The following is a 144,179-nucleotide window of genomic DNA, read 5'->3' as shown; positions in this document are numbered from 1 at the left end:
CGGGATTATATTCAAAGTATCTATTCGAAAGGGTTTAAAATGTTAAATTCTTTGCCTTACTTCTTAGAATTATTTAAGACGGTTCATGAAGTCCCTAGAAACCAATTAAATACATCAGCAAAAATGACCAGTGTTGTATACTTCCCAAAGCACATGGCACCATTTACCCCATATAATATATATTTGATTATTATTCTAATAGAGTGAGGTTATAATAAAAACGTGTTTTTCTAATTAATAAATTTGGATGTGTTAATTAATCACCCTTAAACCGATAGAACAACCAAATGAAATAACAGTACTGTTTATCCACAATAAAATTTCCTGGCTTTTCTACGTTTTACAGTTGAAAATTCAAAAATTCCCCGATCAAATTATTACTTTTAAATTGCTTTGAAAAGAAGTAGAACGAAAACTTAACAAATAAAGAACATGGAAAATCATAATACTTACAGTAACCCTGATAAAAAAGTACGATTCAATTCCGATTCAAATTTCCAATTCATTCTGATTGAATTTCGATTCTATCCCATATGAAATTTCCAATTTGATCCCATTCATGGATTGGAGCCAATTTGATTAGAATACTAGAGTTATTAAATTAACATAAGTTACTAGAATAATAATCTGTCTTGTTTTATTACGAGTTGGTTAGGTTGAATTTGTCGACCTTAGAGGAGTTGGTTGTGGCATGAAAAATATAAACTACGATTGTTAAAATAATTTAATATATGTAAGAAGCTCAAAAATCAGATGATATTACATACACGCACGATATACGCTGTGTACGAATAGACAGCCCCAGCTAAGTGGTCGAGTGGTTCTAAGGCATTAGTATTTGATCATTTGGCTACTGATTAGGAGGTTGTGGGTTCGAGTCTAGGCAGCGGCAGTGTGAAAGATTATAAATAATGGGAGTGCAGAATTGATCACATTGTCGTCCATTAGAGAAGAACGAAGTAACCGAATCCACCCACATTAAAATGTAATTTTAAATATGTATGTAGTAAATAAATAAAGATTAACAAATAATGATGTGGGTGGCCTCTGTTATAAGGCGTATATGTCAGAGAAACGGAGGTTAAACTCCATTATTATTTACTTAATGTAGTTTTAGATATTACAATCATATGCGTCATTTTTTGAAATAATTCGAAAAGAAAAAAATTTATAAAAATTATTTCAGAATTTTGCTATGAAAATTATAAATTTCCCTGGCTTTTATCTTTTTCCACAGAATGCCCTGACTTTTCTAGTAGCATTTAAATTACCTGACTTTGTCAGATTTTCCAGTAATGTGGCCATCATGAATTAATATTCATTATAAAGCACAACTCGGTGAGAAAGTGTTAAAATATTTTGAAAGAAGAGATTCATTTCAACGGTTATTATAATCTGCTTAATATTTGGTTTTTCTAGAATTACCACCGTCTAGACTAATATTATGTAAAATATGAAAATGAAGAAATTGAAAAGTGATCTCAGAAAAGTGTGACGACGGTGTGTGATATTTTGAAAAGAATATGATTTTCAATAAGTTTTTCATTCATAACAACAGCACAGCATACCACATTTAATCTTATATATACATTTTTTATATCCAAGGTGGTTCATTCACGAAACTCGGTGCTACTAGTTACTTAATTTTAATAAATTGAAAATATTCAATTTTTTTTTAAACAAATATCCTAAATCACAGAAAGTTTCTTGAGCTGGAATCAATCTTGAATCTCTGGAATCTTTTGTTATTGAAAAATATTTGCCTTTTGTCACTCAGGCAGGCATTATATCAAGCACAACCGGGATTTTTTTTTCTTAGCCTGAATCATAAATACAGCAAAAAATGCTCTTTTGCTTTCGTTTTCGTCGGTGAAATCGCAAACAAATACAAATTTTTTACGTCAAAAATTAAAAATTGTATTTTATGGTAGAGGGTACAAAAAAATAATACATTTTTAGAACGTTTCCAAAAAATCACGTTTTCTTAGAATCATCTTTGAATCATGTTGTTATACACATTCTCATTAATACCCTTTATAAGCAGGTAAATTTTTTATTTTATTATGCAACAACGCTTATTTTAAAAACATTAATTTTGAAAACCAATATTCATTTGTTGAAAGCATCACAAATATTTTCTATAAAGAAAATTATGAGAAGCGGCACTCGTTTTTCTATTAAATACATTGAAAGTGAAGAAATGGTTTTTGTTTGTTATTTCTTCTAAATGATTTTGTCTAAATCTTTAGGCATAAATATTTCAAAAAAATATGGTATATATCGAAAAATTTTACTTTAAATCTTCGTCTAATTTTTCCAAGTTTTAACAGAATACACCCTCAAAATTTGAAACGTAAGTCTCAAATATTTAATATAAATTTTTTTTTATGACAATAGATGAAGAATTCCCACTTGCCGAACAGAAAAGTAAAGTTGGTTTTTAAAAATCTTTACTAGTATGCAAGATATGAACGTTTAAAATTCCTAATTAAACAAAGAGGAAGATACCCACTAGTAACGTCATACGAGGGTATCGCCATAGAGATCACATATAAAACTTTGTTTTGCTAAAAGGAGATGGAAAGCCTTTGGATGCCATCATTGATTTCGTTCGTATAACATCTTCGTTTTTTCATCAATTTTAATTTCACTTACAAATTTTGTCTTCGTATCAAGTCTAATTTTACATTTTTATGGATAATATGGCCAATTCGACATGAGAATTATTCCCTATTAGCTACTTGGCTCATGATGATGATGATTGTGTCATGTTTGCTTACAGACGTTGACGACCATATCTCTCCATTGTTGCCTGTTATAAGCTCTATGTATAATTTCCTCGGTACTAAGAGATTTGAGAGGTAGATTTCGAATGAATTGTACCCTTTCTGCCTCTTCCTCTTTTCCCATCTAATTTTCCCATTATTACAATTGATTCAAGGTCTCTCTTCCTTATAACATGACCGAAAAAAATCTTGCCGTTTGTATATTGATGATCGTATGCTCGTTTTAAAGCCTGTCCGCTTCCATACTTTCGAATTAAATTGGTAATCGTTCCATTTAATTTTCAAAAATTCTTCTCCAGAACCAGACTTCACATGCTTCCAAGGCTTTAAATAAACTTTCATTGATGTTTCAGCTTTCACATCCGTACAACAACATCGGTAACACACATGTTTGTAAAATTTTATTTTTTGCTTTTAAACTTACGTTGTTGTTACACAGCACTTTTTTTAGTTTGTTAAAATTAGCCTTCGATATTGATATTCTTCTTTTAATTTCGTTCACGTACTTCTCATTATCGGTTATTAAAGAGCCAAGATATTGATGTTTTCCACGGAATTGATAGGTTCATTATTAATATTTTAATATTAATTTTAGGTTTAAAAGCATGAGTAATAAAAGTATTTTACGAGCTAATTATCTTAATTTTATTCTTTCTGTATAATAGCATATTTTTTGAAAATATGGTTTTCTCTTTGTTACCTTGGTACGGTAAAGCTTTCACAACAACGTCTCTTTTTCAATAGGTGTAAGGGGTTTTTTTTTTTGCGTTTTATTTTTCCATATTATTTAAGGAAATTTTCAATTATATTTTTTGTTAGCAGATATTTTAAAAAATAGGATAATAGATTATATTTAAAAAATATTTTTTACCTTAGTATGTATGAGATTTGAATAATAAGCGAACAAGAAGCGAGCGCATTCTTTACAAATCTATTGAATTTGAAGAAAATATTTTGATGAAAAAGGGTGTAATAATAAAATCTTATAAAATTGATTTTTTTTTTTAGATTGACAGCAATTGGCAATAATGTATCCATATAAAATTGCTTAGATAACAAGTGAAAACAAACAATTGGCTGAGTTAATTGTTGAAATACCAATCGTTTGTTTTTTTACATCATGTAAGGAAAGAAAGATAGCCACTCTTACACACAAAGTTATAAGAGTATCTTTCTTCTCACTTCCTGAATGGATATAGTATATGTTATAAACAAACACATACATAAATTATATAGTATACAATATGTGTATACTATATAATTTTTTAACCTAATTTGCGCACTCACTGGTAACAGTGATGTTACCGAAAAAAATATTTCGAAAAAAAGTTATTTATTTAGGAAGTTATAAGGAAACTTGTGTTCTATCGTAAACGGTTTACAAGTTTTTGAGTTATCGTGATCAGAGACAGACAGACGGATAACCGGGAATGGACTAATTAGGTGATTTTATGAACACCTATACCAAAACTTTGTTCATAGTATCAATGTTTTAAACATTACAAACTTCCGACTAAACTTAGTACACCTTAAAATATCATACATACAGGGTATAAAAACTTTCAATATTAAAAATGTAGGTCGGGGGTTATCTGGTTTAAAAAAGTGAATCGTTTCTCATTTAAATATTTATAAATAATTTCGACGATCACCTATAATCCAATAAAATGAAGATTTAAACTACCTTCAAAACGGAAGTCTGCATTTTTGAATAAAAGTTTTGACATAAATTTGAAGTATACATGGTTAATATCTCGAAAACATAAGAAGATATGGAAAAACGGTTTTAAACAAATGCAGATATCAAAATTTTCTATAAAATCATTTCTAATCACTTTTGACGTATTTGCAATAGAAACAGAAATATTTGCAATAAACAAATCTAATTTATAGCTCAGCCGATTGCTGAAAATTCCTTCATTCTAGCATGTTTAGAACTGAAAAACATAATCTAGGAGTGTTTTCCTGATTTTCCGAGGGGAAATTTTTGCATATTTTATGCGGCTGAGCTATAAATGTGATTTTAGTATTGCATATGTCTCCGTTTCTATTGCAAATACGTCAAAAGTGATTAGAAATGATTTTATAGAAAATTTTGATATCTAAATTTTTAATTTAAAGCGTTTTTCTATATCTTATGTTTTCGGCATATTTAAAAAAAACTTGAATTTGGGGGTAGTTTTTAATATTTTTCTACCCCCTAAATATAATTCAATAATTATACGTCAAATTTATGTCAAAACGAACTTATATTCAAAAATTCAGGCTTCCGTTTTGATGGTAGGTTAAATTTTCATTTTATTGGACTACTAAGGAAAAATTAAAATCAATATTCAACTATTTTCAACGAAATTTTCCAATATCAACAAATTGTAAATTCAAACTAAACACATATTTCCGGCAGGAAATACAATAAAACTAATCTTTGGAAGTAAATGATAAGAAAATCAACTCTCTATGTAAAATGAATGTTATATAATCTACGAAAACAAACAGAAATATTAAGCTCAATAACAAATTATTTTGGGTTATATCAAACTTTTTTTGGTAATTTATTGATGATCACTGTTTTATTAACCAAATCAGTGTGCGTTATCGGTAAATACACATAAACGTTATTACATAGAAATGTACACTTTAAATCAAAAAAATTTTAATCATTTCTAATAAAAAAAGTACATACAAACTTTTTTCATTATTTTGATAAGATTACCCATTAAAAATTTGTACATCTATTTTCTTATTTTATATATACGAAATATACATGGTATATTAAGTTTAGTCCAAAGTTTGTAACGCCTAAAAATATTCATGCTACGAAAAAAATTTTGGTATAGGTGTTCATAGAATCACTTAATTAGTCCATTTCCGGTTGTCCGTCCGTCCGTCCGTCCGTCTGTGGACACGATAACTCAAAAACGAAAAAAGATATCGAGCTGAAATTTTTACAGCGTACTCAGGACGTAAAAATTGAGGTCAAGTTCGTAAATGAGCATCATAGGTCAATTGGGTCTTGGGTCCGTAGGACCCATTTTGTAAACCGTTAGAGATAGAACAAAAGTTTAAATGTAAAAAATGTTCCTTATAAAAAAAATAAAAAACTTTTGTTTGAAACATTTTTTCGTAAACATCACTGTTTACCCACGAGGGCGCTTATTAGGTGCAAATTTTATAGTATGCATTATTACTGGAATATCAGTGTGTGTGTAGCTATTTAAAAGTGGATATCTTTTTTTATTAACGTAACGTCAAAAAACAAACGAATGCTTCATCAACACTGTCTATACATGGTATTTCAACAATTAACTCAGTCAATTGTTTGTTTTCACTTGTTGTGTCTACTTTTAATTATTTGAGGGAAAATGGCCACCGAGCTTAGATTCTCTATTTAAATTTATTTCGGTTATATCTCTAATATAGTCCCATTTCTTCAATATTTCCCATTTCCAAACGACAAACGGCAATATAGAATTATATTTTGCTTTTGCAAGAGTGAATAAATTAATTAGAAAATGACAAAATTGTGAAACGAAAATTTTGCACGACGATCATAAATTAAAGCATAAAGCGGGAATTAAGACAGAATTAAGGTATTTCCAACATAAAAGCACTTGTAGGCAGATTTGGCCTATTTTTTTTACAGACTCAAAAAAATGTTACCTGTGAGATCCAGAAGTTGCATAATTTTTTGTCGTCCAGATGTAAAACTTCCAATTGAAAATAAAGTGGGAGAGTTGAAATATTTTTAGAATAAAGAAAAATAGCATCACGTCATTTTGTTTTCAAAGTATTAATTTTGACGTAAATTGTCAAAATTGGGCACTAAGGCATTATCTCGTGTTTTAAACGGTTATTTCTGAAACTTTGTGATTTAATAGTAAGCCCTTTTCTTAGGCTGTGAAAAAAACAGTTAAATTCTGTCGAAATTACCAGTTTTAGCATAAGAACTGCAAATATCATGCTAAAAATATCTTAAGAACCAATAATGAGACAAACACGATCGACCTTATCATAGTTGAAAAATTTGCATATGCATGAAACAAATATTACCAGCAAAGTGATAATTTGAGATACTATTATGTGTACACTGAAAAAAAATTCTTAATTCCAACCGATATGAGGTTGTCTCAACCTCATCGCTAGATCAAATATGGCGAATGGGGCCACGAATGTGATACAACTACCGTACTGGATTTAGTGGTGAAGTTAACATAAGGGCATGAGTTGTTTGTATGAAAATAATATACAGTCAAAAAATTTCAAATATTGTTGTTTTGAAATGCAACATAGTTTTAAACAATCCTTTTTTTGTTGGTTCTACCACTTATAAATATTATAACAAAATACTTATGTGATTGTCACAACTACAGGTAAAAAAAATAAAAGATTTATACCTGCTAATTCGTTTATTTAAAAAAAAATTGCATTTTTTCGAGTCGGATTTGAACCAACGACATATGGATTGCTATTGATTTAAGTGTCCTCAGTCTATAGCTTAACCAACTGCGCTATCGATGCTTGTTTCACATATGTATACCAAAAAAGAGGTTTATATTATAAAAATGATCAATAAGTTTATTTTAAACTTTCTGTAAGTTAATAACAACAATATTCATGTAGTTGGCTCAATCACACATGGATTAGACATGAAAGATATGCAATCATCATAGCCAAATCCTCTTTTTAAAGGAAACGCAAAGAAATTTTCTTTTAATTCATCGGCACGATTTATAATTCAATCCGATCCTATTATAAATACAAATATTTAGCTGTACTTGTTCCAATCGTTAGGCAATTGTTTGAAAGTATTTTTACTTTATTTCAATATAAAACGGCCAACTTCGGGAAGAGGTTGGCATTATTTTCATTTGTTTTTCAGTGTAGAAACTATTTAATACAATTCAAAAATGACTATTATTGACTTTTTTGTTTCAAAAACCGAAATTGTGATTAAGCGCCTATTAATATTCTTGCGAAGAAAATCGTACAAGGCGATAAGTTTTGATGATTGAATTAATAGATTATGCTTTTTCCTAATAATTGTCGATATTTGTTTTGGCAGAAGAATATTACTAATAATAATCTTCACCCCTGGATAAAAACGGTAACCAGCTAACTCTGTATTATTTTATGCTAATTTGAAAAGTTTGAGTTCCCAAATCCCAAACTAATTGTAAGACGATTTAAATTTTAACGAATCCAAGTGTATAATTTAAAATGAATGAATATTTAAATGATATAACTAAACAAAAGCATACTGTTCCTACACAGAGTTTTATCAATTGTATAACGTGACACAAAGTATGTACCCTCACATTGGATTGTAGTAACAAATATTCAAATCAGGCATACTATACCTATATTGTAAATAAAGTCAATACGTTCGCGTTCATTGCTGCTTTACTTTATTTAAACATAGTTTTTCCACATCCAGACCATCATATTTATTTCGGTCCCCTCCACTCTATATTTACTTATGCGTTCATCATCATGCACAATGCTGTAGCTGTACTAACGCACTACCCAACCCACTGCGCTACACGTTACGATATACAGTCATTGAATGAATATAAAACCATTTATAAAGAGTAAATGATGCTTTTCAAATCTAGTTCAGTTCAATTTACATAAAATAAAACTCTTGTGATAATTTATAGACCAACAAAATAAGACCAAAAAAAATAAGGTTCGAATATCAGTAGATATTAGTATATTTCATTCAAGAATATTAAACTAAAGAAGGGATATGAACTGATTTCAATTGGATTATATCATTTTGAAAAAACATTTAAAAAAAGTATTTGATTGGTTTGGTCAAATCCTACTTTTTTTTTTTTTATTATATTTTTCCAAGAAAACATTAGATTCTTAGTAAAAAAACAAATTACGTCATAAAAGGCGTTGTTTTAATTTATCGTAAACAAACAAAATTATTAAAACTTAAAATGCAATTGGTAAAAAAAGTTTTTTTTTTGTATACGTTAAATTAAAACAACGCCTTTTATGACGTAATTTGTTTTTTTACTAAGAATCTCATGTTTTCTTGCAAAAATATAATAAAAATAAAAAAAGTAGGATTTGACCAAACCAATCAAATACTTTTTTTAAATGTTTTTTTCAAAATGATATAATCCAATTGAAATCAGTTCATATCTCTTCTTTAGTTTCATATTCTTGAATGAAATATACTAATATCTACTGATTATCATTGGCTGCTGGTTATCGAATCATAGTCAGTGAATGAACAAATTTATCAATTTTTGCCATACCTGTAGCGCCCAAACTAGGGCTCAAATCCAAAATTGGTAAATGACTTTTTCCTTCGTCTTTATGAGCTTATTCTGTAGGCCGACGATCTGCAGTCAATAACAGAACACCCTGTATATATTTGATGAAAAGTGCTATCATAGCTTAATGTCCTCTAGAAGGCGCCGTATTCCATATAATGAGATGGTACATAGCCTATAACCAGCGGACGACCAAGACGCTTCTAACGATATATCATTTGTCAAATTATGATAAGTAGTTTAGAAGCTCGGAGGGAATAGACGAAAACACATACACTCTAAACTATTTTGCGGTTATAATTTCGAAATTAAGTATAACAATATATATTTTTGAAAAGTGCTAATTACACCCTTTAATTTGATATCAAACACGCTATAATTAAATCGAAATTTGTTTTTCGATCATAACTTTATGTCCTCTAGAGAGTTTCACTACAAATGAAGCACGAATTATTTGGCATTGTAACAGAAAAATAATTTCTTTATGAACACCACAGAAAAAAATGAATGTATGAATCAAACAACTTTCCTGAGTGTAAAAGCTTATTATTATTAATATTCACATTCTCATTTATTTTATAAAATACTCTATTTTTTAATATTATTATTACACGAACAAATTTATAGTAGCTAAAGGTGCCCCATATACTTAATAATTTACGAGATATTTGAAGAAAAAAAAAACCTATTTTCACGACCTTTAATCTGGAATAAATTTTTTTCCGAATATAATTTTCAATGGACTTTTCACAGGTGTAGTTTTTGCATCCGAATAAAGATAATCCCAGTGCAAAATCTTCACTTCAATTTTCTTAACAAAAAATCTTTATTTTCCTGGGCTATTAAGGTCACATGAATAAAATTACAATTAACCAGTGGATAAATTTATATTATTATGTTAAATATTATTTTCAAAAATGGTTTTTATAACGTGTTAGTTTTATACCCCAAATATACAGAGTGGGGTCATTTTAATCTATTATGGCTAATAGCTCGTTTTGTAGTTAACCAATAAAAAAAATTTAAGTATTTGATGGGGGACATCATGTTCTGACATCAAATTTGACCTAGTTGCTTCAATAGCCAATTTAGATCCTAACGGTAAGAGATAGAATAACACTTTAAATTAGAAAGTTGATCCTCATTTAAAAAAATCGTTAGCCTTCGGAGGAAATTCAACTCAAAAATGTGTCATTATTGCATTTAAGCGACAGAAAATACACTTAGTGTTTATCGATATTTGTCGGTAAAAGTCATTCCCGTAGTTAGCGTGTTTTCTTTCGATTAAATGAAATAATGACATATTTTTAAGTCGCATTTCCTCCAAAAGCTGAAGATTTTCGAAAAATGGTTTAGATAACAAATGTTAGATTTTTTATGAGTATCAACTTTCTAATTTAAAGTGTTCTCCTACCTCTTACCTTTTAGTATCTAAATTGCCTTTTAAAGGAACCCGAAGAACGAGGTCCAATCTGATATCAGAATATGATATCCCCCATCAAACTTTGCAACTTTTGTTGAAGTAATTTTTTGATTGGCTAGTTACAAAACAACCTATTAGGTATTATAGATTAAAATAATATACCCTGTATACAGGGTATGTAAAAAACAATTTTTTGTTATCGATAAATACGGATCGAAAACGGACTACTTAGTAAATATTGTCGTCAGAAATTACACGCATTGTTTTGAATTTGATCGAATTTGATAAAGTATATCAAAGTTTTCAAAAAAAAATGTAATAGTGTTAATGGTGTTTTTATTGTATCGAACCTACGGTGAGGGTAGAACGTTAGAAGTATTTTGATATCTAATTTTAAAATTACTCTGTGTCTAACAGTTTTGGGAAAAGTTTGCTCGAACATATTTACGCTGGAAAAAAAATTAAAATAAAAGCGATCTCATCCAGAAGTTAAATAAACCAAATCATTACTTCTATGAAAGAGATTGATTTCAGTTTAAAGTCATTCATTTTATTGATGGAAAATAAAATTGTGCGTAGTTGGAATATATAATCGTGTAAATAAAGCGAATCGATGAATTTAAAAAAAATTTCTTTACGTTTGTTTTAAACATAAGATTTGGTTATTACGAACACACAGCTGTCATTTCTAGTCCATATGTGATTGTGTCACCTACATGAAGGTTGTTGTTATTAACTGATAGTGCCTTTGCAATCAATTTATTGATCATTTTTATAATTGATCATCTTGGATATTTTTGTACATATATAACAACCATCGGTAGCGCAGTCCGTATGGAGGTGGACTTAATCAATAGTATTCAATATGTTGCTGGTTGTGACAATCACATCAGTATTTTGTTATAATATTTATAAGTGATAGAACCAATCTAAAAGACATTGTATAAAACTATGTTGCATTTCAAAACAACAATATTTGAAATTTGTTAGACAGTATATTACTTTCATACAAACAACTCATGCGTTTGTAACAACTTTACCACTCAACCCCGTATGGTAGTTGTATCACATTCGTGGCCTCATTCGCCATATTTGATCTCGTGATGAGGTTGAGACAACCTGATATCGGTGTACCTTTAACAAAATGTGAGAAAATTTAACTTTCGTTTCCATTTTTTAAACCCAACGAAAACGGTACAAATCAAATACAGTCGTTGATTTTGACGACTGTAGCTTTAGCAGGTCGGCGTACCCTACCACTACCATGTGCTATGATCATTTATTCAAAAAACATAGGAACACCCCAAGTATAGGAATGCTCCTATAGGCATAGAGAAAATTCAAGGATCGCTGAGCAATTAGCGTGGAAATAACCGTCAATAAATACATTACTTTTTTTGAAAGCGAGTCTTTTTCTATTAATATGAAACTATATTCATATTATTCCAAAAAATTGTAAAAACACTTTCGTAGAAAAATTGATTCTTAAACATTAATAAACATTTTTAGAATAATTGTACCCCTTTTAAAGTTTGATTTTGACTAATTTGCCAATATATTTGAACATATGGGTAACTCGTTTTTTCAATGTTGAATGTCTAAAAGAACCAAGAAAGCTATTAAAGTTATTATAAACATTATATGGATAAAATAAAATTATACGCATATGTTGTTAAAGAAAGTATAAATAATACTTTACTTGTACGATAAAATTATTTGCAGAAATTTCATTTATAATATTGTCAAAGCTAAAAATGAGAAAAATATACACATTTATCAAACTGAAAAGATGATATTGTTTACTAGTCTCATGGACATACATCGATGGACATCTTTTACGAACGAAAATGTTTTTAGACAGCGTATCTCAGACAAGTACAGACAGGAGAATACCTGAGCAAATTCTAAAATTGAACTTCACCAAAAAGTTTTTTCTAGTTTTGAATGGGACCATTAACAAGTGAAAAAAAAAAACGTTTTTTGACGACAAGTAAGTAAGTAAAGATATGCACTCTTAGATAGCTACATATTCATAACTGATATTCCCTATAAAATTTGCACCTAATTTGCGTCCTTTTGGGTAAGCAGTGATTTTTACAAAAAAATGTTTCAAACAAAAGTTTATTTTTTCATTGGAACATTTTTTTTACCTAAACTTTTGTTCTATCTCTAACGGTTTACAAGGTGGGTCCTACGGTCCCAATGCCCAATTGATAAGTTATCGTGTTCACAGCCGAACGGACAACCGGACATTGACTAATTAGGTAATTTTATGAACACCTATACCAAAATTTTGTTCATAGCATCAATATTTTTAAGCGTTACAAACTTGAAACTAAAATTAGTATACCTTGGTATATTTTATAAACATGGTATAACAAAATAGAAAATCTCGTTGATTTTCGTTTGTTATTTTGAAAATTTCTTCATACATATTAGGCAAATTGAAATTTTTATAATCAAGAAAGTTGTAAATGTACTACATTTTATCGTCTGCAATTTTGATACGCCGTATATCTGAATTATATCAAAGTATATTAAATTTAGTCCCAAATTTGTATAGCTTAGAAATATTGATGCTACAAACGAAATTTTGGTCTAAGTGTTTATAAAATCATCCAATTATTGCACTTCTGTTTGTCTGTTTGTCCGGCCATCCATCCGAGAACACAATAAATCAAAATCGAAAGTAGTAAGAAATTACTTTGAGTTCGTAAACGAGCGATATAGATCAATTGGGTCTTGACTAGGACTCATCTTTTAATCCGTACCAGATAGAACAAATGTTTAAATACAACAAATATTCCTAATGTAAAAATAAACATCTTTTGTTTGAATTATTTTTCACAAATCAAAATCATATTTTTCCCGTAAGGACGCAAATTAAGGCAAAACTTTCTCCCAAACTATAAAAAACACAAAGTTGAAAATTTGGCAGCTTCAATTTGTGAATCTATCTATTGCCACTAATTTCATACCGAACCCATTGGATGATTTTAAGAGAAAGCTTACTTAAGTTTTGTTTTTTAAACTTATCTAATTTATAACAGAAATGCAAGATCTGATATTCAACATTATTTATACAGAATATTTCAAAAATTAACTCAGTCAATTGTTTATTTTCACTTCTTTTCCCTAACTTTAATATTTTCGGAGATATTAAATACAAAAATAAGAATTTTTTGAAAAAAATCAATGTAAATATGTAATAGATATTAAATTATTTACATTCAATGTCCAAAATGAAAATTTTGATTTAATTTTATATTTAATAGCTTACACATTAAAGGGCTTATATAGTAGTTGTTCAAAATCTTGCTAAAACAGCTGCTTTAAAATTTGAAAATTTGGCACACAATACCGCAAGCACGCGATATAACTTTATTGTAGTTCCAATAAAGTCAGTGGTTTTTGAGATTTTTCTCTCGAAACGGGGTAATGTACACCCATATGTCTATCGCAGATTTTCGTTATCAGCATAAGCTTTTAATCATGAAGAATTCTTAGATAATACTGTCAAATTTTTCATGTTTCTAAGCCTTCTTCAAAAAAATTTTCATTACTTTAACGTTATCTATTATTTGATAAATCCTGCTGTTATAACTTGGACGACCCTGTATATCTATCTGCTTTTCTATTGTGATAATTTTTGGTACATTCTTTATATCTCGCTCATATATAATGAGCAATCCACATCCACATATGTCCATGGTTTATCTTTTAAATGTGTATGATGAAAAATTATATTTAAGGAACGAAAACGTACACGACCCAGTTATAAGAATATAGAATTTGTTTGTGTCGTATTTGTGGCGCCATCACTACTTACTCACTCACTGCTCATTCTTTTTGTTATATAAAACAAATTCAATAAATGGTTTTTTGTTTGTAAATAAAAACTAAAAGGAAATTATTGTGTTTTGTTATCAATTCTAAATGTTCGGATTAGTTTTCTAATTGAAGAGGATTAACCACTTTTATCTCGCCACCTTTTTATTTCGCCATTGATGATGATTTAGCAACCGAGCCGTAAGATAATTAGATCGTTTTTGGCTTGACATGACTTTCTTTTTTATTCTAGATTTTCAGACGATATCTCGAAAAGTGTATTTTAACTAGTCAAATTATTATTTGTTTGTTTTCATGATTTTAGTTCACTGAACCTTTTATGCCCTAAACAATTTTCCCATTCATTTCGTTACTAGACAAATATTTCCTGAAATTGATTCGGAAAATGGATTTTTATATGGGTATTTCGGTAGTATCTCAGAAACTATGAGCGCCCAATCATCAAATTTTTGCCGAATTCTGTCGAAACAATAAATTTTTTTCGGTTTTTTTTTCAATTTGCTTAAAAAATCGAAATGTTTTCTTTTTTATAAATCGAAAAATCACAGAAAATCAATTTTTGTATCTGAATTCGATGAAACTTAGTTAAAAAAGTAAAATTGATCCCAAAAATACAAAAATTGGGTTCATTCGATCCTTGATCGATCAGTTTTCGAGATTTTATCCGACTTGCATATCAAGCACTGTTTCACAGAACGATTTCGGCTGATATTTCAGAAACTATTGCTTTCGTCGTCGAATAAAAACACAATGTTTGTACTTTTCAGGTCAAAATTACAGCATGTACTAACTGAATTTTATCGAAATTAAATAAAATACATTTTTTGAAATTTTCTTAAGAGCCCTTCGAAAAAATCGAAAAAATAAGAAACATCTTTTTGTATCAAAATTTGATTAAACTCAATATATAGAATAATTTTGATTCAAAAAATACAAAAATCGTGTCGATTTTACGATTGGTCGAGTATTTTCTATGCTATCACACAAAATTCGATATGAAATTCTATATTTTGTACAGATTTTCGGCTATATTCCAAAAAATATTCAACTACTCATCAAAAGAACTAAATTATTGTGTTTTTTGAAACTTTTCATTCTAGAAAGAAAGGCTATGGAAACTTATTTTCTTGATATATTATTATACCCAATAAAATCTCAAAAATCTGGATTTAGATAATATTGATAAATTTAAAAAAAATTTGTGATTTCAACTTTTATTCTCATAATTTAGTTTCTGTGTCTGATATTAATCGAAAATAAAACATTAAAACAGATTGGGCGCATAAAGGACCCCGCAATATTAGATAGAAAAATGGCTTTCTGTGAAACTTTTTCTAAACCACCCTAAAATGTTCTTTGGATCATTTTGATCAGAAACTCTCACGACCACAAAATTTTAAACGAATAGTTTTCGAGCCACAGGCAATCAAAGCTACACATTCATTATAGTTATATAGCCCGTAGCTTGAAAACTACTCGTTAAGGCCGCTAGAGCTTTTGATCAAAGCAATTTGAAAAAAGTTTTGGGGGCGGTTTGACGTACTATAAATATATGTGTAGGTTTAATCTATCGTGGCTCGAAAACTACTAGTTAAAGTTTTGTGGTCATAAGAGTTTTTGATCAGAATGATCCAGAGAACATTTTAGGGTGGTTAAAAAAAGTTTCACAAAGAGCCACCTAATATTGCGGTGTCCTTTGAATGATAAAAAAATTCATTTGATTATACATAGCACGTTTATAAATGGAAAATAACATTTATAATTAATGTTATCAAGCATTAATAAATATTAATAAATATATATTACAAGTTATATTTTATTCATAATCAAAATTTTATATTAATTAAAATTACGTTGCCCTTTGTAAAAAAAAGGTAAATTTTGAGGTTATGTTTAAGAATTTAAACAACAGCTGATTATTGAATTTGACAGTTAAATTTTAGCCAACTCAGTTTTAAAAAAAATGTTTTTATGATTTTTAATTAATGTTAAAGTTTTGTTTGCTAAATAAAATATAATATTGTGTCATTTTAATTTATTATAGTATCAGTAGTTGTATAACAAGTGAAATTTACAAAATTTAAAAAACCTCTTACAAATTTTTCGGCTACGGAAGCCTAAGCTCGCAGTTGAAACATATCTTAGAACACTCCCCGTTAAATTATCTATTCCCTTAAAGCCTTTTCCAAACCAAGCCGATTTTAATGATCATCGCCAATTTTTTATTTTTTTCGAGTACGGACCCCTAAATTCGCACTGGAAACATAGCTAATAACACTCTTCATTAAATTACAGTTCAAATAAAGCCAAAAAAATCAAAATTGGTTCATCTGTTTAGGCGCTACGATGCCACAGACAGGCAGGCACATAGACAGACACACAAAAAATGATTACTGATTTAACTAAACTGTTTACCGCCTCGATGCTGCTATACTACCTTAAGTACGAAAGTTAGGTTTTAACTTCATCGTCATATTAAATAAAATAGGTATAAAATTTATAAGTGATATGTGATTTAAATACAATTGAAAAGTGGTATTTTTAGGAAATGCGGGATGTAATTTAAATGAATGAATATGTAAATGAAGCTGACTTGAATGTTTAATGAACTCACTATACAAACATAGATATACTGCAAAACTAAATCAAACAGATTTGTTTTCAAATCAATATACCGTATGGTTACGGTAAACAATCGAAAAAAATTTTTTCACCTATTTCGAAGTAGAATTATCTTGACAATATCAATTATTATTATCAATTGTTGAGATCACTTAAGGACGTCCCCAAAAACCACATTTTCTGAGGATCTTCTTAAAATCGTGTATATGCATTCCCATTTTTTTTTTTTTTGGGAACGTCTTTAATCTATCTGAGCCATTTCATCAAATCCCAGTAAAAGTTGTAGGTCAATTATTTCCTATAAAAATGTTTTGCTTACGTGGTTTCTAACAAAAAAGTGACTAGCTAGCTTAAGACTTAAGTTAGCTAGTCACTTCATAACTCCAAACTATTTATCGTAGAATAAACAAAAGACACACGAATTTTTTGCTAGATGAGTCCTGCAAAATGAACCGAAGTAGAAAATCGTAGGATATTTCCAAGCTGAAATATACCATTCACCTCCGAGAGCCTCCACCATAAAAAAATCATATCGGAAACTAGGACTCTCAGAGCAAAACTATGGGTATAGGAGGAATTGGGAAAAACAAAAAGGGGAAGTCGAGAAATAACATATACTTCCCGGCTCCTTCACCGACATTCACCGCAGCACACATTTATTTTTGAAATTTATAGCCAAAACCAACGAAAGTTGGTCTAAAACTAATTGGATTTATTGGTGGATATATTGGCTATAACGACCAACGCATATTCAAATATAGTTTTGTTAGATGTACATACTTCCTCAGTTAATCAAAACAGCATCATAATAGAAAGTCTATAAACTTTATTTTGAGCCTTAATAACTCATATATCGGTTATAGCGACCAATTGTTATTAGATTTAGTCAGCAATAACGACCAACATGTGTACATATGCACATTCTTTCACTTTAATATAAAAATGTACATATTGGTTATAAAGACCGCAATTCTCGGCCACTTGAATGTCGTTATAACCTATTTTCACTGTAGTTGAATGTTATTTAGATTTCTCTGGTGAGAGTTTGAATCAAACTTACGCATACAGTTTGCACAAGGTTTGCATACACACGTTAAGCTAACATTTGCAAACATTGTTTATGTGCATATTGGTATACACACTGCCTTGTATAGCATATATTATTTATTCGAGTAGTTATACAGGGTGGGCTATTTTAATCTATACACCTAAATATCTCATTTTGTAGTTGACCAATAAAAAAATAACTTAAACTAAAGTTGCAGCGTTTGATGGGGTACATCATGTTCTGACATCAGATGGGACCTTGTTCTGCGGGTTTAAAAGTCACTTTAGATCCTTAACGGTAAGAGATAGAATAACACTTTAAATTAGAAAGTTGATCCTCATAAAAAATTAATAATTTTTCGAAAAACATTAGCTTTCGGTGGAAACGTGACTATTTATACCATGTATATATGAAATATACATAGTATATTAAGTTTAGTCCCAAGTTTGTAACGCTTAAAAATAATGATGCTAGGAAAAAAATTTTGTCATAGGTGTTCAAAAAATCACCTAATTAGTCCATTTCCGGTTATCCGTCCGTCTATGGACACGATAACTCAAAAACGAAAAAAGATATCGAGCTGAAATTTTTACAGCGTACTCAGGACGTAAAAAGTGAAGTCAAGTTCGTAAATGAGCATCATAGGTCAATTGGGTCTTGGGTCCGTAGGACCCATCTTGTAAACCCTTAGAGATAGAACAAAAGTTTAAATGTAAAAAATGTTCCTTATCAAAAAGTAAACAACTTTTGCTTGAAACATATTTTCGTAAACATCACTGTTTACCCGTGAGGGCGCCAATTAGGCGGAAATATTATAATATGTACTATACTTGATTATCAGTTATGTATGTGTCACATGCTTGTATGTGTAATGTGATTAAGAAATCAACACTGACTATGCATGGTATTTCAACAATTAACTCATTCAATTGTTTGTTTTCACTTGTTTATTATTACATTTAACCGAAAGAAAATACGCTTTAAGTTTAGCAATAATTGTAGGTCAAAGTCATGGACACAGGCGAATGTTCGCTAATACCCTAGACAACTTTGGGGTCAAGTTTTGGCTAAAGTCTTTTTGCCAAACAACTTTTGGCTAAAGTCCTTTTGCTCGCGTGCTTCTTTCGATTAAATGTAATAATGACATATTTTACCGAAAGCTAACGTTTTTCGAAAAAATGTTTTAAACAAAAAATGATGTCCCCCATCAAACTTTGCAACTTTTGTTTAAGTTATTTTTTTTAGTGGTTAACAACAATACGAGAGATTTAATTGTATAGATTATAATGGCCCACCATATATATACACATGTACGTATGTGTGTATGTAGATATGGATAGTCTATGTCATTAAAATCGCAGCAGTATCGATTATTATGGAGAAAATGCTATTTAAAATCAAGCTTTCCCAAAATTGACAGTCAATTATGCTTATAAAAAGAATAGTATGCTTGAATATTCTTGGTTTTAAGACCCAGGACTGAAAGCTTTACATAAAACTACCACAGTATTTATTAAAGGCTTTTAAATAACTGTACACATTTAAAAAACATTCTTGTTGTTAATTTTTGAGATAATTAACAGAAATTATCACAAAATGTATCAAATTTAATATAATTATATTACGCTTGGCAACGTTGCACATATGATGGAGATGTCATTGTATTGTCAAAAAAAAAAAAAACTTTTAACAAAAAGAAAACCGACTTCAAAAGAAAATCTTTTCCAAAATAAATTAATATGCACTAAGAAGTAAAAAAATAACGATAATATAATGTAGTTAAAATTATTGTTATTTTTGGAGTCGGTGTCAGCCAAGCTAATGAAGCAAACTGTTCTGTCAGAGTTGTTTCCTTGGCTGACACCGACTCCAAAAATAACAATAATTTTAACTACATTATATTATCGTTATTTTTTTACTTCTTAGTGCATATTAATTTATTTTGGAAAAGATTTTCTTTTGAAGTCGGTTTTCTTTTTGTTAAAAGTTTTTTTTATTTTGTGATTCTTAGTGAATCTGAAGTACATTAACTAATTTGTCACTAAAAAAAGAATCATTGAAATCGGTTGGCTTGATATTGAGTTATTCGTTTTCTTGTTGTGCAAAGTTAATGCAAATTTAAGACTTTTATGGTTTTCGCATTGATGCCGTTGTCAGAACTAGAACAAAATGAAATGGGACCACAAGGGAAGCACCAGCTTTCAAACAGATAAAGAATCATCAAAACCCAATCGAAAGTTATGAGGTAACAAACATAAAAAAAAAAATACAGTCGAATTGATAATCCTCCTCCGTTTTTGTTTGAAGTCGGTTAAAAAATAATTTTATTATAATTTTTATTAATTTAAATCAATATATATTTAAAATGTGAAAGTAAGCATGTTTGTTTGTTTGTTTATTTGTTACGCTTTCACGCCAAAACTAGCGAATGGTTTTTAATCAAACTGTACAGCAATATAACTGATATATCAGATTAACACATGAACCGTAATTTATAAAGATATATTTAAAAAAAATAAAATAAAAAATTTACATTTACCATTTTTTAAATTTTTACAGAAATTTTTAATTTATGGTTCAAAATGGTGATTATAGATGGAGCAGATCTTTGATCATCATTTTGAACCATAAATTAAAAAATTCTGTAAAAATTTAAAATAGTAAATGTCAAAAAAATCATGGCCAACTTTTCTGTTATACTCAATGAATTATGACTATTTTACATTTAACAAAATTGAAAACTGTGCATATCAAGAGAGGTGGAGGCTATAAAGAGGTGGTTTCTACTTTTAAGCCCAGTTAAGCGGGCGATTATCAAGCTAGTATAAAATAATTTACTTGTAAACATAATTGAACTTTTCACAAAATTAAAATTTTCAAATACTTTTGATGGGTTTTGTTATCACGAACTGATCATAAAATAAACATTTTAGTGTTTTCAGACTTTATACGTCACAATGTAACATTTTTTAAATACGCAAAAAAAAAATATTTTTTTAATCATCAAAACTTCGAAATAATTAAATATGGAATTTAATAATTAAAATATATTGTTTAGTAAAAAAAATTGGCAAAAATATATATTTTCATCAATTAAAAATTGAAAAGAATGTGCTTATTAAAATTAGGACGCAGATACTTCGTTTTATACATTTTGCAAGGGACAGAGTGTGAGGGACAATGAGACGTTCATAACAACCTTAAAACATTGTAAGCGTTATTCAACTGGTTCGATTTTAATGACTTATAGTGTATGTATAACCAGCAGCTGTATGTCTATAAGCCATTCATTCATTGCATAACAGCTATATGCTACTATGCTAGTTTTTTCTCCAATTCTTACTTTTTTTTTATGGAAGGTGGTCTTAATCATACAAGACCAAGTTTTTTTCTTATATAAAATCAATAAGTGTGTACTTTTAAGGAAATTTTTTTCTGGTCACATACAAAGATTAATTGATTTTGCTTGTATGTTGATATTTTTTCATAAATATTTTTTATTTTACAAGCATTCAAATTCGACAACAAGAAAATATTTTTGATCAATTCTCAAAAATTTATCGCTTATCACGTTTGAAGAATTGAGAATTATCTGTTTTTACTAACCACTCTTTTCTCCAACACTATCTACGGAGTGCGCCATATCGGTATGTAAACATTAAACAAATTTGGCATTTAACAACCGATTGAGTTGATTAGACATGGGTTTGAAAATTTTTCGATGTGAATCGCTTCACATCGAAACATCGCCGCGAAATCGTAACGCTGTACATTGGAAATAGTCGCTCAGCTGTGTTACAACAACGTGAAAATTGTCGAAAATATCATAGCTTACAGGCACCGTTTGACAGCACTATTCGTCGTTTGGTGTCAAATTTTGTTAAGCACGGGACAATGAGAAATCGTCAATATACCGTTCATCAACGACCAAGGCGTTCCAGCGAACTGGTTGAAGCAGTCAAATAGAGCGTTCTCCAAAATCTAAAAGTCTGGGCAACGCTCAGAGCAACGTATCGTCACCAAACAGCCGCGCGAATAGTTGGCAAAGAAACTGATTTTTTAAACCAAATTTTGCTGACTGGCGAGGCTCATTTCACACTCTCTGGCGGCGTTAATAAGCAACAGTGCCGCATTTGAGAAATGGAGAATTCATACCAGATCCAAAAAAGGCCATTGCATGCTCAAATAGTGACTATTTAAGCCAAAACTCAGCAAAAAGGGCACATTTTGTTTTGGTTAATAGAGGCGGTCACTTGATTGATGTTGCACTCAAAAACTAGTCAAAATAAATTGAAAAAAGCCAAATTGACGAAAAATATCGCATATACAGAAACCGGTTGTTTTTTTTTCAATTCTTCAAGGTTTACATACCAACATAAAATATGGCGCATACTATATATAAATTTCGAAGTTCATTAGCGTGGAACATAAGCATGCTCCCTTGTTGTTGTGTAGTTAACGTGGTACTAATGATATCACAAGAAAGGACAGGATATCTTTTCCGAATAAAGTCAAGGTGAGAAAACAAACAGAATACTAGCATCTCAGTTTGTCTCATGTCAGCTAGATGTGACGCCAATTAGTAAAATTCCAAGACGTTAACAGTGTGTTTCTATTAAAAGTGGAACTAAGCCATTCCAAGGCATGATTTAAAATTTAATTCTTTAAAGAATACAGTTCCTCGTTTTCTTCTTATTACCGCTTATTGCTGGCTTTCAAACCAGGGTGATAGCACTGATGGCTTTTGAATACTTAACCTTTAGGTAAGTGACAAAAAAAAAAAACAAACTTCATCAGAGTGACGAGGCAATCGGGTAACTGCATATATTTTACAGTATGTAAACACCTATATTCATTTTAGTAGTGAACATCCTTATACCCTGCCACTCTATTAGGGGATAAAAAAATTACCTACGTCAATTTATTTGAATGGGTTGTGGGAAAATGCAAGGGGTACCCAGGAGGTACTCTATTATGAGGATAAAAATTGTTTAATCTTTTTCAAAATATTGTGAATGGGTCTACGGGGTCAAACCACAAAAAAAATATGGTATACAAAAAGTTAAAAAAAGTTCCTACCCAAGTGTCCCATATTTCAAACTTTTAATAAACACTCTGAACCTCTAACTTAAACTACTGTCATACTTCACATCAAATAAAAGTATATTTTTTAATCAAAATTCACAGTATCACGTATTTTGAAATATTTTAATACCAGTATTATTTTTTGCTTATATTTTTTTTCCCAGTGATACAATTTTTTGAGTGTAAATGGACCATGTATGACATAACATACAGTACAAATTGCTCTTGACAGAGTGTACAAAGATTGTTGCAAATTATTCAAAATATTCTTCACAACCTCAGGAAAGCAGGAAAACCTTTTTAAATATGTTTAATGTTATAGATCTAACGATAATCTTAATAAAGTTTCTAACGAGATTACAAAATTTGTATCGTGTTCTATTTGGGTAAGGCGTTAATGATCTTCTATGCTCTATTATTTACAGCAGGCGCTGAATGGGGTTGAGTGTGCAAAATATGAGTACCGCATTTTGTCAATTGATTCTTGTTCAGAAAAGCTTATAGATTAATATTCTTTATCTTGCCAGAAACCCTATTGGTCCAATTTTTGCATATCCCCGCCCTCCACAGAAACAGTTAAATGACATTTTTTGAACCAAGTAAAAGTTACTCTAGATTCTATGGGTCATTTAGCGTCAAAAAGGCTCATTGTGATTTTTTCGTAAACTTCTTCGTTTTCGAGATATTAACAGTTTAATGTTTGGAAAAACTCCAAAAAGGCCATTTTAAGAGCTAAAAAAAAGGGCATTAAATTAAATTTTTGAGTTTATCAAAATTCTAATCTAATGTTTGAACATCCTGTAATAAAGTTCTGTGAAGACCATTATAAGTTACTTCATTCTAGAGGCTCAATTTTCAATTCTTAAAAAGATGTTTAATTCCCATTATTAACAATGAGTAAGATAGAGATACTAAATATTTCAGTCTTACACAGTTATTTATAAGAATTATAACATCTTTAAAGAATTAAAAGTTGAGGCTTTGGAATTAAAGAATCTGTAATTACTCTTCAGAACTTTATTAAAGGAAGTTCAAACATTATTTTAAAAGTTTGATAAACTCAAAAATTTAATTTAATGCCCATTTTTTCAGCTTTTAAAATGGCCTTTTTTGAGTTTTTCCAAACATTAAACTGTTAATATCTCGAAAACGAAGAAGTTATAGCTATTGCTAGACCCAAAGAACCTAGAGTAACTTTTGCTTGGTTCAAAAAATGTCATTTCACTGTTTCTGTGGAGGGGGGTATGCAAAAATTGGACCAATGGGGTTTCTGACAAGATCCAGAATATTAATATATAATCTATATTCGGATCAAGAATCAATCGACAAAATGCAGTACTCATATTTTGCACACTCAACCCCATCCAGCACCCTCTCTAATCGTTAAAAACTACTTATTTGGAATTTTTCGTGCAAACATTTAGGTTCTTATCGTTAGAAATACCGCAAATAATATAAAAATGCTTAAAAGAAATAGATCCATCCTCTGTATCATTCTGTAGATATTGTATTCCGTCATACAGATAGAGTATCATTTACTATGAACGTTGCGTTGTTAATCTTTACAAGCCGATTTAGAAGCAACAATAAATTGGTGCCAATGGCCATGCATAAATGTATATTTTTGAGTGTGTAATGTGTAATGTGTAAATGTGTAAGAGTGTAATTGTAATATGCAGTGCACACACCAATAACTGTTTGTCAGTTTGAGTTTAATTTGCCAGGAGATTAACCTGCTTGTATATGTATATTACCAACAATATTCAAACATCCCTTTTTATTTGTTTCAATATACCTACGTTACCCGTTAGTTACCAGCTTCCTACCATCCTACCATCCTACCACGTTTAGTAGCTACTACATTCAAACGTACGAACGTAAGTACGTACTATTCGCTTGTCGCTTCCTATTTTTATTATCCTCTGTTACTTTATTGTTTCTATAATTTTTTTTATATGCATACAGTATGATTATTATTGATAAAGTTAATTAAAAACGATAATTATTATTATGGACTTTGTAAACCGAGTGTCTCAGACTAACCGAAAACCCTCTCTAAAATCCAAAACATTTCGTTGAATATGAAACTAGAAATCAGCGTGATTAGTAAATCAGTAGCAAATGGTTGCAGGCAGAGATACACTTTAAATCAAAATATTAGATAACACAACATTTTTTCGAAAAAAGAATAAAATCAACAGAAGTCGTTCATTACTCTGGAAGTATTGATTTTTCGGAAAGATTTTGATTATTTTATAAATAACAACTTAGAAATTTTACCAGTTGGATAAATTTTTTCGTAAACATCACTTTTTACCCGCAAGGGCGCCAATTAGGTACAAATTAGGTGTGGCTATCTAAGAGTGGATGATATCTTTCTTTAATTACATGACGTAAAAAAACAAACAATTGGGTCATCAACACTGGCCATACATGGTATTTCAACAATTAACTCAGTCAATTGTTTGTTTTCACTTGTTTAATATAAATTATCATTTATTTTTTACGAATATGGCATATTTGCTGATCAGAGATTTCAAGTTGCACATGCAACGAAATGTATTTTGTATTTTGAAGAGAAAAATTCATACACTAAAAAAAAAATTAAACCCCGGAGTGGGCCGTTTCATATTGAAATAAAGTAAAAATACTTTCAATTTCCTAATGATTGGAACAAATACAGCTAAACATTTGTTTTTACAATAGAAAGTTATTGAATTTAAAATATGAATTCATTGATACAAAATCACTGAAGTTAAATAAACTACATCATAACTTCTATGAAAGAGATTGATTTTAGTTTAAAGTCATGCATTTTATTGATGGAAAATAAAATTGTACTTAGTTTGAATATATAATCGTGTAAATAAAGCGAATCGATGAATTAAAAGAAAATTTCTTTACGTTTGCTTTAAAAATAGGATTTGGTTATTACGAACACATAGCATTTCTAGTCCATATGTGCTTGTGTCAACTACACGAAGATTGTTGTTACTAACTTACAGTGAGTTTGAAATAAACTTATTGGTAATGTTTGTATACATATATATATATAACAATATAACAACCATCAGTAGCGCAGGTGATACAGCGGTAGACTTAAGACTCTAAAATCGATAGTAATCCACATGTCGCTGGTTCAAATCCGACTCAAAGGAATCTAACTTTTTTTTAAATAAACCTAATAAACCTGCTCATGTGGTTGTGACAATCACATTAGTATTTTGCTATAGTATTTATAAGTGGTAGAACCAATAAAAAAAGATTGTTTAAAACTTTGTTGCATTTCAAAACAACAATATTTGAAATTTGTTACACAGTATATTACTTTCATACAAACAACTCATGCGCTTGTGTCAACGTCACCACTCAACCTCATATCGGTTGATATTAACAATCTGTTTTTAGCGTAAAAGTTTAAAAATCATTATATATCTACAGAAATAAAAAAGTGAAAATGAAAAAAAAATTCTTTTTTTTTTTTTAATTTTCTTGTAAAATACTGTTTGACACAATAAACCAACGAACCCTTTCTATAAACGCCAATCACAAAATGATTCCAATATAGTTAATATAGGTATAGGATAATATTTTCATGAAACATCACATTAAACGTACTATGTAACAATTTTTAAATTACTAATCGGATGTTAAAATATCTGACATGTTGATGTTTGAACGATCGCTTGATTTAATTTGAATACTATATATTCCGTTCAAAGTAACTGAAAATAAGCGATTATGAATTTATTCCAAGGCAAAAAAAAAACTAAAAAAAATTAAGGTTTTGGCATCTAGTTTAAGAACCTTCCAACGCACAATCTCAGAAGTAATAGGGTTGCGTTAATTAACGCTTTGTATACATAAAAAAACGATTTTTGCCAATACCTCGGAAATCATCAACTTTATGAAAAGTAGTTTCGAAAAATGTCGGAAATTTTCTGCCCTAAAAAAATGTTGAATCAAAAATTTTTATATCTTCAGCCATTTTCCTGACAATCGGGAAAAACGGATAAATATATATAGATATATTTATATGCTAATTAACAATATCTTGAAACTACTTGATTTTATTTTAAAAAAATTTCAAACGAAAGTTGTTGGAAAATTGTTTTCTTAAAAAAAATGTAAAGTGAACAATTTCGATATCTTTAGCCATTTTCAAAAAGATCAATTTTATATATATTTCTCTTAATGATTGAATAATTAACGAAAAATATATGTGAAATTGATCGTTTTGAAAACGGCTAAAGATATCGAAATCGTTCACTCTATACATTTTTTTTATAAAATCATTTTTATTTAGCATATAAATATATACTTGGCCGTTTTTGCCGATTTTTGGGAAAATGGCTGAAGATATCAAAATTTTTGATTCTACATTTTTTTAGGGAAAAAAATTTCCGACAATTTTTGTTTGAAACTATTTTTCATAAAGTTGATGGTCTCCGAGATATTGGACAAAAATCGTTTTTTTTTATGTATACATAGCGCAACTCTAACAACATTTGAAACTTCGCGAAACTTATCAACTTTTGTAGGGTTTTAAATTAGATGCCAAAACCTTCCTTTTTTTTAGTTTTTTTTTTTTTTTTTTGCCTTTGAATAAATTCGCGCCAAACATTATTGAGCGGACCATTAATAAATACGGTTACAATGTTTGCAAGATGAAAATTGTATTGCTATATTAGAAGGTCGAAAAGATAACAATTTAAAATCAATCATACCATTAATAGTTTGAAATCGATTCATTGGAAGTTGAGAAACCCAGGATGGTAAAAACCAACGTTTAGAATGGTTATAAGTATGAATAACGAGATAGATAAAATTTTATCCCGTTCGACAGCATGCCAGTGGGACTTGATAACTGGGTTGGGTTTCGGTGGTGGTGCCATCTATAGTAAACATATTGAACTAGCATTTATTTCGATGGTGGCGCCATCTATGGTAAACTTATCGAACTAACATTTATTTCGGCAGTGGTGCCATTTATGATGAACTATGATGTTCACGGGTCGGAAGACCATTTGCGTTGTTTGTTTTTGCGGCTAATAATATAAAAAAAAATGTCGTGTATCACAAGGTACTTAAATGAAGAGCAACCTATGTACTAAAATACAGAAATAATTATGAATGATTAATTTTTTTTTTTTTTTTTTTTTGTATTTTTTACGATTAAAAAAAAAAAAAAACTGCTTATTTATTGCCATTAAGGCGGAACAAAGTTCGCCGGGTCAGCTAGTATATAATAGAGATATGTAATCTGTGCATTTTTTGTGTCACTGAGATACGCGATATGTCTAAATTCAAAGAATAATGAAATAGACCTTTTCATTATAAAATTAAGATTCACTTTTGTTTTGGGTGAAATGTGTATGTGAAATATATATATATATATATATATATATATATATATATATATATATATATATATATATATATATATATATATATCAATTATTAGGGGTCTTTTCTTTTCGAACTGACAGTTTTAAGTTCAGACTAAAATAGAAAATATTTGTTATTCATTTTATCATATCGGTTATCAGTCATATATATATATATATATATATATATATATATATATATATATATATATAATATAATATATCAATTATTAGGGGTCTTTTCTTTTCGAACTGACAGTTTTAAGTTCAGACTAAAATAGAAAATATTTGTTATTCATTTTATTTTTCGCAGAACCGTTTAGCCCTTCATTGTTTGAAAGTGGAAGAATAATCAAATTTGATGATCGAATGAGACATATTTTTTATGAAATTTTACTGTTTGATAAACAGGCTTATGATAGCTTGTCTATCGAAAAGTGTTCATGACTATTTTTAATTAATTTAATTTTAATCAATTTTTTTCCATGAACAGTTTTTTTCAGGCAAGCCTTTAACGTTTTTTTCATATTTAAATTATCATTCTTCTGATACCAATTTCTATTGGTAAACAGATCGGTGTAGTTACCTATTGACTTACCCGTTCATATGGTATGAATAGACCTACACCGATCTGTTAACCAGTGAAAATATATATCAGAAGAAAGATAATTTAATTGCGAAAATAATAGTATAGGCTTGCATGCCAAAAAACCGATTATGGAAAAAAATTGATTAAAATCAATTTAATCACCCACTTTTTAAATTTCGATTGAGTCTTATTGCAGTCTTCCAGAATTTTTGAAGTCATACTTTTAATAATCATTATAAAATTAATCAATTATCTACATGTGTTTCAATATATATTATAAATGTGAAAGTAAATATTTGTTTGTTTGTATGTTTGTTTGTTACGCTTTCACGCTAAAACTAACGAGTGGGTTTTAATGGAACTGTACAGCAATATAGCTCATACTTCAGAGTAACACAAGAACTATAACTCATAAAAATATATCTAAAAAAAAAAAAAAAAAATTTTATTTGACATTTACCATTTTTTTACATATTTTTTACAGAAATCACTACATAGTATAAAACAAAGTCGCTTTCTCTGTCCCTATGTCCCTTTGTATGCTTAAATCTTTGAAACTACGCAACGGATTTTGATGAGGTTTTTTTTAATAGATAGAGTGATTCAAGAGGAAGGTTTATATGAATAATAACATTCATTAAATAGTGGAGAAGTACTGCTATTTTTGAGGTTTCTAAAGTGATGTCGTAAATAATTACATTTTTTCCGCATACATTGCAAACGCAGGCTGAACCCTACGAGTTTTATCAAAATAATGTACTAAGTATTGTACACATTGAAAAGGTCTACAGAAAAGTTGGACCCGTGCGAAGCCGGGGCGGGTCGCTAGTCTTTAATATATATTTCAAAATGATGATTATAGATGGATCTATGATCATCATTTTGAACCATAAATTAAAGAATTCTGTAAAAATTTAAAATAGTAAATGTCAAATCATGGTCAACTAATTCTGATATATTCTGAATTATGACTATTTCACATTTCACAAAATTGAAAACTGTGTATATCAAGAGAAGGTGGAGGCTATAAAGCGGTGTTTTTTACTTTTAAACCCAGTGAAGCGGGCGAGTATCAATCTAGTTATTTATATAAAATGATGAGAATAGATAATCAAAGTCTGTCACCCAAACTGTGTTATAGCAAAAGTTACTAGATTAGTTATTGTCTTTTCTTTATTTCTCTGGTTTTACTGAAAAAGTGAAAGAAAAATTTCCTCAAGTATAATAAAAAAGCACAGTGAAAAATTCTCTAGGCGGTTCAATAATCATTTCCAACAGTAAGTTTGTTAAAAGTCGTGTTATGAGTCTTGATCTTTCGCAAATAAGTCTTGGTCTTGAAGAGTTTGAACTTATTCTTAATTCATACAGATAGGGTATGGATATTAGTCTTGTCAAGGTGGCACTAAATTGGTCTAGGTCTTGAAAAATTTTGCAAGAATGCAAGAAGGAAACTAATTTTGGTAATCACTGATTTACAAAGAATATTTACTAAAAACTTGTAAAATAAACTTGCTTACAATAATTCAGTTAAAATCATAAACTGAGTGTGTTAATATATATACATACTAGAGATGTGCCGAATATTCGCGAATGCGGATATTTTTTAACATTCGCATTCGCAAAAAAACTATGCGAATGTTTTGACAAAAAATCATCATCATTTTGTACCATAAATTGCCAAAAAAGCCCAAGCTTCACTAATATATACTTTACTCATATTTTATATTGACTGTTGGACCTGGACTGTTGACTGTTGGATGCAGTTACCTATATAGGAGTACGGTTTGTTTTTAATAGACTTATACGCGGGACGTTTTGACGCTAATGAAGAACAAAAGTACAGTTAATAAGCCGAGATGCATGGAAATATTGGGAAACAGCAGCGATTTTAATGAAACTTTTTTTAACAGATTTCACGTATTCCGAAAATCATGCCATTTTTATCAGGAACTAAAAATTGAATATTTTTCCTGAGCATAGTCTCTAGAAACTAATACGATGAAACAATTGTGTAAATGTAAAATTTATATATTTAAAATGCAATATTTAAAATGTATTTTGTGTCAAAATAATATTGTGCGTGTGCTTTTTTTGTGCCAATTATAAAGCAAAAAAGGCACGATTTTCGAAAATGAGATAAAATCCTTATTATCTGACATGGGATTCGTAATCAGCGACCAAAAATACTCCCTAGAACACAGTTTGGCCGATAACTAGTAAATTTTCCGTTTTTGTGCCAAAAAGTGAAAATTTCGATAAAAAATGACACGATATTTGGAATATGTGACAGAATCTGTGCAATATGTGATGAGATTCGTATTTAGCGATCAAAAATCGCTACTATATGACAATTTTAAGCAAAATGAGCATTTCAAAAAAAATTTGGGCTACACATACCCTCACTGGAGTCCTAGGTTAAGTAAGCTGAAATTTTCATTAAAATCGGTGCTGTTTCCCAGCTTTTCTTCTATTGACACTTTTACCGGTTTTTTCAATGTATTATTATATGTATGAAGTTATTACATAACAATTTGCGAGCGCCTAATTTGAAAGTTAACATTCGCATTCGCGAATATTGGAAATAAATATTCGCACTCGCGAATGTACAAAATACAATATTCGTCCCATCACTAATACATAACAAACCTTAAATTAATTTATCAACCCTAAAAGAAAACAAGATGAACTCTATTAAATTTTATACTCATTTTCTTATTTTTTTATGTAATATATAAACTCAATTATTTATTATGTGTACAGTACAGTACAAGGAACACGGACTAACTGACTAAAGATAACATATAAGAACTACAGGAATGAAAGAAAGAAACAAAAACGCATGGATTGTGTATTTTATTTTTTTTAATTTTTTTTTTTTTTAGCTTGTTTGTTTTAGGTAGATAGATACTTGTTACATTGTTTAGTTGAAAATTGTATTGTTTTTTTATGTTAATAAGAAAATGTAAAAATGATTAATTTTCCGTTAACTTTTCCTTTCAATGTTTTTTTATTTTTTATTTCTTATCTTGTATCAGAGTTTAGTAAATATTAGACTGAATCTCCCTCCTACTGCAATTATTTTCTTAAATATTTATTTAAGCATGATCGGACATTAAAAATAATGTATAAATAGAAATCTGGATTTTTGATTTTTGATTTTATTAATTAATTTTAAACTCGTACACATAAAATAATTTTTTGAATAGAATCTGACGAAGAGTTTTCATGTAATCATTAATAAGTGAAATTTACAAAATTTAAAGAACACCCGACAAATTTAGAGCATTCTCCAAACTGAACGGATTTTGAAGATCATCGCCTATTTTTTAAGTCCAGCTACAGAATCTTAAACTAGCACTTGAAACATAGCTAGAACACTCTCCATTGAATTACCTTATCGGCGAAAAAAAAAATCGGTTCATTCGTTTAGACATTACGAAGACAGGCAGATAGACACACAGACAGGCAGATAGACACACACAAAAACATATATATATATATATATATATATATATATATATATATATATATATATATATATATTTATATAGCGGTCAAACTAAACCCTCTTTTTTGATTCGGGAGTTAAAAATTGAAATTTGAACATGTGGTGAATAGTAAATGTTGAATAAACGCATAAAATATAGGGAATAAGGTGGAAAAAAGTGTCGATAATGGAAAAATTGGTAAACAGCACCGATTTTTATGAAACTCTCTGTAATTTGTTTATAGAACCCACAGAACATTCAGTCACTTTAACCCAGCCATAAGCGGGTATATAACCCCAGCGAGAAGCATATGTAGACCAAAATTTTGTTGAAATGCTCATATATCGCTGAGTATCAATTTGATTTCGATTCTGTCACGTATTCCGAAAATCATGACATTTTTTACTGGAAATTTCAACTTACGGTACAAAAACATCAAAATGCATAAGACGCCCACAGAAATGCTCATCTTGATTTCAATAATCAAACTAAATATTTATCGTCCAAACTATGCTCTAGGAGGTATTTTTGGTCACAAAAAATGCGGATTATGTCACGTCTACCGAAAGTCGAGCAATTTTGGCCGAGAATTTCAGTTTTTTTTAGCACAAGAAAAACACACATCTATACTTTTTTGTGCAAAAAAAAATATTAAATATATATTGACGTTGGAAATAGTAAATTATATGAAGGTATTAGAAGTATGTTTAGAAAAAAAAATTTAATTTGTAGTTATTAAGAAAATAGCACTATTTTCGGAAGACGTGACAGAATCCGTATAATCTTACATCGAATTGATAATCAGCGATCAAAAATACCTATTAGACAAATTTTAAGCCAAAATAAGCATTTCAAAAAAAAGACAGAATGAAAAGACGATTATTTATAGTAATTACTAATTATAAAAATTTTTTGACTAGTGATGTTAGATGTTAGTTAGATTTAAATAATTCATTTACACGTCAAAAATTTTGAATTTCTGTCAGCAGCGGATTTAAGAAAATAGGCTCTGTGTGCTATTTCTATTTAGGGACCTTGACGTTCTTTTTTAGCTTTCGTTAATGCACAGTGATATCCTCCCCTTGTGGTGCCCTTTTATACAAATTTAGTCAAATAGTCAATAAGTAAATCGCCATAGTCGTATAAGTCATAAACGGTTATTGATACAAACAAATTAGTTTACAAAAAGGGTAGATAATTTAATTATCTACAATAAAGTTTATTACCATTTTTGGTTTTAAGCGCACAGTTATGGAGATATAGACTAAAATACTGTAGAAAATGAAGCATTTGACTCAAGAATTCTCTCCTCGTCAGTAGATTTTTATGTAAGCCGGTGGAAAATGTTTTTCTGATTGTACTCAAAAATGTCATATAGGTGAGTGCTTATGCTTTTTTGATTTACGCCCATGCGGCGGGGCAGAAGTTCCCTACTCCCGGGCACCATGTTGTCTTTATTAAACATTAAAAAAAAAACTATTGGATTTTATATTTTGGGCAATTATAAACATTTTTTGATACTTTACATTTTTTACTGAGCCTCACCGTTTTCGAGATATAAGCATTTGAAAAAAAAATTGCGGATTTGTTGTTGACGAAAATAAAGATTATTTCGTGCTTCGAGTCAAAAATTTAATTTGAAAGTCCTTAGATATTATAAATTAGACTATTCTAAGCATTTTTGTACTCTTGACAATTTTCACCAAACCTCATCCTTTTTGATGTATAAGCGTGGGAAAAAATAAAATTACTTTTTTTGCCAAAAATTCGTTATTCACGAAAATGAAGATTTTTTTTTTCTCAAATGCTTATATCTCGAAAACGGTGAGGGTCAGTAAAAAATGTAAAGTATCAAAAAATGTTTATAATTGTCCAAAATATAAAATCCAATAATTTTTTAAAATGTTTAATAAAGACAACATGGTGCCCGGGAGTAGGGAACTTCTGCCCCGCCGCATGGGCGTAAATCAAAAAAGCACAAGCACTCACCTACATGACATTTTTCAGTACACTCAGACAAACATTTTCCAACGGCTCCCATAAAAATTTGCTGACGAGGAGAGAATTCCTCAGTTAGGCGTTTTTTTTGGTTTCATTTCCTCGATTAAAGCGGTTTTCCTTAAAATGGAGGTACTTCCCCCGCCTATTTTTGTAAGGATTTTGTGCATTTACATTCAGTACGTGATACTGAACCTATTTAAATAAAAAAAATAACTCCTGTAATTTAATGCAGAACTAGACTAAAGACTTTAATGCAGAGACTAAATTCAATAGTGCACATAACTCCTTAACTATTGGGTTTTGGGAAAAAGTGTATTACATAATTTCGACTTAAAATTGTCCAAAGAATGTGCTCTTAAGCTATGCCCATCGAGTTATGGTACACCCTGTATATACAAAGAAAACACAACCATATAAAACTTGTTATTGAAAGTTTAGTGTACGATTCAAGTTGTGTACTAGCAATGGTAGTAGTATTAGTAGTAGTAGCTAACTCTTTAGTAAATCTATTACTAAGCTGACTTCATATCCTAACTAAAAACTTTATTCATATAGAACACGCTAGAAGACACAACAAGAGAAATAAAATAAAAACAATAAGAAAATAAAATGGTAGAAGAGATTCATGAGCGGCAGGTGGCAGGTGGCAGACAAGCATCATGCATTTGATGCGAATAAAAACAGTTTCATCTGGTGTGTAGGTACTAATGTTTATCGTCACAGTCGACACAAAGTAGCCAACCTTTTACTTATAGTTCAAAGTGTTTTTCAATAACTTAATGCCTAAAGCATGCTATCGAAAAGCAAAAAAATTTGTTAGCTGGTACAAAATAAAATCTAAAATTTGTATCCTTCTAGCTGGTACAAAATAAAATCTAAAATAATCGTAAACATTGAAAAAATGGTTTTTCAACTTAAATCAAAGCAATCTACAAAAAAAAGTTTAATGAGCAAGTTGTAGAGAATAAGAAAAGCTATCGAATGGCATAGACTTTATATACAATGCGTTCATATCAAAAGTATCCACTCTTAATAACTCTTGACCTGATGTTGATTATTGTTTTGTGTGAAAACACGTCGATTTAGATGTCGAGGGGGAAGTTCATAAATGGTAACTAAGGAATTTTAGGTTTCACCCCTTCTCTCCTAGCCACCCCAACTTTGAAATATCAAATGGCACACCCTCTTTGCTATACATCATTTGAAAGGGCATACAATTTTCCGTTCAACCATCGTAAAAAAAAAATTAAATCGATCGATCGAAGGTACAAGTTATGAAATCCATATTTTGGGTAGTCTATCTTAAGAACCAATCGATTGATTTCATTTTTTTATCATGGTTGCCACATGAAATTGCAAAAATAGACTACACAGAAGATGGAATGTATGAATTCCAGGTAGGACAAAACTTGGAATCCATTTTCTCCATAACTTTAAAAATAGAGAGTTGAAAATTTGCACGTAGCTCCAACTATTGGCCTTTGAAACATTCTTGAAAAACGAAAAGATAAGAGACACAAGACTTTTCTTTATTACGTATATTTAATATCTGTCTAATTAGTAAATTTAAAATGCTTTTATCATCCGCTTTCCTTGGCCGATTATCACTTTTTGTCATCCATTTTACGATATTGCCTACTTCCTTAATTGTCTAAATTTTTTTATAAATTTTTCTTAATTTTTTAGGACGAAGAATTTTTGATCAAATGAATTTTGATTTTTATATTTTTCTTCGTTGAATTTTAGGCGATGTCTAGGAAACCGTACGCAATCTTCAGGTAGCTAACTAGTGGCCTTGTGAAACATTCTCAAAAAACGAAAAGAATATGGACACAAAAGTTTTGTCCTAGTTTGCTAAAGTTGTAAGGCTTTTTTATTCATTACTATGATTTTTTATTTAATTTGGTTGTACTATAAAGAACAATAATTACGTTTATTAAAAGAAAAACTACATATCGAAAATAATGAAGGGAAATACTGATTACTTACTGAAAAGAAAATGATCATTATTAATAGATGGAAAAATATATACAAGAAACATTAAATAACATAATCCTATGAAGCCACGAATGTGAACACACTACTAACTAAATATACTCTTCAAACATGCAATGTTACTTACATTGTGATACAAAATTAATGATAATTACTATCATTCAATGATTTTCTAATAACAATCAAGAGATTCTGATTTTTATTACAAAAGAGACCTGCCAAAAACTTGATATCGAATTTTTTGCATGAATTTTACAAAGGTGGAAAAAGTAAATTTTAATACTGTGCTTTTACACACACGAATCAATTTTCAAAATTATTTACCTTTTTACCTAGTTATTCTGTTAATAGGGAATGTGGATACTTTTATGTTTGCTTTATTAAAAGCTTATTCAAACTTATTTTTCAAACAAGTGAAAACAAACAATTGACTGAGTTAATTGTTGAAATACCATGTACAGACAGTGTTGATGAAGCAATTGTTTGTTTTTTGACGTCACGTTAATAAAAAAAGATATCCACTTTTAAATAGCTACACACACACTGATATTCCCATATTAATGTATACTATAAAATTTACACCTAATAAGCGCCCTCGTGGGTAAACAGTGATGTTTACAAAAAAATGTTTCAAACAAAAGTTGTTTATTTTTTTATAAGGAACATTTTTTACATTGCAACTTTTGCTCTATCTCTAACGGTTTACAAGATGGGTCCTACGGACCCAAGACCCAATTGACCCATATTGCTCATTTACGAACTTGATCTCAGTTTTTAGGTCCTGAGTACGCTATAAAAATTTCATCTTGATATCTCTTTTCGTTTTTGAGTTATCGTGTCCAAAGACGGACGGACGGACAACCGGAAATGGACTAATTAGGTAATTCTATGAACACCTATACCAAAATTTTTTTCGTAGCATGAATATTGTTAGGCGTTACAAACTTTGGACTAAACTTAATATACTATGTATATTTCATATATACATGGTATAAAAACTGAAAAACTAAAACAAAAAAAAAGGTCATCAAGACTTTTGCCTCTCTTTCTAGTAAAATTTGTATCTCTTTCTAGGAAAACAGAATTTAGCTTGGAATGGCTATGGTAGCATACGGACTTTTGGAAATACACTTTTACAAAAACATCATTTTTTCTTAATGAAAATCGTGAAAAACCCTTTTTTTGATACTTTAACGCCACCTACTTTTTGTAATTTAACTCGTATGACGTTGCTCCAATGACATAAAATGTAGCTGACAATGTCTTCTACATTTTTTATTTGAAAAACTTTTCCCTTAAACCAATAGATTCCGAGAAAAACGCATTCCAAATTTTTTTTTCCCATTTTTTTTGATTTTCTCAAAAACAGCGGAACGAAAAATTCTCTTAATTTTTTTTAAAGTTATTTACATGCCCCCCTAACGATCTATAACCTCAGAGTCACTATTGTAATTTTTTCCAGGTCCGGCCTTTTTTTCGTCTATATTGACTTTGATTCTGATGTCACAGTTTATGTTGGTTTTCTCTGTCTAATTAGTAATTTAAAATTCTTATATCATCCGTTTTTCTGGACTGATTTTAATTTTAATGTCACTTTTTGTAATTCATTTTACGGTATTGTGATATTTTCTTAATTCTCTATTATTTATCATTATTTTTATACCATGTATGAATATATATCAAGAAATACTAAGTTTAGTTCCAAGTTTATAAAATATTGATGCTACCAACAAAATTTTCTAATTAGTCCATTTCAGGTTGCCCGCCCATCTCTAAACACGATAACTCGAAAACAAAAAGAGATATCAAGCTGAAATTTTTATAGCGTGTTCAGGACGTAAAAAGTGGAGTTGATTTCTTAAATGGCCAAAATTAATCAATTTGAGCTTGTAAACCCATTTTGTAAACCGTTAGATAGAACAAAAGTTTGAATGCAAAAATGTTCCTTATAAAAAAAATAAACAACTTTTGTTTGAAACAGTTTTTCGTAAACATCATTGTTCACTCGGGCGCAAATTAGATTATTATATGGGAATATTAGTTATGTATATACCAGACAGTCGTGTTATACATACATGACTATACTACCTAAGAGTGACTATCTTTACTTACATGGCGTAAAAAACACAACGATTGCGTAATCGTAGACAGTGTAATCAACACTATCTATACAGGGTATTTCCACAATTTAATCAGTCAATTGTTTGTTTTCACTTGTTTCTAATAATTTTGTTTTTATACGGCGTAGAATTTTAGATCAAAAAATTTTTTATTTATATTTTTTGTCATAGAATTTTAGGCGATATCTAGTAAATTGTACGTTACATGGCCAAGTGATCGTTTTTTTTTGAAAATTGTAAACCGTTAACAAAATTTGGAAAATTATTACGTTTTAATTGTTTTAAATTTTTTGAGAACAATAAAAACTTCTCGGTTCTTGAATTTTCTAAAGAAATCAAAAGTTCGAAAATCAGACAAAAATTTAGTTTATTTGATTATTAGACAAATATTTTCTAAGAAATTCCTTAAGATCAATTCGAGATACCACTCTTTATACGGGTTTTTAATGTAATACTTCTGAAACTATATATCCAACCATTAAATCGAAATTTGAGAGAAAACAAAAATTATACGAGTTTTAGGAATTTTCTTAAGGGGGTACCCTATGAAAACTTAAGGGGGTACCTAACCCTTAGAAAAAATGGAAAAAATCCCAAACAATTTTTTGTTTCAGTATTTCATAAAAAATAATTTTGACTCAAAAATTACAAAAATCGTGTTCATTTAAAGATTGGTTCAGTATTTTGCATGGTATCATCCAAAATAATATTATGAAGCCTTATTCATAAAATAAATAAAGATGAATTTTCGTTTTTAACTCTACTTAACGTTTTTATGAATTTTTAACTCTTTTACCCTATATACAGGGTGTTTTGTTATTAACTGCAGATCGTGGGCCCACAGAATAAGCTCATAAAGACGAAAAAGTCATTTACCAATTTTGGATCTGAGCCCTAATTTGGGCGCTACAGGTATGACAAAAATTGATAAATTAGTAAATTCACTGGCTATCATTCGATAACCAATAGCCAATGATAATCAGTAGATATTAATAAATGTCATTTGATAATATTCAACTAAAGAAGGGGTATGAACTGATTTCAATTGGATTATATTATTTTGAAAAAAACATTTAAACAAAACTATTTTATTATTTCATTGGTTTGGTCAATCCCCACTTTTTTTTATTATTATATTTTTGCAAGAAAACATTACATTATTAGTAAAAAAACAAATTATGTCACAAAAAGAATGTTTTTAATTTAGCGTAAATAAACAAAAAACGCCTTCTTTGTGATGTTATTTGTTTTTTTACTAAGAATCTAATGTTTTCTTGCAAAAATATAATAATAAAAAAAGTGGGAATTGACCAAACCAATGAAATAATATAATTGTTTTTTTTAAATATTTTTTCCAAAATAATATAATCCAATTGAAATCAGTTCATACCCCTTCTTTAGTTGAATATTATCAAATGACATTTATTAATATCTACTGATTATCATTGGCTATTGGTTATCGAATGATAGCCAGTGAATTTACTAATTTATCAATTTTGTCATACCTGTAGCGCCCAAATTAGGGCTCAGATCCAAAATTGGTAAATGACTTTTTCCTTCGTCTTTATGAGCTTATTCTGTAGGCCCACGATCTGCAGTTAATAACAGAACGCCCTATATATATTTCAAAAACACACAATAAACAAACCAGATATCGGTATATTTCGTTCACAAGAAGTTCCCAGAAAGAATATGTAAAATTCTAGTTATGTTAAAATGTGATTTACAAATGATTTGTCAATTGATTGTATGTAATATCTATTCTATTCAGTTGTGTTCGTTCTGTTTGTGTCTACTCAAACAAAATATAACGCATCATTGCTTTAAAATAATGATAATACTAAATCACACATGAATTGGACGAGTATGTTTATTTGTTATATGATATGAAATGAATTTCATATAACTTGCTCGACTCGTGAGGAATTCCGCTCTCGTAGTTACCGTAACTCGTGGGTACTCTACCCGTGACTATAAACAACAAATTTTGCGGGTTGCACTCTGGGAGTGCCGGCAGAAGTGAAAACTTGAATATTAACGTTGTGCATTTTTGATATTTTGGAATGGTTAGGGAATAATTTTGCACGAATTGCTTTAATTATCAGTATAAAAGTACTCTCATTTATGTGGTAGAATACAATATTTATTTATTGGGCTACCGTACACAAACATGACATTTTATATTACATTAAAAAGTTTATCTCTTAGAAAAATCAACTTACATCCATAATTTCGACGACTTTTTCCCCATCATTACTACCAGAACCATCATCGCCAATCTCTACAACTGATACGATCGGTTTATGATAGCTGAAGTAAGAAACGAACAGTTTTGATTCGAACCTATTTAAATGTCTAATAAAGACCGCATCAATAGCAGTTTTGTATTTCGTTGTGCTAACATTGCGATCATTTGACATAGTTAAACCAAATTCATTATTTAAAAATTCAATTAATAGTTGATATTTATCGTCTGCAAAGTTTATGTTGAAATCTCCACTCAAAATCATCGGCAATTAATAAAAGCTTTTTCCAATTTTTTTTTTTTGAAGCAATGCAGATGCGTCATGAGAATAAATGAATAAAAAAATATATTTTCCAAGTACTGACTGTGCTCAATGTTGCTTAACTTCGGTGATCGGATGCGAACCTGTGTACTGACTGTGACAAGATCTTACGAATTTTCGATCAGGACACGTGTCCTGTCGCGAGTTTAACATTTTTTACCCATTACAAAAAAAAGTGTACAACGCCGCTAAAGAAGTTTTCACTTCCAAAATCAAAAGTCCTTAAATTAATATTAGGAGAGAGAGCATGTATTAAAAATAGTAATTATATGTCTAGAGTGTTAGTAAAGCATGTGTAAAAACTAGCATATTTGTCATAGCTAAATACTTGTGATTGGAAATGTGATATCGAGAAAAATAGTATAGGAGCTCGCAACGTTTTCGAGAGAGAATTTTATTATGGCTGATTTTATGACATGTTGTTCTTTTTGCGCTTTCAGTTAGAGCTTGAGCCATTTGGCTGGTGGTAGTGGTTGCGTTTAGTACTGCGCAGAATGTCTGTAATTTTAATATTATGTTATTTAAGTATACAAAAACCTAAAATTAATTTACCAGATGTTAATTCGGTTGCTAAACCTTGAATAAAAGCGAAAAAGTTATGAAATGCAATGCTGTTGTGTTAATGCATGTGTGTTAGATGGCCGCGGTAGTTAAATCGCCATTCTTTTTATAATATAGCTTCTTTTTTTTTTTATTATCTTATGTAATTATATTAAATTTTTTTTAAATTTATTAAATTTTAGGTGTTTGTATACTTAAATAACTTAATATTAAAATTACAGCCATACTAAGATATTTTTAAAATTTAGGATTATTTCCTGTACATTTAGGCTACGCAGTACTAAATTCAACCACTACCGCCAGCCAGATGGCCCAAGCTCTAACTGAAAGAGCAAGAAGAACAATATATCATAAAATCAGCCATAATAAAATTCTTGTTTTGCCGACGTTGCGAGCTCCTGTACCAAAAGCACAGGATTAATCTCGCGAAACTAAACTTTAAAAAACTAAAAACAATCTTTAACAACAATAATATAAGCCTAAGAACCAAATCAAGATTATTAAAATGCTATTGTTCGGTCAACAATGCTCTATGGTGTTGAAAGCTGAGCAATTAACAAGACGATGTGGAAAAAAATAGAAGGAGCAAAAATGTGGTTCTGGCGTAAAATTTTAAAAATCTCTTCAACCAGTAAAATAAACATAATGTGAAAGTTTTACAGATTGCGCATACATCGCGACAGCTAGCTAATAATATTAAAAAAAGACAGCTTGATTTCTTAGGTTACATAAAGGAAGTGTTGAAAGTGTAGTGTTAACTGGAAGCATGAAGGAAAGGAGAAAAAGGAGTCGCAGAAGAAATAATTTTCTTCAAACAATCAAAGGTTATACTTTTAAAAACTGTCATAAACTTGTATGCTTGGCACTTGAAAGGAGTGCTTGGAAAACCGTGGTAGTCAACGCCTGATCTCAGGCATGACACTCTCATCGTCATCATGTCTATAGAGTATTAGGAAAGCATCTGTAAAAACTAACATGTCTGCCTAATAAACTTATTATTTAAATTTATTTAAATTTTTGATATTTTTTCGTTCAAATTCTTTAATTATATTTTTGGTCAAACCTAGACATAATAAGCTTGAAAATGAGGGATAACATGGAATTTAATAAATGAATAAGGAAGATATGGGAAAGACAGAAAATAACTTGCTAGAGTAATAAAATATGTCTATACACCAAATCATTTCACTCAACTCTACCTATAGAACAAAGACAATCACATTCCCTTATTAACAGAATACTCTAAATTTAAAGAGACAAGAACAATTAGAAACGTTCTAGTCTCTAGTTTATTAATCTAGAATAAAATTATTTCTAAACTTCGAATCTAAAAGTAAATAGATCGCAAGACTTTAATTTCTGTATTTTTTAATACTTATTCAAAGAAAGGTAGAGTTTGAGTATTCAATCAGTAAACAATAAAAATAAACCAAACCTTACTAGGCCTTTTGGGAACTTTTGGGAGACCTTTTTTCAGTTTTTTGTTTGTAACTCGAAAAAGGTACATCTTCGGAAAATTCAATATTTAAAAAAAAGTTAAAATGTGCGTTCAGTAATATAGCCAAATCAGAAGTTACAAAACCGGGAAAATTTCTTTTTTAAGTGCTAACTCTTATTTTCCGTCTTTCCATACTACATATCTATAAAACAGATTATTCCTGTAGAAAAACCCATATAATAAAATTTTACGTTATATAGACACGTCAATTTTCAAACTCAGCCATTTTGAAAGACTAAACTTGGCATCAATTCAAAATCGGTTTTTTTCTAAGCCCTTGTTGCCCTTCTCAATTGCACATTTTTCATAAATATGAGATGTGAGGCTTATATTTAATGCAGCGTTACGGATATTCACATTTCAATGCCAATCAGAAGTATAGTTCGTACAAAACCAAGTGGCACCGAGCAAGAGAGAGTGTATGATGTATATGTATGTGCACTTATATCTATACTCTCTCTTGTTCGGTGCCACTTGGTTTTGTACGAACTATAGTATGAACCGAATTTTAAATTTTAGATGCGCATTCAACGCAAAATTCCTCTTTAATATTGAATGAAATGACATTTTCCGTCCGACGTACCGTGTTCGCGCTGCAAGCAAAATATTAATTCCTCAAAGCACTTTTTATGGATTTTATTTTATTAGCCAATACTTTTTAACCGACTTCAAACAAAAACGGAGGAGGTTCTCAATTCGACTGTATTATTATTTTTTTTTTTTTTTTGTATGTTTGTTACCTCAGAACTTTCGAATGGGTGAACCAATTTTTATGATTCTTTATCTATTCGAAAGGTAGTGCTTTCCGTGTGGTCCCATTTCATTTTGGTCGAGTTCTGAAAACGGCGTCCATGAGAAAATCATAAAAGTTTTAAATTTGCATTAAGTATGCACGACAAGAGGACGAATAACTCAATATCACGCCAACCAATTTCGATGCTTCTTTTTTTAGTGACAAATTAGTTAGTGCACTTCAGATTCACTAAAAATCACAAAATAAATAAAACTTTTAACAAAAAGAAAACCGACTTCAAAAGATAAATTTTTCCAAAATAAATTAATAAGCTCTAAAAAGTAAAAAATAACGATAATATAATGTAGTTAAAATTATTGTTATTTTTGGAGTCGGTGTCAGCCAAAGAAACAACTCTGGCAGAACAATTTGCTACATTAGCTTGGCTGACACCGACTCCAAAAATAACAATAATTTTAACTACATTATATTATCGTTATTTTTAACTTTTTAGTGCTTATTAATTTATTTTGGAAAAATTTATCTTTTGAAGTCAGTTTTCTTTTTGTTAAAAGTTTTATTTATATCTTTGGAATAATAAACATAATTATTTATTTATTTTAATAATAGGCCTATCATCTTAGTATTTCACCTCGAAATCTAACGGAATAAGCTGAATATTCATTTGTACAAACCTTTATTTTGTTAGTATAAATGTCTCAAAAGTCACATATTTTCACATGTGAGCGTCCTTAGACATTCAAGATCAAAGGTCACAAAAGTCAGTTTTTTCTCTTCAGCTTTTATAATAAATATAAATATCTACGATCAAAGACAAAGGAAATGAGATATTCTCAAAAATAATTAATTTTTGTTACCTTTGACCTTGAATATCTAAGGATTTTTACACGTGTACATCTGTGACTTTTTACCCAACATTTACTATCCAAAGTAAGTTTTGTACAAATATTCAGCTTATTCCGTTAGATTTTGAGATTAACCCACTATTTTGACTAAGATGAATGGATTTTAAAATGACGTTTGTTGTAGAAATTTTTATACATCGATAATAAAACAAAATATTTATAATTGCAATTATTACACCGCATAGGCGCTTAATTAACAATAATTAAGCGCCTACGCGGTTCATAAAAATCATTCAAGTCATCAAAGTATGAAATTTCATAAACAATAACACTGGTCAACAAAATTTTTTTTTTTTTTTGTCACATTGATGCGAGAGACATTTCTTATAGTTTTTGAGGATGGTGAATTCGAATTCAAATTCTGAATTTCTCTAATACGTAAGGTTTTCAAAATATTTTTAGCTAAAAGAGGAAAAAATTCATTTTTTGTTATATTCGAAATTCCGTAACACCACTATATATTTCTTTTTTCATATGAAAATTTGAAAGACTTCCTTTTCTTTCCCTCTTCCTTTAAAATACTTTTTGAATCATTCCGATATCCATTTTGCTCTTCGAGAAATCATAGCACATTTATTATAGTTAAAATACCTATACATTGTAGTACTACTAATATAAATATTTATGTATTCGTTATGTGCGTAGTCATGGTAGGGACAATAAAATCGATGCCAGCGCTACCAGTGAACAATTTTGGAGTTAAAGGGGGCTGTTATGACTAATTTGCAATTCTTTACATGTTAATTTTATAGAAAATGTCAAATTAAAATTATTGAAAAACACTAATTAATTAAACTTAATGCATTAAAAATTGTGAAAATAAGAAATTAAATTGAACAAATATTATTTTTCAAATGTAAATTATCATAATTATTTATTTAAATTTGTGAAACAATAATATTAAATTTTCAATTTAAATTTTAGTATTATTTTTAGACTTTGACATAAATTTCAAGCAACTTAACCTACTGTTTACTACATTCTTTATTTTCTAGCATTACACTTACTTGTTTTTGGTTCATTTAACTAGTGAAAAAAATGACACAATCACTGTAAAATTGTCACATATTTTTATGTAAATTTTTTTTTATTATTACATATAATATTTATTTATATTTTTGTCTCTTGCTATAGGCATACATATAAAAACATACTCTGACAGCCTCCCGTAGTTCATGTTTTGTGTGGCGCTGCAGTCACACTCGAAGCGAATAATTAATTAATTGTATACTTATATATTTATATATTACCTATTCTATTTCTTGGAAGAAGATTTTGGAAAAATTCAAAAAGGCTTTCGAGGGGGAATCAATGGTATTTTCTGATGACGTAAATGTTTTCGTGAGGAAAAAATATTCACTGGTAAAATATGACCTCGAATTAAGAAGAAAAACAAGTTTTTTTCATGTTAAGGGACGAATTTCTCGATAACGTGACGTGCTGAAGCAATTTTGCAATCAGATTCATATTCAGCACGTCAAAAACTTTTCAAAAAGTAAAGTCATGCTTCTGTGACAAAATTTGTGTTGACCAGTGTAATTTGTTGAGAATTTGACAAAACAAAGTCAATTTTCATATCTTTTCAAAAATTTCTCCTACATAGATAGCTTAATCAATATTTTACAAAATAAATAAAATAATGAATGTTACATTTTATGAATGAATAAATTAAGATTGGTTGTTCAGCTATGTTAATTAAAACATTTTTTACAAATACTTAAATAAACAAACATGTGAGTTAATCAGTATCAGTATCAGTACAGAATGTTTATTATTGCTTAGGTAGGTACTTAGTATAATAATTATTAGTTAATGTTAAATGTTACGCATATGAGTCATGTATCAAGGTTAGTGTGGGTCGTCTACAATTTCATAACTTTTTATTTATACATAATCATAATCATATTCAATACTTACTTACATATTTATAAAAGGTAAATACTTAGTAAATACTAACTAAATACTTGGAGGTAGACAGTATAGTATGGTGTAGGCATATCGAAAATTTAGGAGCCCAGGGAATAAGGGTCAGTTATATATATGTAAAAAAATTTCAAAGTGCCCTGAGGGGGTGTTTCCCCCTTTGAATTGGAAATGACCTAATACTTTTTTATTCAGTACATTATAAGGAATCATTTTTTGATAAAATCGGTGGACGGCGGAAATGAATAAGGGTAAATATATATATAACTATATGTACAAAATTTTCAAAGTCCCCTGGGGGGGGGGGGGGTATTTCTTCCATTGAATTGGAAAATGACCCAATAACTATTTAGTCAGTACAATATAAGGAATCATTTTTTAGCCAAAAAAGTGGACGGCGGCCTAAATTTTTTTTTTATAATTTTCAGTTAATAACTAGTTGAAACTTCAGTTACATCAAGAATGTAAGTTCACAAAGTCTATTTCGAGAACACAATAATCAAGTTTAAAAAAATATATTGAACCAACTTATGTGTTACAAGGGTATCTAATGCTTAAAATTTCTTATAATTTTTCTAAATTTTAATTTTTTTTAAGTTAGCATAAGATAATAAAGGTTTTTCTGCTTAAAAAATCCAAGTGAAGTTTTTTTCACCGGGATTATCTTTATTCGGATACTCAAAAAAATTCAAAGTCAATGGTCGCAAAAATAGGTTTTTATTTACTATTATAAAATTTGTTCGTGAATTCATTTTACATAAAAAAAAGTTCTGTACAAAATTTCCGTAGAAGCAGTAGTTTTCAAAATATTTAACTGAGAAAACTTAGAGTAAGTCGCATGCTTTACTATGCGAAAATTATCATAATACTTTATAAATTAAAAATATTTAAAACAAATGAAAACAAACAATTGACTGAGTTAATTGTTGAAATACCATGTATAGTCAGTATTGATATCTTTATCACATTACACATACAAACATGTGACACATACATAACTGATAATCAAGTATAGTACGTATTATAAAATTTCCGCCTAATTGGCGCCCTCACGGGTAAACAGTGATGTTTACGAAAAAATGTTTCAAACAAAAGTTGTTAAATTTTTGATAAGTGACATTTTTTACATTTAAACTTTTGTTCTATCTCTAACGGTTTACAAGATGGGTCCTACGGACCCAAGACCCAATTGACCTATGATGCTCATTTACGAACTTGACCTCACTTCTTACGTCCTGAGTACGCTGTAAAAATTTCAGCTCGATATCTTTTTTCGTTTTTGAGTTATCGTGTCCACAGACGGACGGACGGACAACCGGAAATGGACTAATTAGGTGATTTTATGAACACCTATGACAAAATTTTTTTCCTAGCATCATTATTTTTAAGCGTTACAAACTTGGGACTAAACTTAATATACATACTATGTATATTTCATATATACATGGTATAAAAATAGAAATAACATTTAATTTTTTTAAATATCAATATTTTTTTTAAATATTTTATGTTTTTAATATTTTTTTTAATATTTTTTTCAGCCAAATAACTTGAGAACTATTGCTTCTACGGATATTTTGTAAACAACTTTTTTATGTAAAATGAACTCACGAAAAAATTTTACCATTATTAAAACTTCGATAAACTTATTTATAGTTTACGAGATATTTGAAAAAACCTATTTTTGTGACCTTTGGCCTCGAATATATTTTTTTTTTGTGCGCACTTGACTTTGCAATGGACTTTTTATAAGTTCATAGTTTTTTTAGGATTCCTAAACTCGCTCTTGAAACATGTCTAAGAACACTCTCTATCAAATTACTTTTTTTGGGGGGCATGTAAATAACTTTAAAAAAAAAATTAAGAGAATTTTTCGTTCCGCTGTTTTTGAGAAAAATCCAAAAAAATTTTGGAATGCGTTTTTCTCGGAATCTATTGGTTTAAGGAAAAAGTTTTTCTAATCAAAATGTAGAGGACATTGTCAGCTACATTTTATGTCATTGGAGCAACGTCATACGAGTTAAATTACAAAAAGTAGGTGGCGCTAAAGTATCAAAAAAGGTTTTTAACGATTTTCATTAAGAGAAAATGATTTTTTTAAGTGTAAATGAGAAAGTTGTTTGACTCAAAATTAGCTTCAACTTTTATTTAAACAATTTTTTTGTAAAATTTACCATTTTTGAAATACAGCTTGCTGAAGAGTACACATCGGACATTTTATGCCGTGCTGTGTTTAAGATTGTTGTAGAATTTAAAATTGAATTGATTGTTCGAAAATACTTTCAACTGCAGTAAATTTTTTTTACAAATCTTGAAATAAACAGTTAACAACGTTACCAATGTAATATCAATTATTGTAAACTTTTTGTTAACATAAATTTAACAAAACATAGAAGTGAAAAATTGTTTACAATAACTTATATTGCAATTCAAAATTTTTTTATTTCATAATATTTTAATTTTGCAATTTTCATGAAATAAAAGAATAGAAAATGAACTTGATATCAAAATTTTCAGACCTTTACTCTCCAAAACTCACATAGGAACTGAAAAATGTACTATTCATAGACAGTTACGCAGATGATAGAAACCGATCCTTTGTTCGTAGGTACTATGCCGACTCGCCCGGCGAAAGTGACAAAAGAACCGTTAACTACGGTGCGTTGCATTTTTGGCCTATAGCTCGGAAACGGTAAGTTTTTCATAAAAATTGTTTAATTAAAAGTTGAACCTAATTTTGAGTCAAACAACTTTCTCTATTACACTTTTACAAAAAAAATCATTTTTTCTTAATGAAAATCGTGAAAAACCCTTTTTTGATAATTTAGCGCCACCTACTTTTTGTAATTTAACTCATATGACGTTGCTTCAATGACATAAAATGTAGCTGACAATGTATTCTACATTTTTTATTTGAAAAACTTTTCCCTTAAACCAATAGATTCCGAGAAAAACGCATTCCAAAATTTTTTTGGATTTTCTCAAAAACAGTGGAACGAAAAATTCTCTTAATTTAAAATAATTTACATGCCCCCCTAACGATCTATAACCTCAGATTCATCATTGAAATTTTTTCCAGGCCCGGCCTTTTTTTTCGTCTAAATTGACTGTATCAATACCATTGGAGTAATGTTTTCAAAAAAATTCAAGTTTAATCCGAACTAAATTCGAATTATAATATTTTTTCAATTTATTGATATCATTTTATACTGAACTAACTTGATACATTATTAAATAATATTTAATCAAAAAATAAACAACTAATATTTACAAATTAATTTCCGCGAAAAGAAATTAAAAACTTAAAATACCCCTTGTTTTAAAGAAATATTTGTTTTTTACTATGCTTTATAAATTACTGTACCCCAGATTAAATTTTTCAATTATTTATAACTAGCTGTGAACTACCCGCTTTGCTGGGCAACATTCCCACTTTCACCCCTCCCCCCATATTCCATATCCTTTTCTAGGTTACTATCTATCACCTAACTAAATTTCATCAAAATCCGTTCAGCCGTTTAGGCATGATAGAGCAAAACTCCCAGCAAAAACCTTAAAAAAATCACTAACTCAATTCAGTTTTCTGCCTACTTCCTACCCCCTAAGTACGATGACGTGATCATTTTGATCTTATATCCGTTTTTAGGTAACCATCTATTACCTTACTAAATTTTATCAAAATCTGTTCAGCCGTTTAGACGAGAAAGAGCAAAAGTCCCAACAAAAACGACTAAAAATCACTAACTCAATTTAGTTATCTGCCTACTGCCTACCCCCTAAGAACGATGGCGTGATTATTTATAGCCTATGACCATTTCTAGGTTATCATCTATCACCATACCAAATTTCATCAAAATCCGTTCAGCCGTTTAGGCGTGAAAGAGTAACAGACAGACAGACAGAGTTACTTTCGCATTTATAATATTAGTATGGATGATATTTTTCAATTCTGCTTTCATAATGCTTTCAAAATTATCAAAAACAGCTTTATGGCTAATAAACATGGTCCCTGGAAATAAACAAAATATTACCAAAGTTTCAAAAAACCGTGGTTTGTACGGTTCAAATTACTTTATTCGAAAAATCAAATAGGTATAAAAAATTGAGATTTCAGAAAAATAAAAAAGAAATATGAACTAACAAGTAAAAAATAATATTTAAATTTTTTGTAAAAGTCAATGTACAAAGTGTGCAAAGATAAGTAGAGAAACTGAGAGTGCATTCCTAGTTTTTTAAGCTTCATAATTTGCTAATGCTTCTATTTCTTGTTGACGCTGTGACCAAATTTCTATTTCATATCGTATTTTCAAATGTTCTTTGTGACTTCTTCAGAGTTGTATTTTCTTCAGTTTTGTGTGTATTTTCGAGGTTTCAAATCGTCTTCCTACATCTTAATTACAAACTTACTTATTAGTAACATAATATACAAGATAGTAAAATTGATTAGCTGTATTGTGCTACCACAATACAGCTAAATAACGGAAGTCAGGGCCAAAAAGGTAAAATGAAAAATAATTCGTTTTTTTAATTACTGATCTGCTGAATTTTAAAAAGAATGGTAACTAATTTTCAACTGGGTATTTTAAATCAGTCTAGGACATAATACTTTGCTCCCTAACAATTTCTAAATTATATTCCTGCTAAATAATTATACCATGTATATATGAAATATACATAGTATATTAAGTTTAGTCCCAAGTTTGTAACGCTTAAAAATATTGATGCTACGCACAAAATTTTAGTATGAATGTTCATAAAATCACCTAATTAATCCATTTTCGGTTGTCCGCCCGTCCGTCTGTCAACTCGATAACTTAAAAAGGAAAAAAGGTAACAAGCTGAAGTTTTTACAGCCTACTCAGGACATAAAAAGTGAGGTCGAGTTCGTAAATGAGCAACATAGGTCAATTGGGTCTTGGGTCCGTAGGACCCATCTTGTAAACCGTTAGAGATAGAACAAAAGTTTAAGTGTAACAAATTTTCCTTATAAAAAAATAACCAACTTTTATTTGAAACATTTTATCGTAAACATCACTGTTTACCCGTGAGGGCGCAAATTAGGCGTAAATTGTATAGTATGTATTATATGGGGATATCAGTTGCGTATCTGTGACATCTATGTATGTGTAATGTGATAGATTAATCATTACTGTCTATACATGGTATTTCAACAATTAACTCAGTCAATAGTTTGTTTTCACTTGTTTTTTACAAATTAAATGCACCTAAATGAACAAATTGAATTTCATTAAATTCTTGAAAAGTGGGTTTACGTCTAAACTACCTTAACAAATAAAAAAGCTAATTCTGATACAACCTAGAAACCTAATTTCATGAAAAATATTATCTACAATAATACTACAAAAAAAAAATTGATATGAATTTAAAAGGACTTTCGTCTTGATGATAATTGAACTTTCGTTTGTATGAGGTGTTTAGAATCATTCAACCATAAATATTACAGAGAGGATATAAAGACGAAATTTATCTTCCAGAAAATTGCACATCAAAGAAAGAAAGAAAAGGGACTTCTATCTTATAAAAAAAATAGGGTATCAAAATAAATTTATTGTCCAAACTTTTTTGATCACCTCCAAATTTATGACCAAAAGTTTTAAGCTAATTTTAGAAAAATAATATTTGATTATTTTTTTATCACAATTTTATCTATTTTATGTTTATATTTTTATGATTATTTTTCTTGAGCAACAAATTTTTATAATAAAATTGACGAAATGGATAACAAAATAAAGTTTCGAAACGGACAAAGATTCCTTATTGTCCTCGAATGAACTAATCAGGTTGTAATACCATTTAATTTATCCAGATTCCACATTATTTTCGGGAAAGTGAAATAGGGAAACATAAAATTTGTATAAAGAACATATTTCTGATTAAAAAGATTCAATTTTTGTTTGTATCATTTTTATACATTTTTGTTTGTATAATTGTACACATATTAAGGTATACTAAGTTTAGTCTCAAGTTTGTAATGCTTAAAAATATTGATGATATGAACAAAATTTTGTGTTCATTAAATCACTTAAATAACGCATTTAAGTGATTGTCGCTGTACGGTTGTCGCTTGCCTGTGGGCACGATCACTAGAAAAGAGATATAAAACTGAAATTTTTACAGCGTGTTCAAGACTCTCAAAAAGACCGTTAGAAATAGAACAAAAATTTAAACGTAGAAAATGTTCCTTTTAAACAAATGAACAACTTTTGTTTGAAACATTTTTTTGTAAACACCACTGTTTACCTGTGAGGGCGCAAATCAGGGCAAAACTTTGGTGTTCATGTTCTCCAAAACTATAAAAGATAGGGGGTTGAAAATTTGCAGGTAGCTTTAACTAGTGGTCTTGTGAAACATTCTCGAAAAAAAAAAACAAAAATTCTAAAAAATATTTTCGAAATTTTTTTTAATATTTCAAAATCAAATAAGGGCCGAAAGGTTGCCATAATTGTGTTGGTTTTTTAAACTCTTCTAATTTATAAAAAATAATGGAAGCACTGATATTAAACACTGTCTATACAGGATATTTCAACAACTAACTCAGTCAATTGTTTGGTTTCACTTGAGCTCGTTTTTAAAATTTTTCAGATTAGAAAATACCTTTTTTATGCATCGTGCTGAGCTGCTGGGCCGAATGGTTTTTTTGTACTTTCATTAGAATTACCAACCAAAATTCGATTTGAGTTTGTAAGGTTTGTTTGATTCGCGATTAAAATGATAATTTTGATAAAATGAGTGATTTCTAATGAAGATAAACATATGAAACCGTTATCGTGCCAAGTTTTTGGTAGCTCGTTTAGTTCACAATTTAGAAAGTTTGTCATTTTTGGAGTTATCATAACATTTTTTTAAATATACCTAAATATAATAATTTTTGGTTTCTGAGTTTAACCAGGTCATGGAACAAAAATCACAGGTTGATCTCAGTTGGATTTTGAGCCGGCTATAACCTAAATCTAGCATGATCATTTTATTCAGATATAAAATTATTATATTTTTGAGCACTGATTTTATGAATTTTGACCTGACATTGAATTAAGTGTTCAAAATTTGAATCTTGGAAAAATTATTTAAAAATAAGAATAGCACTTTTCAAAATATGTAATTACATTACATTAAACCAAGATAAAGAAAACATTTATTTCGCCTGGTTTTCAAAAACTTGCTTATTTTATTTCAAAAATCTTCAATAGTTAGAAAACCGAAGAATATATCAAAAATTTGTATTCTTTACTTTTTATTTATCTCCTCGAGATCTGTCAGAATCCATCATCAGATTTAAATGACCCAAAAAAGGTAAGGTCCCATTTTTTGGGTCATTAAAAATTTTTTCAATAAAATTTTCGAAATAGTTGATAAAATATGTAAAAGAAATAACCGATAAAAATAAGTAGGTACTCTATATATACACAATTACATTGACATGATAGATGTCAAAATTGTTCAAACATACCAACAAGAATTATGTCAAAATATTCAAGTGTTGACTTACCATGTTTTTATTATGAATTAGAATGAAGACATTAATGATGGTCACATAAATTGAACATAAAATATATTCAATAACGTTTATAAAATCACAAATCACTGACACAACAACTAATTAAATTTATAAAAATATTAAATAATAATACAAATTACAAAACACCACTCCTCTATCGTGTACGGCCATCTGCTTCAACTCGCCGCTAGCAGCTTCTAGCGTCTCTATCTTGTACTATAATTTTTGTTTGCATAGTTCGTATTTATCGACATAAAATGAATGAAACGCGCATTTATTCAAAATTTTTGGTATAAATTGTTCACAATATATTTTTTAGAGAATTGTACATATGTACTTATAAAGATATTTTTTCTTCAAGTATTCTACTCCATAACTGGTAATAGATAGATGAACACTTTTAATTAGAAAGTTGTTATTGATTAAATAGGTAAGGGCACATCTAGACACTCTTCGAAAAATATTTTCGAAAAAACGCACAAAAAGCTGGATTTTTGCTCTAAAGTACTGTCTATAAACTATTCGTTTTACAAAAAAAATGTGTCAAATAAAAAAGTTTTGCGTATTTATAAAGAACTATCTGATTTGAAAGATTCGTTTATAGTACAATGAATCTAATATATCTCAAATTATGATGCATCTTTGAAATTTTCTACAGTTGTTTAGGTTGTAATAACTTCGTACCAAACTACCAAAACGTCAACCTCTCAAGGACAGGCCTAACCCCCTTTTTGAGGGGTAGTTGGGGTTTCAATTAGTTTTTTATAAATTAAAAAAAAACTACACATCAAATAAAAGTTCTAGTCGATTTAATTGTGCACATTTTGGTGTTTTTTCAACTTTCTAGCTTTTAAAATGGATTTTTTTGCTCATTCAATCAAATAAAAAAGGATCCATCTTGTAAACCGTTAGAGATAGAACAAAATTTTAAATGTAAAAGTTATTCCTTAAATGTAAAAGTTATTCCAAATTAACAACTTTTGTTTGAATAGTTTTTTCGTTAACACCACTGTTTACCCGTTAGGATCCAACTTAGGAAAAAACTTTGGTGTCCACTTTCTCATTTTAAAATTTTAAAATGAATAATTTCAAAATTAGCATATAGTCAATTTAAAATTTTAAAATTAGCATATGGTCAATTTTGAAGCAATATAAAGTCGAAATTGATTAAAACTCCCAACTACCTTCAAAAAAGGGGGTTATGCTCGCCTCTGAGAGCCTGAGAGGAAGATTTTTTGGTTCAAAGATTTTACAACCTAATAAGCAACTGAGAAAAATTGCAAAGATGCATTAATTTTTTCTTTATTACAATTACTTTTTTATTTAATTTTGTTGTGCTACTATAATGTTTGAGAGTTATAAATCAGAATGACGTTTTAAATGAACCTGGAAACAATTAGATGAAATTCTGGTGTGTTGTAACTTGATGTGATTTTTCGTTTGAAACATTTTCCCCGAAAAAACTTATTTTTCAATTTTCACATAGGTAAATGTCAAATTAAAAAAAAGAAGCACCTATTTTTTTCTCTAGAATTCAAGGGTCGACTCCCAAAATTTTGGGATTACTCTAATTCCCACTGCCATCGTCTATTTTTATTATTTTAATTTAACTCCGTGCATGCAACAACCCAGGCCCTAGCATCTCGAAAACGTGAGTTGGAAGAATTTTTACAAACTGTATTTTTGTAAACATTTGTTTCAAATAGATAAGAAAGGGTAACTGTTTTCTGAAGTTATAGAAGTATCGAATCACCGAGTTTATGTACGAATCATTCGAAGTGCCCCCAGATTGAAAATTTCAACGTTACATTTATCTCCTTTGCAAGAAGAATGATATTAGCTACTGAGTGCCAATTAACACTGGCACCTCATATATCGACAATCCATAAAGCTAGGCCCGTCTAAGCAAGAAAGTCTTTTTTCAAAATTTTTAATAGCGTACACAATTTAATACACACATTACCATAATTTTTTCATAATAATTATCACTAGTCACTATTTTTCAATAAGTTAATTCTACGAGATACAGAAAGAAAACTTTTCCAAAACTCTGTATGCATCGACCTCAACACCGCGATGTTGAGGAGCGAGGACTAAACCGTTTAGCCGATATTGAGACTTTGTCATTGTACATTCGCCACTGTTGTCACAGGTAAAACTGCCAGAATATCCTTATAGCAAATACCGACTGCTTCGAGTGAATTTTTGGCATACCGTCCGGCAATGCGTTTTCACTAAAGTTGAACGTCATCGACTCAGATGTCGAGAGAATCATCGTGCAAAATTGAATATTCTAGTTCAAAAAGTCGAGCAGGAGTTTTCATCAAAATTTTTCATTTTATTCAGAAAGAAACAAGCTAAATTTGATAAAATATTGCGATGATTTAAAATTCGATCTAAAATCAAAATTAACTGAATCAGTCTGTATATTCGAGCGTTAAGTCTCTTATAACGTGAAACTTGGCTTCCGCAATTCTATGTTGTTTTCATCGCAGATATCGCTTCTGGTTTTGAAAATGTTCCTAAAATGTTCCAACGTTTCCTCTTCTTTCAAGCGAAATATGTTACCAGTTCGATAGCCTCGCCAAGATCCAGGTTTTCTGTTTGAAGTACTCGACTCAAAAACAAATTCAAAGAATGTATCGAGCTCAAAATATGCATGGGTATCTGACTAGTCAATGGAAATGCGTTTCATAAAAAGGTGCATTTACAGGATTATATTATAAGTGCAAAATTTATGTGAGCAGATTCTCAATGGAGGGGGGGGGTCTTTGACCCCCAAAACTCCTTGTGCACGGGCCTTCAGAAAATTTTAGTTTTTTTTTTTTGGGAACACTTTCTCTTTGGTATCGAAACACCTTAAAATAATTCAGGGATTTACTTCTTAAATGTTTTCTTCAAATGAAAAGAGACTGTTTTGCCAACATTTCATAGAAATTGTCACCGTTTAGCAGACAAAAGCACTTGAAATAACATGGCGAATCCGAAATGTACGATTCATGAATCCAACTTTTTTGTCAGGGCACCTTATTGAAATTAATAACACTAAATTACCGCTAATTTTTTAAATATATTTTGGCATAATGTTACAAAAAAACACAAACATTTTTGACCCTTTAATCAGTTAAAGAAGTGATATCTATTCTATCTGTATCAAATTTATTGTAAGCTGGATCCGAATCAAAATTATTTTTAACTTTTCCTGGGCTTTCAACTACATCAACAGCGCTCACATTATCATCATCTAATTTATACGTTTCTAAATCGTATGCAATCGCTTCAATCCAATATGCCATCCAATCGGCGAATGCTATCAATAAACGTGAGACTCGATCTTGTGAATCTCTGTCAGGAATTTTCCTACATAGAATATCACAAAGTTGTGCTAAACACACATTCGATACTTGGCGTAATCGTTCGCTCATCAAAATCTGCATGGGTGTGTTGTACGCTTTAATCATACAATCACGTAAAATACAAATTACCTTCAAACGAACTTTTGCTTTTCGTTCGCGAGATTTTTGTTTCTTGTACCGTAAATGTTCTTTGCGTCGTAGTTTTCGTAAACGTTTTCGATTCTCCGCTTCTTCTCGTAATTCTTGAAAGTATTTTTCTGTTTGTCTAGAAATAATAGTTTCAATTTAATAGAAATTTTTTCCCTAATCAAAATATTATTTTTTTAGCTATCATATGTAACTTTGTATCTACAGGGTGGACTATTTTAATACATACACCTAATTATATTGTTTTGTAGCTAACCAATCAAAAAATAACTTAAAAGTTGCAGAGTTTGATGGGGGACATCGTGTTTTGACATCAGATTGGACATAGTTCTTCGGGTTTCTTTAACAGTCAATTTAGATTCTAAACGGTAAAAGATAGAACAACACTTTAAATTAGAAAGTTGATCCTCATAAAAGAACTAACATTTTTTATCTAAACCAATTTTTCGAAAACCATCCGGTTTCGGAGGAAATGCGACTTAAAAATATGTTATTATTGCATTTAATCGAACGAAAACTACGGGAAAGTGTTTTAGCCAAAAGTTATCAAGGATTAGTCTGTGCCCATGACTCTGGCCTACAATTATCTGGCCTTGCCCCTTTCAGCTTGATGGAGGCTGAAAGCTTTAGGGCAGTAATAAAATGAGGCATCTTAACTTACCCTTAAGGTGTAACTATCTTTATGATCTTAGGCATTATCAATGTCCATGGTAAAGATAGGCGAAATCTTTAGTTGCGGAGATGACAAACTGCAATCTTTTTTGGAAGTTTTATCGGTCTTTAACACAGTACTCGATTAATAAAGAACCGTTAAAACATTTATCTTCCGTTCTAAGTGAATAGGACTCTGAAGGTTCGACTCCAGAGTAAGATAAGAGAAGCAGTAGACGGTACACTAAAAGATTGTTAAGGGTAAGATACCTATACTTATAGTACGAGAGCTGGTAACGTTTTCGAGAGTTTAAGGTAAATGTACATTATTACGGGGTAGTACGTTATTCCGGGACTTTTTTATTTTAATCAAAAAATATGAAACACTAAATAAATTTTTAATTTTAAAAACCAACAGAGCATTTAGAACTAAAATACGAACTCAAAAAATCGACTTTTGAACAAATCTAATTACACAATACTCATACTGATCGAAAAACTGAGCGATCGGTTAACATCTGGTTTTATTTTCAAATATGTTGTCTGTATAAGTGTGACAGTGTTGGATTGTTAAGCATTTTTTACTTTACTGGTAAGTTTATCATATTTAAATATGTAAAAATATTGTTTTGAATGAATAAATAAATCGTTTTAAAGCTTTTTCAAATTATTTTAATTATTTATTTTCTTTAAATTATGATTCCCGTAATTATGTTCTTAAATCAGTAATAGTGAACCAAATTACGGGAGTCTACCGTAATTGGGGAAAATAAGAAGCATTTTTTAACTCTCATTTTAAATTGGTGTTATAATTATTAAAATATTTTATACTAATCGAAGCAGTAGAAACCGTAGATTTTTGTGAGGTAATTACGGGATGTTTTTTTTGTAATTTGGCTTATTTTTTCTAAAATACTTGCTTTTTATGATAAGTATATAATGCGTTTTTAACTCCCGGAATAATGAGCAGAGTTTTTAGTTATGTATGCAATTCCGGGAGTGTCACATTGTAAAGGAGAAAATTACAACTTGAAATATTTTCAATATATCATTTTATACGACAAACCAATTTTTATAGTAGAAATATTTATATTTATTTCAATAATCAGCTTCAAAGTGCATTGTGCATTATGCCTAAACATCCCGTAATATGGTACATTTACCTTATTATAAGATGGCTGAATTTCGGATATTTCTTTCCTTATTGAAAGTAGGAATGAAGTACGTTTTGCTTCTGAGAGCGGTTGCGTTAATTAACGAAGTATTCGCGCTAGTAAAGCAACCGAATTTCTGTCTGGCAAATTAAAATTAAATTCTTTAATTATAAAACTAAATCATATTAAAATTATAGTCGCAATAAAATGATTTAAATACTTTTTTTTCAAATTATTAGATTAGAATCTGACGCAATGTTAGCAACGGTAAAACTATAAATATTATCAAAGGAGAACTCTAGGATATTTCGAAATAAATTTCGATTTTTGCCTCAATCATCTGGATCAGTTTTTTGTATTATATAAATACGTATATAAATACGTACCGTCAGGGTCGGATTAACCATGCCGGGGTACTCTCTTTTGAAAGCAGTTGCCTACTCTGCCTAATATAGTTAACCTGGCCCTACTTAGGTCATCTTTATTTTTAACTAAAGTGATACCCACCCGCTTCGCATGTATACTATCATACTAATGATATTAGTATGCCTCCTAGATGGTACAAACACACATTGTATATGAAATATATTTTGAACATATAAATAACGTACTCTGGAGTCATGCAAAACATTTCTTCAAGCATTTGTTTCACATTTCTCAGCCTGTTTGGTGATAATGACCGTCCATATTGTTCGTATAAAGCCAAAAGTCTTCGTTTTGTAGGTCTAGACATTTCATCTATTCGATTTCCAGTTCCTCTACCATATTCTGGTTGTCTAGTTGTACGTTGATAATCGTTTGGACAAGGGAAATCTTCATAATCATCTGAGTCATCTTCGTTTGCCGAAGTCGTATTTATATTCGTATGATCTGTTACAGTAGTATCTAACAATATTTATTAACTATTAATTTAGTATTTCTCAAGAAACAAAAAATTACAATGTGAAAAATATATAGTACTTCAATATTCAAACCACGCGTAAAAGCCGGGATCCCTTGAAACCGCACGACCTTAATAAATTCAAATAAAAAAAAATATATGCTGGACCATTTTAATATTAGTAGAATAAAATTAAGCCTTGTGTATGGATTAAAAGTTCGGGCAGCGAATTTTTGGGGTTTTTCCTTTCTAATGAAAATAATTATTTTTTGAAATTTTGTACTTTCCCGGAGTGGTGCAACATGTCTAACCAACAAAATGGCGTCAAAAATGAAATTTTTTTCAGAAATTTTATCATTTTTATTTTATATTCGCAAGAGGAGACATTCAAATTTTGTAGGTTTGTATTCAATGTTAAGAACTACTCCTCATATTTTTTTGGGGGGGTTTCGTCCCTTCCCCTCCCAGTTATGTATATATACATATATACTATATGTATACATACATATAGTAAAACAGTTCATTTGACTGTAACTTGAAAAATAATTGATTGATTTTAATGAACTAATATCAATAGTAGGTTTTATTACTTACAACTGTCGGTTAAATTTTAGCGAAATCCGTTAAATAGTTCGGCTAAAATTTCCAATTTAGTGAATTGTTTAAAATGGCTGCCATTTTATGCCATTTTGTCCTACGGGGTTAAATTTTTTTTAATTTGTAGCATTTTTTATTATCTTTCGATTTTAGAATAAGTTGCATACCCGTAAAATGACTCCTTGATCCATATTTTTGCGAAAAACGGAAAATTTAACACTTTCTAGAAATAATTGTTTGGGAGGTGTATGGACTGGCTTTCGGGGTATTATTTGCTTTGGCTTCAGAAGGCTATTAGGGGGAAGGGGTGTATGAAATAAATGTATTTTAAAAAGAGTTCAAAATAGTTTAAAATGCTAAAGTAACCCAAAACTTTAGACGTTTTTATTAATATAGCCCTTTTTACAACATCCACTCCCCTCCCCCAAATTCAGAATTTTTATGACGTATAAAGGGTTTTTTGGAGTCGCTTTTAATCCCTGACGCAAAAAACAGGGATGTTATTTAACTGAGAGTGCTCTCAGCTATGTTTAAAGAAAATGGGTTCAATTTGGAAAGAGTTCCAAAAAAATCCCCATTTGTCGGAGGTTTTTTAAATTTTGCAAATTTCACTTGTATGTATCCTACCTTGCTTTTCTTCTCCCCTCTCATAATCCATATTTTACTTGAATTTAATTCAAAATCCGTTAAACATAATTCCTGTTCATAATATTGAAAATCGTGATGCTTTATAAGAATAAATTTTGTTTATTGATATCTATAGAAAATTGTACCTAAATAAATGTTTTTTTTAATCAAAGCCCACTTGAATAAAACGGATAAAACCGTAGAAAAATACATATAAGGGGATCTATACGCCAGTCAAATCCTACATTAAAATGGCAAAGTACGATGTAAAGCTACTTTTTTAGTATTTTATTTGGACCCCTTAGGAGAGCGTGAAACCACATTTTGCAAGCAAAAAAAAGTTGTGCTTCCTGCATAATACGTGAAAAACCGAAAAATTTTCGAACTTTTTTTAGTTTTTGCAGTTTAATTAAAAAACTGTGAGCTTTGGACGTTAGTTGCTACCATTAAAGTATACTAAATTTGAAACAATTTAAGCCGATTCACAGTTCCGTATGTCTAATAGTTTTTGAGATATGATGCTTGGAAATTTCAGAAATACTAAAATTTTGAGTTTTCCTTATGCTAAACCGTTAGAGATAGAACAAAAGTTTAAAGGTAAAAAATGTTCCTTATACCAAAATAAACAACTTTTGTTTGAAAAATTTTTTCGTTATCATCATTGTTTTCTCGTGCAGGGGCAAATTAAGGCAAAACTTTGGTGTCCATTTTCTCCAAAAATATAAAAGATGGAGATGGAGATATATATATATATATATATATATATATATATATATATATATATATATATTAAAAGGGCTCCATGAAGCCAAAAAGTTTTATGCCAATTATTAAAAAATTTGTTATATACATATATATATATAATATAAAGTTCCTTTTCAATTTTTGAATCTAATTTGGAGAGAGGATTTAACAAAAAAAAAAACTATTTTTACTATTTTAATAAAACTTATTAAATATATTTACGTTTTAAATAAAAAATTTTGAGTAATTAAAAAAAATCACAATTTAAAAAACGTTATAATTACTTTCTTGTACGCAGGACTATTACCGATTCAATTTTCATGACCATGACTTTTACGAGATTAATTTTACAAATAAATCTTTGATTATTGCACTTTTTCACACAGTACTATAATAACCGATTCAATTTTCATAACCATGATTTATAAACGATATACTTTACAAATAAATCTTTTGATTATTGCACTTTTTACACGTCTCTTTATTGAAATAAAGGGTGTTCCAATAATAACACCGGTTTTGAAAGAAAACCTGTATATTTGTGGCATAGGTTTGAAACATTTATTGAATAATAATGAACACATCATGCGGTTATGAATGGAATAAGACATTCGACAAATGACCGCCTCGGCTTTGCTGGCACATACGTACTTTTTTCATGAAATTTTTAAGGGCTTGTGGCTTTAAAAAACCCTAAAGACAAAAATTCACAGGTGTTAAATCGTATGATCTGGGCAATCAATGCCGATTTCCAAAACGAGACATAACACGACCAGCAAATGACTCATGCAGTAATTCAACAGTTTCACTTCTTCAATAGCTCCCACTGCTGCGATATTTTTAGTAAAGCGACCAAGACGAGTACTTGTTTCTGTTTTTTCGAAATTTACAGACCCAGTTTGCTAATATTTTTTCATTAATTTGCGCACAGTGGCTTCATTTGGAGAATTTCGATGGTTCATAACTGTACCTGTTTCTTTCGAACTGTGGCTGCGAAACTTTCACCACTTTGAAAATCATTCTACATAATGATACGTTGTTGTGTATTGTAGCACTCTATTGTACTTAACCTCCACCTGTCTACTAACGAACGGCTAATTCTATTTTAATATCATTTGATGACACAGTTTGAAACCGGCGTTCTTATTGGAACACTTTTTATAAGCTTCGAATATATCGAATTAAAAATTTTCTATTAAAGTTCCATCCATAAAGTGCCTATGCTCATCATCTTCTTAGAATAGGTATATACATAATTAATTTTTATGTGTTTTCAGATGAGAACGTAACACATGTAACTGGATAAAATCTCGTCCACATATTGAACAAACATGAGGTTTTTCTCCTGTATGAATCTTTCTATGTACAGATAAACTACTCGATCGGCTGAATGCTTTTCCACATTCTAAACATTTGTAATTTTTTTCACCTAAAAAAGAAAATGTTATCAGTTAAAATACTAAAAAATAATATATAAAATGTTGACTTAATAGCATTATTTAATTACTGAATTCACTGGCAAATTATATACTACTAGCTTGATACCCAACCGCTTCGTTGGGCTTAAAAGTAAATACCACCGCGTTATAGACCCCAGCTCTCTTGCTCTCGCTCACCCCCCCCCCCTTTTCTATAAAACCCCCAATGGGGGTGGTGATTGTTTTACACGGGTAAAATATTTGTACAGAATTCAATTATTTTTAAATGTTATATAGTCTTGATTCATTGAGTATATCAGAACAGGTGGCCATGAATAGTATCTGGTTCATAATTATACCATGCATATATGTAATATGCAAGGTATACTAAGTTTAGTCCCAAGTTTGTAACGCTTAAAAATATTGATGATACGAAAAAAATGTTGGTACAGGTGTTCATAAAATTACCTAATTAGTCCATTTCCGGTTGTCCGTCCATCTGTGGGCACGATAACTCAAAAATGAAAAAATATATCAAGCTGAAATTTTTACAGCGCACTCAAGACGTAAAAAGTGAGGTCGAATTCGAGATGAGCAACATAGGTCAATTGGCTCTTGACCTAGAACTCATCTTGTAAACCGTTAGAGATAGAACAAAAGTTTAAATGTAAAAAATGTTCCTTATCAAAAAATAAACAACTTTTGTTTGAAACATTTTTTCGTTAACCTCACTGTTTACCCGAGAGGGTGCAAATTAGGCGTAAATTGTATAGTACGTCTTCAAAATGATGCTTATAGCTGGCGTTGTAAAGCTAGCAAATGCAGTAAACGCAACCGCTCCCAGATTAAACTTTCTTCATTCGTATCTAATTTTAATAGGAATAAAAATCCCAAAATCCAACCTGCTTGATAACAACAACTTGTTCATGATGTTGCCAACTTTAAAACTATTTCTAACAATCCATTGAACTTACCTGAATGTATTTGCATATGCCGATTTCGATCAAATGAAAGTTTAAAACGTTTTCCACAAATTGAACAAGCATGTTTTCGTTCACCCGTATGTGTTAATATATGCTTATGAAGCGCAGAATTTGTTGCTAATTTTTTTTCACAATATGAACATTTATAATTTTTTTCATTTGTATGTACAGATCGATGACTTCGTAACGTTGACCACTGGGCAAATTGAGCATCTAAAAAACGAAATTTGTAAAAAAAAATGTCTCAACGTTTTGTTCTGAAAATATAGACTTATAACCCATTATATACGGATTGTTTTGGAAAGCAGAGCTAATAGAGAATCATGGTTAAATATTATCTATAGTCTAAGCAACAAGTTCAAACTGGTGAAATATAAAAATACTGGTCGTTATAATATGTGTGATAGCTAGTTGGATTCGGAATGATGTCTAGAAAAACTTGCAAGAAGCGTTTTTCATCACATAAAAAATTGCAAAAGTTATAAACAATCACAGATGAAAAAAAAGGTATTTCTCAATATTTAAGTCCAGGCATTCATCTTCTGTGGAAGTTCGGGTACTGATATATCGATGCTGATTTGTCTGATACCAATATCGCATGACAGATGGATTATATTTTCCATGTAATGGAAAAGATGATTCATCAATAAATAAAATAGTTCTGATGAAGTTGTCTTCTCGATTTGCCTTTTCCATTACAGCTTCACAAAACTCTATTCTGCGATAAGAGTCGGCAGCCAAAATTTAAAACATTTTAAATTGTTCTGCTTACAAATGTTTGCAAATGTAGAGTTACTTAGCCCCAGTTCACTAACTTCTCTTGTATATTTTTTATCGTCAATATATCTATTAATATATCGTCTATATTTCATATGAATAAATTCTTGGCGATTGCCTATCTTCAACTGCCACTATAAATAACTGCTACAATAATTTTATTTATTTGTTTAAAATTGAATCTCTATTAGAAATGCTTTTAAAAACGGTCGGTTGTAATTAACCAATCGAAAAATAACTTTAACAAAAGTTGCCAAGTTTGATGAGAGATATCATGTTCTGGCATAAGATTGGACATAGTTCTCCGAGTTGCTTTAACAGTCAATTTAGATCATAAAAGGTAAGAGATAGAATAACACTTTAAATTAGAAAGTTGAAAAACAACTAACATTTTTTTATTTAAAACATTTTTTCGAAAATCGTTAGCTTTTGGAGTAAATACCACTTAAAAATATGCATTATTGCATTTAATCGAAAGAAAAATCGATAGGAACAGAAAAATGCTTTACCCAAAATTTGGGCAATAGAGGAGATTCGCCTGTGTCCATGACTTTCTAGTTTCAAGGCCATTTGACCTTGAAAATTTACCTGGGCTCAAAATTTATTAACACAGGCGAATGACCTTTTTTGTCCTTGGTCGCATTTCCTCCGAAAACTAACGATTTTCGAAAAAATATTTTTTATTAGGATCAACTTTCTAATTTAAAATGTTATTCTATCTGTTACCATTTAAGATCAAAATTGACTATTAAAGCAACCTTAAGAACTAGGCCCAATCTGATGTCAGAACATGATGTCTCCCATCAAACTGTGTAACTTTTGTTTAAGTTTTTTTTTATTGATTTACTACAAAACGAGTTATTAACCATAATAGATTAAAATTTTCCACCCTGTATAATGGGGGCTTTAGTGACGGAGCTGTGTTGCTCTCGAGTTGTTTTTTTACTTACTACAAACATTACACTGGTAAGGTTTTTGCCCGTCATGTATTCGCATATGTACATTTAAATTGGCCTTACATGCAAAAGCCACACCACAAACTGGACATAGATGTGGTTTTTCTCCCGTATGCACCTAGAAAAAATTCTAGGATTATCAAGCAATTAAAATAATTTCGTACAAGGGTAATTCGCAGATAAGAGTTATTTTTTCATAAGAAAAGCACCACGATAAAAATTTTAGAATTTTAATCTAATTATATAAGATTTTTATTGATACAACTTATTTGTGCACACACTAAGTAACAGCAATATAGTTAATATATCATATAACAGCAATATATATAACACATGAACTATAATTTATAAAGATATACTAGGGTGATACCCACCCGCTTCGCTGGGTTTAAAAGTAGAGATTGATAAAGATTATTCTCGCTTATCCCCTTTCTATAACACTCGAAATAATGGTATTGATTGTTTTACACAGGTAAATTTTATTTATTGTTTTTTTATTTATTTTATTTTTTTTAATGTATAATAGTAATTATTCATTGAGTATATCAGAGAAGATGGCCTTGAAATATTTTATATTGACAATTTTTACAGAAATCTGTAACTTATGATAATTTCAAATGTCAAATTAAATTAAATTTTTTTATTTTTTTAAAAATATATCTTTATAAATTATAGTTCAAGTGTTATTCTGATATATCAGCTATATTGCTGTACAGTTTCATTAAAAACCATTCGCTAGTTTAAGTGTGAAAGCGTAACAAACAAACAATCATGCTTACTTTCGCATTTATAATATATAGAGAGAAGGATTAAAAAAAAAATTAAAAACATAAAAAAATTAAATTAAATTTGACATTTACCCTTTTTTAAATTTTTACAGAAATCTTTAATTTATGGTTTTAAATGATGATTATAGATAGAGCAGATCCGTGCAGTCCGCCACCAAATTAGCAAAGAGTAACATTCATAATAAGAGTAATCACGACTAGCTAATTCTTACTGATGATGACTACTTGGTAGTCGAAATACGTATTTATAAAATACAAAAAACTGATATAGGAAATTGGGGCAAAAATCGAAATTTATTTCGAAATAGCCTCGAGTTCTCATTTATTATCTTCGATAATATTAGACTAGATTTATGTAAATAAATAAATTATGGATATTTGAGCCAAAATAGGATGTAATTGACCGTTTATTTAACGAAAAAACAATAAACAAAGATTACTTTATCAACGAATATTTTTATGTGCTGGAACTTAGCAGGGTGATTTTCGAATTTAAAAAAAAGAAAAGTTGTGCTAGAATGTGCTAGAGTTGTGCTACAATGTGCCGTCGAGAAAATTGGAAAATTCAGAAAAATAGAGAAATGGCGGCCAAAAATTAAATTTTTCGTCAGCAGGGTGATTTTGTTTTTCCGAAAAAAAAAAAATATATTTGATAAAATTGTGCTAAAGTTGTGCTGTAATGTGCCGTCGAGAAAATTTGAAAATTCGGAAAAACACAGGAATGGCAGCCAAAAATAGATTTTTTGTCAGCAGGGTGATTTTGTTTTTTCGAAAAAAAATATATTGGATAAAATTGTGCTAGGGTTGTGCTACAATGTGCCGTCGAGAATGAACCAGTTTAAAATATGTATAATGTTTGTGTACCAATATAAAAACAACAAACGTACAATTCTGCGAAAAATGACCATACATTGCATTTAAGCAAAGTAAATTTTCGCTTATAACTTTAGCAATTTTCAAAGTAATTAAATTTTTTAAACGGTAGATTGTAGCACAACCAGAGCAAAATATTACCTAACTTTTCTTTTTTCGAAAAAACGAAATCAACTTGCTAAGGCAAAATTTGATTTTGGCTGCCATTTTTATATTTTTCCGAATTTTCCAATTTTCTCGACGGCACATTGTAGCACAACTCTAGCACATTCTAGCACAACTTTTCTTTTTTTTAAATTCGAAAATCACCCTGCTAAGTTCCAGCACATAATATTTTTTCTAAACCAGAAGTGAATTGTATAAGTGACAACGTTGTTTTTACGAGTTATTCATCTTATGTGTAACGTCAAGCGCGCCAATATTTGAATTAACTTGCAAAGAATTTAGAATGTAATTGACATAGAGATAATACAGATAGAGAACGCCAGGAGTCTGCTAGCCTGTAAGTTCTTCTGTGTGCTTGTAATAATCATATGTACTTTTTTTTTATTTGTGTTTTATAAATACACCTTTATGTCGCAGTTGATTAATTTTTAAAAAACTTTATATTTGTTATTCATAAAAAAAACAATGTAAATTAAAATACTTTTTGGCAGCTGGGCAACATGTAATAGTATGTTACAGCGTTGTCAAGTTTAATTCACTAAACAACTACTATTTACAGAACTATCTTTTTTCTCGTTCTAAAATACCGCATGCTTTCTCATATTGTTAGAAATACCTTTAAAAGCTGCGATTTATTGCATAAAATTACACAACAATTAGGATAAAACACTTATTTTACAATGATTGCAACACATGTTACCTCTTATCTGCGAACTACCCACAAAAGCAAAGTATGTTAAACAGATGACATACCCGCATATGTAAAACTAAACTAAATTTTTTACTAAACTCTTTTCCACAATCTTTACACACAAATCGACCATGATCTGAATGTTCTTCCGTATGTTTTTTCAAATCAGTCTCATTTTCGAACTTCTTAAAACACGTTTTACAATTGAACCCGTGCGTTAATTGATGTTTTTCCAAACGCCAAAGCATTATAAACACTTTACTGCATTCATCACATTTATAAACACTTTGTTCATGATCTGCCCGTACATGTTTCTTATATTTCGCGTACGAAGAAAAATTATGTTCACAAACACGACATTTAAACGATGATGGTTTATCATTTTTTTTACCGAATTTCTTCGTTGCTAACGGTTCATCATCATCATCACAATATGCATCGTCATTATTATCGTAATGATTTGAATCATCGTCTGATTTTAGATCGGACTTTTCGATTTTAACTTCTTCATCTTTTGTTCCTACGTCACTTTCTTGTTTTGTGAAAAAATTGTTTTCTTCTGATTTTAAATAATCTACAGCATGATCATTTTCTTTTTTTATTTCAAAATCGCCATTACTAGTAAAATTATTTGATTTTGTATTTTCTAATTGAAGAAAATCTTTTAATTTTTGTTCAGATAATAAACATTGTATTCGAAAATTATAGCTAATTTCTAATAGTTGAAAACATTTTTTACATAAACAATTTGATATTTTATCGGATATTGAAATCTGTAAAAGAAAACAATATACAATTACAGAAATATTTATTATATACAGCGTTTTTACTTAATTAAGTTGGCTCTATTTGAAAAACTTTTTATTATAAGGTTTACGAAAAAGTTATTTTTATAAAAATTTTTGATTTCGAAAATATCAACATTCCTCTATTTACTTTTGACATAGAATGTACAGGGTGTCTACAATATAACAGACAATAAGGAAAACGGTTCAAGAAATCACTCCCGAGAGATGTGGGAGTGTATTTAAAAAATTTTGTGGAAGAGTGATTACATGTATAGAACGTGAAGGTGAATACGTTGAGGCAAAAACGAACTTAAGATTACAGTTTAGGATTGAATTGTTAACGATAGGAATGTTTTGACCACTTCAATCTTAAATTAAATTTAGCAAATCCTACTTATAAAACACGTTATCTGTTATAATAACTAACCAGTAACTTCAAAAGTTTACTTGCTGATATGTAACAAAATAATTAATATAGAACAATTTATTTTTCATACATTACATTACAAATAAAATTATTATTTTTGATGTAAGTAACAACAGTTATCTTCAGTTCGTTTTTGTCTCAACATATTCACCTTCGCGTCCCATACATGTAATTGTTCCTTTACAAAATTCTAGACACTCCTACATATCTTGGGAGTAATTTCTTGAACCGTTTCCTTTATTATCTATTCTAATAGTCTAAACGACATTAACATTCTTATCGAAACTTTTTTCAATTTGTGGACACCCTGAACTGTCGATGTCAAAAGTGAATAGCTGAATGTTAATATTATCAAAAGCAGAGATTTCCGCTTATTTTATATTCCTTATAACCTCCTTCACCATATAGTATTATTTTAGAAATTAGTTTTGATTAATTGGAATCTAAAAAAAATAACAAACATTGGAAAGTATTTTAATTGAAATACGTTTTGTGATTGTTATACTTTTCTTATGTGCGCTCCTCATCATGAAAATATCTAAAAGCAACTGTACTAGTTCTTATTTTATACTGATACTATTTTTATAGTTAAGCTGCCCATATTCGTTGTGTGCGTAGTCATGGTAGGGCAAATTTTGGCGATAAAGGAGGCTGTTATGACTAATTTGCAATTCTTTACATGTTAATGTTATAGAAAATGTCAAATTAAGTTTATTGAAAAACATTAATTAATTAAACTTAATGCATTAAAAATTGTGAAAATAAGAAATCAAATTGCACAAATATTATTTTTCAAATGTAAATTATCATAATTATTTATTTAAATTTGTAAGACAATAATATTAAATTTTCAATGTAAGCCATAAATGCAATCCATACAATCATATACGCGTGAATTCTATAATTAAAATAGTGTATCGTTACCATGGAAACGCCTCCAATAAAACTCACGCACGGTGCGAATATAGACAGCTAGGCTGAAAGTCCCTACTCACCGTAAAATTACCTATCTGTTTGTATCAACATATTATCTGGAAAAAATTAGGGCATTATTTTACTATCAGGGCACATTTTTCTCTTTTGAAATTATAAATTCGCTATGAATCGAAATTTATAAAGCGTGATACTCAAATTTCATTCTAGACGGATTCCAACAAAAAAATTTTAGAATTTTTGCTTTCAAAAATTTTTTGAGTGTAATGCAAAAATATTATATACACTTATTGATGGACTTTTTTGGAAGAAATATACAGGAAAATACATTAGCGTCATACTATTCTGAAATGTTAGAAGTTAATCGATCGATTCCTGAGATGTGTATTTGTTTAATATTGTGATCAGGGCCGGAACTACAATAGGGCAACCGGGGCAATGCTCTGGAGTTTCGGGTTCGGATGGTCTCCTGAGCGAAAGATAAAAACAGAAAACCATACCGAACTACTAAAATCTTTATTCATAATTCATAATTTTGTAATATAAGGGATAAAATTGTCGTATAATGTTATATCTAAGAATATATTGAAGAAATAAAATTTCCAATTTACTTTGCTTAGTCCACTTTTAATATTTTAATAATTTAAAATATTAAATAAATAAAAGTGGATTAAGCAAAGTAAATTGAAAATTTTATTTCTTCAATCCTAATTATGGAGTTCCGCAAAGTAAAGCTATCTACAATTAAATATATTACTACTTTACATGATTGATGATGTTATAATGTCTGATGTTTTAACTCACAAATTAATATGTAATACAACGTGAAAAATAAAACAAATCATTTCTTTTTACAAAAATTGAAAAAAATTGACAAACTCAATAGAGAAATAGGGCCCCGAACTTAATCTTGCCCCGGAGCCCTTTTAACTCTAGTTCCAGCTCTGATTGTGGTAATAATTATGTTACTTAATATCTAAGTATTTAATCTAAATTAAACTTAAATTTTAATCATTGAATCATAATATCATGAATTATAAGCTAGTTTGCAAACAAATGAACTGTTTAATTTACCTGAACTGAAGTGCACTCTTTTAATACTTCATATAATTGGAATCCATTTAATAACAATGTTTTATCAAATAATGAAATTTTTGTATTTTCAATATTATTTAAACATGCTCGACATATGTTAGTGTATTCAAAAATTTCATTCATTGTAAGAGGAATTTTAGTACAAACGTTTAAAAAACATAACAGGTACTTTGTACTTTATTACTTAAATAAACAAAACAACTATTTTCTAGACATCTTAAAACAGTTCACAGAAGTTTTATTAGACAGTCATATTTAAGGGGGTTTGTTATTGATTTTAAAAGAAATCGAATAAAATAACATAAGAATTATTTTTGTTTTAAATTGATTTTTTTCGTAAATTTATCGAATTTCCGAAGTATTAATTGTTTAATTAATAAGAAAAATTAAACAATTTGTAAGGACATTGATGTCCTCTTTGGAGCTAGATTGCTAATAAAGACAAAGTTCTAATATACAATTTCTTACTTGAACTATAATTTTTTATACCATGTATATATATGAAATATATCAAGGCATACTAAGTTTAGTCCCAAGTTTGAAACGCTTAAAATATTGATGCAAAGAACAAAATTTTTGTATACGTGTTCATAATTAAAATCACCTAATTAGTCCATTTCCGATTGTCTGTCTGTCCGTGTGTTGACACGATTACTCAAAAACGAAAAGAGATAACAAGCTGAAATTTTTATAGCATGGTCAGGGCGTATAAAGTGATGTCGAGTTCGTAAATGAGCAACATAGGCGAATTCGATCTTGGGTTCGTAGGACCCATCTTGTAAACCGTTTGAGATAGAACAAAAGTTTGAATATAATGTTCCTAATTAAAAAATCAACATATTAAAATATTATTATAAATTTTTCGTAAACCTCACTGTTTAACCGCGAGGGCGCAAATTATATAGTATGTATTATATGGTCATATCAGTTATACATGTGTAGATATCTATGTAAGAGTGGCTATCTTTCTTTACTTATTACATGACGTAAAAATACAAACGATTGCGCAATCAACACAGTCTATACATGATATTTCAACAATTAACTCAGTCAATTATTTGTTTTCACTTGTTTTATATTAAAAATATTCTTGTATTTGCATTTTATGTTATTAAGTAGTCCTATTTTCACCAAAAATATAGACTTAAGTACTGTTTCGAAGGTCAGCGTGAAGAGATGCGGAGTGCGTATTAAAAAATGCCTTTTGGAGGTGCCCATTTCTCAATCCTCCAGCTCTTTTATTTTATCTCAATATGTTTTTCGTGGTTAATGCTCTAAATTGAGTTAGATGGTTGAGAAAGGATCCCGCACACAATACCTTGATTTTTGGTTTCGGTTTAAATTTTTTGAAAACTATGAATTAAGGTAGTTTTTATCATGCCGAACAAAGATTCTTATGCACTCAACTTCAAAAGTTATGCCTGCACATGAGATAATTGCAGATTGCTACGTGAATACACCCAAACACACACACACACTTGCACTATACAAGCTTCCAAAGAAACTAATTTATAAAAATAAAATAAAATGTAGAACAAGACAAGAATGGCATTTATAGTATGACTGTATAAAAAAAGGAAATCTTGTCTGAGTTGAAGTAAAGTGTTTTGAGGGTTGGTTTATAAGGGCGTTTTACACACATGACATTTTTCGGCCGAGAAAAATAGTTATCGAAACACACATAACATTCATAACACGTGACTGTGTGTGCAAAATACGGAAATCTAGAGTTTTGGCCTTCGCTCGAGGCCGTAGCTTGGAAAGGAAGGGTTTTCAAAACTACCTTAATCGTAGTTTTAAGAAAATTTTTGCCGAAATCAAAAACCAATATCTCATGTAGGCATAACCTTTGAAACTCGGTAACTCGGAAGCGAGGGTTTTTCATGAATTCAAAAAATTTTAACGGAAACCAAAAATGAATTTATTCTGTGCGGGGTCCTTTGTATGTGAGTTACGTTAGTGTTAAGGAAGTGATTTTGATTGAAAAAAGGATTGGGAAGTTAACACTCCTAAAAACTAATTTTAAGGGGCTCTTCTTCCAATCCCCTTTTTCTTTATACCGAAATATCATGTTTAAGCTCCTACACTCTCTTGAAATTGAGTTAGAGGACGAAATACCAATGTTGTTGTATTCACTAAACAATATTAGGGAGAACTATGGAAATTTTGAATCGAGCAATAAGGGTTTTAGGTTCTTGAAGGTGTGATTTGTTTGGAGAAAACTAATAGGCACTGCATTAAACAAGGGAAAATTGAAACAATTTATCTAACAATGTATCTAAGAAAATAATACTGTGTTTCTATGTTTTCTTTATAGCAACAAAATATACATTTGTCATTGTAAGAAATATCGTTGAATAAAAAACAAGTAAAATTTTATAAGCTTTACATTTGTTAAATTAAATATAACTACAAGCTATTTCGGCATTACGGGAACAATGTCAAATGTGCCGTTAAAGTACTCAGACATTGTGAAATAATTTGATGGAGTTGGTTCCAAGTTTACAGAAAGTGAATGATTTGGCTTTTTTTTGTCCCCTATTTCTATCGTGAGGTGCCTTCGCGATGTACGAAAGTTTGGACAGTAATGTGAAGGACGATTACTCAAAGTTAAAACAATCATTAGTGGAAGCGTTTTATGCACACCCATTGCAGGCCTACGAACAATTTATTACTCGAAAGTTGTTACCGGGTGAGACGAAATGCTATCTGATGAATGGCTTAAATGTGCAATAGTTTGTGATCTACCCGAAACGGTAAAGCAGCAATTGATAGCTACTTGCAGTGTCGAAAAATTGACGTTGGCAAAGTTGATAGAAAGGGCGAGGGAGCTAGTAAATACTACAGAACGGAATGTTAGTGCTGCTTCAGCAGAGCTTAGGAGATGTTTCATTTGCAAGAAGGAGGATCATTTGGCAAGGTTTTGCCTAGCAAGAGGGATCAGGGGCTTATGTAATGGAAAGGGGCATATATCACCATCGTGTCCTAAAATGTGTAGGAGAGGCCGCCGTATGTTGTGCAGGCAGCTTCTACCCGTTGAGTTCAGCACAACTTCCTATGGTAGAGGTGGAGTTTATGCATAAGAAATTAAATGCACTCTTGGACACTGGATACACCGTGTCCATGTTATCCTTTAAATTCGCGGGTGGGAGTAAAGTAGTAAAATCATGTTATAACAGAGTGAGAATGATGAATGGACAGGAAACAATTTGTTCCGCCGTGTGTACGCTTAATGCAAAAACATATGGTGAATATAAAAATAATGGTGAAATTTACACAAATTATATACGAAATTTTTAGGATTTCGGATTTTTTAGGATTATGGACGAAATTTTAGCCAAATTTAATGCGATTTTTTCAAGTCCATTAATTTTGTTTCGGATATAATATAGAAATGACTTCGCATTCATAATGTCTGTTAAAGATATACAATAAATTTAAGAACTTCATCCCCAAAAGAAAATGTTAAAAAATTCTAAGTGTATTCATTCAAATCGGATAAAATTTGGCTGAAAGCAAATTAAATTTTATCACTTTGATGGTGTCACTAAATTCAAAAACTCAACTTTTTTCCGTTATTTGACCAAGTTCTATCTGAATTTTTTTGAGGTCTGGTAGATAGCCAAGTTTTAAACTGTAAAGTTGTTCTTTGTAAAAACACTCAGATCTTTTTTCTTACTAATCTTTTTATTGTAGTACAAAAACAATAACAAAAAAAAAATTATTCTTTATGGATTTTCAAATGTGTTTTCAGCACATTTAATTGGGTAAAACCTCGACCGCATGTTGAGCAAACATGAGGTTTTTCTCCTGTGTGAACTCGTCTGTGCACTGTTAAATGATGTGATCTTCCAAATGCTTTCCCACAATCTTGACATTTGTAGTTTTTTTCACCTTAAAATCAAAATAATGATATTTTTTATACGATTGTTGCTATTTCTATTATGGTACTGGCATCCCCATTTATCGACAATTTCTGAGTGATTTATGCAGAAAATACAAACATACTCGATTTATCTCAAGTTCTGATAAAAATCATTTACTGAGGCAAATCGAATCACTAAACTACGTAAAGGGTGTTCCAATAAGGACGCCTTTTTGAGTTTGAAATAAAACATATATATTTATACCATAAGGTTGAAACATTTATTGAATAATGAAGTGCACATCATGAAATTTTGAATGGAATAAGAAATTGAACAAATGACCGGCTTTGTTGGCGCAGACGTGCCCTTTTCATGAAATTTTCAAGGGCCGTTGTGCATAAATTTTGCAGTATTTCAGTCACACAGCGTTCAATTTCATCTTTTAAGGCTTCAATCATTGTGGGTTGTTCACAAAGGCTTAAATCAAAAGATTTGGGCGACCAATACCGATCTCAAAAACGAGAAGTAACTCGACCAGGCATGCGACTCATGCACTAATTCAACAGATTCTCTGGCTGTATGACATGTTGCATTGTCCTGTTGAAACCACATGCTGTTGAGATCTATATTTTGAAATTTTGGCATAAAAAAGTTAGTTAACATTTCACGATAACAAACACCATTCATGGTGAATGCTTTTCCAACTGTCTTTTCGAAGAAAAATGGTCCGATGATGTCTATAATTTTGTCTATTAACGGAGCCTACAAGACAAAAATGAACCTAATCAATAAATATGATTTTCGTTGAAAAATCCATCCAATTGGCTATTGGTTATTCTAAAATTCAATCAGCAAACGCTCTTCGATGCCCATGATCTTCCGGCTTCAGGTCTTGTGTCAATTGAACTTTTTACCCATGAAGTTTCAAATGTTTTGTTAAGATTCAATGCATAATGGTTAAGGAAACATTAATTTCTTGAGCTGAATGTCTTATTGATGTGGTTGGGCTTTCCCCAACATTTGCACGCACTGCTGCTATATTTTCAATCGAACGACCAAGACGAATGCCTGTTTCTGTTTTACGTCATTAGCAGGCCTTGTTTGGTCAATGTTTTTCATTAATTTTCTCACAGTGACTTCATTTGGAGCATTTCAATGGCACATAACTGTACGCATTTTCCGAACTGTGGCTGCAAAACTTTCACCACTTTAATAATAATTTTTTACAATCAAAATTCTTCGTTGTGTAGTGTTGTGCTCCATTTTACTTAACCTGCAGCTGTTGACTAACGAACAAATCATGACACTACAAACGCAATTCAAAACCGGTGTTCTTATTGGAACACCCTTTATTTTATGGTTAAAATTAATGATGAATACATTCCGAGATATTGATCTCAAAAGCTCGGGAAATCATTTTCTTTTATCATTTTTTCTAATCGTGACTTAGTATTCACCAACATTTCCAAGATCGCAAAATTCTGTGACATATCCATGGTAGCTCAGGTCACTAGCCACTTTGTGTAATCATTATTCTTATATTAGGGAAACATTTCGGTTTGTTAAGTATCGCATAAAATCATCGATAAAAAGGGTGTATCTCACAAACAATCTAGCATCAAATAACTTTGATTTTTATATTTGAGTTTAGGTTGGGTTCGAGTGGCTGTACTGGGATAGAACATGCTTAGAACATAGGATCGTTGTGATACCAAAACAGGGTTGGTTCAAGCCGGACCACTAATCCATGAGCCATTCGGAACTGTTTAAGAACAGCAGAAGTGCTTTGACGTTAACGACCTTCGGACCGTAGAGGTCGTCATAGAAAGGCTGACTCAAGTAAGTGATTTCCTCATGGCAGTCTCATGATCTCCTCATGGCAGGAGCTGAACAGTGATGAGGAGATGGACAGTAACAGAGAAGATGAGGCATAGTTTCGTCCTCCTCCCCACTGAAACAGCTCCTGAAATAATCGTGATGCACTGGTAGGCACAGTCGTTCAGCGTGCCTGCCACCTAGATATTGTCTTGTAATAACGATTTTGCTAATAGAGATCCTTTGAAACGATAGTCGTCAAAGGATCTTGTTAAAAAGTCTTCGGAACGCCTACGATTGTACTCAGACCATATCTGCCTTGTACCACAAGTGTGTTACTCCCTTCATTTAAGATTGGCCTTTTTTAAGATACCCTTGTTTAGAAGCAGCTTACTTTCCATAAACAGAACTCCCAGACTCTTGGATTGATATTTGTATTATTTCTAGCAAGCTGCTTTGGCTTCACAATTCCCTGGTATCTAAATCTCTGTCCCGGTACCTATCTAAATCAAGTTTACATTCATTTGTTCGACCAGCTCATTTAAGGATGTTTATATTTGGGTTTAGTGACCAGACCAATTCAATTACCTGTATGTATAATCATATGTCTGCTTAGCAGACCTGAAACTTTGAAACTTTTATCACATACTGTACAAGGATATTTTTTAACACCAGTATGACTCAGCATATGTATTCGTAATGTAGCTTTATAAGCTAATTTTTTACCACAAACAGTACAAATATAATTCTTGTCAGTTGTATGAGTTGTTAAATGACTTTTTAATGTCGAAGATTGACGAAATTTAGCATCTGAAACGAAATGTAGTAATAACAAGTGAAAACACTGAAAACAAACAATTGACTGAGTTAATTGTTGAAATACCATGTATAGACAGTGTTTATGAGGTAATCATTTTTTTTGGTAATTTCTTTCTTCTCACTTCCTCAGTAAACATATCATATGTTATAAAGAAACACATACATACAGTTTGGATATCATTTCGTTAGCCATTTATAATATATGACATAAGACGTTCTTTTGCATAAAACAAAGAAAACAACACGACAGTGCTGTATAGCATTCACATAGCAAGGCAGGTTGGGTAGCTGCGATCATACCACATTATCGTTTTGACAGACGGACAGACACACAGACGTGCAGACAGACAGACAACCGCAAATAGACTTATTAGGTGATTTCGTAGCATCAATATTTTTAAGTGTTAAAAACTTGGGACTAAACTTAGTATACTTGTTATATTTCATATTTACATGATATAATAATAATAACAATAATAATACAAAAGAGGTGTACTGCAAAGGGGTCCTTAACGCCTAGGCCAAGGAGATCAAAAGGAGATCAAAAAGCGTAGCCTAAAAACAAAGTACACATATAAGTAATTAAAATATTATACGCAAGTTAAGTTTCCATGGCATTTGGATCCGCAAAAAACTTTGTTTTTAAAACAAGCACATCTATTATTGCGACACTGATTCACAGCAGGCCTACAACTATATTTTTGAAATTCCTGGCCACCAAAAGGAGACTGACTTGAGTATCTTTCAATTTACAGTGTATTATGGGTTTCAGCACTAGGTAGCAGAAAGTTGTACTAAAAATGATTAGGCTAGGCAAGTAATTAAACGTTATCGATCCAAGTCTTATGTCTTGCTGTTTGATTGAATGCCTGGATGCCGTTCAAGCTGCTAGTTGAATGACGCCGTTTATTAAAAAGGCTACGCTGTTAAATGAACGGCTAATTAAGCTAGTTGGCTTCGTCATATAAACGCATGTGGCTTTCTAAGATTGATTATCTTTTTTTATTTATATGACGTAAAAAAAATATTGCGTAATCAACACTGACTATACATAGTATTTTAACAGTTAACTCAGTCAATTGTTTGTTTTCACTTGCTATGAATAAATTATACCTATATGTACTTACTGCAAACATTACATTGATAAGGTTTTTCTCCATTGTGAATCCGCATATGCTCAGTTAAATATCTCTCAATCGCAAACCCTCTACCACAAACAGAACATAAGTGTGGTTTTCCTCCTTTGTGATGACTCTACATGAAAAAATTAGAAATTTTGAAATAAATATTGGACTATAAACATTTGATATGATGAAAAACAATAATTTTTATCGATTTTACCCGTATATGTAAATTTAGTGAAAATTTTGAAGAAAAATCATTATCACATTCTTTACAAACAAATCTATTCGGTTCTAAATGCGCATGTTCTTGCGCATGTTTATTTAAATCATTCTCTGTATTAAAGCTTTTAAAGCACACTTTACAATTATGACCATGATCTAATTTATGATTTTCAAGCATCCATGCTTTTTTATAAACTTTATTACAATCTGTACATTTGTACACAGTTTTTTCATTAACATTTTTAGTGATGTCTTCATTTTTCAAACTTTTACAATCTGTATTTTCTAAATAATCTTCGTTTGCTTCATCTTTCAAGCTATCATGATCGATATTTTCAATACAATCATCATCTGATTGATTGTTATAAACTTCGGAATCATTATTCTTTGTGGAATAATCGTTTAAGAAGTTATCTTCAATTTTTACATCAGGTACAAGGTATTCATTTTTTATTGAAATGAAATTTGAATCATTATTCTGTTCTATTAATTCAGTTTTACAAATTTCTTGTTTAATATATTTTTCATTAAAATTCGATTCAATGTTATGCAAGCGTAATGATTTTTTAAATTTTTCTTCGGATAATAAACATTGTACTCGAAATTTATAACTTGTTTCTAATAATTTAAAACATCTATTACATAAATAAATTGATGTTTTATCTGAATAATTAATCTAAAAAAAAATTAATTTGCTTTTTGACAATTTTATTTTTTTAAGGAAAAGTTCGAAACATACAGGGATATATCAAACACTTGTTATTGTTTTCAAATAATAGAAAGTGCACTTCTTGCCAAGAACCTATCAGTTGAAATAGTCAATTGTTCTCAAATTACACTATTACTCCAGTAAACGAGAATTAAACCTGTAAATTGTTTCCTATAGCTCCGATTGACTTGAAAAAGAAACAAAAGTTATGACGGCGAGTAGTGCTTTCGTCCAGGGGATGGTAACCACCCTTTCTAGGAAGCAGAAAAATATATGTTGAAAAAAACAACGGTAATCGAAAGAGGGATATATTCTAAGCAAAAAGTGTCATTCAAGCATATTTCGAAAAGTCATTACTTTCCGAATATTAGCGATTGAAATTCGGAGTACCTATTTAACGTTAAATGACTGCAAAATATGACGTTTTTTGAAAACTTTTTAAAGTACTCGTCAACTTTTTAAAATTTTGAAAATGAAAAAAGTTTTAAGTCATTTGCACGAAAATTAACGAAGTTATAATAAAAAGAAAGTTGTCCGTGCCTATTTTTTATTTAGCACAAAAACTAATGAATTTACTCTCTAGCGGGTTTGATGATTCGGTCGAAACTTGGAGTTACTGCGGATTGTGCTCTTTCTTTGATTTTTCATGGAGTATATATATGTGGAGTTTGGGCGGAGTTTCAGCCTTGGAAATGTTAAGTTTTTTTTGTACGCTTCCAACACAAGAATCTTACTGCGTTTTGTATGACTTTCCGTGAAATTTTGCTCGTCTTTTTATGCAGTTTTGCTGGTGTTCATCCGGAGTATTGTTGTTGTTCTCGGTGAGACGGTAACCCTTAGAAATGGTCATAGCTCATAGGAATCGTGCTAAAACTCCATCGAGTTTTAAATGAGTTTTTTGAGAGTTTCTGCGGTGGTGCTCAAACCGCTAGCGCTATTTTTAGTTCGAATATTTAACATTATAAATAAAATTTGATGCGATTTATGACTATCTTAAGTTATCACTACTACAAAGCAGTTATTATTTAAATAATTTGAGTATTACAGGATAATGTAAATATTTACGTCTGTCCTGTCATTTGAACTTACGTGAACAGAAGTACATGCTTCTAATGATTCATGTAATTGACAATCATTTAGTAATATTTTTTCATCAAATAATGATACTCTTTCTATATTTTCAATATTAATCAAACACGCTCGACATATATTTACACAATCAAAATATTCATTCATTTTACCCGTTATCTAAAATTAATACAAGAAGCGCGCTTTAAAATCGTTTACAACTGTAAGGCTGAAAATGCACTTGCTTTAAAAGAGCACCAGATTTGAAATAACTTTCTAATAATTTAATAAAATTTTATGAATCTAAATTTGTATAAAAAAAATTTTTTTCGAAATAATTCCAGATATAAATTTTATTCAAAACTATTTATTATGAATAAAAAAAAAATTACAAAAATATTTTTCTATTATTCTTTATGTGTTTTCAAATGTGTTCTTAACACATGTAATTGAGTGAAGCCTCTACCACAAGTTGAACAAACATGAGGTTTTTCTCCTGTATGAATTCTTCTGTGCACTGTTAAATGATGTGATCTCCCAAATGCTTTTCCACAATCTAAACATTTATAGTTCTTTTCACCTTAAAAGTGCAATAATTCAGATTATCGTCACGGTTTTGCTTCGAAAAAAGATTAAATCTTATACCTGAATGTATCCTCATGTGTCTTGTTAGTTGAGATGAAACTTTAAATGTTTTTTCACATATTTTACAAGGATACTTTTTAACACCAGTGTGACTCAGCATATGTATTCGTAATGTAGCTTTATAAGCTAATTTTTTACCACAAACAGTACAAATATAATTCTTGTCAGTTGTATGAGTTGTTAAATGACTTTTTAATGTCGACCATTGGCGAAATTTAGCATCTGTATGGTAGCAAGTAAAAACAATCAAATTTTTCATTGAAAAATTGTATCCAAATTAAAACAATCTAACATCTGCATTTTTTAAATGTTAGAATAGAAAGAAGAGCCTTAAATTTTCAATATAATTACTTACCACAGACTTTACATTCGAAAGGTTTTTCCCCGTTGTGAATTCGCATATGCGTAATTAAATACCTTTCATCACTAAATCCTCGACCACAGACAGAACATAGATGGGGTTTTTCCCCAGTATGCTGCTTCTACATAGAAAAATTTTCAATAAATAAAGCACATTTTAAACAAAACAAATCGAAATTTTAAGCAAACTTACTCGTGTATGTAAGACTAAACTATATTTTTTATTAAAATCAGCGCCACATTCTTTACAAACAAATCTATTCGGTTCTAAATGCGCATGTTCTTGCGCATGTTTATTTAAATCATTCTCTGTATTAAAGCTTTTAAAGCACACTTTACAATTATGACCATGATCTAATTTATGATTTTCAAGCATCCATGCTTTTTTATAAACTTTATTACAATCTGTACATTTGTACACAGTTTTTTCATTAATATTTTTAGTGATGTCTTCATTTTTCAAACTTTTACAATCTGTATTTTCTAAATAATCTTCGTTTGCTTCATCTTTCAAGCTATCATGATCGATATTTTCAATACAATCATCATCTGATTGATTGTTATAAACTTCGGAATCATTATTCTTCGTGGAATAATCGTCTAAGAAATTATCTTCAATTTTTACATCAGATACTGGTATGTCAGGGCATTCATTTTTTATTGAAATGAAATTTGGATCGTTATTTTGTTCAATTAATTCACTTTTACAAATTTCTACTTTAATATCTGTTGTATTAAAATTTGATTCAATTTTATGTAAACGTAATAACTTTTTAAATTTTTCTTCAGACTTTAAACATTGTATTCGAAAATTAAAACTTGTTTCTAATAAATCATAGCATCGATCGCATATATAAATTGATGTTTTTTCTGATAAATTTATCTGCAAATTTTTTTTAAAACGTTTATTTTGTTATTCATTTACTTGTTATCAAGGATTCTAAACTGTATAGTCAAAGTTATAAAACTCTTCAAACTCTTTGCTACATTTCTTGAATACATAGTGTATAATGCGCTACTGCACTAAATAATCGAGCTTCACTGTATAACAATCGGTACTCAACCCGAAAAATATGTCTAGAGTTACATTAATCTAAGCGTCTGCTTCTTATAGGGAAATGATTTAAATATTTTATTTTATTTATAAAAAAGTATCTTGCCAAGAAAATGTCATTTAAATCGAAATATTTGTTGGTATCAAATCTATTTTTATTCGTGACTTCAAAGTATCTTAAATAACACTATAATGGCGATTGAAGAGGATGTGAACATCTATTTCCATGGTATATATATATGGTATAAACAAAGCTCCGTATACTTAGCAGATAAAATTGTTATTTTTCACTCAAACTATTTCCATTGATTTGGGAATATAATTTTAGAATTTGGGAATTATTAGTTTTCCTGTAATTAATGATCCTTTTTTCAGCGTATAGTTAGCAGGTAGGAAATTAAATCCACTTAATTTTTATGTTATTTGAAAGGAAATCATTTGGGAATTACGATAAACACGGTTTCAGAGTTTGGGAATGTATACCTGCAGTAGAAATATTTGGTATAACTATCAGTTTTAGATCAAATTTTTTAAAAAAGAATTTCTTGTTGCTTTACATATTAAAAATTATCATAGATATAGAGGACGGAGCTCAGAAATATTAGAAATGCTTTGGCCTTTGGTTAGTAAATATTTAGTCAGTCATATAAACTTACGTGAACAGAAGTACATGCTTCTAATGCTTCATGTAATTGACAATCATTTAGTAATATTTTTTCATCAAACAATGATATTCGTTCTATATTTTCAACACTACCCAAGCATGCTCGACATATATTTACACAATCGAAATCTTCGTCCACTTTGGTTAATGTTTGAAAATACGCTCGTAACATGATTGTCACAAAACTTTTAACAATTATAAGGCTGGATATATACATGCTTTAAAATAGTACCTAGTAAAACTTTTGTTGAAAAATTTTAAAGAAAACATGATGGTTTATTTTAAACATTTCTTCCCAAGCTTGAAGAGGGCACAGAGCTATTAAAAGTGTCAAATAAAAAAACGATTCAATTTTTCTATACTTTTCAACAAGAGGTCAGACAATAAGCAATTGTAAAGTCAACCTAGTACCATTGACTATTAGACTCTTGAAGATTATAAAAGGAGACCAACTAGATAAAAAACACTCCTGGCATCTTATTTATGACAACAATTTGTTAACATGAAATCGGTCTCTGCCTCCATGATCAGACTACTAAATAAGAAATAAACTATAAACTCTTTAAAAATTAATTATATTTTACAAAAAATTATAAAATGTTTACATTTACAATCAACTTGAATCAGTTTTATGAACTTTCATAACATGTATATTTAACGATTGTTTTTGTCGAAATTGTTTCCCACATTGGGCACAAACAAATGGTTTTTCACCGGTGTGTATTCGTAAGTGTGTTCTAAGATGTGTACTTTGCGTGAAAGCTTTGTTACATAGTGTACACGAAAAATTTCGTTCACCTAGAAAATAAATTTCATGAATTACATCATAATAACATTTGTATTCGATGACGTACAGTGAATAGTAAATTATACAGTGTGTCGCATTTAAGATTAAGATACCCTCATATTTTCGTTATTTATACGAATATTGATTTGAAATTTTACAGTCATATAGTGACTCATCACTGTATATGAATGGGGAATATTCATTATATATATATATATATATATATATATCTTATATATATAGGAGACTTTCTATAGATATAGATAGATAGTCACTCATCACGATATCTCTGAAACTATAAGACCTAGAGACTTGAAATTTGGCAGGAATATTCCTTTTGCCAAGTAGAGGTCACCTAAGAACGGATTTTACGAAATTCCACCCACAAGGGGGGGTTGCGGGGGTGTTCATGAATAAAAAATTCATATTTTTCAATTATGGCTTTTAATAGTTCAAAACTTGGTCAGAATGTTTTAAATTACATTTAGAAATTTTTTTAACCTTCGGAGGGTAGAAAGGTGTAGCGAGAAAGTGGGAAGGAAATATCGAATATTTACAAATATACCTAAGTGGGGTATCAAATAAAAAAGCATGACGTGTACATTACAAAACTGTTATCCAACGCAAGGAAATGTGGAGGGAGGGGTGCAAGTGGGGATGTTGCCCAGCAAAACGGAATGTTTATGTTCCATAAACATAACAGTTTTGTAATGTACACGTCATGCTCTTTTATTTGATACCCCACTTAAGTATATTTGTAAATATTCGATAATTCCTTCCCACTTTCTCGCTACACCTTTCTACCCTCCGAAGGTTAAAAAAATCTTCTAAATGTAATTTAAAACATTCTGACCAAGTTTTGAACTATTAAAAGCCATAATTGAAAAATATGAATTTTTTATTCATGAACACCCCCGCAACCCCCCTTGTGGGTCGAATTTCGTAAAATCCGTTCTTAGCTGACCTCTACTTGGCAAAAGGAATATTCCTGCCAAATTTCAAGTCTCTAGGTCTTATAGTTTCAGAGATATCGTGATGAGTGACTATCTATCTATATCTATAGAAAGTCTCCTATATATATAAGATATATATATATATATATATATATATATATATATATATATATATATATATAGATGGAGCATTCGTAAGTAATTCATGTTCCAAAATTAGGAAGAAATACAAAGGAAGTTGCGGTAGAGTTATCTCTGTCATACGTCTACATATCACCACCCAGTGGAACAAAGCTAGCTTTACAGAGGCTGCCTCTTTCTTAAATTGGCACAACTTTTCAACACAGAAAGTATATGCATCGCACCGTTTAGTATTACTATGTCTATGGTTTTAAGATACTACCGAAATCTTAACTTTAAACTCAGCCGATTCTTAATATTTTGCCTAACGTCAGAGATGGTTGAGATATCGAAAAAATTATTCGATAAAAATATTTTTTTATACCCATATATTGATTTTCAGGACAAAATTGCATTTTTAATTTTTTTCATTATATTTGGTCTTTACTCTAAATTCTTATAAGTTTATTGAAATATTTGAATACATAAACATTATTAAATTATCAATTTATCCAGTTTTTACATTCCATAGCACACTAATTATAATAATAAAAAATAAATTTTTATAATTAGTTTGCTATGAAATGTAAAAACTGGACAAATTGATAATTTAATATTGTTATCAAATATTTCAATAAACTTGTAATAATTTTGAGTAAAGACCAAAATAGTAAACAAATTAAAAATGCGAATTTTGTTATGAAAATCGATATATGGGGATAAACAAATATTCTAAGCAATTTTTTTGGATATCTCTAACCATCTCTGACGCTAGGCATAATATTAAGAATTGGCTCTATTTGTCAATTTGTAGTAGGCTGAGCATAAAGTTCAGATTTCGATATATCTTTCGGAGTATCTTAAAAATCGTGACCCATCAACTTGTGTCGCTGTGCAAAATTTCAAATCGATATTCCTGTAGATAACAAAAATAAGACTGTGTCTTCATTGTAAATGTGACACACTGTCTGTATATAATGTAAAGTAATAATAATATGCACAATGACGGTAGACCAAGCATATCATGTTTCACGTCACGTGATTTTTATATCTTTTATTTATTTATTTAAAACTCACTCCAAGAATTTATAAAATTAATGTTATGTGCAAAATCATTTTGAAAATACCCAATTGGATATTTGCATGATTTTTTTTTTCCTTTAATAAAAACTTATTTATGTAACAAACAGTCGAGAAAATTTTGTTCGAATAACATAAAAACAACCAAGATAACAGCCATCAAAATTTTGTTTTTAAACAGAATTGGAAGTTATGGTATACCGTATATGTATATGTAACTATGCTATGAGATATGGCTGATAGACACACTGACGTCATTGTTCTTATCAGACCTCTCTGTTTAATATCTGTCTTTAAAATGCTTATATCATCCGTATTTTTTGGCCGATTTTAATTTTAATTTCACTCTTTTGTTATCTCTTTTATAGTCTTTTCATATTTTGTTAAGAAATTCGAAAATAAATTTCATGCAAATACCCAATTGTCTTTTAAATAAAAAATTTGTAATGTTTGAGGATTATCAAGGAGATGGCATTTACCGCACTACGTCAAAAAGTTTTTTTATTATAATATACCAACCTGTATGAAATTTTTTATGACATTTTAAATCATGTTGATCTAAGAATCTTTTATTACAAATATCACAAACATAATTCTTTTCACCAGAATGTGTTAAAATATGTCGTCGTAAACCATTTGTTCGTGAAAAACGTTTATTACATATTTTACATTCGTAATTTTTCTCTTGTGAATGAGTTATTAAATGGCTACGTAACGAATAACCCTGTACGAATGTTATACCTAAAATTTAATGAATTATTTTATTAAAAAAAAAAAAAAAACGTAAATTATTTGAAAAATCTATTTCGATTACTGAAAGAAAAAATTAACAATAGGCATTTTGATTAATTTTTGCAATTGCTTTTACCTACGCCCGTGAGTTGAGAATTACTTTACTCACTCAGTATGCGTGGGAAAAATAGTTCATTACCGCACTAGGGAGGTAATGAATTCATTACAGCACTAGTATCGTAATAAATTCATTACAACACCACAAATTACTCTCAAAATTTTCGTTTTTCGAAATCGAAATTTTCAACATATCTTTACTGGTCAAGGCCAGGCATTAAAACCAATTTCGAGAAGAAGTATGTGTGTATGTTAGTACGTCCGTAGGCATTTTTTTCGTCGCCGATATCGCGCGAACAAAAAATTATATCGACTTCATTTAGATGTTGATCGAAGCGTATTAAAGGCAATATGACCCGAAAATAATTTCATAAAATTCGGGCGAGCTTTTTCTTAAATTTTATCCTGACCGATATCGTGCGCACAAAAAATGATATCAACTTCGTTGAGGTGCCGAGTCGTTTCGAGCAGGGCGATATGATTCTAAAATTGACCCATATCGCGCCAACAAAAAATCATATCGACTTCGCTGAAGTGCCGATTGAAGCGTATTAATATGATCCGAAAATAATTTCATAACATTCGGTAGAATCGTTTCGAGCCGGTCGAGTTTTTATATTTTTAAATTTTTTATAATTTTTATTATGTTGGGAAGTTATTTGCGAGGACAGGAGGGTCGCATCAGACTCTATTCATGGCTTGTTAATTATCTATTTTTCTCAAAAAACCATGACAAATTTTAAATATTAATTATCGTTTATTTTCACAATTTAGAGGTGTAGATAAAATTTTGTACGATAAACGTGGGATTACACGGCATTGGGCTGTCCAAAAGTCGAGAAAATGATTTTGATAAAAAAAAAATGAGCGTTCAAGAGCTAAAAAAAACGAAAAAAATGAGACTAGCTAAAATTAAGTCCGATTGAAACTTTACAAGAAAACACGGTTTTATGACCGAAAATATCGCGTTTTTCGCCTATTAATTGAGAGCTGAGCGTATATTTTAGATGCGTACACAATCCCTTCGAGTGTTATGGAAGGGGGATAAGTGAGACCAAGAGAGCTGGAGGCTATAAAGCGGTGGTTTTTACTTTTAAACCCAGTGAAACGGGCGGGATCCGAGCTAGTTATAATATATATCAGATGTATTATGGAAAACAAAAAAATATTGGAACAATATATTTCAAATATTTGAATATTATATTTTCTTTCAATTCGTTTCAATTTATTAAAAATGAAATATTACTCGATTTTTCTTTGCGTTTCCATCGTGCGTCTACAAGATTCATAATTATGCAGAGATTCTTAGAAAACTCTTAAAGAAGTTTTTTTTTTTTTAAATTGCCGTTGGGTGCGTCGTTAGCGATCGCATACGGCTTTTCGGAAAGCATTATTTACGCATTTTCGCAAATTGTGCGGAAACCTGATATTATTTAGAACAAATTTCTTGCGATTCATTCAAACCGAGAAATTAATAGGCGAAAAACGCGATATTTTCGGTCATAAAACCGTGTTTTTTCGTAAAGTTTCGATCGAATATAACTTTAGCTAGTCTCATTTTTTTGGTTTTTTTAGCTCTTGAACGCTCAATTTTTTGTTTTTAATCGAAATCTTTTTTCCGTTTTTTATTTGCAAAAAACCTGTTTTTCATAAATTTTCGATGGTTTTTAAACAACTTCTTACAATCCGATTTTTTCCAAAGAATGTCTTCTTAGAAACTACTATTTTTATCATAATTATCCCGTTGAAAAACCGGACGGGAGAATTATTTTAAAATCTGAGGTATTTTCCTACGTATTTCCTGCACTATTGTGTTCATTAACTAACTAGTGTAATTTAGTTTAGGTCGATTTAGGTGTGTTTATAAATATATTTTCTGATTTTTTTTATGGTATGTACTGAGTTTATTTTAGTGTTTACGTCTTGTAGATCGTGTTGATTACAATTAGATCGTGTTTGTTTGTGATTATTATTGACTGACTATTAACGAACTAAAATGGTTAGACATTGTATTTAACTTACACCAAACTAGTAAATAATAATTTTAAATATGTTAATAATAGAATGAATGCTGTTTTGTTTCAAATATTGCAATAAATTATTATTTTATTTTACTTGTTATTTTATTTAAAAAAAAAAAAACTTCACTTTATTTTATTAGAGGACAAATTAGTACAAAAAAATTAAAAAAATGATAAACTGAATAGAAATAATTCAAATATACCTAATTTCCACCATTTTTTTAATAGTTCATTCTAAATTCATTACTCCGGGGGTTCTTTTGAACAACATTTCATGTTCAGTAGAATTGCCTATCTATTTATGTAATAAACTATAATCTGTGATTCGTAGTCACGTGATAATGGGTAATAAAAAACGCAATTTAAATCAATTTTATTTAAGAATAATAATTACGTTCTTAAAATATTATTCTATGTTACTTAAATTGTTTTTTATGTGTAAAGTATAACTTTACATGAATTTGTAACATTTTTAAACATCCCTATTGTCGAATAGTCGACTTTCTTCTATATACAGTAGAACGCCGATTATCTGAATTAATTGGGACCGAGGTCGATTCGGATTATCGGACGTAGACTGGCAATAAAGAAAAACGAACTTTCCAACAAACGTTCCAACGTTGCAAAATATGTAGTGTCTTGCCTTTAACTTTCAACTCTAACAACTGAAATATATCTGGACTCTAACGAGTTCCTTCTTGTTACACCAAAACAAAACTGATTCGGATAATTGGCGATTCGGTTAATCGGCGTTCTACTGTAATCTAATATTTTGATGATCTTACCACAAATTTTGCATTTATATCGCTTTTCACCCGTATGTATTCGTATATGAGCAGCCAAATTAGATCTATCAGTAAATGATTTTCCACAATATGTGCATAAAACCGTTTGTCACCAGTATGAATCTGAAATCAAAGAGTAAAGTTATACATTTAGAACTATGTCGTCTTCGCAAAAAAATATCTTTCTTAATTTGAAACTATCTCGACCCGTCCGGAATTCTGCACTCGCGGCTAAAAATAATAAAGTGGTGAAAACATTTAAAACTTTTTAAATAAGTATTAGAAGAACATGTTTTAAAAATAGTTTAATTTGAAATATCTTTACAATTATTATTGTTACTTCTTAATGATGTATTCAGTATTAGTAGAACATCTATAAAAACTGTTACATTCGAAACATGTTTGCCTAATACACTTATTATTTATCGTGCCCACAGACGGACGGATGGACGGACAATCGGAATTGGACTAATTAGGTGATTTTATAAACACCTATACCAAAATTTTGTTGGTAGCATCAATATTTTTAAGCGTTACAAACTTGGGACTAAACTTAGTATACCTTGCATATTACATATATGCATGGTATAAAAATGCTTGAAATTGAATTTTTTTTTCCTTTTTTTCTAAGATGATTTTTAAGAAAAGTGCCTAAACTGAACTATTAGCGCCTTTTCTTCTCCTCGTTTACTTGAGTAAAATAATATATAAGGATTAAAGCAAGAGTTATACTTACACGCATATGAATCTTATATCGATTACTATTTTTAAACGTTTTATCACATTGATTACAAGTAAACGATGTTGTAGTACATAAATTATCAGTGACATGTTGCTTTAATTCATTCTTATTTGTAAATATTTTCGTACATACTTTGCAACAGAATTTATGTGATGAATTTAAATGTTTTGCAAGTGTTTCAAAACTTGAAAACTCTCTAACACAATATTCACATTTAATTTTACTATGCTTAAATTTAACATGGTTCAAGTATTCCACTTCTGAGGGAAAACCTATTGAACATTCTTTACATTCGAATTCTTTTGTTTCAAACTCTTCTAAATATTCCTCTTTAATTTCTGTGAGTTCATCTTTTTTTTCATCATATTCATAAATTGTTTTAACATCATATATAAAATGTTCTTCAATTTCAACCTCTGATTGAGCATTTTCAATGAATTGTAACAACATTTTCTCTGATGTTACACATTGAATTTTTAATTTGTAACTTTGTATTAGCTGTTCAGAACATGGGGTACATATATTTTTCGGTAATAGATCATCTTCGGATACCTAAAAATATATATAATATATATAATGAAAATATTTAGATTTAAAAAAAAAATGTTGTTACTTACATTTACGGAAGCACATTCTTCTAACATTTCACTGTATGATTTGTAATCGGGAAATATATGTTTTTCAAAAATAGATATCATATTAGAATTTTCTTCTAGACACATTCGACAAATTGTTTGAAAATCAATAAACACGTTAGGTTTATTATTCATTTTTTAAATGTAAATTATCCGATTTGTCAAATCGAATATTTTCAGTAATATTTATTCGAAATTTAGATTGCTGACTGTCACCCGAACCTTTCACAGATTTATATAATAAATATAGACAAACAACATATCTTCACTCGCTCACCGCCTCAAAAGAAGTTTGTTATACAGTCAAACCTGGATAAGTGGGAACTGAATAAGTGAGAAAACTCTATAAGTGAGAGTAATAGCCAAGACCCGTAATTTTAAGCTCCCAAAATCTTTATTAGTGAAAAACAGAAACCTCTGTAAGAGAAAGTCGTTTTTCCCTCATGGACCTCCGTAAGTGAGACTGCTACTTATCTATACCTCTATATGCGACAGTCCAGCTTTATTTATTTATATTATTTAGGAGGAACCATAGCTACAATTTACTACACTCGTACTTGCTGTGACTTGTTATTGCTGCGTACCTCTATAAGTGAGAAACGCTACCCATGTACCTGCATTAGCGCGAAACTCGGGTTAGTGAGAAATCTCCATAAGCGAGAATGAGATTGTGCTCCCTTGAACTTTTGCTTATCCAGGTTTGACTGTATATTAACTTTTCATACACACTTCAATCTTTATTTTAAATTATAAAATGAAAGGCCTTCGAGGAAACGGCTCCAACCAATAGGTATTTTACAAAATCTAGATATTTACGTATTGGGTTGTGCAATTAATATTTCAGCGCTATAATGTCACAAATATCTGCTTTTTATGTGGAAGGTAGAAGTAAGAACAATCATCTTAGTGTATCAAAAAGTGTTAATCGAAAAGCAGCATATAAGGATAGCGCTGCTGTAGCAAAAGTGAATGTTTTAAAAGAAGTGTTCAAAGTAATAACAGTAAGATTGAGATTTAAACAAGCCGTGGGGTCAGTCTAGTGCGACCCTTGAGGTACATACGAACAATTTCCTAGTATAATAAAGAGTTATAAAAAAAATCACAAATTTCAACTCATTTATATGTTTAAAGACCGCTACAGTATTTATTTATAAATTATCGTTGAGAAGTAGGTATATCAAATGAATTTTTTCAAAATTTCCAGAATTTACTAATTAGTGTGATCAAATAAAAAAAAATGGCGTCAATTTTTAGATAATTCTGAGTTCGGAGAAAAAAATTGAATTTAGTAGATCATTATGATACAAATTGAAGAAACTAAAATCTAACATTTTTTGATGGTCGGAAGGGGTCCAAAAAAAATGGTAAAGTGACCTAATCCGGTCTTTCGCGTTAGACACCGTCGGATTGAGTAAAAATAAAAAAGCGTTTAATAAGCTTAGGCGCCGTAAAAAGGCGAAAAAAATGAGCTGCGAATGAGCCCGATTGGTCCATCGATGTCCCCACAAATTGCAAAAAACCATCGATTTTGCTCGAAATTTCAAAACTTCATAGCTCTTGTTGTTTTAAAGAGTCAAAGCTGATCACACACAATTTCAGTAAGATCGAATGTATACTTTTTGCAAACCGCAGCTGAATGCAAAAAAACAGGACTTTTGTAAAATGGCCCTAAAAAATTTGTGGTGTGGTAACACGCTATTTTTTTTACGCGATCATATGCTTCAATAGTTAAAGTAATACCTACTAAAGTGCCAACCTCTCATCTTTAGTAAAAGTTACTAAAATATTAATTTTAAATTACTCTTATTTTAAATTATAACAATAAAAATAGGATGGGAGTAATGGGAGCAATTATTAAGAGACAGAAGTTACGTGGCATTATAGTATGATGCATATGCATTTAATATTGTGATGCACTTACTATATTGAACTTTTGAACTTATTGTAACTGTATTTAACACATATTCTTTGCATGTGAATTTAATTGTTGCATTTGCCGTTAACAGTTTGAATAATTCCAGTTTAAGAAGCAATGCCCCATTATCGTCCACAATTCTTGCAGAGCATCATATTTACGTGAATCAAATATCAAGCTGGCCCTGAAGAAGCAGAAAAGTGCTAGTACATCATCTCGATTAGATCATTCCGAGCCGAACTTTAATTTCGATTATGAAAATCTGTGTCTATTTTGCACTGAAGATGCATCGCCCGAGTATGAGAAAAAGGTAAAACAAAGCTGCAAATTACATTTATCTCGAGTACGATATGTTAATAGCGCAATGGTTCAAGTTAATGTTGAAAAATCTGTCCGAGAGAGAGAAGATAATTCTACATGGGCACTGTCACTTTTAGAGCGTGTAACTGCCTTTAATCGAAAAGAAGGCAAGGTACCATGATCGCTGATTACGTTCATTTTATTATAAACAACCAGCTTATGTAGCTGTTGGTCGTCCCATGTCTAAATCGTCTTCGGAAGTTATTGACTTCGTCGCAGAGTATTTGCAAACCCATGACGAAGAATGTCAGTTTTCTTTAAAATTTAATTTGTACCTGTACCCAATCACGCCACAACCTGCATTGCGATTTTTAGTAGAAAAATTGAAATTATTGTTTTGCGACGACATCATTGTGTACAAAATAAAAGATGGTTATATTATTTGTCTCATTGATGCACGTGATAAAGTTTTAAGTCGCGATTGGTATACACAACAAGTAGAACGAGATCAAAAGTACAGTTACAATAAGGTATTATACGATAAAATTTTTACTCTTGCCTTACGAAAGAGCAAAACATCCATCCAAGCAGCTAAATAGCAGCAAAAGTTCAATATAGTAAGTGCATCACAATATTAAATGCATATGCATCATACTATAATGCCACATAACTTCTGTCTCTTAATAATTGCTCCCATTACTCCCATCCTATTTTTATACCATGCATATATGAAATATACATAGTATATTAAGTTTAGTCCCAAGTTTGTAACGCTTAGAAATAATGATGTTAGGAAAAAAATTTTGTCATAGCTGTTCATAAAATCACCTAATTAGTCCATTTCCGGTTGTCCGTCCGTCCGTCCGTCTGTGGACACGATAACTCAAAAACGAAAAAAGATATCGAGCTGAAATTTTTACAGCGTACTCAGGACGTAAAAAGTGAGGTCAAGTTCGTAAATGAGCAATTGGGTCATTTACGACCCAATCAATTGGGTCTTGGGTTTGTAGGACCCATCTTGTAAACCGTTAGAGATAGAACAAAAGTTTAAGTGTAAAAAATGTTCCTTATAAAAAAATAAAAAACTTTTGTTTGAAACATTTTTTTGTAAACATCACTGTTTACCCACAAGGGCGTTAATTAGGTGCAAATTTTATAGTATGTATTAATATAGGAATATCAGTTGTGTGTGCGTCTATTTAAAAGTGAATATCTTTTGTTATTTACGTGACGTCAAAAAAACAAACGATTGCGCATCAACACTGTCTATACATTTTTGTATGTGTTATGTGATAAAGAAATCAACACTGACTATGCATGGTATTTCAACAATTAACTCAGTCAATTGTTTCTTTTCACTTGTTAATGTTATAATTTAAAATAAGAGTAATTTAAAATTAATATTTTAGTAACTTTTACTAAAGATGAGAGGTTGGCACTTTAGTAGGTATTACTTTAACTATTGAAGCATATGATCGCGTAAAAAAATAGCGTGTTACCACACCACAACTTTTTAGGGCCATTTTACAAAAGTCCTGTTTTTTGCATTCAGCTGCGGTTTGCAAAAAGTATACATTCGATCTTGCTGAAATTGTGTGTGATACTTCATAGGCACAAAAGCTACAATCCATTTTAATCTCAGCTTTGACTCTTTAAAACAACAATTTGTGGGGACATCGATGGACCAATCGGGCTCATTCGCAGCTCATTTTTTTCGCCTTTTTACGGCGCCTAAGCTTATTAAACGCTTTTTTATTTTTACTCAATCCGACGGTGTCTAACGCGAAAGACCGGATTAGGTCACTTTACCATTTTTTTTGGACCCCTTCCGACCATCAAAAAATGTTAGATTTTAGTTTCTTCAATTTGTATCATAATGATCTACTAAATTCAATTTTTTTCTCCGAACTCAGAATTAAAATATTCAAAAAGTTAATTTGATCACACTAAATTTTCAGTCTTTTTGTTTAAACAAAAAAAAAGTACTCGTTCAAATGTTATGTAATTCATTTCGGATCATATTACCGTTAATACGCTTCGAACCACATCTCAACGAAGTCGATATCATTTTTTATTCGCGCGATATTGATAAGAAAAAAATGAACATACCAAATTATGACCATTTTCCAATTATGCTGTGATGCTATTTCCACATTACAATCTTCAATTACCTATAGACTAGGAAGTTAGCAGGTTATCAGAAAATGATATAGAATCATAGAGGCGTAAATAAATTGACACGTCATTGACCACACATGTTTGTTATATACTGGTCTAGAGACGAAGAGCGTCTCTACGATCAATTGTTTGGATGGCCATTTTACGGTTCTATGTTATTACTTTTATGAGTACCTTCACATCAATCATCTTTTGCTATACAAGCGCCATTCTGGTCAATTTTAGAACTGTAAACTGTTATTTGATGTTTTCAGCTGGGCACTTTTTTACTTTAACTTATATAGTTTTCTTTTTATTTAACAAATTTTTTTGCGTAAATCATTTTTATCGAATTCATTTGATTTAAGAACAAATTTATTTACATTCAAATAGCGGTTTTTTTTTATCATAATATATTTTTAACATCATAGAAACAAAATAACAACAATTGAAAATTATTATTTTATGTCAAATTTTTTATGCCAATTTTTTTAAACTAACATAACGTCCCTTTTTTTATTTTTGAAATTTTTTACAATTTTAATACCTTGGGAAGAAAAAATAATCAGCATTTAAAAAAATTTTTTTAATCGAATTTAAATGGAGTATATATATATCAGGTAAGTGTTTAAAAACTACCGATGAGTATTGATGTCGTTGTGAACAACAGGTTGTTCATCGGACACATCGGAGATGTGGAATCTTATTAAAAACATTAGATAGAGTATATCTTAGCTGGGTGCGAAGTATGGTAGGGACGATTTACATGTAAATGTGGTATAGTAAATGTCAAATTAAAATTATTAAAAAATAACAATTAATAAAAATTGGATTTGAAATTGTAAAACTAAAACAGACGATATTGCATAAATAATATTTTTATAATGGAAATTAATATAATTACTTTTTAAATTTGTAAGAAAACAGTATTTAATTTTCAATGTAAAGTGGATAAATGGTCAATTTAAACATCTGAAGGTTCTCACTCGGCTGAAATTGGGTAGTATTGATCAAAATACGATCATAAATGAAATCTAAGAAATCATCATCGATTCGAGTCATGGAAAAAAGTTTACGCGGAGTGAAAAGTCACAAAAACGGATTTTTCGTGATTTTCAGCGAAACGGTCAGTTCTATCATAAAATTAGTTCAGACAAAAATTGTAGATCAGATAATTAAATATAAAAAATTTCTCAAAAATTTTAAGAGCCACCGTTTCTGAGATATAACGATTCAAAAAGTTTGAAGAATTGTAATCGTCATATGATTTTATGGAGGGACATATAATTCTATGGCTTACATTGAAAATTTAATAATATTTTGTAACAAATTTAAATCAGTAATTATGTGTATTTACATATAAAAAATAAAATTTATACAACGTATCTTATTTCCACATTTTCTAATGCAACAAGTTTAATTAATTGCACACAACGGATATGTATAAGTAACAAGTGAAAACAAACAATTGACTGAGTTAATTGTTGAAATACCATGCATAGTCAGTGTTGATTTCTTTATCACATAACACATACAAACATGTGACACATACATAACTGATAATCAAGTATAGTACATATTATAAAATTTTCGCCTAATTGGCGCCCTCACGGTTAAACAGTGATGTTTACGAAAAAATGTTTCAAACAAAAGTTGTTTAATTTTTGATAAGGAACATTTTTTACATTTAAACTTTTGTTCTATCTCTAACGGTTTACAAGATGGGTCCTACGGACCCAAGACCCAATTGATCTATGATGCTCATTTACGAACTTGACCTCATTTTTTACGTTCTGAGTACGCTGTAAAAATTTCAGCTCGATATCTTTTTTCGTTTTTGAGTTATCGTGTCCACAGACGGACGGACAACCGGAAATGGACTAATTAGGTGATTTTATGAACACCTATGACAAAATATTTTTCCTAGCATCATTATTTTTAAGCGTTACAAACTTGGGACTAAACTTAATATACTATGTATATTTCATATATGCATGGTATAAAAATTATGTATGTAAGTTGACACTGATCGATGGAAAAATATTGTTACTTGTATTCTAGCTTCAGTGATGTATATAGGTGGCGTACTTATACATACTTATGATGATTGCAACTTTTCCAACTTTTTGAATCGTTATACCTCAGAAACGGTGACTCGTAGGAAAAAGTATTGAGACATTTTTATACTTAATTATCCGCGTAAATTTTTTTCCACGTCTCGAATACAATTATATTAATAGTGTAGTGTGTCGTTACTTTATGGTAATAGTATAGCATAGAATAGTATAACATACTATCGACTCACTTTCGTATAACACACCTTAGATAATTGGTATGTCTATCTCACTCACTCTCGTCACTAAAGTTTTGTACTAATTCCCCCCTCATGGGTAAAATTAATGTTTACGAAAAAATGTTTCAAACAAAAGTTGTTTATTTTTTTTATAAGAAACATTTTTTATATTTAAACTTTTGTTCTATCTCTAACGCTTAACAAGATGGGTTTTATGGACCCAAGCCCCAATTGACCTATGTTGCTCCTTTACGATCTCAAACTCCCTTTTTGCGTCCAGAGCACGCTATAAAAATTTCAGATTGATATCTCTTCGGTTTTGACTGGAAATGAATTTTATGAAAACCTATACCAAAATTTTGTTCGTAGCATCAAAACTTGGGACTAAACTTAATATACCTTGAAATATGTTTCATATATATACAGGGTATGAAAATTCGATCGAGATATAAATCGAAAAAAAAAATTTTATTTCTCAATGATTTTACAAAATAATTTTTTGTTCAATGTCACTTTCCAAATTCATAGATGTTTGTTATTCAGGTAATTCAAAATGTGTTTTCATATGACTATTCAGGACATGTTTTTGACTAAACCGTTTTCCACATTTACTACAAGTAAAAGGTTTTTCTCCGGTATGAGTTCGTAGATGCATTTTCAAATTGTCTGTTTTCATAAATGCTTTGTTACAGTATGTGCAAATATAATTCCGTTCTCCTAAAATACCAGAACACATTATAATATAGTATTTCAGTCAAGTAAACCATTTTAAGTCGGTGAAAAAATAGAAATAATGGTCTTAAAAATATGTGTGATCGCTCGTTGGATTAGGAATGATGTCTAGAAAAATGTGCCAGAGGCGTTTTTTAGAACAAAAAAAGTTTTAAAAGTTATAACAAATTAAGGATGAAAAAAAAAGTATTTTGTTTTTCGCCAATATTTCATAAAAAATTAATATTTAAAAAAAAAGATTGTTCAAGAGGAGGTTTCCAATAAAAAACTCCCATTCCCGGAACTCTATCTACATTATTTATAATTTTAATTTAACGCTGAAAATACGTCTTTTTGCGTCATTTTTAGTTTGTTGTAATATCGTCAAAAATCTCACACTAAATAATTTTTTAATGAATTAAATATTAATTTAAAAATTATAAAAAATTATGGTGTATTCTGAACACTTTAAGGAATTTATTATCGTTGGAAATTTATCTTAAAGTTAATTTTTCAACAAGTTAGACAATTGTTTATTAAGAAAACTTTTTTTGGAAATTTTCGTTTTAATTCTAAACTAAAATAAATGTTTGATAATTGGCGTGAAATTTTTTGGCTTCGTAAAGTCCTTCTTAAATATATAGTGTGTCCTCGGATAGGGGTAACTACACTTGTAAATTTCCTTATTTTGCATTAAAAAAAAAATCATTCTTTATAAGAAGTTTTGCTTATTCTGAAAAGTATGTAGGAATATTTAAAACTTCTTAATAATGGACAGGGTACCCAAAAATTTGGAATCACTATTTTTATTTTTGGTAAACTACCCTTCTTTTTTATAAGTTGGCGAAATGATACTAACAAAAGTTACTCGCAATTAACAATTATGATTCTATACAAAATATCAAGAAGATCCGTGTACTTTAATTATAGCATCATTTTTTATTTGAACAAAAGCTCTAATTATAAAAAAACATAAGAAAGAAAATAATAAATCAATTAACATGTACTATCCGAGAGTGTAATTTTTTGTGGACTAGTTTAGAAAATTAAAAAGAAAATTTATTTTCTCGGATAAACATTCAATAAGAATGAAATTGTCAAAGTTGGAAAGATTTTCTTGATATTTTGTATAGAGTCATAATTGTTAATTTCGAGTAACTTTTTTTAGTAACATTTTGTCAACTTTTAAAAATGAAGGGTAGTTTACCCAAAAAAAAAATTGTGATACCAAATTTTTGGCTACCCTATACATTATTTAGAAGTTTTAAATATTTCATAATAAGCAAAACTTCTTATAAAGAATGACCATACTTTTCATAATAAGCAAAACTTCTTATAAAGAATGACTTTTTTTCTTAAAATGCAAAATAAGAAAATTTGCAAGTATAGTTACCTCTATCCGGGGACACGCAGTATACTTAACAAGATCACGGCAAAATAGTTTAAAAAATTTTAAAACATTGTTTATATTAATTTTTTAAAGTTAACAAAAAATACATAAAAAATTAAAAATATTGCATTTAAAAAAATTATTATAAACAAATTATTAAAATTTTTCAAACTCTTTAGACTTGATCTAAAGACAAGTATATATATAAGAAGGGCTTCACGAAGCAAAAAAATTTTACGGCAATTATTTAAACATTTTTTTAGATTACAATGACAACGAAAATTCCAGAAAATTTTCTGAATAAACAATTGTCTAACTTGTTGAAAAATTAACTTTAAGATAAATTTTCCACGATAATAAATTCTTTAATGTTATAAGAATACACCATAATTTTTCAAATTTTTAAATTAATATTCAATACCTTAAAAAAAATTATTTATACTGAGATACTCGTTTTTGATGATATAACAACAATCTAAAAATTACGCAAAAAGTGAAGTTTACAAAATTTAAAAAAAACCCCAACAAATTTTACGGGTACGGAACCCTAAACTTCCACTTGATATCTATAAATATATAGGAGACTTTCTATAGATATAGATAGTCACTCATCACGATATCTCTGGAACTATAAGACCTAGAGACTTGAAATTTGGCAGGAATATTCCTTTTGCCAAGTAGAGGTCAGCTAAGAACGGATTTTACGAAATTCGACCCACAAGGGGGGTTGCGGGGGTGTTCATGAATAAAAAATTCATATTTTTCAATTATGGCTTTTAATAGTTCAAAACTTGGTCAGAATGTTTTAAATTACATTTAGAAATTTTTTTAACCTTCGGAGGGTAGAAAGGTGTAGCGAGAAAGTGGGAAGGAAATATCGAATATTTACAAATATACCTAAGTGGGGTATCAAATAAAAGAGCATGACGTGTACATTACAAAACTGTTATCCAACGCAAGGAAATGTGGAGGGAGGGGTGCAAGTGGGGATGTTGCCCAGCAAAGCGGGTAGTTCCCAGCTAGTATATATATAAGAGCACTCTCCATTAAATTAACTTTTTCCTTAAAGCATTTTGAAGATCGACGCAAATTTTTTTAGTTCTTTTAAGGGTACGTAGCTCTAAACTCGCACTTGAAACATAGCTAAGAACACTCTCTCTTAAATTTAAGAATATTTTTTTAAATTTTAATATTTTAGGGAATATTGGCGAAAAACGAAATACCTTTTTTTTCATCCTTAATTGATTATAACTTTTGCAATTTATGTGCTGAAAATTGCTTCGAGCACATTTTTCTAGATCATTCCGTATCCAACAAGCTATCACACGTATTTTTAAGATCAACATTTCCATATTTCACCAATTTGAACTTGTTGACTAGAATATTTGCTTTAAATTATAATTATAATGCAATTTACCTGTGTGAATTTTTTTATGGTCACGTAAAGTATCCTTCCTTTTAAATTGTTTATTACAAATATCACAAGAATAACTAACGCCTTCTCGATGTATATGTCGATGACTTATTAACGTTTCTTGACGTTTATAAGTTTTTTTACATATTTCGCATTGGAATTTTCGTTCGTCTGAATGTGATACCGAATGTTTTCGTAAACCATCACTGTTAATAAATTTCGCATCTAAAGGTAAAGCAAGAAATATTTTGCTGTAAAAGCAGAGTCAATTAAATTACAATATATTGCATTTCTCTAAGACTAAGAAACCTCTAAGACTCTAGCTTTTAATGTCACAAAGTTGACTTCATTCATTCTTTACTTTTGCTCCCTAGATAGGAATATACTATTTACATGTTTTTCAGCCATTTTCACTTTATAATTTTGAGGTGTTCGATGGCAGTGGCGTAGTGAAGGGGGCCAAGGAGGTGCATCATGACCCGGGCGATACTCACAAAGGGCGCCAAATGGTCCGCAAAACAAAAAATTGCTGAATAATTTTTATTTTTATTATAATTGATTTCTGGAAAATATATTTTAAATTTAGTGTTAATTCGTAAATAAATAGGAAAAAAAGGAATACTAATAGTCTAAATCAAACTGTAATAATATATTTATAATAGAAATGGAACGTCTCTTCTACTAGTAGGGCTGACTCGACCTGTGTCTGTCAGCCTTATTGCATCTACGATGTCTGGTTACATAAATTATCTCCTTTCTCGATTTATCTGATAAAATAATATGTTAGATCTTGAATCATTAGTGACTGAACTAGCCGAAATTCGAGACAAGCTCTGTAAAGAGGCATTAGAAATAGCGAAGTCTCTTTGTGAAAAATGGGATATTGATACAACAGTACGTGTATGAAGTCGCCGCAAAATGTCCTTAGAACTGGCTAGAGATATATAATAGGTATCTTTTGAACTAATTCTAGATGATCATATACATTTCAAAATCTAGTCTTGTTTTCTCAACTACATTTTTTGTCTCAAATTTACAGCATAGCTTGAGCCTATGACTTTACTTATTAATTTGCGAGTATATTTTACATATAATATTATAGGGTTTTTGAATGGGGAGAGGGGTGCGCTAAAAAGATATTGTGCCATGGACGCGAGCTAAGGTCTCTACGCCACTGTTATGGGTGTCGTTTTCTGTTATAGGCTCTTATACCATAATACGGATAATATTAAAATACGTCTGGAAGGAATACGCTTACCACATTGAGTGCATTGATATTTTTTCTCTCCCGTATGAGTTCGTAAATGAACATTATAATTCCCCTTATCTGTAAATGACTTCCCACAATAAGTGCATAAATGACGTTTATCTCCATGTATCTAAAAATATCAGCAATATAATTTATTCAGCTAACTAATTTTATAGTTGACGATTTTCAATGACCTTTGATTATATTTATTTACCTTTAAATGATAATTACATAATCGTACACTTTTAAAACTTTTACCACATATTTTACATGTTGCATGTTCAAGTAAATGATCTCTTAAATTACCCTTACATCCAAAAACTTTCTTACATATTTTACATTGAACTAGTTCCGGTGAATGTTTTTTTAAATTGTAAGTAAATTTAAATGTTTTATCACAATACATACATTTTAAAATATTCGAATGAACTAATTTCTGATGTTTATAAAATTCTGCTTTGAATTGAAAACCAATTCCACATTCTTCACATTTGTAATTTAACTCTTTATTTAGATCTTTAGCTAATTCCTCTTTAACAGAAATGAATTCTTTTTTAATAGTTTCACTTTGAGATATTTCATCTGAATTGTAAAAATGAAATGAATCATCTTCACTTTTTAAATCATCATCTTCATCAATTGAAACTTCTACTTTTATATTTGGTTGTGCGTTTGCAATTATTTGTTCTAATAATTTTTCAGTTGATAAATATTGGATTTTAAATTTATAAGATTGTTCTAAATCTTTTATACATTCAAAGCAGATCTTTTTAGGTAACGAATCATCAGTCAATATCTAAGAAAATTGAACCGAATTAATAGAAATATAAAACTTTTTAGTATGGAAGGAGAAAAGAAGAACCATCTCTGTTCATCGAAAAACAGCAAATAAGGATGGCGCTGCTGTAGCAAATTGTAGTTTAAAAAAAGTGCTCAAAGTATAATAAGAGAGTAAGGTAAAGATCTAAAAAAGTTATCAGAAAAGGATAAAGAAGTTCACGTCAATCACTTTTTTGCTATACAAGCGCCATTCTGGTCAATTTTAGAACTGTTATTTTCTGTTTTCAGCTGGACATTTATTTACTTTAACCCCTATTGGATTTTAATGCTAAGAAAGACTCTATCTAGTGATAGAAAAAAGAACTATTGTCAGAACGCCAAATATAACACAGCACATTAAAATGTATAGTAAAGCATATATCTCTTCTCGTTTTAATCATTGAAATAATGAGCTGATTCTAACGAAAATGGTTTACATTTTGATACTCGTGGCGCTGTTATCTTAGCGTTAAAATCCAATAGGCCTTTTTATTGATATACTTTTGTTTCAGACAGTTGTCAAAAAAATATTCAACTAAAGAAAATCTAATATATTTTACTTTTATAAAACAGCGCTTTCTGACAAAGATAGAAGATTTGTGATATATCTTTACTTGATTGACATCTGTCCGAAACAAAAAAGAATCATTTATTAATGAAAGTCTCTATTCAAGATGGTTCTCCTTTTCTCTATCCTACATATTTTTAATCTAAAACTTAAATGAATCGACTACTTTCAGAGTCGGATTAAGAATTGGGAGCCTTAATTGGGAGCCATCAATTTCGAGGCTCTCCGCCAATGGAATATAACCTCAATTGAAATAAAATGCAAAAAATTGTTATTTAAAGCATGGCCAATTAATTTGATGCTCGTAATTTGGGTTATATTCTTCGCGATATGAGTTTTGGCGATCTTATAACTACATTTGCAACTAGAAAATCGCGTGAAGTACCTGTAGTTTAAAACTTAAACTTATTAAATTAAGAAGAACAATACAAAACATATAAAAATTACAATGATTTTAATTTTCCTAAGATTTAAATAATTTTAGAGACCCCACAAAACTCTTAATCCGGCCCTTACTACTTTTAGAGAATGTAAACAAAGTTTCATTTTGTAATACCTACATGTACTGAAGCACATTCCTCTAACATTTCTCTGTATGTTTTTATTAAATTTGGAAGCAATGAATTTTCAAAAATTAAAGACATATTTTCTTTTTTATTTAAACAAATTCTACAAATCGTTTCAAAATCATCCAATCCAACGACTTTACTCTCGACCATCATAAATTCAAACTGTTTGAGTAAGGCCACTCAGGTTCAGGTATCAATTTCTTTAAATTGATAAGTAATTTTAATTTAACTGTACACCGCAACTTGGCATATTTATTTCAAAATAAGCATAAATAAAGACCATAACAAAATGACGTTTTTATAATTGCGAATATTACAAATGTATATTCTTATTACCGAATAAAAATCGTTTTTTCTTTGTTTTCTAGTATATGGAGGATTCCTAAAGATAATACTGCAATCAAATTTTTATTAACTTTCCTTCAAGGTGATAAAAAAAAAAAATTGTCCCCGAAACATATTTTGGGATATGGTCCCCCCACCTTTGGCGAGCTTAAATTAAAAAAGTTTGGGATGCTACCTTGGGGAAACGTGTCACCATCGTTCCCTACTAATTTAAACGAAAAGAGGTAAAAGTTATTTCAGATTAAATTTTCTAAAAAAAATCGGATCACATTTTGCAATATATTGTTTAATAATAGTAATCGCATAATTTCGCGTAGTAAATAGGAGTTGAAATTTTTCCTCACGCTTTCCACTGTTTTTTTCGCCATTAATTTAGTTTTTTAATTTTTCGAGAATGTTTCACAAGACCACTACTTGAAGCTACCTGCAAATTTTCAACTCACTATCTTTTGTAGTTTCGGGGAAAATGGACACATAAATTTTGTACTAATTTAGGCCCTCGTAGGTACCTAAACACTTGTTTATGTTTATAAGAAATGTTTCAAACAAAAGTTTTTTTTTTCTTTAATAAGAAACAATCTTTACATTTAAACTTTTGTTCTATCTTTAACGATTTACAAGATGGGTCCTACAGACCCACAAACCAATTGTTGCTCATTTATGAACTCAAAACTCACTTTTTACGTTCTGAGCACGCTATATAAATTTAAATTTCAACTTGATATCTTTTTTGGTTTTTGAGTTATCGTGATGACGGATGGACGGACAACCAGAAATGGACTAAGTACGTGATTTTATGAACAAGCCTACCAAAATTTTGTTCATATCATTAACTCTAGTTGTAAACTTGGGACTAAAATTAGTATACCTTGATACATATTTCATATACACAGAGTATAATAACCATTGTAAAGTTGGTATCATTTTAGTTGGCAGTACTGTATAAACATCAGTCAGTTAACCAATCAAATCATTAAACTTCAAAAACAGTTGTTTACAAGTTTTTAGAAAATTAATAACGACTTAACTTTAATAACGCTCTCAAAAATATATAAAATTATATGTAAAACATGGTTCGAAAACGTAACAAGAAAACGAGACAAGATGAAGAGAATACAAGTATGAAAACAATTAGTAAAAATGATTTGTTACGCGAACTGAAGACTGTCTTTCTAAATGTTCAACAAAATACATCGTACCATGAAAAATGTTTGAAGGTTTTACAAAATTTATTCCCTTTGGTAAGAATATTTTATAAAATATGATTTTTATATTTAGTTTTTAAGTCTTAATAAACTTTGAGCTACTTTCGTTGCAAGTTCATCGACCATGTGTATTAAGTTTAAGGGGACTTGTAACATTGAGATTTTTATGAAATTGATTTTTTTTTTTTTTTACATAAAAAGTACGGGGGTACGTTAAACCTTTAGAATAATGCCATGATTTTCTAATTTTGTACCCTGATAATTCGATGTCAAGTTTATCGATTTTATTCTAGATGGTTGGTTTAGTTTCGTCTTGAGTTTCTTCAAGTATTGAATGTTCAAATTTTTGTTATTTCGTTTATTCGTTTTGAAATCAAATTTTCGAAAAAAAAAAAGTAATAAAATTTAAAAAGGTCATAACTTATTAATTTTGACCAATCAATACCTATAAAATAACGAGTACTTTAAGATTGTTTTTGTTTATTTTCTTTTAAACCATCAAAAATCGAGATATTCGCAGGATATTCAAAGGGCAACAGTTAAGTTATAACTATTATTAGTCGCGTCTGTCAAGATTTTAACTTCTTATTTCTCAGCAACAGCTCCGATTCGGTTTCTTGAGCGAATTTCCGAAGGAAATGGAGTCTCGGTTAAATTTATCGAGTTTCAAGCATATGTCAACTCAAACTAGCCCTGTATATATTTTTTGTAACTTGAACCCAAAGTTTTAGTTTTTTTTCCTCAAAAAACCTTATAGCTTCGATTGACCTGAAAATTTGACGGTAAGTAGATAAGACTCTAATAAACAAAAGTTATATTGTGCTGAGGGGTGCATTTGACCAGACACGGTGATATTCACCCCTTCTTGAGGTTGAAAGTGACAACGGAAATCGATAGAATGATGAAATCTTATCAAATAGTGTCATTTAAGTATATTTCAAAAAGTCAACACTTTCCGAGTTATTGACGATTGAAATTCGGAGTATTTAACGTTAAATAACTGAAAAATATGGCGTTTTTTGAAATCGTGCACTTTTTAAAGTACTATAAAAATCTTAAAAATGAAAAAAGTCTCAAGTCATTTACACAAAAATTAACGAAGTTATAATGAAATGAAAGTATCTAGTACATTTTTTTTTATATTTTTAGCACAAAATCTGTTTAATTTACCACGGGAACTAGAATTAATGCTTTGCCGCTTTCCAATTTACTTTATTTAAGTACTGATATATAGTTTTCAAAATATTGAAATTTAAATGCAAAAAAAGTTTCTTTATCTATCGTTAAATAACTCGAAAAATAAAGTTATAAAAAAAAGTTTTGAATGTAAAATTTTCTGCAGAAAAAGAGCTTAATTTTTGCTAAACTTAATTATTTTTCGAGTAATTTAACGATAAAGTCTTGTTTGCATTTAAATTCCAATATTTAAAAAAATATATATCCGAAACTGCTCGAACTTTTTGAGCATGTTGTCAGTACCTAAATAAAGTAAATTGGAAAGCGGCAAGCATTAATTTTAATTCCCGTGGAAAATTCATCAGTTTTTGTGCTGAATAAAACATAAAACAAGTGAAACAAACAATTGACTGAGTTAATTGTTGAAATACCATGCATAGTCAGTGTTGATTTCTTTATCACATAACACATACAAACATGTGACACATACATAACTGATAATCAAGTATAGTACCTAGTTCCGTCTAATTGGCGCCCTCACGGGTAAACAGTGATGTTTACGAAAAAATGTTTCAAACAAAAGTTGTTTAATTTTTGATAAGGAACATTTTTTACATTTAAACTTTTGTTCTATCTCTAACGGTTTACAAGATGGGTCCTACGGACCCAAGACCCAATTGACCTATGATGCTCATTTACGAACTTGCCCTCATTTTTTACGTCCTGAGTATGCTGTAAAAATTTCAGCTCGATATCTTTTTTCGTTTTTGAGTTATCGTGTCCACAGACGGACGGACGGACGGAAATGGACTAATCAGGTGATTTTATGAACACCTATGACAAAATTTTTTTCCTAGCATCATTATTTTTAAGCGTTACAAACTTTGGACTAAACTTAATATACTATGTATATTTTATATATGCATGGTATAAAAAGGTACGAGAAACTTACTTTTCATTATAACTCCGTTAATTTTCGTGCAAATGACTTGAATAGTACTTTAAAAATTGTATGATGTATAATTTTTTCAAAAAAACGTCAAATTTTTCAGTTATTTAACGTTAAATATTTCGAATTTCAATCGTCAATAACTGGGAAAGTGTTTATTTTACGAATTATACTTAAATGACACTTTTTTACTTATGTAACATGTATTTTTCCACTTCCTAAGGAGTGGTTACCATCTTCTGGTCAAAAACATCACTCCTCGCCATATAACTTTTGATTTATAGCCTTCACAAACTTTAATTCTAAATTTTCATCGAAATCTACAGATCAAAATTTTTTTCTCGTCGTTTACTAAAATAAAGGGAATTAAAAAAAAAACAATAGTTTTTTTGTGGTTTGAAAGCCACTTGTTTTAAACATGAGCTTACACGGGAATCATTTTTAAACACATGAAATTTTTTAACTTTTAGGTTGAGCAAGACGTATTTTTTGATTTGTTCGTAAAATGTTTACAAATACCATTACAAATCGGTGAGAAAAATCCATATGTTGAGCGTTGTTTGGATTTTGCTGCAAAATTCTGTACCTCATTCGAAGAAGTACCAAATCCTGAAAATGACGATGAATTAGAAATGCATCCATTTTTGGCGGAAATATTTAAGTATTCTTTAAAGGTGAGAATTTTGAGTGAATAATGAATGAATTTGGATGCCATCAGTTATTTAATATTTTTATTTTGTAGTATCATCGATCGAACTCATCTGATTTTCGTTATCGATTGTGTCAATTTGTGAACAAAATATTAGTTTTCCTTGGTGAACAAGCCGAATTAGATGATAAATTATGTGATAATATTCTGCGTGCAATGTTAGATCGTTTACAGGTATGTAACTATCATGATATTTTTAGTCATATTTTCCCCGAAAAAATAGAATAATGCACTATTATTTCGGAACCAACCAGAGAGGTGTGAGTGTAGAATATTATGGAGTGTAGAGCTAAGCAGAAACATCTTATTTGAGAGAAAAATTGAAAAAGTGGTCAGCGATTATTAAACTACTTAATAAGTTTAAAAATGAGCTAGAAGCATTTTTCGCACATAAAAATTTAAAAAGTTATAAGCAACTAAGGATAAAAAAGATTCTTAAAGAGGAGAAAATTTCCAATAAAAACTCTCGTTCCACTCTCGGTCTCTATTATTTATAATTTTAATTTAACGCTGAAAATAGATCTTTTGAGCTATTTTTAGATGTTTGTAATATCGCCAAAAACGAGTATCTCACCCTAAATCATTTTTTTAAGATATTAAATATTAATTTAAAAGAATTAATTATAGTTGGAAATTTATCTAAAAGTTTTTCAACATGTTAGACATTTGTTTATTAACAATATTTTCTCGAATTTTCGTTTTCATTGTAATCTAAAAAAAAAAAAAAATGTTTACATAATTGGCGTAAAATTTTAGGCTTCGTGAAGCCTTTCTCATACAGGGTGCCTAGCTAAGTTGGCTACAAATGGAAAACTTTTTTATTATAAGGTTTACGAAAAAAATTTATTTTTTATAAAAATCTCTGCTTTCAAAAATATTAACATTAATACGCAATTTAGGTGCAAATTTTTTCAATTTTATAGTATGAATTATATGGGAATATCAGTTGTGAATGTGTGGCTATCTTAGAGTGGATATCTTTCTTTACATACGTGACGTCAAAAAACAAACGATTGCGTCGTCAACACTGTCTATACATGGAAAAAATTAACTCAGTTAATTGTTTCTTTTCACTTGTTATACCATGCATATGAAATATACATAGTATATTAAGTTTAGTCCCAAGTTTGTAACGCTTAAAAATAATGATGCTAGGAAAAAAATTTTGTCATAGCTGTTCATAAAATCACCCAATTAGTCCATTTCCGGTTGTCCGTCCGTCCGTCCGTCCGTCCGTCCGTCTGTGGACACGATAACTCAAAAACGAAAAAAGATATCGAGCTGAAATTTTTACAGCGTACTCAGGACGTAAAAAGTGAGGTCAAGTTCGTAAATAAGCAACATGGGTCAATTGGGTCTTGGGTCCGTAGGACCCATTTTGTAAACCGTTAGAGATAGAACAAAAGTTTAAATGTAAAAAATGTTCCTAATAAAAAAATAAATAACTTTTGTTTGAAACATTTTTTTGTGAACATCACTGTTTACCCACGAGGGCGTTAATTAGGTGCAAATTTTATAGTATGTATTTATATAGGAATATCAGTTGTGGGCGTGTCTATTTAAAAGTGAATATCTTTTGTTATTTACGTGACGTCAAAAAAACAAACATTTGCGCATCAACACTGTCTATACATTTTTGTATGTGTTATGTGATAAAGAAATCAACACTGACTATGCATGGTATTTCAACAATTAACTCAGTCAATTGTTTCTTTTCACTTGTTTTTAGTTTACAATGAAGACGAAAAATCTATACAAATTTTGTTAATTAACAATAAAAGAGCATGACGTGTACATTACAAAACTGTTATCCAACGCAAGGAAATGTGTTTTAGTATATTAAGTAATTAATACCATACAGTATGTAAACAAGCCTGACAAGCCTGACAAGCCACACACTATGACGTCACTTCCGTTTTAGAAATTTGAATTTCTCTCACTGAATTTGTATTTAAGCAATGAAAAAGATATTTATTACTTAAATAATGGTTTAGTTCTAATGTCCAGCCAATAAAGTTACGGAAAAAAATAATTGAACCAAATATAAATTTCATGAATAGTCCTTGTCTAACTTTTAGATAAATTTCCAACGATAATAAATTCTTTAAAATGTTTAGCATGATTTTAGCAAAATGTTTAAAAGATGTTTGTTTGTTACGCTTTCACGCAAAAATTACCGAATGGATTTGAATGAATTTGTACAACAATATAGCTCATACATCAGAATAACACATGAGCTATAATTATTAAAGATATATTTAAAAAAAAAATTTAATAAATTTAATTTGACATTTTACTGCTCCATCTAGTATCATCATTTTGAATCATAAATTAAAGATTCCTGTAAAAATTTAAAATAATAAACGTAAAACAATAGACCTTTCCAATTTTAAAAAGTCATTACCTTTTCTTTCGGACAGCTTTATTAAAAAACTAATGTGATAAAATGAATAACAAATATTTTGTATCTTTGTCCAACTTATTACTGTCTGGTCGAAACATTATTGAATCGTAGTTGAAATGAATAGGTCTCTGAATAGGTCTCTACTATTCATGGTCATTTTTTGTGATATACTCAATAAATTATGACTATTTTACTACACGTGTTATGAAAGATAGATAAGTGAGATCAAGAGAGGTGGAAACTATAAAGCGGTTTTACTTTTAAGCCCAGTGAAACGAGCGAGTATCAAGCTAGTATATTATAATCGTGAAAGTTTGTGAGGATGTATGGATGGATGTTTGTTACTCTTTCACGCAAAAATTACTGACCGGATTTGGATGAAATTAAAAACTATAGAAAGTTACATTATCAGCGAGTATCATTGGCTAAATTTTATTTTCAAAAAAATTAGGGTTTCGCTCCAAAAAAATTAAAATTCATAAAATTGTTAACAAAAGGGAAGATAAGTGAGGGCTATAACAAGGTAATCTTTGTTTTTAGAGTTGAAATTTCCCAGAAAAGCAGACGGATACCTATTAGTACACCATATATTTTAAAAATTTTTAAATTAATATTTTAAAAAACATAGAGAAAAATGATAACGAGAAAATATGATCATGGTAATTGATTCCTGTTGTCCCCGATTTTTCATAATTTTGATATCGTATCGCGTAAACTATGTAACTTTTGCTAAATTGACTTATTTTGAGACCTTCAATAGCTATTAGTTCGTTGTAAAAGGGTTTTAGGGCACACTGTATTAGCTAATGTACGTTTTTTTTGTGACATAGCATCTATAAAATTGTTTTCATTTTCAGGATCCGAAATATAAAGTCCGTACTCAAGCCGTAATAGCATTACATCGTTTACAAAATCCCAACGATCCAAATGATCCCGTAACGAAATCATATTTCTTTCATATGGAAAAAGATCCAAGTCCACAAGTACGTCGTGCTGTTGTTAATAATCTGGCTCGTTCTATACGTGCATTTCCCCAAGTTATGGAACGTATACGTGACACAGATGAAAAAGTGAGACGAGACGCATACAATTTCATTGGAATGTACTCGTTAAAAAATTTTAAAATTGTTCAACGTATGTCGATATTAAAATCGGGTTTAACTGATCGTTCAAAATTGGTAAAACGTTGTGTATCCGAAAATTTAATACCAAAATGGTTTGTACATTATGAACGATCATATTTTGATTTTTTAAAAGCGATCCGGGTCGATGTGAATGTACAAACAATTAAAGATAGTAACGAAGTATCCAAATTATTGCTGAATGTATTCTTTATGGATGGATCTGCCAATGAGATCATTCAAGTTTTGCAATTAAATGAACAAAAGATGTTGAGACCAGAATTTTTGGATCATGAACATGTATTATATTGGCGGTATTTATGTGAATTTTTCCATAAACAAAATGCGGTTGGGGAAGAATTTTTGGATAATATTTTACCAACATTAACCGAATTTTGTGGATTTATTAAAAGGTTAGTATATGGATGGTCGTAAGAATTAATTATCAAAATTCTCTCATAATACTCGATTCTTCAGTATAATAATTTTAATAATAATAAGACATAAGAGGAATACCACAAATGGGTTCCTAACACTGAGGCAAACAGTATACTACTTCTTTTTAACAAAAAAAATTGGGTAAAACTCAGCGGGAAACTTAGCTTACAGGGCAAACTCAGCGGGAAAGGGTCGATAAAGGGGTTACAAAACTTGGGTAAAAAATCCAACAGCTGAATGTTTGTCAGTGAAGAGGGGTGGCCATTTAAAAGGGTGGCAAACGATTTTTTGCGATTTGCGGCGTAAATTCTCTCTTCTGAAAGTTCAGTTTCAGTTTCTGAGAAATTGGTAAAAAGACCTCTTTTTAAAGTCCTTAAAAACGATTTTTTTTAACGATAGGATATTTTTTTTAAAGATATCAATCACAATTCATATAAAAGAATAAAAATATATGACTTTGAAAAATTTCATTAATTCTACTTCTTAAGGACGTTTCCAAAAAATCACGTTTTCTTAGGATCGATCATCTTTAAATCGTATATGTGCACTCATTAATTTCCATTATAAACAGGTAAATTTTGTATACTCCTTACTGCGTTAAATTTATAAATTGGAACTGTTAAAATTTGCGTTTATAACATACAGGGTGTCTTCTTTTTCTTTGCAATTTTTTTAATAGTCTAAATATGTTGTTTTCATTTTCAAGTTTTGTGGAAAAAAATTGTGGAAACGACCGTGAAGTATTAGAAGAAAATATTTATCAATCAATTTTACAGCAATTATTTGAAATGATTCAATATTTTGATCTATCTGATGAAGCTGGTCGAAATAATTTACTGAAATTAATCAAAGAAATGTTATTGTATGAAAATTTGAGCACGTCAACAGTTGATGTGATGGTTGAGAAAGTGTTGGAACGATTAATACCACATCCTAAAGAACGTATTGCTACTGTCATTGAGATCATTACAGAAATTACTGAACCAATGGAAGAACTCGAAATAGAAGAATCAGATGATTCAAAACGTAGAAAAGAAGTCAAGGTTTGTGCAAATTTTTTTAAAATAATTTCCAAAAAATCGATTAAATTTTACATTAAAAAATGTAAAACTTTCAAACGCCTTCGGAATATATTTGGATTATAATAACATACTTACAAACTAGGTAATATTTACACATTAGTGTTTAAATATTGCTTAATATATAATAGACGTTTTTCATGAAAAACAGAATGGCTTTTTGTTAATTTTTTATGGAAATATAGGTCGAGTAGAGCCTGCAACTCGAAAATTACGCATTTTTAAGAATAAAAACGCTATGAAAAAAATTGTAAAAGTCACAACGCCATTCGTGTGTTTCCGGATCGTTTTCGCCAATTTGAATTTTAATGATTTTCATTGTCTGTTTTCTCAGTCATATGGCTCCAAAAAAAAACCGGGAAAAAATTAGCCCATTTATCAAGACATTTACTTTCAATAAAAAAAAAAAAAAAAATGTGAAAATGGTCTATTGATTTAACGCGTTAGGACCTAATAGAGCGGCAATTTTAAAGATCAGGTCGTCCAAGTCCCAACAATATATACAGGCTATTCTTTAAACAATTATGTTTGATGATTTATCTTTTGTTTAAAATCCCTTCCATTTGTATTTCCAACGAAAATAATTCTTTAGAAAACATGTGAAAAACATTTACTTGGGGTCTAAGGTCACAAAATGGGTTTTCGCGATTTTCAGCAAAACGGTAAGTTTTACCATAAAATTAGATCAGACAAAAATTTTAGATGAGATAATTACATATAAAAATTTAATTTAATTATCTGATCTACAATTTTTGTCGAAACTAATTTTATAATAAAACTTACCGTTTTGCTGAAAATCGTGAAAAACCCATTTTTGTGACCTTTGACCCCAAGTAGATTTTTTCCAGGTATCGGATCGATGAGGATTTTTTAGATTTCATTTATGATGGGCTTTGAACAATCCTACGCACTTTGAGCTGGGTTCGAATTTTTTTACCTTCGTATGTGTAATTTGATCGGATAGTTTAAATAATCATTGAATCGGATTACGATATCTTCTACATTCGGTATATGTACAGTGTGTCCACGGATAGAGGTAACTTTACTTGTTTTCTTACTTTACATTTTAAGAAAAAAGCAGACAAATTTAAAATTTCGAAATAATGTAGAGAGTAGCCACAAATTTGGAATCATTATTTTTCTTTTTGGTAAACTACCCTGCCTTTTTATAAGTTGCACTCCATACAAAATTTCAAGAAAATCTTTCCAACTTTGACAATTCCATTCTTAGTGAATGTTGCTTTATCCGAGAAAATATATTTTCTTATTAATTCCCTAACACAGTCCACAGAAAAATACACTCTCAAATAGTATTTATTGTAACACCCCTAGATAATTTGTTTGTTGGGTTATCTCAAACAAGAAGTTTATAATTGTGATCTAAATGGCAATGAAAACAAAAAATCACAGAAGAAGCAGTTAATGAGATAAATGTACATACACTGTATAAAGCTTATAAAAAAATTAGGTTTTACACCTGCCACCCCTTTTCACCCCCGGCGCACCCCTTTCGGGCTAAATTCAGCTGTTATAATTATTTTTCCTGAGTTATGTATATTATGTCCTACACAAAAAAACGGGTACGGTCTTGCAACTAATTTTTTCCAAAACTAATTAATTTCAGAGATATTGAGACTGGTGTAAATAAGAAAATTTACAATTATAGTTATCTCTATCCGGGGACACACTGTATAACCAAAATTAAGCCTTATTCTTTTTGAAGTCATTCCCTGTGTTTGTCATCCTAAAAGAAATGTTTGTGAAAATAACCAATCGTCATTTTGTTTGTGCTCACTTATCATAGCCTAAATATTGTTCGTTTTATTTGTGTGTGTGTGCATATTTATGTGTTATTTGTAGCTCCATGAATTACGCTTTACATTAAACTGTTTAAATGATGATGAAGAAATCGCTGTGGAAGAAAAAGATTATATTAAAGCTGCTGAAATTAAAGAAGAAATTAAACAAATCACTGAAAAATTAAAAGAATTAACAGCTGCACCAAAACCAGTTGCTCAGGTATTATTGTTTGCTTCATGCGTTCATTTGTGTTAATGTTTTTAATATTTTATGTAATTTACGGATGATTTCCAGTGCGTCAAGATAATAGCACTTATAAAATATACAGGATGCTTTTTTAAGTTGGCATATGCTTGAAACTCGAAAAATAACTGTTTTCGATAAAAATGTTTCAATCTCACTCTACTCCATAACTGGCAATCGATAGATGAACACTTTAAATTAGAAAGTTGTTATTGTAAAAAAGTTGTAAAAAGTAACATTTTTTGTTCGAAAAATTTTGCCGAAAACCGTACTGTTTAGACAATAACGGACTGAAACGTCTTATCCAAAATTGTTATTTCGTATAATTATTTCTGCGAAATGTAAGCACTCTTCGAAAAAAAATGGTTTGTTTTTCTATAAAGACCATTTTTGTTCAAATTGAATGAACAGGCGCACAAAAAGCTAGATTTTTGCCAACAATTACTGTCTAAACTAATCGGTTTTCAAAAAAATGTTTCAATTAAAAAATATTTGCGTATTTATAAAGAACAACTTTATAATTTAAAGCGTTCATCTAATGTTTATCAGTTATAAATGAGAGTTTGGTTTTAATTGAACCTGTTAGCTTAGATCGAATTTGATATCGGTATTAAATGTGTGCCGTTTGAAGCATCATTTTTCTCGATTAAATTTATTTATCGAGTTTCAAGCATGCCAAGTTAAAAAAGCACCCTGTAATAATAATAATAACTAGTTATCCCATTTTATTTATCTATCATTGAAAATACATTGTATCTGCGGATATAGCCGAAGTATAACGAAGCCATCCGAATTGCGGCTTTTGTTTTTAACCGACTTTACTGAAATTATAAAAAAAAAACTCTCACGGCTTTATATTTGGAGTTTAAAAAAAATTGTATTCACTACCTTGTAAAGCGCATAGTGGCATAAAGCATATTTTAAAGTAATCATTCCATTTGAAATTAAAAAAAAAAAATTTTAAGTGAGAGAATGTCTCTACGTAACCGTTCTGATGGGTTAAAGGTGACTAAGACTAATTTCACTTGTTGACTTTAGTGAAAAATATAATCAGTGAATTTCAAAAGTTGGTTCTTGTGGGACTCTATATATTTTTTTGTACATTTGTGCATTTTTTGTCCAAGAAGTTAATAAAAGTGACAAAAGATGCATGGATACCTACCGTCACGTTTTAGTACGATAAAATTAAATAAAAAATCATGATAATAAAGAAGAAAATGTAGCATCTTTGAAATCTGCCCTGCCACAGTTGTTTATTAGGTTGTAAAAACTCCGTATCAAAAAATTTACCTCTCAGGGAGAAAGGCTAACACCTTCTTGGGGGTAAAAAAATAAATCATTTTTTTACAAATTACAAAAAAACTATTCATCAAATAGAAAATAAAATAAATAATTAAAAAAATTAAAACCCCAACTGCGTTAAACAAAATCTGAAAAGAAAAAAACAAATTCAGTAGTTTACATAGCGACTTTAACAGTCGGGGCCCATTATTGAAAGACTTGAGTCGGTCTAGATTTTAATAGGCCCCGACTGTAAAGTCGCTATGTAAACTACTGGATTTGTTTCTTTCTTTTCACATCTTGTTTAAAACAGTAGGTTTTTAATTTTTTGAATTATTTATTTTATTTTAGACTTTTTAGTCCCAGCACTAAATAAAACCTTCATATTACAATATATTAAAACATTTTAAACTAATTTATTATTCCTAATTAAATTTGAACATATATCTTATATATAATTTTGTAATCGTCTTTTAATTTACTTTATTTTTATATCCTACTCGATAGATTGTGTTAATTTTGGTTTGATAACTATTTCACTATTAAAATTCGCCATTTTGTCTGGTTTTTTCAAACACCTATCTACGAACAGCTGGGTTTTTGAGACAAATATAATGATACCTGAAATATTGAAACCATTGAGCCGTTTGGTAATAAATAAATTTACAAACAAATATGCATACATACATACCAGATATGCGCCGAAAACATAAACACTCCTTGGCAGTCGGGTAGAATTTTTATATTATAGTTCAGTGCACATTTTAGTTTTTTTCGACTTTCAAGATTCAAAATTGACCTAGATATGCCAATTTTAAAATTGAAATTTTGCTCATTCAATCAAACGAAAAAGGACCCATCTTGTAAATCATTAGAGATAGAATAAAAGTTACCCGTGAGGGCGAAAATTATGACAAAATTATTAAGATAGTGAGTTGAAAATTTGCAGATAGCTTCAACTAGTAATCATACAAAAATTGGTAAGTCGAAAAAAACAAATATGTACACAATTACTTAAGTAACTTTTTAAAAATTTTTTCTGTTTGATGAATCGTTTTTTTGTAATTTGTAAAAAACTGATTTATTTTGTAACCCTTGAAAAATAGGGTTACACCCCCTCCCCTTCAACCTCTGAGAGGTCAATTTTTAGGTACAAAGTTTTTACAACTTTATAAACAACTGTGTCAAATTTCAAAAATGCAAAACTTTTTTCTTTATTATCATGATTTTTTATTTAATTATATCGTAATAAAACGTAGCAACATTTTTTTCCCTTTAGGTATTTACTTTCGTTGTACTATTTAACTAATTGTTGAGTAAACTGTTTAAAGCCATTCAGACACTGTCCGAATTTCCGATAATGTACGATAGACGTCAACATTTTTTATTCACCACCTCTATCTCACATATTTACATACTGTTTTTTGCTTTCTATCGAATTTTATAAGAATTTCTGACAATGAATGAATTGGCGTGCAATGCTTGCAAGATATTTTTTATTGTTTTTATTTTTCAAATTCAATAATTTTTATAGGTTCGTAAAAGAACAAACGATGATAATCGAGTATTGAAGGCGTTAGATATTGTTGCAGCAATGTTTCAATCAACAACAATACGTGAACTAACACCAGAATTACGTGTTCTACAACAAAATTTCATAACAGAATATTGTACACAAACGAATACGCCAGCAAAAATCGAATCAGCGGCACTCAAATGTTTAGCATGCTGTTCGTATTTAGATGAAGAATTAGCAATATCTGTTATGCCAAAATTTTTTTATCGGGTACTGTTTATTCTTGAATATTAAAAATAGTTTGTTTCATTTTAAATTCTAAAATACAATAAATACTTAAGTTAAATTTACTTTTTACGGAGTTGAAATTTTAATTTTGAACTCATTCTCATGAGTGTCATTCTAGACCATTTTCTCAGTCAGACCTGAGATAGGCGTTCGTAAATTTAACTTTTAATATTGAGAAGTTCTCAATTTTCATGGAAAGAGACCTATAATGATTGGCTTCGAAATTAAACGTCCTATTTAAAATTCCTGAAATACTCTTATATGATGGCCACAAAAGCAATAATAATAATAATAATTTATAAGAAGGGTACCGCAAATGGTTTTACTAGCACTTAGACCAAGGGATCTTCTGTGCCCTGCTTGAGAACAACCTGCAAAACCACGCAGAACGTTTACAACTTCTCCGTCGGGATGTGTCTCATGATTGGTGGATTCAAGGTTCTGGACCCAAACATGCCTGTTTCTGTAGGTGCAAATAACATGTATTAGTTAGAGAGTTGACCAAATGATTTACTTATAGGCATGGTTGCGGTTTGTTTTAAATATAATAGTAGGTTTGAGACTTTAAGAGCTTGCCTTTACATCCGAAAATGCTAAATCTAAGTACGAAATAAAAACTAAAAAACTATTTTGAAAATTTATACCGCAATAATAATGGAGTACAAACAAAAGGCGTTACTTTGATAATATTTGTCGACAAAGTCGCATCTATCGAATGTACATACATATTGTACAACCGGCTCAGTGGTCGAGAGGTCTAAGGCGTTAGTCTTTGAGTTTTTGGCTACTGACTGGGAGGTTGCGGGTTCGAGTCCAAGCAGCGGCAGTGTGAACAATTATAATTAATAGGGGTGCAGAATTGATCACATTGTCGTCGCTTGGATAAGAACGAAGTAACCGATGTAATTGTAAATATGTATATAGTTAAATAAATAATGATGTGGGTGGCCTCTGTTATAAAGCATATATGTCAGAGAAACGGAGGTTAAACTCTATTATTATACATACATTCGATAGAAACGTTATTATAATATCGTTACAAGCCCAGCAAGTGGTCGAAATCTGGAACCACATCTAATCAGTTATCAAACAAGCAGGCAGTCTCCAGAACCGCCATTTAGTGACAATTTTTCGAAACCCCTCCCCCCTTCTGAGAATATTCCACGTAGAAATTCGCGGACCCTTACAAGGCGACTTTGAGCATTACCTACTATCATATTTAAGCTTCAGGAACCGTAACCATAACCATCAACAAATCATATGGCCAGCTCTCTAACTATATGGAAGTTTCATCCTTCTCCAAACAGGTCTTACAAGTGGGATTGTCAGAGATCCCCATGTTATGAAGGTGGTAGTTCAATCAACAGTGTCCTGTCAGGAATCCCACCACCTTTCTCAATTGTTCTGTAGTGAGTTTCAAGCAGTCGGGCACAGTCGAATGGAACTAGCTATGGTTATACAACGTCCTGACTCATGCCCTGTACAAAATCACAGTAATCAAAATGGACTTGTCGTACCCATTCCTTGGTTCGGTAAATTAAGGAGCATTTTGCTATAAGAATGCCAGGCTCAGGTGAAAGGAACGTTTGAGATGACTCCTCCCGTGTTTGACTGTTATTCAGTACCAGGCGGTTCAATTCCTTGAAGCATTCAAAGACTATGTTCGTTTGAAAGCCGCAATATCAATATTTATGTAGGAAATCAATAGTCTAGACACGTAAATGAAACAAACTAAAACAACGAACTTATTCCCGAACTATAAAAATTTCTATATTTGTAGTTAATGGCTTATCAATATAAATTAACAACAAACAGAGAGGTTATAAAAACAGCTCTTTGTGCCGTATTCGATTTATTATTAATATATGATGCATCAAAATTCCAACCACCGGCTGATAATACGGTGACGGGTGCAAATAAAACACGTCTAGGTAACGCTGGTAATAAAACGAAACGTACTTTATATGATGGATCACAATATGATGAAGATATCAGTGATGATGAAGAAGATGAGATTGAAACACAAGATGTTAACTTTTCAATGAATGCCGCTACTACAAATGAAATCATATCCTGTATTTTATCATTTCTTGATGACGAGGTAAGTCTAGGAAACTAATAAAATTTATCGTCATTAAAACAAAAAAAATTTTTCTTTTTAAGAAAATAAAATATGAAATATTTGTCTTAAATGAATCAGTCTTATCAGTCTTAAGGGGCTATATCCAGTTAGAATTTTCAAAAAATTTATTTTGCATTCTCGGGATGTACATATATTTAAGTATATTCTCTGAAAATTTCAAGTTGATCCGAGAAGTATTCACGAAGGATTCAGAACGCATTACGAAAAAATTTTTTTTAACTGAGTGTAAACGTCTTTTGAAACTTTAAACGCGTTTTTCTCGAAACAGCGTTTTCACAGCCGGTTTTTCGACTAAAGAAATTTTCTGGATTTTTTTCATTTTGGATAATAAAAACCAGAGATGTGATGCTCACCGCCATACACCTTTTTTGGAGGAACTCCAGGTGATCGTCTACAGTAGCAATGTCAATTTTTTAAATCGGATCTTCAAATTAAAGAAATGTCCTATATGTATACGTTTTTAACCCCCGAACCAAACGAACCTGTGCCCTCGTAGCGCCTAAACTAATGAACCGATTTGAATTTTTTTTACTTTATTATATTATAAATAAAAGTATTGTGATCGAAAAAAAATCGATATCGGGGTTTCAACGGAAATACACGTTTTGAGGGTCCCTGATTCCAAAAAATTGGTTTTTATAAAATATTGCGTCCGTCGGTATGTCTGTTACCAAGCTGGAGCCTTCAATTTTTAACCGATTTTTCTCAAACTCGGTACATAGATTCAGTTTGGCCATAATTCCAGACGATTTTTTCCCTAGGCCTTTTTTTAAGGATACTCCCTTCTAGGCCAAAACAGGATTTTTGGGGTTTTCTCAAAAACGGCTCTAACGATTTCGATTAAACTGGGCACAAGGCTAGACCTTAAGGTGTTCCTAAGATTGGTATAAGCCACATATCCGGGAAAATTAGAGAGGGCCACATCCTTGGGAAAAACTTTTTTTTTGGGGTTTTCTCAAAAACGGCTCAAACGATTTCGATTAAACTAGGCACAAGGCTAGACCTTAAGGTGTTCCTAGTAGGATTGGTATAAGCCACATATCTGAGAACATTCGAGAAGGCCACACCCTAGGGAAAACATTTCAAAATACAGGAAAATGGAATTTTCTAGGGAGAGGCTGAGGGGACAGCAGTGTTTTATAATATAATAAAGTCTTGTCCGATGTTTCGGACCGTTTATTTATTTCGTTTTAAAGATAATTTAATGGGGAGTATTCATAGCTATGTTTCAAGTGCGAGTTTAGGGTTCCGTCCCGGAACAACTTAAGAATATACGATGATCCACAAAATCGGTTCATTTTGGAGAAGGCCCTAAGGAAAAAGGTAAATTAATGAAGAGTGTTCTTAGATACCAATTTTTGGGCATCCCAAAAATTTCTCGTGGGTTTTTTAAATTTTGAACTGGATATAACCCCTTATACACCTATCTAAATACTTCTGATATTAGTTAAATTTGGAAAAAATTAGTTGCAGGATCGGACCCGTTTTTTTGTGTAGGACATAATATATATAACTCAGGAAACAAACTTAAAACAGCTGAATTTAGCCGGAAAGGGGTGCGCCGGGGTGAAAAGGGGTAGCAAATGGTTTTTAGCGATTTATGGCTGAAGTATTTATTTTAGAGAAAAAAATTGAATTGAAAAGTTATTGGTAATAAAAAAAATCTATAACTTTTGTATTTTTCATTTTTTTTACATAACCTCAAATTTAACGAGTAAAATGTAATTCTTTTAAAAATTGAATTGTTTTTGAGTTATTCAATTTTTTAGCAAAAACCACCCCTTTCTTGAGCCGGACGAACAATCTATTTTTTTTCATCGTACAGAGTTGAACATGGTCTCATTTTCTTTGTAAGGATGTATATTTTAATTTAAAAAAATAAAAACGTATCATTGCAATGGAAAAACATTGTTGAAATCGCCAAATCTAAAATTCAATTTTTTCATGTATACATTTTTAATGTATAATGATGGCTATGGATAATTATACCATTAAACATTAAAAACGTTTTCATGATTAATATTTTTGCGTTCCCTATTTGTTACCTGTCATTTTATATATAAAATATCTGGATGACCGAGCTTTGCTCGTTATTCTTAAAAAGACACAAATTTTATCACTAATAGAGAGATCACTAATAGAATTTGGATTTTTTTAATATTATACAAATTTAAGTAACTCTATTCAATATTTTTGTTTTTAACTTTCTTGTTCTTGGGGTTTTTATTCTTTTTCTTTCTGGTCGATTATAAACGCTGGTTCGATAGTAATTCCTTCGTTAAATTGAATGTTTAACAAATAACTTGGCTAATCTTAATCTATGTCAGAAACTTCAAGTATTTTTTTATCAGCATCTTTACTATAAAAATATCTAGTTCGCTCAAATTTTGTATTTCTCGCAACTATTTTTCCTTAGATATTTTTCTCTGTTCCAAATTCTAAACTTTTTGATTTTCTTTCAATTATTTTTAAAACCTAATATTCCATTCCTTGCAATGAAAATGCAATTTTTTTAGAAATTTGTATATAAAACGACAGGTAACAAATAGGGAACGCAAAAATATTAATTATGAAAACGTATTTAATGTTTAATGGTATAATTATCCATAGCCATCATTATACATTAAAAATGTATCGATGAAAAAATTGAATTTTAGATTTGGCGATTTCAACAATGTTTTTCCATTGCAATGATACGTTTTTATTTTTTTAAATTAAAATATACATCCTTACGAAGAAAATGAGACCATGTTCAACTCTGTACGATGAAAAAAAATAGATTGTTCGTCCGGCTCAAGAAAGGGGTGGCTTTTGCTAAAAAATTGAATATCTCAAAAACTATTCAACTTTTTTAAAAAAAGCAAAATTTCACTTATTGCTAATAAAAAAATAAACGTTTCCTGAAAATTTCAAAATTTTCCAATTTTTTTTCTAAAGAAGACAAGCTAAAAACAAAAAAATTAGTTTTTTACATTTTACTCGTTAAATTTGAGGTTATGTAAGCAATTGGAAAATACAAAAGTTATAGATTTTTAATTACCAATAACTTTCTTATTTTAACTTAATTTAACTTTTTTCTCTAAAATAAATACTTTAGCAACAAATCGCTAAAAACCATCTCTTTTCACCGCCGGCGCACCCCTTTCCGGCTAAATTCAGCTGTTTTAAGTTTGTTTCTTGAGTTATACATATTATGTCCTACACAAAAAACGGGTCCGATCCTGCAACTAATTTTTTCCTTAACAAAATGCAATTCAGTTGGTCTATTAATATTCATAGACTACTCTTCCCTTGAAAGAGAACGCAAAATGTTTAATAATAATACATAAAAAGGGTACCGAAAAGGACTTACTATCACCTAGACCAAGGAGGCTTCTTTCCCTTCCGTGAGAACAATCTGTCATCCGAGGACGAGACGTCTCTGCCGAGGAGAGTTTGTCCCCATCGGGATTTCTCCCAGAATTGCTGGATCCAAGGTTTCTGATCCAAAAATTCTAAACCTGACTCCCTGCAGGTTTCTATAGGTGCAAATAACATATATGGGGTTTCATCTTCCTCCGTACAGTCCCTACAAGTGGGAGTTTCAGTCAGGCAAGCACACTTGAATGTTCTAAGGTTATACATAGTTTGGTCTGTTGCATACCCTGCGCAAAATCTCAGTTAACAAGATAAGCTTGTCGTATCCATTCCTTTATTCGGATTCGGAAAATTACCTAGCATCCATGCTATGGAAATGACAGCCTCAGGTGAAAGAGGCATTTGAAAGGACCCTTCTCGTGCCAACAAATCCGCTGTTCAATTTCGTGTCCCTTCTTGTGTCAACAAGTCAGCTGTTTCATCGATGATTGAATTATTCATTTCCAGATTATTCAGTTTCTCGAAGCATTCATAGATCATCCTCGATTGGCCTCAAGGGTCTGAAGTGTGATCTTAGTATCTGATGAAATGCTGATAAGTGCCATGTAAACTTTTAATGCAAAATGTATACAAAATGATTTTATTGTATTTACACTTTATAAATTTTGTTTTCTAGTGGGAGGATTTTCGAACGATTGCTGCTCAAGGTTTAATTCTTTTACTCGATTGTGGAAAATTTAAATCAACAGAAGTGTTGACACGGTTAATTATATTATGGTTTAATCCTGCTACAGGTAAATAAACACCCACTCTTTATGTTTTGTCATACTAGAGTGTTTTTATACCCTAGCTTGTTACATTAACCTTAAGTTCAAGGGAAACGAATTTGGTTTCTAAAATCTCGCAATAATTTCATCAGAAGAGAAAAGTTTCATAAACCTTCGCAACGAATCCTAACGTTAAAATAAGAACTCCGATAATAATTTGCATAATGGTGCAATGAAACTAAATATCTAAAAGGAAAAAAGTGTTGCATCTTTGAAATTATCCACAGTGGTTTATTAAGTTGTAAAAACTTCGTATAAAAATATCATCCACTGAGGGGCTAGGTGCCTAACCGACTTTTGGGGAGGGGGAAGTAATTGGAGGATTTTTAATCAGTTTTTTACAAATTACAATAAAACTATATATCAAATAAAAGTTCTAGCTGATTTATTGTGCACCTTTTTTCGGCTTTTTAGCTTCAGAATTGACTGAGATATGCCAATTTTAAAATGCCAATTTTTTTTGCTCATTTAATTAAATGAAAAAGTATCCGTTATCTTGTAAACCGTTAGAGGTAGAACAAAAGTTTAAATGTAAAAGTTATTCCTTAAAAAATTAACAGCTATTGTTTGAAATATTTTTTCGTAATCATCACTGTTTACCCGTAAGGGCGCAAATTAGGAAAAAACTTAGGTATATTATTTCTCCAGAACTATAAAAGATAGGGAGTTGAAAATTTGCAGATAGCTTCAACTAGGACTTGTAAAACATTATCGAAAAATAAAAATTCTAGATGATACTTTCGAAATTTTTTAAGTTATTTTCGAGACGTCCTCACGGGTAAACCGGAATGTTTAGGAAAAAATATTTTTATAAGAAATAACTTCTACATTTAAACTTTTGTTCTACCTCTATCAGTTTACAAGATGGGTCTTTTTTCATTTGATTGATAGAGCAAAACATTCTTGAAAATATTTTCGAAATTTTCTTTGTTCTTCTAGAATGTTTCACAAGTCCACTAGTTGAAGGTATCTGCAAATTTTCAACTTCCTATCTTTAATAGTTTTGTAGAAAATGGACACCAAAGTTTTGTACTAATTTGCAACCATTTTCCGGTTGTCCGCCCGTTTGTGAACACGATAACTGAAAACGAAAAAAAATATCAAGCTGAAATTTGTACAGCGTACTCAAGGGGTAAAAAGTGAGGTCGAGTCCGTAAATGAGTAACATAGGTCAATTGGAATTTGTAAACCGTTAGAGATAGAACAAAAGTTTAAATATAAAAAGTGTTTCTTATAAAAAAATAAACAACACTTGTTTGAAACATTTTTTCGTAAACATCAGTGTTTAAAATTTTTCAGAAAAAGATTCCAAAATGCGTCAAGTTTTGGGCGTAATGTTAAATCATTTTGCGATGAACACGCCTGGTAGTCAAGAGGAATTTGCAAAAGCATTTTTGCCAACAATACGTACAGTTTTGGATGCACCAACGACTAGTCCCTTAGCACACGTTGACGTTGATACAGTTATTAACTTTTTGTTAACATATACCCAGCCTGGATTTAACAGTGTGGATGATGTACGTAGCCATGGAAATAAGATCGTGAGAATTGAGTCTCAAAGAGTATATCAAATTCTTGTTTTAGGCAAATGTTCACAATTATTTAGCAGTAACATTATGCGATGAAATATTGAAAAATGGAATAGAGAATGAATCTCGAGAAAAGATGCATTTAATCAAATGTTTACCAAATTTAGCTGTCAGTGACGATGATTGCGGATTACGTATTGATTTACAGAATTTATGTTTAAAGATCATTGATGTACGTACAGTTGAAGGTCTAGAATCAGCCATAGTTTTTCGTAGTTATTTCAAAATAATTCAGTGTAGTTACGAACTGATCCAAAAGTTTGTGATACTAAAATTTTTCATTCATTCATTCGATAGAGAGAGTTGTTTGGAGACCTTAAATCTGGAGACCATCTTGGAAAATAACTTAATTTGCGTTTTGGCCCATATCTTGCGATATATTTTTTAAAATTTGATTATTTTGATGTCGTTGAATTCGTCTGCGTTTTATCTTAAAACTCATTTACGTCGTACACGCTACGATTCATAGAAAAAAATTTTCAAAGTAAAAAACCCACCAGGAATCATGTGAATAAAGATGCTCCTATATATTACAGTAACTTTATACATTACAGTCTGCATCAAATCCGGTAGTTCTGATTTCTCGCAGACTTGTTTATGATATTATTCCAATGAATAATCCAAGTTTGTGACCTTGCTCGCCGAACGCAACTTTGTCTATAATCGAAAAATACGTGAAAATTTCGAATTTTGGCGATTATAATCCTAAAGGACTAGTTTTTTGATAAAACCGTCAGAACGTTTATAAAGTAGACTAAATTTGCTACAATATAAGACAAGATTGGACTCTGTAGATCCAATACATTCCGGGAAAAAGTTTTTCAAAATTTATCGACGTAACTTTATACATCAGAGTTAACGTCAAATCCGGTAGTTCTGATTTTTAGCAAACTTGTTTATGATTTAGTCCCAATGAATATTTCAAGTTTGTGATCTCGAGCGACGAACGCAGCTTTGTCAAAAATCGAAAAAACCCGTGAAAATTTCAGTTTTTTTTCAAATTTTGGCGATTATAATCCTAAAGGGGTAGTTTTTGAAGTACCTTTTCAAGATTCAGTTTTTAAAGCGGACTAAATTTGCTACAAGATTAGAATCGTGAGTGAAGAGCCAATAGTTTCCGAGAAAAAGCTGTTCAAAATTCAAAACTTTTTATAACTTGCATTTTTTTGCAATATTTCAAACGCCTCTCGAACTACTCTAGCGGGATGTAGTTCCACTTAGTTTCGATGGAGTGTGCTAGTATTGTTCAGGGCCAAAACGACATAATATTGGAAAAATTTGCGAAGTTAGAAAAAATGATAAACTTTGAAAAGATTTATCTCGGAAAATATTGGGTTTACAGAATCCATTCTCGTCTCATATTGTAGCAAATTTAGTCTACTTTTAAAACGTTCTAAGAATAATTCATCAAAAAGCTAGTAGCTAGTTTGCAATTATAATCGCCAGAATCCAAAATTTTCACGGATTTTTTCGATTTTCGACAAAGTTGAGTTCAGCGCTCGAGGTCAAAAACTTGGATTATTCATTAGACCAACATCATAAACAAGTCTGCAAAAACTCGGAACTACCGAATTTGATGCAGACTACCCCATACTTTCAAACGACAAGGTTACTGAATTAATATGTAAAAGTAAGTTTAAGCACCATGGCATCAGTTTTACGCGGTTCAGGGAATACAAGGTGAGAATATGAATGTTACACCCGTTGGTGTCTCAATCCTACACTAGCAAAAATGTACAGCGTTGTTGGATACTAACTCTCTTTGATTTGCTAGTGGACATTCAATTCTCACCTATATCCACCCTGTACCGTGTAAAACTGACTCCATGGTGCTTAAACTTACTTTTCTTGGTGGGTTATTTGCACCCGAAAAATTTTAGTTTGTAGTCTATTATTAATATTATTCTATTTTTTGACCAGTTTCTCCAATTTCGTCTCTCGAATACCATGCCTGGCACTAGACCTATAAAATTAAACATTAAAAATGTAAGCATTCATCTAAACAATAATTTCCTTTTTTTATAAACAGGCAACAAAGAATAAAAATTACATTCGTTGTGTGAGGAAATTTATGCAACAAATTCAAGAAAAACAACCTGATGAAATTAATGAACTCCATGCAGAGGATTCAAATCAAGGAGGAGATAATTCTACAAATATAACCGAAAACAATACTAATACAACTAGTACTAGCAACAATACAAGTAACAACAGACGTGTTTCAGAATTAAAAAAAGATATATTAAATAAATCATTACGTGTGGCGTTAACGCGGTTTGATGAGCAATCGGTAAATATATTTATTTTATTTTTATATTACATCTATGTTTATTAACAATAACACGAAATACCCTCTCCATTAGGATAAGGAAGATGGAAATATGGAAATAGATACTGCAAGTTCAGTAGGGAGTCCGAGATCGCTCAAGAATCAAAATGGCGAAGAATTTAACATATCGACGTCAGAAGCTGAAGAGTAAGTAAAATTGATTTTAACTTTTATCTTACATTATACTTGTTTGGAGGTTTACATCTCGCGCAATACTTTGCTCATTCTACGATAAGAGGTAACATGTGTGGCAATAATTGTAAAATAGATGTTTTATCCTAATTATTGTGATTTTATGCAATAAATCGCAGCATTTTTAGGTATTTCTAACAACATGAGAGAGCACGCGATATTTTAGATTGAGAAAAAACGTAGCTTTGTAAATAGTAGTTGTTTAGTAAAAAAAAGTATATTATTTACATTGTTTTTTTATGAATAACAACTATAAAGTTTTTTAAAAATGAATCAACTAAGACATAAGGCGTATTTATAAAACGCAAATAAAAAAAAATTTCAATTAATTTATCTTATATTCTGTATATTCCATCCGCTCAACTACATTCTCTGCAAGTTAATTCAAATATTAGCGCGCTTGACGTTATGCGCATAATGAATTATTCGTAAAAACAACGTTGCCGCTTATGTAATTTACTTCTGGATCAGACAAAATATTCATCAAAAGTAATCTTTGTTTTTTGTTTTTTCTTAAACTAAATGTTCAATTATCTTCTATTTTGTCTCAAACGTCTCTATTTTTTTATTTACTTAAAGTTTGTTTTTGATTCAAAGTTATATTCAAAAAGATAAGGATTACTAACTATCATTTGCATGTTAAATATCGACAATTATGAAAATTTTATAGAATAAAAGAAACGACTTGTGATTGGTTGTGACGTCTTGATATTCGTTGAGTCTGAGAACCAATCAAAATCACACCAAATTGACATTATCGGCTTGTTTCTATGTAAAATTTGGTTAATATAAATATTAAAAATAAGTTGAGAAACAAACCATTAATCATCATGCATGTTATTTTATCATTTCTCCGTGCGGTGACATTATTAAAGCGATATATTGACGTCACTGGCGTTTGAATATACCTACAGTTTAGCAAAACCATTTTCAATTGTAAAATTACATGAAAGAAATTTTAATTGAAAAATATGCAACTTCGCATTACCCAGATAATTTATTGTTTTTACAAGTTTGACTAACTATATCTTCACAATTAAATTGGTATTATTTTTTTTAGGGATTATGAAACATCTTCATCCGACGAAGAAGTGGAGTTGCCAAAACGTGGTATGTTGATCCAAGCTCAAATCCATACAGCGCCACGAAGAACAAGTTTAAGAAGTAGAAGTAGTATAGGATCTACACGATAGATTAGTTTTTATTTAAAATTTAGTGTGTGTGGTAGAGCCATTCTGTCTAAATAAATCAAATTTTAAATTCAGACTATTGTAAATTTGTTTAAATTTTTATTTAATAATAAAAAATTTGTTACATTTTTTACAATTTCTGTTTTCTTTTTTGATCATGTTTCCCTCTAATTTTTTGGATATATGCACTGTAACGAAGGTCAACGGGGAGGAGCAGTGGTATGTTATAAATCCGTTTCAGAGCCCCTGGAGCATACTTTATGTAGCCATGAAGAAGAAACTTTTATCTCGAAACAATTATCGAAAAAATAGAAATATTCAAAAATTGTTTTATACCCTGTTTACATTAAATATATATATCAAGGTATACTAATTTTAGTCCCAAATTTAGATGGCTATACTGATGATAAACAAAATTTTGGTATAGATGTTCATAAAATCATCTATATAGTCCATTTTCGGTTGTCTGGCCATCTGTCTGTTTGACATCACGATACCTCCAAAACGAAAAAAGATATCAGGTTGCTATTAAAAGTGAGTTTGAGTTCGTAAATGGGCAACATGGGTCAATTGGGTCTTGAGTCCGTAGAATCCATCTTGTAAACCGTTAGACATAGAACAAAAGTTTAAATGTAAAAAATGTTTCTCATAAAAAAATAAACAACTTTTGTTTGAAACATTTTTTCGTAAGCATCATTTTTTATCCATGCACAAATTAGGACATAATTTTGGTGTCCATTTTCTATAAAAATATAAAAGATAAAGAGTTGGAAATTTGCAGGTGATTTCAACTAGATGTCTTATGAAACATATCGAAAAACATAACAAATTCTAGAAAATATTTTCGAAAAAAAAACAAATAAATGGCGGCCGCCATAATTTTGTTGGTTTTTTTAAGCTTTTCTAATTTATAAAAAATAATGCAAGCACTGACATTCAAATACTTTCTATACAGCAGGATATTTCAACAATTAACTCAGTCAATTATTTGTTTTCATTTTTTTATTTTCATTTCATCCATTAATATAATTTTAATTTGCCAGGTAGAAATTACCGCTCTCAGCTATGGGGCGTCGGGAGTTTGTCAAGCGTCATCGCCAAATTGTAAAAAAGAACGACAAAAAAGTTTATTAATATCGATTTTACGTGAACTTGTTCCAAGTAATAAAAAACTAAAAATAAAAGGAAGGTTTCGGCAACTATTTACTATTTTAAAACTGTACTAACGCGCAGTCTCGGAAGTGCTGGGGTTGCGATAATTAACGCTACAAATACATAAAAAAGCTATTTTTCAACCTTATGAAAAAAATTTTCAAACCAAAAATTTGTTTTTCTAAGAAAATTGTAGAATGAAAAATATAGATATAAAGATAAAGAGTGAACAATTTCGATATCTTTAGCCGTTTTCAAAACGATCAATTTTATGTTAATTATCCAATCAATATCCTTGTCCTGAATTTGGTTGCTCGGGGGTTTTTGAGGTATTCCGAATATGACGCTAAGGTTATATTGAAATATGAGGTATTTTTTTTAGTTACCGAAGGGTCTTAAATATGTATATTTTTTCAAGTAACACGATTTTACGCAATATTTCATCATACATTCGCGTTTGGTTGTAATAACTCAAGTTTTAATAAAGATATTTGAAAAAAGATTCTAGAGAACTAGAACAAATTTTCAATTTTTTCAAAGATAATTATGTGGAGTTTTCTTTCACTAAGGGCTCGCTTTCGACTTATAAACTAATATCGGGTCGGAAAAATGATAAAACTTAATACTTACAATCGTTGCTATTGCATAAAACGTATTTTTATGTGTATAACATTAAAATATAGACTCATACCTTTAAACTGAGTTCCTTAAAGTACCAAAATATTATTTATTGGCCAATCTACGGACGTTTCAATCCAACGCTGCGCCTTAATATGCACTTTCATTTTTGTTTACAATTTTAACTATATCTCCTGTTCTGTTGGTCGTATCAAAACGAATAAAAAAAGGAAATAAAATGATATAATATTATTTCCTAAAATGTTCAATAGTCTAGGAGCTATGGCCGTATTTTCCCCCCACTCTGAGCGATGAGCTAGTTGAAAATTTGGATTCAGCGGATCAAAATACGTCAAAATTCACTCCTTATACGGTGGGGCCTGTAAATGCATACGAAACGCATTCAGCGCCGACACTATTACGTTCGAGCTGTCAAGTTGGTCAATATTTTGTTAACTTATGTGTAATTTCGAGTTATTTCATAAAAAATTGAAAAAAACCTGTGGTGGAAAAAATTCATTAATCATTAATTACTAAATCATTGTAAGGAACGATTTTTTCATTACTAAAATCAAGGATTGTTCACACAAACGTATTCACGTTTTTTACAACATTTGAACCAGGAAGCGGGAACAAGCTAAGATGGTGTCGACTGGATACGTGCCCGAACTGAACCCAAACTCGTCCTCCATCGAACACACCTTGTCTACGAGCATAGATATTGGATTTTAACGCGAAGATGTCAGCGTCACGGGTAAAAAAAATGTAAACCTCTTTACAATCAGCTGATCATTTCAATGATTAAAAAGGCAGGAGATATATGCTTAAGTATACATTTTAATGTGCTGTGCTATATTTGGCATTCTGACAATAGTTCTTTTTTTTATCGCTAGATAGAGTCTTTCTTAGCATTAAAATCCAATATAACATAATATATCTATGACTATGAGGTGTAATATAAAAATATTATCTCTATGGATATCACCGAGACCACAACAGGCCAGAGACAAACAAAACACACGAACTCTAATTTAATTCTCTATCTCTCTCTTGCGGAGTTAGTGTTGCCAATGTCAATTTCGAGATTCCAACAAAAACAAAAAAAAATGTTTTCTTTGTTAACATTGGTTCGATGTCTTATGAAAATACATCGTTGTATCGAGTAAATGAATAGCTTCTCAGATCGCAATTCGATGCATCGTATTGTAAACATCGAGTAAATTGAATACACCGATCTATATCGAATAACCTTAATCGAAATTCGATATTTCGAGATATACATATAGTAGAGTAAAATTACGCCTTGTGTATGGATTAAAAGTTCGGGCAGCGAAACTTTGGGGTTTTTCTTTTCACATCAAAATAAGTATTTTTTTGAAATTTTTTACTTTCCCGGAGTGGTGCAACATGTCTAACCAACAAAATGGCGTCGAAAATGGATTTTTTTTCAGAAATTTTATCATTTTTATTTTATATTCGCAAGAGGAGACATCGGTGCATATCCAAAATTGGTAGGTTTGTAGTCAATGTTATGAACTACTCCTCATATTTTTTTGGGACGGTTTCGTCCCTTTCCCTCCCAGTTATATATATATATATATATATATATGTACCTATACATACATATAGTAAAACAGTTCATTTGACTGTAACTTGAAAAATATTTGATTGATTTAAATGAAACTAATATCAATAGTAGCGTTTATTACTTACAACTTTCGGTTAAAATTTTAGTGAAATCCGTTAAATAGTTCGGCCAAAATTTTCAATTTAGTTGACCAAGAGATGGAAGTAAAGTACATGTTTGGCGAGCGGGATCGAGCATAATATTTATGAACTGGAGTTATTGGAGCTGCATGGCTATTAATAAATTGGATTAATACTGCAAGTTAATTAAAATTAATAATCGCTGATCAAAAGTTATTATCTTTCTCAATTTCAAGCCTCATCATAAAAATACACCTTTAACCATAAAATAAACAGAGCCTGATCTTTACTAATGCAAAAAGTTCTTCTTCGATCAAAATTTGTCCTTCCTGGATATTGTTCTTTATTGTTTCTTTCACTCACTCAGTACTTTGTTGTTCTCAACATGCCTATATTGCTCAGAAAATTATTGATAAATGGAAATGAAAATATTACCGCTTTTCAAAATCAATTTAAATTATATTTATAATAAAAAAAATTATAGTTCGTCATAAAAATCGAATCGAGTTCGAGGAATGTCTAAATACACTGATGGAATATTATTAAATTAAAATTAGGAGAATGTTTATGTATTTTAAGACCAAAAAAAATTCCGAAAAATATTTCGACAATTTATACAACAATTTTAAATTCGCCATTTTCTTAAATTCTTCAACTCCGTTATATTGTCTTAACACTGTGAGTAACATTAAAGTTTCTGTATATCCAAGACGTAAATGTGAGTAACATTAAAGTTTCTGTATATCCAAAACGTAAAGCCTCTTCGAAGTCGGGTGACTTTTATGACAAACCTTTATAAAATACATCGTATAAAAATATCATACAATTTTCATTAAAAACTAATTCGGTAAAAAAAATATAAAAATGGAACCAATTTTAATTGTAAGAAATGAGATCTTCATCTATTTATAACGAAGCTTCGGTGAAATATAATAGTCTATCTTTATTTTGTTAGTAAAAATTTTTGTCTCAAGTCACATATGATTACGTGTCGCCGTCCTTAGATATTCAAGGTCAAAGGTCGCACAAATCAGTTTTTTAATATTATCTCCTTTCCTTTGCTGTCAATCGTATTTACATTGAATATAAAAGTTGTAGAGGATAAAATTCTCTACAAATTTCGTCTGAAACCTTTTTTATCCGTTAAATCGTTTTTTAAATAGAGGGCACAGGAGACAAGTGCGCTCAGCTATACGTACTTTAGCGCAGGATCAATCGTGAATCCCTAGTCTATTATAATTTATGATCTTCTACAGTGTGTCGCATTTAAGATGAAGACACCGTCATATTTTCGTTATTTATAGGAATATCGATTTGAAATTTTGCACACTCATAAGGATGATGATGGGTCACATTTTTTAAGCTACTTAACCGAAATCTGAAATTTAAACTCAGTCTACTAAAAATTGACAAATAGGGCTGATTCTTAATATTCTGTCTAGCTTCAGAGATGGTTGGAGATATTGAAAAAATTATTAGAAAAAGTCAGTGAGGCCCGGACCTAGGGCGGCAGAATTTGAAGGGCGGCAAAATTTATGAAATGCAAAAATTTTAGAGTCACAAAAAAAGTAAAGACAATCAATTATAAAACCAATAAACTAATCAGTAAGTATCCTGATGATATGGAATGCAATGTATTGCATTCACGGAATCTTCGAGATGTTTATCCGAATATGGACTTTGCTCTCCGTATTTTTTTGAGTATTCCGGCTACAAATTGTTCAGGAGAAAGATCCTTTTCTACTCTTAAAAGGGTAAAAACCTATTTACGCGCAAGCATGGGCCAAGATAGACTTAATGTACTTGCATTACTGTCTATTGAAGTTCAACTAGTCCAAGAAATAAATTACGACGACATAATTGACGTTTTTGCACGGACCAAAGCCAGGAAAAAGAGATTTTCAAATTGATTAATATTAAAAGAAATATGAATTATTTATCTGTCTAAAGTTTATATATATATATATCTGTGTTATTTATCAGTAATATTTAAAAAATTATATTTCAATAAATTAAGTTACTTTAAAAAAAAAACTGGATCAAAATTAATGAAATTCATTCTATCAAAAAGGGCGGCGCATCGAACGGGGCCTAGGGCGGCAGCAAGCCTAAACCCGTCACTGGAAAAAGTTGCTTAGAACACTTTTTCATACTCATATACCGATTTTCATGACAAAATTCACATTTGTAATTTTTTAATTATTATTAAGTTTATTGAAAAATTTGAATACATAACACTATTAAATTATCAATTAAAAATCCTAATTTTGTCATGTATGGGTATAAAAAAGGATTCTAAGCAACTTTTTCGAATTGTTTTTTTTTTTTTTTTTGCTAGGCAAAATATTCAAAATCGGTGCTATTTGTCAATTTGTAGTAGTATTACAGTAACTTTATACATTACAGTCTGCATCAAATCCGGTAGTTTTGATTTTTCGCAGACTTGTTTATTATATTCGCAACTTTGTCAAAAATCGAAAAATCCGTGAATATTTTGATAAAAGCTTTTCAGGACGTTTTTCAAGTTGACTAAATTTGCTACAATATGAGACTAGAATGGACTCTGTAGATCCAATACTTTCCAAGCCTTTCAAAATTTATCAACATAACTTTATACATCAGAGCTAACGTCAAATCCGGTAGTTCTGATTTTTCGCAGACTTGTTTATGATGTTGGCCCAATGAATAATTGAAGTTTGGGCCTCGAGCGCCGAACGCAACTTTATAAAAAATCAAAAAAACTTGGATTATTAATTGGAACAACATCATAAACAAATCTGTGAAAAATCAGAACTATCGACTTTGATGTAAACTACCCCGTACTTTCAGACGACAGGTTACTGAATTATAGACTGTGTTTAATTTAAAGTTCCGATTTCGTTTAAGTTTTTTAAAAAATTTGACCCATCACTCTTTTTGACTGTGCGAAATTTCAAATTGATCTTCCTCTAAATAACAAATATGAGGGTGTGTTCATCTTTAATGCGACACACTGTATAATACCTATAAATTTCCTTCATTGCTCGTGTGAAATTTTCGGCTTGGTGAACCTTGGTGATAAAAAAGGTAACCAACAAAATTTGTAGACAATTTGACACGTGACCATATGTGACTTTTTAGACAACATTTGTACTATCAAAATAAAGGTTTCTACAAATATTCACCTTATTCCGGTTAGATTCTGAAGTTGACCTCTTTTTTTACTAAGATGAGTGGATTATAAATACTTTTTTGAAGAAGTAAGTTGCTTTAAAATCATTTATGACTTCCATGCGTACGATTCCATAAAATTTAAAAATGACTTGTAAAAGGCGCGTTGTGTCGGATACCCACGTTACATTCATTGTCTCCACTGTGAGTGTCTAGGGCAGAATTAACCATTAGGGAGAGTAGACAACTTCCATGCTGTTATTTGATGAAATACTTCATACTTACCCTTGTAGAAATAATCTATTCTGGAACTCAGAATATTTATTTTAGAATTCAGAAAAAGAATATGTGAAGTAAAACTATCTCTGAAAAAGTCAGAAAATATCAAATAAATTATTAATCAACCAATTAATGACAGAAAATGGTAATAGATTCAAACTCTTTCGGAAGAAATATTCTGAATTCTCTTAGAAGACTTTTTCAGGATTAATCAGAGATTTTATGAAAATTTAGTTAGCAAAATAAACTAAAAGTAAGACTTTTTCTGAATTTATTAGAATTAATCAGTAAAATTTAAAACATTTCACTTTTTCGAAAGCTTTTGCAGGTTTTACTTTTATCATATTGAATACTAACTAATAAAAAAAAAGGAAAATAAAAATTTGCCAGGATAGAGTTTTTCTGACTTATTTATTAACTAAAACCTACAGTAATTAAATTCTTCGAAAATGTGAAATGTTTTAAATTTTACTACTTACTCAAACTTTATTTAGTTAACTAAACTTTCATAAAATCTCTGATTAATTCTGGAAAAGTCTTCTAGGAGAATATTACTTCCGAAAGAGTCTCAATCTATTACCATTTTCTGTCATTTAATGATTGATTAATAATTTATTTGATATTTTCTGTCTTTTTCAGAGTTAGTTTTACTTCGCATATTCTATTTCTGAATTTCTAAATATTCTGAGTTCCAGAATAGATTTATTTTCACAAGGGTACATACAGATCGTTTATTGTATTTTATTTCATTTAACAAAAATAAAGTTAAAATTAAAGCATCCGTGTCACATTTTACTCACATATCTTCATCAACTAGAAAATAATTGATGATCTTCAAATGGCTGGAAAGGTTCTGTGAGTTTCCATTTCTGCCCCTCACAATTATTTTTTTTAAATACACGTAATGGAAGCATGGTCTCCATTTTGGATTCGTTTTCTTTTCTCTAAAATTATTTAAAATACTTGTAATTCAAGCACTATTTGTATAAACGTTAACAAAACAACTTTATTTTTTTAACACATAATAGGCATGTTGAGCTATCGATTGTGCAACGTTGTTAACAAATTCCGGTTCCTGAAATATAATTTATTCTGTAAATATTGCAATTAGTTATAGTACATTGATAGTCCAAGTGTTGATTGTATAAATAAAACTGTTTATACGATTTTATCAAATCATGGTATAATCCTGAATAGTATCCCCTGGTGGAAATATTTTCTACCGATTGTCTCATTTAGCCCTGCAGTGTTCTGAAAACCAATTCTAGAAGAATAAGTAAGAATAAAAGATTCTGAAAAATATGAAAAGATCTATGTAAAAATTACTACACAGTTTGAAGATTGCATTTTTACAAGTTCTTAGATTCTTCCAGAAGACTTTTTCAGAATTAATCAGAGATTTCATGAAAATTTAGCTAAAGTATGAGTAAAACTTTTTTAGAAATAATCAGTAAAATTTAAAACATTTGGGATTTTCAAAAAATTAATTACTGTTAGTCGCATCAACGAATGTTTTTACTCAGGAGTACTCAATAACAGCTCCGATGTTGATGATTTTTTTTTAATGATTCTTTTTGTGTATTAATAATCAGAAATATTTCAAAGGAGGGGGGGGGGGCGCAATGTCGCGACTGATATATCGTCATCCAGTTTAAATTGCTAATGATAGAAATTTGAAATATCGAGAAGATGTTGATTTTATACTGTAGGTGTCATTTAAGAAAGGATTATTCGAAATTCTTACCCTAAAGGGTTGAAATAGGGGATGAAAGTTTGTTTGAAATTATATACAAACCGTCATTTTTGAGTTGACTGCCTAACCGATTTAAAAAAAATATTTCACCTATAGAAAGCTACATTATCAGCAAGTGACATGGGCTATATTTAATTTTTTTTAAATTAGGATTCCGCATCAAAATTAAACATCCATTCAATAGTGAAACCGACGTTTTTAAATTTACTACGCAACCGATTTTAAAAATTCTTTCATCTATAGAATGATACAATACCAGCAAGTGACATGGCCGTATTTTCTTTTCATAATAATTAGGGATTAGCACTAAAAGTTAAAATTCATTAATTAGTCAACAAAAATGAAGTTAAGAGAATTGAAGGCTATAACGTGAATAACTGCTAGTTATTTATATTGTTAAAACAATATTTGTGCAACTTATTTTAAAAAATCACTTTTATGTGATTTTTTCCACAAAAAATGTATTTGAACTTAATAACAATAAAAATAGATTTTAACTTTTGATGCGGAACAATAACTTTTTTGAAAATAAAATACAACCCATGTTAATTGGTGATAATGTAGCGTTTTAAAGGTTCAAGAATTATTTTAATCGGTTAAGCAGTGAACTCAAAAATGACGGTTTCACTTTTCACTTTCTGGAAATCATTTTTTGGGGGGTGTATGGACTGGCTTAGGCTTCAGAAAACTAGTTTTAAAAAAGGTCTATATGGTTTAAAGCAAAATTTTTAAGTTTTAACCCCCTTATTAATATAGCCCTTCTTACAACATCCACTCCTCCCCCTCCCGCTTTCGTGTTTTTTACAAATTCAGAATTTTTATGACGTATAAAGTTGTTTTTGGAGTCGCTGGACACACTGTATATAAACATAAGTTCGACATACCTTATGTGCGAGGATAACAATATTTAATATAAACTAATATCGTGTAAATTATGGTTCTTAATGCCATGTTTATATATATATATATATATATATAAATATATATATATATATATATATATATATATATATATATATATATATATATATATAAATTTATATATATATATATTATGAACTATATCTTATCTGGTTTCTCTTCAGAGCGGATAAATAAGTCAGAAATTATTTATATTTATATTTCTAAAAAAAGTATTAAATATGATAAAACTACAGTAAATAATTTTTCGAAAATCTAAAATGTTTTAAATTTTACTGATTAATTTTGAAAAAGTCTTGCCCTCATTTTTCATGAAATTTGCATGAAATCTCTGATTAATTCTGAAAAGTCTTCTAAGAGATTTCAAAAACTTGTAAAAATGCAGTCTTCAAACTACTTAATAAATTATGCATAGATCTTTTCATATTTTTTCAGAATGTTTCAGAATCTTTTAGGCTTACTCATTCTCCTAAAATTGTTTTCAATAACACTGCAAGACTAAATTAAACTATTGATAGAAAATATTTCCACCAGAATTTTACCATCGTTTTAATGATAGTACAGGCTGAGAATAGTATACATTGTTCAGTATTGTGTTCTTTCATCATGCATCAACATCTTTCATCATAAATCAAAGACTTTTCCGTAGAACCTATTTTTGCATTTTCACAAATTGTTAGGAAAATTTATATTATTTTGCGACGAAATTTTTTTACAAAAAGATACGATTAAAAGCAACATTTTGAGCCTCGAACGGATTTACTGCTAGTCATAAAAACTACAAGAAAATAAATGGCAAAAAACGCGAGATTTTTGTCATAAACCATATTTTCTCGTAAAGTTTTGAACGGATTTGACTACAGTTGGTCTCATTTTTTCGCTAGAACCCTCTATTTGTTGTTTTTGAATAAAAATGCTTTTTTCGCCTTTTTTTTTGGTTGCAAAAAACCGATTTTTTTCAAAGTAGTTTTTCTTAAAAAATATTATTTTTCTTCTAATTATTGCGTTGAAAACTGAGGTATTTTGCGCCGCACAAACTGTACTATTACGCCTTTGAGTCGATTGCATCCGACCCCGATCTATATGAACGGTGTAATAAACTCTCCACGGCGGTCCATAATAATCAACTTTCTTTCTTTCCAATCAGGGCCGGATTTAAATTTTTGCCGCCCTGGGGCACTGAAGAAAATGCCGCCCTATGACTGAAATTTTATTTTAATAGTTTTGATATCTTATTTTTTAAGAATTAGAATAACTAATTAATTGCAGAAAAAAGAACCGGTTCATAACGAGCTGACCATCTGGTTGCAGATAAAGTTTTTAACGCAATTCGTTTTTCAGTATGAGACTGTAAGACTTCCCAGCGATCCGTCGATGCAGTAAAAAAGTTGTATAAAGTTTGTACTGTATGAAAGAATGACGCAGCTTCTGGGGCGCATTCTACTGCAACTGGGGCGCATTCAACTCCAACTAAATTCATAGAATGAGCAGCACAAGAAGCATGTTCTGCAAGATATAATTTCATGAATTCTTGCCTGTAAAAGCCCGAATAAATCCCTGATACATTATTCGCGTTATCATATGACTGACTTCGACAATCTGAGAGATCAAGATAAAAAAACTGAAGAACAGATAATACAGCAACTAGCAAATCTTCAGCTTTATGTCTAGAGTTCTCAATAAACATGAGAAAAAAAAATTTTTTTTAATTCTTCAAAAAAAAAACTATATTAATTTATCAATTTCAGAAAAAAAAAGTATCAAATTTTATTTGTTCAAACCTTTATGGAAATAAATTAATTTTTTTTTAATAGTTTTCACTTAAATTTAATATATTATAATATACAAAATTTTAATTTGATACATAATGCATAAATTATATTTCTTGAAAGATAAAATGTTTATTTAAAAGAATTAGTTAATTATATATTGTATAGAAAATGTTTTCTCACTTTCAAAATTTTGCCGCCCTAGAAAATTTTCCGCCCTGGGCACTAGCCCCGACAGCCCCTAGTGTAAATCCAGCACTGTTTCCAATACTTAACCAGGAATCAAAATTATACACAACATTTTGTGTTTCATTATGCTCTTTCTAGTCCCGACAAAATTTGTCATTGAGCATGAGTAATTTTCGCATGAAAAATTTTTGTAGGATCTCGTTAAAAACATGCTCCTGAAAATAAAAGTGCAGGTTGTCGGTGGGTAACCCGGTAGGATATTATTTAATCTAATTTTTTTAAACAAATGAATAATATTGACCG

General features: G+C 30.0%; 8 protein-coding genes across 9 annotated transcripts; 1 reads left to right on the top strand and 7 right to left on the bottom strand.

Annotated features, from left to right (window-relative positions):
- Nucleotides 1-57,488: 57,488 nt before the first annotated feature.
- Nucleotides 57,489-61,916, bottom strand: LOC123293605. Of its 2 annotated transcripts, none has more exons than XM_044874484.1 (3): nucleotides 61,817-61,916; nucleotides 60,324-60,597; nucleotides 57,489-58,025 (listed from the first exon to the last, which is right to left on the bottom strand). In XM_044874484.1, the coding sequence occupies exons 1-3, from the start codon at nucleotides 61,845-61,847 to the stop codon at nucleotides 57,521-57,523; spliced, it is 810 nt and encodes a 269-aa protein (XP_044730419.1). In that variant the 5' UTR covers nucleotides 61,848-61,916; the 3' UTR covers nucleotides 57,489-57,520. The 2 variants fall into 2 exon arrangements, with proteins under 2 accessions (XP_044730419.1, XP_044730420.1); XM_044874485.1 differs by having other exon boundaries at nucleotides 60,324-60,582.
- A 943-nt stretch (nucleotides 61,917-62,859) lies between these two features.
- On the bottom strand, nucleotides 62,860-69,780 carry LOC123291998 (zinc finger protein 260-like). Its single transcript, XM_044872496.1, has 4 exons — nucleotides 69,274-69,780; nucleotides 66,689-66,812; nucleotides 64,953-65,174; nucleotides 62,860-63,989 (listed from the first exon to the last, which is right to left on the bottom strand). Exons 1-4 carry the CDS (start codon nucleotides 69,457-69,459, stop codon nucleotides 63,817-63,819), a joined length of 705 nt encoding a protein of 234 aa, XP_044728431.1. The 5' UTR covers nucleotides 69,460-69,780; the 3' UTR covers nucleotides 62,860-63,816.
- Nucleotides 69,781-76,175: 6,395 nt separating this feature from the next.
- On the bottom strand, nucleotides 76,176-82,114 carry LOC123293112 (zinc finger protein 239-like). The gene is made up of 5 exons (XM_044873827.1): nucleotides 82,099-82,114; nucleotides 80,296-80,918; nucleotides 80,082-80,208; nucleotides 78,724-78,945; nucleotides 76,176-76,348 (listed from the first exon to the last, which is right to left on the bottom strand). The coding sequence occupies exons 1-5, from the start codon at nucleotides 82,112-82,114 to the stop codon at nucleotides 76,176-76,178; spliced, it is 1,161 nt and encodes a 386-aa protein (XP_044729762.1).
- A 370-nt stretch (nucleotides 82,115-82,484) lies between these two features.
- Nucleotides 82,485-83,747, bottom strand: LOC123293111 (gastrula zinc finger protein XlCGF62.1-like). The gene is made up of 4 exons (XM_044873825.1): nucleotides 83,276-83,747; nucleotides 83,078-83,204; nucleotides 82,723-82,944; nucleotides 82,485-82,657 (listed from the first exon to the last, which is right to left on the bottom strand). The coding sequence occupies exons 1-4, from the start codon at nucleotides 83,456-83,458 to the stop codon at nucleotides 82,485-82,487; spliced, it is 705 nt and encodes a 234-aa protein (XP_044729760.1). The 5' UTR covers nucleotides 83,459-83,747.
- Nucleotides 83,748-85,413: 1,666 nt separating this feature from the next.
- On the bottom strand, nucleotides 85,414-88,461 carry LOC123293110 (protein krueppel-like; the record flags this gene model as incomplete). Its single annotated transcript, XM_044873824.1, has 2 exons — nucleotides 85,414-85,598; nucleotides 88,260-88,461. Coding segments are annotated over 2 exons (387 nt in total), but the record flags the coding sequence as incomplete, so codon positions are not given.
- Nucleotides 88,364-92,967, bottom strand: LOC123293665 (zinc finger protein 891-like). The gene is made up of 4 exons (XM_044874549.1): nucleotides 92,755-92,967; nucleotides 92,132-92,689; nucleotides 91,396-91,518; nucleotides 88,364-88,481 (listed from the first exon to the last, which is right to left on the bottom strand). Exons 1-4 carry the CDS (start codon nucleotides 92,905-92,907, stop codon nucleotides 88,476-88,478), a joined length of 840 nt encoding a protein of 279 aa, XP_044730484.1. The 5' UTR covers nucleotides 92,908-92,967; the 3' UTR covers nucleotides 88,364-88,475.
- Nucleotides 92,968-99,972: 7,005 nt separating this feature from the next.
- Nucleotides 99,973-106,367, bottom strand: LOC123293109 (gastrula zinc finger protein XlCGF57.1-like). Its single transcript, XM_044873823.1, has 7 exons — nucleotides 106,149-106,367; nucleotides 104,848-104,997; nucleotides 104,610-104,730; nucleotides 104,416-104,546; nucleotides 104,165-104,331; nucleotides 102,956-103,203; nucleotides 99,973-100,154 (listed from the first exon to the last, which is right to left on the bottom strand). The coding sequence occupies exons 1-7, from the start codon at nucleotides 106,308-106,310 to the stop codon at nucleotides 99,973-99,975; spliced, it is 1,161 nt and encodes a 386-aa protein (XP_044729758.1). The 5' UTR covers nucleotides 106,311-106,367.
- A 1,144-nt stretch (nucleotides 106,368-107,511) lies between these two features.
- Nucleotides 107,512-132,407, top strand: LOC123291627 (condensin complex subunit 3). Its single transcript, XM_044871978.1, has 14 exons — nucleotides 107,512-107,743; nucleotides 110,303-110,506; nucleotides 110,575-110,715; nucleotides 113,803-114,479; nucleotides 115,211-115,547; nucleotides 117,444-117,602; nucleotides 120,442-120,693; nucleotides 122,492-122,812; nucleotides 126,888-127,005; nucleotides 128,338-128,555; nucleotides 128,623-128,799; nucleotides 130,657-130,917; nucleotides 130,991-131,103; nucleotides 132,209-132,407. The coding sequence occupies exons 1-14, from the start codon at nucleotides 107,573-107,575 to the stop codon at nucleotides 132,339-132,341; spliced, it is 3,282 nt and encodes a 1,093-aa protein (XP_044727913.1). The 5' UTR covers nucleotides 107,512-107,572; the 3' UTR covers nucleotides 132,342-132,407.
- The last annotated feature ends 11,772 nt before the right edge of the window (nucleotides 132,408-144,179 follow it).

This window comes from Chrysoperla carnea, chromosome 2 (assembly GCF_905475395.1).
Source record: "Chrysoperla carnea chromosome 2, inChrCarn1.1, whole genome shotgun sequence".
Taxonomy (NCBI): Eukaryota; Metazoa; Arthropoda; class Insecta; order Neuroptera; family Chrysopidae; genus Chrysoperla; species Chrysoperla carnea.
The sequence above is the reverse complement of the archived record's forward strand: the minus strand, read 5'-3'. Positions and strand labels throughout refer to the sequence as shown.

What these genes read in the sequence shown, in the direction of transcription:
- LOC123291998 (XM_044872496.1), bottom strand. Translation starts at nt 69,459, where the DNA reads ATGCTTTGGCGTTTGGAAAAACATCAATTAACGCACGGGTTCAATTGT. An exon ending in GTTTAGTTTTACATATGCGG is followed by an intron (nt 66,813 to 69,273) that starts GTATGTCATCTG and finishes AATTTTTTCTAG; the next exon opens with GTGCATACGGGAGAAAAACC. An exon ending in TTACCAGTGTAATGTTTGTA is followed by an intron (nt 65,175 to 66,688) that starts GTAAGTAAAAAA and finishes TTCGTTTTTTAG; the next exon opens with ATGCTCAATTTGCCCAGTGG.
- LOC123291627 (XM_044871978.1), top strand. Translation starts at nt 107,573, where the DNA reads ATGGTTCGAAAACGTAACAAGAAAACGAGACAAGATGAAGAGAATACA. An exon ending in TGCCAAAATTTTTTTATCGG is followed by an intron (nt 120,694 to 122,491) that starts GTACTGTTTATT and finishes CTATATTTGTAG; the next exon opens with TTAATGGCTTATCAATATAA. An exon ending in ATGGTTTAATCCTGCTACAG is followed by an intron (nt 127,006 to 128,337) that starts GTAAATAAACAC and finishes AAAATTTTTCAG; the next exon opens with AAAAAGATTCCAAAATGCGT.
- LOC123293109 (XM_044873823.1), bottom strand. Translation starts at nt 106,310, where the DNA reads ATGATGGTCGAGAGTAAAGTCGTTGGATTGGATGATTTTGAAACGATT. An exon ending in TCATTCGAATATTTTAAAAT is followed by an intron (nt 104,547 to 104,609) that starts GTATGTATTGTG and finishes CACCGGAACTAG; the next exon opens with TTCAATGTAAAATATGTAAG. An exon ending in CCATAAAAAAATTCACACAG is followed by an intron (nt 100,155 to 102,955) that starts GTAAATTGCATT and finishes CTGGTATTTTAG; the next exon opens with GAGAACGGAATTATATTTGC.
- LOC123293112 (XM_044873827.1), bottom strand. An exon ending in CACTAAATTTACATATACGG is followed by an intron (nt 80,209 to 80,295) that starts GTAAAATCGATA and finishes TTTTTCATGTAG; the next exon opens with AGTCATCACAAAGGAGGAAA. An exon ending in TTATCAATGTAATGTTTGCA is followed by an intron (nt 78,946 to 80,081) that starts GTAAGTACATAT and finishes ATTTCGTTTCAG; the next exon opens with ATGCTAAATTTCGTCAATCT.
- LOC123293665 (XM_044874549.1), bottom strand. Translation starts at nt 92,907, where the DNA reads ATGAATAATAAACCTAACGTGTTTATTGATTTTCAAACAATTTGTCGA. An exon ending in AAGAATGTGCTTCCGTAAAT is followed by an intron (nt 92,690 to 92,754) that starts GTAAGTAACAAC and finishes ATATATTTTTAG; the next exon opens with GTATCCGAAGATGATCTATT. An exon ending in GATATAAGATTCATATGCGT is followed by an intron (nt 91,519 to 92,131) that starts GTAAGTATAACT and finishes CTTTGATTTCAG; the next exon opens with ATTCATACTGGTGACAAACG.
- LOC123293605 (XM_044874484.1), bottom strand. Translation starts at nt 61,847, where the DNA reads ATGGATTATGAGAGGGGAGAAGAAAAGCAAG. An exon ending in GAGGGGAGAAGAAAAGCAAG is followed by an intron (nt 60,598 to 61,816) that starts GTAGGATACATA and finishes AAATATTGTTAG; the next exon opens with ATACTACTGTAACAGATCAT. An exon ending in ATGTTTTGCATGACTCCAGA is followed by an intron (nt 58,026 to 60,323) that starts GTACGTTATTTA and finishes TATTATTTCTAG; the next exon opens with ACAAACAGAAAAATACTTTC.
- LOC123293111 (XM_044873825.1), bottom strand. Translation starts at nt 83,458, where the DNA reads ATGCTTGAAAATCATAAATTAGATCATGGTCATAATTGTAAAGTGTGC. An exon ending in GTTTAGTCTTACATACACGA is followed by an intron (nt 83,205 to 83,275) that starts GTAAGTTTGCTT and finishes TTTTCTATGTAG; the next exon opens with AAGCAGCATACTGGGGAAAA. An exon ending in TTTCGAATGTAAAGTCTGTG is followed by an intron (nt 82,945 to 83,077) that starts GTAAGTAATTAT and finishes GCTACCATACAG; the next exon opens with ATGCTAAATTTCGCCAATGG.